The sequence below is a fragment of the Xenopus laevis genome, chromosome 2S (genome assembly GCF_017654675.1).
Source record: "Xenopus laevis strain J_2021 chromosome 2S, Xenopus_laevis_v10.1, whole genome shotgun sequence".
NCBI classification, from domain to species: domain Eukaryota; kingdom Metazoa; phylum Chordata; class Amphibia; order Anura; family Pipidae; genus Xenopus; species Xenopus laevis.
This window is the reverse complement of record NC_054374.1, coordinates 69,194,908-69,339,086: the sequence shown is the minus strand read 5'-3', so window position 1 is coordinate 69,339,086 and position 144,179 is coordinate 69,194,908. Positions and strand designations below refer to the sequence as shown.

The following is a 144,179-nucleotide window of genomic DNA, read 5'->3' as shown; positions in this document are numbered from 1 at the left end:
GTAGAGGCAGTGTTTTATTTCTTAATACAAGAGAGTATTGGTTTATGTAGCTTCTATAAAGGTTGTACTGACTGATCTGGCAGATTCTGCTTTGTACAAGAGCTCATTATTGTTGGCAACTCTCCTGAACCTTACTTACCTCATTTTATGTAACTCATGATAAGATCAGCTGAAAAAAAATGTAAAGGCAAAACATAACAGAAAGCGAACAAGTGGCTCATAGTCTATACAGAAAAATAAGAAAATTACTGTATGGCTTGAACTTCTATACAGACCACATAATTTCGTCATTAATGATAGTAGAGAGCAATTCCTAAGTTACAGAACTACACATCACAAGGGGAGCATCATTCCTGAATGTCAGGGAGGCAGCAGTCTGGATTGAATAAACTATCATGTTAAAGAAGGGCCTAGTAGGTAAACACTGTTTGCCAGTAATAGCAGCTGTAATGCAGCAAGTGATACCAAGTACAAGAAATCGTCATGCTGATTTGGATTGGTTTTGTTATGAGATGTTATTTGCACTAGTCTTATCACTATTGACCAATGCACCACAATAAAGGTAAGAAAGGTAAGAAGTCATGATGTGCCAGGAAAAAGCAGAGGTAGCAAATCTACTACATTTCACTGCCATTGTGTTCTGATTGTTTGGCTTGCAGGTCAATAGATTTAGTCAGTGCAATTAGACCATCCATGTGTTTTCCCAGATCACATACAATCTAAACAATCAGCTAAGTACAATTTACTCATTATAGTGTTTTCAAGTACACGATGGAATGGTGTGTCTCTCCAGTGCCATTAAACAGTGTTTCTCTAAACACAAATAAGAAAACAACACAGGAAAATAACAAAAAAATACAACATCCTATGGATTTGTTAAGGAAGTGTATTACTATAGATAAAGGAGCAATGCAATTGTCATTGTTTTATATTTTTTTCCCTCAACCCCTACAATGTTTGTTAAATCCTATTTATATTCTGCCATCATGGGACAAGGAAAGCATCTTACATTGCTACCCTGTTGCTATTTAGGCTTAAAGGAGAACTAAAGTTTAGCTAAAGAAGTAGTTAAGAAATGTTGTACATTATGTTTTGGGCTTCTGTGCCAGCCAAAGGCAACCACAGCCCTTTAGCAGAGAAGATCTGTGTCTCCAAAGATGCCCCAGCAGCTCCCTGTCTTTTCAGCTGATTCACTAAACATGCTCTGTGCTGATGTCACTTACTGAGCTTAGGGACTGACGCACAATATGCTGTATTTATATAATAGAAATGTCACAATATAAGACTGATTAATACTTTATACACATAATTACTGTCAGCTCAGAAACCAGTGCAACTAGGATCTGAATTTCATAATCAGCCCTGTGGCGTCACCTTAAATTATAGACAAACAATTTTTTTGCTTGATAATTTGCCACAACCCCTAAGCTTAGCTTCTCGACAGCTGCTCAGAGCCCACTGAACATGAGTGTCACAGACACTTTCCAAGATGGTGACCCCCTGTGACAAGTTTGAAGTCCTGGATCATTGCTGCTATTGACAAGCTAAACTATAGTATATAAAATATGTCATTTTTATCTATATTATTTTTTGGGTTTATTTCACCTTTGAGATATAAAATTATGGTCATTACTCATAGGCTATTGTATGTGGCCTTACTGATCCATATCGACTGGCACAAACAGATCCATCATAACTTTGAAATTGCAGTTTTAAAAAGTTTACCGAAAGAAAAATATCCTAAGATACATGCCTTACATGTTTCATACCTTAGGAGCAGGCCTGGTAATAAAAAATATACACACAAGTGCTTCTACCACACCTGACTAAACTTTTTAACACGTATACGAAGGGTACACATATACCAAATGTTAATCTGAGCCCTTGCATACAAAATGTATATGTCCAGCAATTAATTATTTATTTGTTCGGCCTTTGGGTCTCACCGTTCAGTCCGTGTGGCCTGGGTGCACTAGGCCCCAAGCCCTGCACAAACATTCCAAGGTTAATCCACCCCCTCACTGGTCTCGTCATTCATCATTAGAATAAATCTGTTGGTTTACCCGATATGTAGTTTGACACGGGTGCAGCTGCCCGAGTCTGTCGCTAAGGGAGGCAGTAAAATCACATAAATCCAAAGAATGTTGCAGCGCACTCCGAAGTATCGCTCAATTCAGCTTCAGTTTAAGAACAGTTATCTTTATTATTACATTTGATTAAAAGACACAGCATCTAAGGTCTAACGCGTTTCGTAACAACGTACTTCCTCAGAGACCTTAATATCCCTTGTATTCTCATACATCTTATACCCCAACGAAGATCCCTCCCACAGAACTCGTCATGTCAATAAACATGCCATTCAATTAATACACTACAAAAAGGTTTAAAAATTATTTAGTTAAAAGACGTTTACGAAGAGTACACTTATACCAAATGCTTTCAAAGTTGGCTACAGGGGGTCACCATCTTTGTTAAACATATTTGCAAGACTAAGACTGTGCACATGCTCAGTGTGGTCTGAGCTGCTTAGGGATTGTCATAAACAAAGCTGCTTGAGTGCTGCATGGCTGGGAAGTAAGACAGGGGCTCCCCCTGCTGTTCATAAGTATGATTATTTCCTTACTCAGCAGTTAGGGACCATCTGACAATTCCTATCCACAGCAGTAAATGAAGGGAGAATTTCACTGCATACAGTCAGGTTTCTTATAAAAACGGTACACATTTTTTAATTGAAGTATATTGGAGATAGGTTTCTTTTTCATTAAAGAAAGTAAAAATGGGATTTTATTTTTTTGCCTTTACATGCCCTTTAAACATCTTCTAAGGTTCTGGCAAATCACCTAGCACCATGCTCGTTTGTATGGTCAGTTGGAGAGAGTGCTCATGGCTGCTGGTTCACACGTGACTATTATGTTATGAGTTTATTGTGCTAAATGAAGACAGAGCCACTGAGGCATGTGTATTTGGAACTCCATTCATATCAATTTGAGACCGTGGGGGGTGGGTGGGTTCAAGAGAGTAGGGAGGTGGGTTGTTTTTAAAAGTGGGAGGGTTTCAAGTATGTGGTTGTGGGCTCAAGGGCATTTAGGGGTTGTGTTTGAAAGCATGGAGAGGTAGGTGAGTTTGAGAGCATGGGTGAATAGTGGGGTGGGTGATTGAGTGTGCAGTCATGATCCAGGGAGTAAAACCGACTTGGAATCAGGAAGGATTTTTTTTCCCTTTGTTGGAGATTATCACAGAAGTTTTTTTTGCCTTCCTCTGGATTCAATGGGGCTCGTTTATCAACATTGGGCACATTTGCCCATGGGCAGTTAGCTGTAGTAATCAGTGATTAGCTTTTTGAAGCCAGCTGCAAGTAGAACAATGATATCAGCAATTTGATTGGTTGCCATGTGTTACTGCTCATGGGCAAATTTGCCCAGTGTTGATAAATGACAGCCACTGACTTTTAGAAATTCCCCATCCCCAATTAGCTATTAATTGTGCCACCAACAGATTTTGCCATAAAGTGTCTCAGTTTATCTTGAATACATATGGTCAATATTGAGGGGTGGGAAGGGGCTCCTGTGCCTCATTCTACTAAAGGTGACTGACAAACTGTGTGACAGATGTAATACTGCTGGGGAGGCAGCTCAAAATGGGCAAATACAGGGCAATGTGGGGTAAAAATGGGTCACGATGTTGATGATAGCGAGGTTTAGTTGAAGAACTGTATGGGTTAATATCTCTGCAGGGTGGGTTCTGCTGTGGTACTTAGTTGGTTAATATGTACACGATGGGACTGAAAGACACAGGGAGCCAGAGACACATATATGAGGAACATCCTACCTACTGTACTATTATACAGTACTTACTGAACTTTATTATTGAAAGGAACTACAATATTGCTTTACTCCATAGAACACAATGAAACTGCATTACTAAGACAATGGACTGTTTCCTAATATTATAATTCCAACCACTTTCCACCAGTATACTGATATTATACTAGACATTTAGGGGCCTATTTATGATGCTGTGTAAAACGCAATTCGACAAAAAACAGTTTAAAAAAACTGTGTAAAATAAACAGAGAATTTATCAAGTTGTGTTTTATTTTACTAGCGAGAAAGCCAGCTTTTCCACAGTTATTTTACACTGCTTTAGACCTTTGTTAGCAAGTTCTGGTGGATGCTACTCAAAGAAAAATCATGTAAAAAAATTACGCCATTTTTACACCAATTTTAACACGCAGATGCCTGGAGAATTATTCTGCTTTTTTTTTTTACACTACACAATAAATCTGCCCCTTAGTATATCAATGTATTTGATATTGGAAATACCCATACTGGATTCGTTTTTGTATACCTCTTAATTCAGGGTATGAGACTTGTGGGGTGAAGGGACCTGCTAACACAGTGGTAAAGTATTCCATTCCTTCTTAAACCTGATGATAATGATGGTGATGCTCATTAGGCTTCACGTTCTTTGGGGCACCAAGTAGGACTTGCCTGGTCTACAGCATGATTGGTGTCTTCTGCTATGTGCAGTGGGGCAGAGATCAGGGAATGTGAGGGCTGGGATTGATGGGGGACTTGGACAAATGGGAGATTACCATTAGGTCCAGGCTGGTCAGCCCATCACATTCTGTATGGCAATAAACACTTGCACTTTTTTTTTTTTCCAGAAAAACCCCTGAGGCATGAATTTTGCTTACAGGCAGGAGTTTCAATTGGAGATTTAACATATTGGAAGACACACAGAAGATGATCAGTGAGTTCAGTTTTAAGCTTAATTAGGCTGAAACATGGTTCCATTATCATTAGCCATAACAGGAACCACCAGTACCAGCAGTTTGTGCTTCCAGTCAAGGAGCTGCTCTCTTTCCCATGGTCAGAGAGAATCAGAAATCTGGGCCACTAGAAGTTGAATTGGGCAAGAGTTATGGCAAGGGACACTATATTTTAACTTAACAGGAAAAAATATAATGGCATCTTAGTCAGGCCCTACCCATGGGAAAGAGAGCAGCCCAGTTCAGAATGAGGTACAGAGAGTCAAGGCGTGTTACATGTTTAACAACTATGGGGTTTCTTTTGACAATTACACACAACATGTATGTGAGCAGGTCCAAAACCCCTAACATGATTTAATTGTTCCTAATAGTACTGTACATCACTTAGTGCCCAGTGAATATGTACCATAACAAATGCATCACATAGGCAAATAAGGTCTTGAGCTGTATTAAAAGAGGCATAGAGTCACGGAAGGAGGGGGTCATTCTTCCACTGTATAGAGCACTTGTAAGGCCCCATCTAGAATATGCTGTACAGTTTTGGTCTCCATCACTCAAACAGGACATTATTGTATTAGAGAGGGTACAGAGAAGGGCAACTAAGCTGGGCATTGAAAATCTTAGCTATGAGGAAAGACTGGGCAAATTGGGGATGTTCACGCTGGAGAAGAGGCGCTTAAGGGGTGAGGTGATAACCATGTATAAATATATAGGGGGATCATATAATAATCTCTCTAATGCTTTATTTACCAGTAGGTCTTTCCATCTGACACAAGGTCACCCATTCCGATTAGAAGAAAAGAGGTTCCGCCTAAATATTCGGAAAGGGGTTTTTTACAGTGAGAGCTGTGAAGATGTGGAATTCTCTCCCTGAATCAGTTGTACAGGCTGATACATTAGATAGCTTTAAGAAGGGTTTGGATGGCTTTTAAGCAAGTGAGGGAATACAGGGTTATGGGCGATAGCTCATAGTACAAGTTGATCCAGGGACTAGTCCGATTGCCATTTTGGAGTCAGGAAGGACTTTTTTCCCCCTCTGAGGCAAATTGGTGAGGCTTCACATTGGTTTTTTGCCTTCCTCTGGATCAACTAGCAGTTATAATAATAATAAAAAAAAAAAGGTTGAACTTGATGGACGTGTGTCTTTTTTCAACCTTACTTACTATGTTACATAGTACACAGTGATCTAAAAAGTGGCAGGGTGGGAACTAAGAGTAGGCAGAAAACTTCATGCCTAGGTCACAATGATGGGGACATTAGACACATACAGTACTTCTTCTGGCTGCCTCCCCCTAGTTCAACTTTATGTAACTCTGGCTGCCAGCTAAGAGAGTAGCAGAATGTGTGCTTGTTGCTGATGAGTGTATGGATATTAATAAGCCCCCTGCTCTTCATCCCACACCATGCTGGTGGTTGAGCAAGGGGAGAGTCTTGCCCCAGGTGCCCTTGCCATTTGGCCTGGCACAAAAATAGTGACATCACACAGTCCAGTAATCCCAGCACCACATTACATTGTACCCAGTGCTCCAAATAATACTCATAGTTCAGGTTAGCCAGTATTCTGCATCAACTCCACAAGAGAGTTGCGCCTAAGGGCTCTTACACATGGGCAAGTTTTACCTGCAGAAGAAGACGCACTCAATTATTGTGAAGGGGGATGTACTTACAGAGACACATGTAAGCACCAAACGCAGGTTGGGACACATCATGTTGCATTTTACCTGCGTTCGGCGCATACATGCGTCTGTGAGACTACAGCCCCCTTCACAATAATTGAGCATGTCAATTAATGCGCTCCACTGCGGTTGAACAGAAGAAAGCGCAACTCAGGGGAGAGCAGGTAAAACCGCCCATGTGTAAGAGCCCTAAAGAATAGGTTGCATATGTCACACATGCATACAAGTGCAAGCGCATTGGTACAATTGTGACAGGTACCTCTCCCCCTGGTGATTGCAATTATTAATCATTAGAATAAATGCTGCAGTGTTGATTAAAAAATGACTCAAAATCCCACTTCACATGCAGTCGTAAATGACCCCTAGTGTCTTTAAATACTCACTAATGTATTACTCTATTACGGTTTGCACTTGTATGATGCCTGTCCCTGCCCTCCTGCTTGACCTTCTGTATATGTAGCACCTTGCCTGTATCTGTCAGAACCAAGAACCTGACAGAAATGCACAGTAGATCCTATGTTTCTGGGTTCTATGGAGACCTATGGCCATGGTCAACACTTTAATGGGTTAATGGGCTACTAGACTTTGCTCTTCTAAGCACTTTTGCTATCTGCTTTTTTTTAGTATAGCTTGTGTCACTATACTTTTTTTAAAGGGACTGCCCTCTTACCATGGACTTCCAGGACCCCTGGGCCATTAACAACTGTTGTGGAGAAAATGAAGGGGGGTGGCGTTTCAATTGTTATTTTGAATGTATAGGCATCTAACATAAAAACCACATATCCTTTCTAAGGAAAACTATTGAGAAGTTGGGGTGATTCATGCCGAATTGTAGGTGTTGATTTTAACATGGTTTACTCACAGAATGAGGATAAATCGCATTCTTATACAGACTCATGTCCACATGCTATCCAAACCATACAGACAAGTATTGTAACAAAATTGATTCATGGCACTTCACCCACTCTATGACTCAACAATCTAAATTTTTCTCAAACCTGCATCAATACGTATTATTTTTTCTCAAAGGCCTTCCTAAAGTTCAATATTTCAAATTAGTTTGTCTGATTTTGCAACTATAACTCTCGCAACAGCCCTTCTCCCACTCACCCCCAAGACCTGATCTGGACCGGGATTCGAAACAGGCCCTGGCATTTCAAGAACACAGAGGCCCAAACAGTCCTTACAGACCCAATAAACAGTGATGTCTATGCTAAAACTGATCATTAGTTAGCTGAAATAAACACTGCACACATCAAACGTTAACAGCAATGCTCAATGCCATTCTGTTATTATAAAATGTTATCTATGCTCCTTGCAAGCCTTTTAAGATCACAGGAACTTAAAAAGCAAAATACAAGAAAGGTTGGAATCACACATCTGGAACAATGGGGCAGATTTACTAAAGGGTAAAGTTGCCGTCGCTAGTGAAAATTCGGCAGAATTCTCATCCGCAGGGACATTGCCAATTTACTAACAGGCATAGACTACAATACGCTAGCTAAAGAGACAGCACTAGCACAGTTTTCACTATCGCCAGGCGAATTTTGAAGCTACATCCTCCTCAATCTTATGTCAGTGACATCATATCCTGTACACCAGAAAGTCATAAAAGTTGTAAAAAACGCTGATGTTTTTTCATTTTTTAAATGTTTAAGATTTTTGTGTTAATTATTTTCCAATCATTTGAGGGGCATGCCACATTTGTTTTAGGGTGGGATCATGTCAGAGGATCTCTTGTCTTTATTTTGCTTCCTTGAACATTTGAAATAATAAGTGGCCACTTCAAGCATTTGCACCAACATCTCTAATAAAGACATCGATAAGACCTATATGCACCTGCCCTATTCAAATTGACTTAAGCATGAGTACCAACAAAGTTTTGCTCAGCAGAATTGAACGCTAACGAAGGCCGCTATGAAATGCTCGCACTGACGATTTAACTCTAGTGAAACTTCGCCAGTGTTTGGCTGCTGATGTTCTTGATGCAACTTCATATTTTAGTGAATTAGAGTAGTGGTAAAGAATTTGCGCCTGGCGAACTGACGTGAAGTGTGTCGGATCGTTTGCTGGTGAAAATTCGCCCTTTAGTGAATTTGCCCCAATATGTTTAGTCCAACATCCTTGGGCTCACTGATTTTAATGGTGTCACTTAATTTTTATTTGGCAGATGGCTACCACATTGCATTGCCCATTACGTCATGTGAATGCTTATGAAGATTTGGGGATGGCCATCTTTTAATAAAGGGATACATTTATTGCATTATTGCAAGATGAACTAAAAACTTACTCGATCAACTGTTTATCACTAAAAAAAAAAATCTATTAACCCAATAACACTTTTCAAACATAGGAGACCACATTTATCAGAAATGGTAAAACATACTTAATAGAGTTAAACAACAAATTCTAATAAAAACAGTTTATCATATAAAATAAACATGATTTACAAACCCAGTATTACAGAGTCCATATCAAGCCAGTGAATATACTGGTGTGGCTGGGGTGTCTATTAGTTTTTGATGCCCTGAGAGAAAAAACATCCAAAACAAAGCCTTTGTAAAGGTCATGTTATTACAGGAATACCAAGGTCTTAGGCAAGCCTGCTAGAAGTCCATGCCATACAAAGAAAATTCCATTAAAACAGAGCAGACACACTGTTGTATGTGTCTGATAACCAAGGGGTTTATTGGGCTTTTCATGGTCTGTGTGCACTGGGTGAATCACTGGATCTCCCCCATATACAATCTCTTGTCATTGGAGGCAGAGAGAACTGAAACAGAAAAGGTGGATACAATTAAATCACGAAGAAAAATTGTGACTTTTATGGATTAAAAAAAAAAAAAGTATTTATAAATCTATACATCATTTTCACAAAAATGTGGCTAGAAGAAAGCAAGGATTTGTTAGTTTAGACTGAGACTATAGGTATGGAACCTGAAGGATCTTGCCATAATGTGAAACTTCATACTGTAAGTAAATAACCCCAAAATGATTCATTTTATCTTAGTTTGGATCAAGTACGAGCTATGAATTCATTATTACAGAAAAAAATGGATTATCTGGATAAAACAGAAGCCATGGGAGACTGCATTCCCATAATTTGGAACTTTCTGGATAACGGATCCCATACCTGTATATGGATTTGTACGCCGAGACTATATGGATTTGTAAGCTACTATTTTGAAACATCTTACCTTTACAAATAAAATCAATGTTTTGGATAAAATTACCCCTGCCCCACACAATCATGGCAATGTTTTTCTGTATACGTAGTTATAGAAAAAAAAGTGAATGCAAATGTTTATAAATAAGGCACATTTTCCACTTTAAGTGTTAGTTTTCTTAATAGCGTAGTTTAATTAGACAGACTTACTAATGGACTCCTCAGGGTGAAAAGCCACCTCATTGACAGACCCAGCATGCCCAGGAAGTTTGTAAAGGATCCGGCGTGATGTAGTATCCCAAACATAAACAAATCTTTAAAATAAATACATAAATAAATAACAATGAAGAGACCATTACACACACACACACACACTATATATCCTATGCAGATGAAACATACATCAGATGCCAGAGCATCTGTTATGTACCAAGAGACTGCAGTTACCTGTCTGCTGAGCCTGCGGCTATTTTGCTTCCATCAGCAGACCAAGAGCAACGTAACAGGTTCTGTTAAGAAAAGAATGTATGCCTTTACTCTCTTTAGTCACATATAAATATGCAATGATTATCTGAACTAGGGAGGGGAAGGTTTAATTTCCTTCTATGTGAGATATTATAATAAGGAACTAAGCCATATGAGGTTTATCCATTTTCTCAAACACGAAGAAGTACAATAAAATGTCACAGTATCTGACAATATTTAAAGCCTTTTGGCTTGAACCTTAATAAAACACATACCTTTTCAAAATTGTGCACATTTCCTTGAAATATCTTCACACACCTCTCTTTTGGAGCAAAAGGGCGGACATCCCAAACACGTACTGAAAATTCGAACAGGGAAATTAACTCGCTGGCAACCCCTTAAGCAACATCTTCATCTGTTCATGGTTCCATACATGTTTTGTCGTGCGACTTTAAAAAAGCATATGAATACTCACCTGTGTTGTCCATAGCATTGGACAGAAGATAGGAGCCCTCAGAACTGAGGCTAAGCCCTGTCACAGAGTCACCATGACCTCTCATTGTATACATAAGCTTGTTCTGTCTCAAGTCCCATACCTTAAAAGAGCAAGGACATTTTACAACACCTTTTTACATATATAAACCATGCACAAATTAAGCAACATGAAGCAAACATTACATTACATTACAGAGCTGGTCTTTTTTGGATAGTCCCATAACCACCAGTCAGAAATAGGGGTAACCAAGAAAACAGAAGAATGTATCTGAAAATGAAACAATGTTTGCACTATGCTGGGCTATGCCTGAATACTTGTTGCGTCTTTACATAGAATACCTAAACGTACTTTATCTGGCCAGTACCACTTTAGCAAGTAAAAGCCAATCATCTTTGGGTTTACTTGCCTTGATGTCATTGTCAATGCCTCCTGAGATGATCTGGTCACTGGTGTCATTGAATGTGACAGACAGTACCTGATATGTATTCTGGAAGGTCTGTACTGCAGCCTTTTTCCTGAAGTCCCATAGCTGTTAGACACAAAAAATACCAGTTAGCACAGTCATGCATTGTGGTAGTTAGTCACCATCTTCTCCACTAATTTTTTTTTATAACCTATTGAAAGGTAGAATACAATCATTAACAGTTCAGGAATATTACCAACCTTCACTGTGCCATCATCACTCCCGGTGCATATAAGTTGAGGTCCCCTCCTTGCTGGGTAACATGAATTCACATATGATGTATGTCCCTTTAACCGCTTTACCCTCTCTCCTGTTTGACAGTCCCAAATAGCAACAGTTTTATCAGTTGATGCAGAGAATAGCAGACTGAAAGAAAATTTAGGGACAACGTGATCAACATTTCTATTTTACAAACACATGAAAAAGCAAAATTGTTTCCTTGAAAATAAATGCTTAGTATCCATTACAGCTGACTACTTCTCTGTGCTATAGAAGGCAACAGGAAGTTATCATGTCATTGGTCGATAATGTACCGCAATAAACTTTAACATTCCCTGGTGTATGTAAGTTTAAGAAAGCAGAAGATGTTGAATCAATTGGGCAATATACCAGGGCCTTACTTTTAATTTATTATATAGTTCCAAGTTTTTGTAAGGGGATCCTGGTTTGTACATATGTTAAATTTCTATTAACAAAATACAATCCCATATCAAATCACATGTATAATCCGTAGTATTTTTATGTTTTGTACTAGTTACAACACTGGCACAGTGTTTGTTTTGGGTAGAATAGATCACATTGCCCATTACTCAAGCACTGCTTGCTTTTACTCTTCTCTTGAACCCCCTCTTCCCCTGGATGACATAAGTTGTTTATTTTCTAAAGCCTGTAGGATATTTTTCAAAATGTGTTCACAGCTTTTTCCTCTGTATTGGCTTGAATTACTTAGGAACAGTAACACCAAATAATGAAAGTCTTAAAAAGTAATGAAAATATAGAATTTCTGAAGCAAACACCAGTTTTACCAGTGCAGCATAACAGTACATATAATTGTTTGAAATTAAAAGCTGAAAATAAGGCACAGTATACAGAGCAGATAACAAAGAAGCTCTGTAGTATACAATGGAATTATTCAGAGCTTATCATCTACTGTGTATCCTTTGGTTGAATGGCTGCCCCGTGGCTACACAGCAGCTTGTTTATGTAAACTATAGTAGTGTTTCTAAATCAAACACCCCCTTTTTACCACTGCAGGGCAACAGTACATTATATAGTGGATAATGTACCCCCTACTGTAATTTAAAGATATGTTACCAAGGAGTGCTTTTATACAGGTCACATTACTCCGAGGTGACTTCTAATATCTTTATAAATTATAGCAGGGGGTACATTATGCATTATAATCTACATTTTCTAGGTGCAGTGTCTTGATTCCTAAAGATGTCTGGCTCTGTTCTGCCCTTGCCTGCCACAGGTGAGGTCATAGGGGAAAGGCCAAGGAAGTAGGGAAACTTAAAGGACCAGTAACATCAAAAATTTTTTTACAAAAATTAGTTAGAATACAACAAAAAAAACCAACCAAGACAAATTAAATTTTAAAATAGCAAAGCATTTATTAAGAAATAACTTACCGAAACTCCACTTCCTGTCCTCTACAGAAAAGGCGACACGGCGACCATCCATACTGCAGCGCTCGATTTCTTCTCCCTGGCTATTCACTGACAGTGTGTCCTGCAGCCGGTCCCTGATCTTCACGCGAATATCCCTAGGTCCCTGTGTTTGTCTGTATGTGTATCAGCGCGATGTACGACCCCGCCGTGCTCCTGCCGACCCCGCCGCCTTGTATGTGTCTTTGGTGGAGGATCAGCGCGGGAAGCGGGCCATCAGCAGGTCCCCATCCTCTTCTTCCTCTGCCCGCCGTTCGTCCTGCATGATCTCCTCTGCTGTGCGAGAGCCCTATGCGATGCGCTTGGGAGCCGAACCGGTGCCGATACCAATTCCTGCGAGAGCGCAGGGTTTGCACAAACAGCTGTCCAGCTGGATTGCTGCAGTCGCTGCTAAGTTATGGATCAGCAGAAGTGGACGAGCGTTTGCTCCCCGTGCCATTTCTCTGGCTGCTCATTCATTCAGCTCTCCGGTAGCTTTGGGAGAAGAGGCAGGCAGAGAAAAAGCTCTGGGGAGCTGCTGTGTTGGGGATCACTAGAAACCAAGTGCATCGCATGGAGCTACTAACCCTGCGCAGGAATTGGTATCGGCACCGGTTCGGCTCCCAAGCGCATCGCATAGGGCTCTCGCACAGCAGAGGAGATCATGCAGGACGAACGGCGGGCAGAGGAAGAAGAGGATGGGGACCTGCTGATGCCCCGCTTCCCGCGCTGATCCTCCACCAAAGACACATACAAGGCAGCGGGGTCGGCAGGATCACGGCGGGGTCGTACATCGCGCTGATACACATACAGACAAACACAGGGACCTGGGGATATTCGCGTGAAGATCAGGGACTGGCTGCAGGACACACTGTCAGTGAATAGCCAGGGAGAAGAAATCGAGCGCTACAGTATGGATGGTCGCCGTTTCTGTAGAGGACAGGAAGTGGAGTTTCGGTAAGTTATTTCTTAATAAATGCTTTGCTATTTTAAAATTTAATTTGTCTTGGTGGGTTTTTTTTGTTGTATTCTAACTAATTTTTGTAAAAATTTTTTTGATGTTACTGGTCCTTTAAATCAGGACTGGAGACTGAGGTGGGAGTGGGAGTCGAGAGGGAGGTTATGTGAAAAAATGGAGAGAGACCATGTGAGGGGAGGGGAGACTTCAATCACTCTTTACTGCTGTACTGCAAGTTGGAGTGATATCACCCCCCTTCCTTTTCCCCCCCAGCAGCCAAACAAAAGAACAATGGGAAGGTAACCAGATAACAGCTCCCTGACACAAGATAACAGCTGCCTGGTAGATCTAAGGCTAAGGGCACACTAGGCGATAGCGCCGCGATTTGACTCGCGGCGACTTTTCGCCGCGACTTTTAATCCGCAATCGCTGTGGAAACTTTGGCGCTGGCGTCTATGGGGAATCGCAAGCGTAAAAACACACGCGGCGATCTTTTTTCTATTGTCGCTCGAAATCGCCTCGCTAGGCGATTTCGAGCGACAATAGAAAAAAGATCGCCGCGTGTGTTTTTACGCTGGCGATTTGACGCGATTCCCCATAGACGCCAGCGCCAAAGTTTCCACAGCGATTGCGGATTAAAAGTCGCCGCGAAAAGTCGCCGCGAGTCAAATCGCTGCGCTATCGCCTAGTGTGGCCTTACCCTAAGAACAGCACTCAATAGTAAAAACCCATGTCCCACTGAGACACATTCAGTTACATTGAGAAGGAAAAACAGCAGCCTGCCAGAAAGCATTTCTCTCCTAAAGTGCAGGCACAAGTCACATGACCAGGGGAAGCTGGGAAATTGACAAAATGTCTAGCCCCATGTCAGATTTCAAAATTGAATATAAAAAAATCTGTTTGCTCTTTTGAGAAATGGGTTTCAGTGCAGAATTCTGCTGGAGTAGCACTATTAACTGATGCGTTTTGAAAAAAACATGTTTTTCAATGACAGGATCCCTTTAAGTATAAGCAAGTATTGCAAGGATAGCTGAAGAACTACAATTCTTTATAACAATGCAAGAATGTTCAACTGCTTTCTTGTTTCCAAACCAAAATAGAAGTTACAAGGAAGTAGAGGAGCTCTAGCAGCCCAGATTATCAGTGTAATTGTAAAGCAGAACATTAAAGGGGTAGAGATATTGCAGCCCATTCCCAAAGCTTGGAAAAATAAAGGATTTCAGGCTCTCCTGGTTTTTTTTTTGTAGCTTTCCAGATATTAGGATGCCGCATAAAGAATCTAGTATCTGTAATATGCAGGATATCTATTAATCTCCTTGAAACAAAAATTATTACATAGCCCCAGACCATGTAAATAGTATACCTCCCATCTGTATTGTAATGAAGCTCCATCACTGCTCCACTGTGTCCTTTTAAAGTTGCATAATTGTCACAGTCACCATATACATTCCATAGCACTACAAGGCAAAAGTCAAAAGAAGCTCACTGGACAACATCCCAATTTTCTAAAGGTAAAATAAACATAGCTAAAAATCATAATTTATGTACAATGCCGCATAAAACCAAACTTGAAAATTGTGTCTGATTCCTTGCAAACTGTAAATTCTTATTGTGTCAGTTTTCTTGCAGACGGAATAACCTACACAGAAGTTCCCCGTGTGCTGCTACATTTAATTTGTTTTGTTTTATAGAAACCTTATGGCAATTAGCTTCCTACTAGGCAAACTTGAAAATGTGGTACAGGTATGGGAGCAGTTATCCAGAATGCTTGGGACCTGGGGTTTTCTGGATAAAGGATCTTAATGTAATTTGGATCTTCATACCTTTAGTGTGCTAGAAAATCATTTAAACATTAAATAAACCCAACAGGATTATTTTGGCTCCAATAAGGATTAATAATATTGTAGTTTGGATCAAGGGCAAGGTAAAAAAATAGCTTTAAAATCTGGATTATTTGGATAAAACCGAGTCTATGGGAGACGGCCTTCCTGTAATTCAGAGCTTCCTGGATAATGGGTTTCCGGATAACGTTTCCTATAACTGTAGTTTCTTTTAATCAGTTTAACGATTTTCAAAAAAAAAACCACATACCTGCATAATGTTCTGAGAAAATACATAAAAAATGGTAAATATATTCATTTGCGTTGTATATATTGGGGAAAAATGTATGAAGTGGTCTCTACAAGCAGTTGAAACCCACAACATCATCAGCAGATTAATCCTTAATTAATGCAATTTACGGAAAAGCCATGTGAATCACAGCAGTTTTAGCAGAGGTGATAGTCAATTAAGTAACCGTGATTCTGAAGCTGTTAATAAGTCACACACCTGCAAAATACAAAGGTTTAAAAAAATATAATGTGTGAAAGTTGCTTACGGATTAGTCTGTCAAATCCTGCAGAAGACAGTGTTACACCATTGGGATGAAATTTGCAGCAATACACTTCTCCTTCATGACCAGAAAGCAGCATGATTGGAGCTTGAATACTGGACGATCTTGGGGGACCCTGCAGTCAAGTTCAGAGAATCAAAAATCAAAGTAAAATAAGTTCTATATTACCCAAAGGAATATTTTATTCACTTTAAAACTTTTAGTATTCTATAGATGAGCCATTTCTATTATAACTAGTCTTGAGTGCCCACCTTATTATTTGTTATGTCAAAGTATAACCCCTTTTTAACATGAGTTCAGAAAACAGAGTTTGTGATAAACATTTCCTGTCTATTTTAATTACAAAAGAATATTAGTGTTTTTTTTATATTTCTACAGCGGTTTTATTTGACATCATGTGAACAATAAGATGTGCCACTGTTCTTTTACACCACTTCAGACCTTTGCATGTAAGTTCAGGTGAAAGAAAAAAACAACGCAGTTTTTTTTTTACTCGATGTGCAAATTTTTTAGCTGTTTTTTTTTTATATGTGCCCCATGTGTTAGAAGCCATACCATAGTCAACAGAATAACTAAAAGCAAGTGAGCAGAGGGAGTTGTGTGGCTCAGTTAGCTTTGTTTTATCCTTGTATGGTGTAGGAACAAAAGCTGATTGGGGAACCTCGTCTCATTTTCAATGGATAAATCCTTTCATGCAGTCAAACATGACAAGTTGTACCTATATGAATTAATACCTACACACACTCTGCCAGCCTCACTAACCAGCAACCTGTCTCTGTGACTTCTAGAATTAACCCAGGCTTCAAGCCTACCCTTTCATTCAATCTTTTCATTCTTACCGAAACCACCAACTCATTCCTTGGCTTTTTCGCCTGTACCGGCACCAGTTCCATTCCCTTCCGCTTGTTTTGTTCGATCATGTTTCCAATAATTCCCTCCAGCTTGTCGAACACTTACAAACCAAGCCACACTATAGGACTTCTCGGCCACTCTACGGCGCCGTATATCGACGCAATTAACCTGCGCAGTCGCTGATTGATAATGGATTAACGATGATTGGTTAAGAAGCAATCATGTGTCGCCCGAAAGACTTAAAGGGGCAGAACATGCTTGCGCTCGTTTTGGCTCATAGTAATGACGTTTAGATTTGCACGTATCAGGATGTTTAGCGTCTGAGCAGAAGACGGAAAAATTACGTTTTGTTGTGATTGGTTAAATTTAATGAACAGGGGGAGGAGACTGCACAAAGGCAAAATACGAGAAAAGTAGACTCACTAGACTTTTATGTGAACCATTATTGACGCGGCTTCATATTTATGTGGGATCTTATTTTTTTTTCGTTGTTGATGATTCCTTTTTAACCATATGTGGGTTACCACTCCAGCTATGATTACTAGTGGGAGTTAAACACAAGTGGCCGGGGTTTGCAGAGGAATATGTAGATCTGATTTGCACCTGGGCAGTAACCCATGGCAACAAATCAGTCCTTAACTTTGTTGCATCTGCTGTAATAAAAACAAATTCTCCATCTTATGAGCGAGGAGTGGGGTAATTGACCTTATCAAAAAAAACAAAACAAATGCTCTGTAGTACAACACATTTATTGTTATTGCTACTTGTTATTACCCACCTTTACATTCAGGCCCTCTCCATTCATATTGCAGTCTCTTATTCAAATCAGTGCTTTGTTGCTAGGGTAATTTGAACCCTAGCAACCAGAGTGCTAAAATTTCAAACTGGAGAGCTGCTGAATAAGAAGCTAAATAATTCTAAAAATACACAAAAATAGCAAATTGTCTCAGAAAATCACTCTCTAAGGTGTTACCTGAACTACATCTCCCAGAATTCTTGGCTAACCTGGAACATGGTACAGTTCATTTTATCTGTATCGGCTCCTCTCATTGTCCTGCAATTTGAGCATCTCAAGCAACTCCTGGATTACATTTCCCAGCATTCCTAGCAGATCAGGACCTGTAAATCAGGATATCTGCTACAACGTTAACCTGAGCTGCATCTCACAGTGTTGCTTCCCTATTAAACTATATCCTTTGCCTTTAAGGTTCTGCAAGAACTACAGCTCCCAGAATTCCTGGCTGTATTGTAAAGTACAGGGGCCACTAGACAACGGTTTATTTACTGATGCAAAGTGACCCAGAATGCAAGGGGCAAGTCTATTTAGTGCAAAATGAGCCCTGGAAGTGTCCTGTGCTAAACCCAGTGCTAAACCCAGTGCTCCCTGCACTTTGCACCTTATTCAGCTGTGCACCTTGTGCTGCCTGTAGATGTGACTGTAGGTGAGGCTGAGCTGTGTGAGAGCAGATACACACACCAGCCCTGTAGCTAAAGGGGGATTTTAGATCACATGTCACTATAGTTGTTCCTAATGTGTAAATCCAGAGACTGTTCTTAAAGGGGAACTTCATCCAAAAACGAGTTTTTGCCTAATAAATATGTAACTCTAAACAGCTTTCCAATATCCATTCACTCAGTTTACAGCCACGTGTAACTGTCATTGCTGTTATCTGTCTGTCCTGTGAACTGCAGGTTATGACTCACGAAAAAATGTATACCTAAGCAACCTCCCAATCTCCATTCATTCCTCATTCTCACTGGGTTTATAGTTCTGTATAACTGTCATTGTGTCTGTCCCTTTCTCTGCACTGCTGCCTCTGACTCCTGATACAACTTCCCAATATCCATTCATTCCTCATTCTCACTGGGTTTATAGTTCTGTGTAACTGTCATTGTGTCTGTCCCTTTCTCTGCACTGCTGCCTCTGACTCCTGATACAACTTCCCAATATCCATTCATTCCTCATTCTCACTGGGTTTATAGTTCTGTGTAACTGTCCTTATGTCTGTCCCTTTCTCCTCTCTGCACTGCTGCCTCTGACTCCTGATACTACCTTCTGGAGACCAACAGCCTGACCTATAAATCAAGATGAGAAGGTCATTGCAGTATCCTCTGGCTTCAGTTGGACCCCTGCCTCTGGCTAAGTCTAATTCTAAGAATGAATCTCTGTGGTTGCTGGACTACAGCTTGAAGCCTTGAAAATATGGTGGAGAATGCGAGTCATTCACTTTTATCCTTTACTCTTTCATATTCACCCAGCCCTCTGGTACTTGGTGGTGCTGGCCTGGAAAAACTAAAACTATGTGCATCTTATTCTCACTTTTAAAAAATGCAAATTCCCCCTAATCCCACTCATTGTCTGAGGCCCTGATCCCGTTATTGGTAATCTATATCGGCCAGATTTTGGAGGAAATGGCTTTGTAAATTCTCTTACTCCATATAATCAGTCTGACGTCTAAGAGAAAAGCCTTTCTTAGCACCTTAATCCTGCAGGGGTGCTCTCCCTACTATCGCCATGATGGGTGGATAAGTGCACCAACGGTATGTTAACGAAGCCTTGCTTGGCTCCCACGCATCCCTCCTATCTATTAATTACTGATCTTGTTGATCTTGTTGAACTATGGTCAACAACACCTTTTCACAACTGCCATCCTACACATCATACCCAAATCATACCCAAATTCTATAAAGGTCTACGGGGCCAGTGGTGTTGCGTTTAGATTCCCTGAGAAGTCAGAAGAGTAAAACATCCTATAATAAAGCAATACCAATAGAGAAGACCCAATACGGGGACAGATTCACAATTTACTCATTAAAAGCACTGTCCCATGATATCATGTTACTGTTATTATACCCGAGCGCATGTATCCGCGCATCCCCAGCCGATGGTTCATTCTGTACCATCAATAAATGAATAGCATAAAAAACATTTCACTTAATGTCACAATCACGTCCGACGCTGCTGATCGCTTATTATCTTCCGAGGGACGGCCTGTCACTGATACAATGGGAACGAGAAATGATCGCTCAGATAAATTATTATTATTCCAGATTCATCCGTTTGTCTCATGTTTAAAGGGAACGAAAGAACACGATCTAATAATTAGTTATTCTAGAAACACGTTTCATTCTTTTGTTCTTTTAATTATATCGAGCCATCAAGGATCAAACATCTTTTACGACTTCTCCCTCAGGGAATGGACACCCATTGCCCTAGTTAGTGATTGTTCCTTAAAAATCATGGAAAAGCGTAACCAATGACAATCATGTATATCTGTTTTATCCAGTGGCTTTCAAACTTTCCCAGATCAAGCCCCCTTTGAAAGTTCAACCTTTGGCCAGGACCCAGTTTAAGAGTCCTCGTTAAAAGAGTAAAATTTGATCAAGGTCCTTCTTGAAGGCCCAGCCTTTGGCCAGAATACCCTTTAAAGTCCAACCTTTGGCCAGAGCCCTTGTTGAAGGTCTAAGCTTTAAACAGGGACCACTTTGAAGGTCAGACCTTTGACTAGGGACCCTGTGATGGTCCAACCTTTGGCCCGGACACCCTTTAAAATCACACCTTGGGCCAGGACCCAGTTTAAGAGGCCTTGTTATAGGTGTAACATTTGACAAGGCCCTTTTTGAAGGTCCAGCCTTTGGCCTGGACACCCTTGAAGGACCTTTGACCAGGGTCCTCATTGACTGTCTAATCTTTTACCAGGTACCCCTTTGAAGGTCAAACATTTGGACAGGCCCTCCCCATAGCTCATGAAATGAGTACAAATATAGGAAAAAATTGGTGCATCCGTCATTCAGTCATAGTTCCAGAATATCTAGGACAGCAAATGTATATTAAAGCTAATCTTCCCCTCTAATTACTCTTCCCCCTCATTATAAGTTTTAGAACAATTAGTCCTTCTTTAGTCACCTGCACAGATTGGCTAATTGCAAAACTTCCAACCCGAATTTCCTATGAATGCAGCAAAAAAAAAATTACACGTAAATAATACCCCGCTCTTAATGACTTCCTGTTGCCTTGGATACGGGGGAGACCTATTGGAAGAATAAAAGTATAAAATATTAGGTGCATCTGAGCAACATGTTGGATGGTTACAAGTTACATAGTTAAATTGGGTTGAAAAAAAGACCAAAGCTCAACCCCTCCAAATAAACCCCAGTGCACATTTATACACACTATCATGGAAGGTTTATTTCCCCTTTAAGCATTCAGTCAGAGGCTCCAGGCATTAAATGTGTTAGGAAAATAAATGAAAGAGAAGCAAAGATTAAAAAAAAGGATTGTTTAAAAGGTTTTGTGCAGCAGCGCCTTGTGATCTGAGGACGTGAAAATGTTTGCTGGTTCCAATTATTTGTATCTCAAAAGTGAAAAGAAAACCCCCCACAACTGGCCTATAGAGTGAGGGAAAGGAGAAGAGGCATTTGTGATGAGCAGTAATATCACCGCTTAGAGATCTCTCTAGGTATTAAATTAAGCCGGTATATATATCATCGGCGGGAGAAAGTAACCACTCAGCGTTTCTCTATAGCGGCCGTTTCACCAGATTTGTTTGTGGCGCCCAAGATTAGCGATAATGTTTCCTTCAGAACTCAGAATCCTCAGATGTTTCTTTTTGCATTTGCAACATCTCCAAAGTTGGGGTTCCCATTCATCCTACAGGGGTTCAGTTGGGTGGAAGTCAGGGCTTTACGCAAACCTATTCTGTATAGACTGGTGCCTGGGTACATTATTGCGCTGAAACTGGAAACCACATCTGATTTCTGTGTATCCTCCATTAAGCCAAAGGGACTTGCCCCAGTTCCATAGGCAATCAGCATACAAAGAATTTATATCAAAAGATATATGCCCCGAGGCTTTTCATTAGTTAAAACAAATCATTTATTTGAGTTACATTAAAAGTACAATACATACTGACCCCACATGGTCCGCCTTAGGCGTTTCGTACCCTCCGGCACTTAGTCATAGGTGTCTTTATCGACAGCATGTTCCAACCAGTATTTAAAGCCTGTTAACCCCTCCCATCATGTTTAAAACCAATCCACATTCAATTGGGATTAACCCTATATTCTTAATATAAACATATAGCTTCCACTATGGGGCGTATGTATCCTGTCGTAGATATCATTAATAGTAAATTAGAGTAATATATTTATTTTTAACAATTAGATTCTTATACAATATAATATAAATAAGCTAATAACAATTGCAAAGTAATAGACATTTGACTATTTCTAGACTGATTTATATTATATTGTATAAGAATAGTCTGTACAGAGAGATCCCACAAAACTATGGCAGCATAGGTATTCCCCTATACTAAGCAAATTCAGCAGGAACAACCCATATGTTTGCTTATAGTCTGTACAGAGAGATCCCATAAAACTATGGCAGCATAGGTATTCCCTGTACTAAGCACAATTCAGCAGGAACAGCCCTAAGTTTGATCATAGTCTGTAGAGAGATCCCAAAAAACTAGGGCAACATAGGTATTCCCCTGTACTAAACATGTGTCCTATTTCATAGTGATTCTCTATTCGTGGATGGGAACAAAGAGGATATATAGATGGAAGACATTAGACTAGGACAATAAGGAGGTTGAGTGAGGACAGGAGTAAAATAGTGGCCCCATGATTTAAGGTTCTCTGGTGGGCCCTTGGCCTCCCAGTCTGATGCTGGATACAGTACAGGGATCACTTCACTGTGTGATGCACTTTTATCACTGGGGACTATACAATGTATATACAGTACAATAATAAAATTTCAGGACAGATTCACTTCGGATCAGTGAGGCACATTAAGAAGCAATGAAACCCTTTATAAAGAGAACTTGGGTTCTTTAGACTTACACAAATGGCTGGTCCCACTCTGCTAAATACAGCCCGGTGTGCCCAGTGCTACCCAGATACACAGCTGTGGCATTTTTGGAGAAACCATTCTATATGGTGCTTGTAATACACTCACCCACATATTGTTGTTGCATTGTGGCCTGAGGAATTAAATAATATTGTAGTAAAATATAGTAAGCAGGGTGTCCTCATATCTGTTTCTATGGCTCCCTGTGTCTTTCAGTCCCATCGTGTACATATTAACCATTGAATTTCCATAGAAGAATCCCCTCTAAAAAAACCCTGAAGAAATATTAACCTTGTGTCAATCAGACCCATTACATACATATTAACCAATGGATTTGCATATCAGACCCCACTCTAACAGCCCCCTGCACAGATATTAACCCCATGTAACCAATGAACTCCAAGAGCAGAAACCATTCTAACAACCCTGCAGAGATATGAAACCAAACAGATCTTTAACTAAACCTCTTTATCAGCAGCACCCAGTTCTATCCCACCCTGCCCTGCACCTACCAATTTGAGCAGCTCCCACCCTGCAGTATTAAATCACACAGTTGGATACTCCCTTTAGTCAAATGAGACACTGGATCCCCTTCCCTCCCCTCAATATTCACCATAGAGATTGAAGAAAAACACAGAGACATATTTATGGGGAAACCTGTTGGTGGGCACAAGATTTATTCACATTAAAGTCAATTTGGGTTGGACATCCCTAATGGCCAATGATCCAGAGGAAGGCGAAAACCCCAAAGTGCTTAGGGCCAATCTGCACTGAAGGGAAAAATTCCTTCCTGACTCCAACCAAATGGCAATCGGCATTACACCCTGGATCACGGCTTTGTATGCATGTGGAACGGAGGGTGCATGTGTGAGTGCTAGTGTGGGTGCATGTGTCATGTGTGATGGGAAGATGGGAGAATGGGTGCAAGGGTAAGTGGGGTCAATGGATGGTTGGAAGAATCAGGGATCAGGGAGTAGTGGTGGGTCGACGACACCTGAAGAGCTTTCTGGTGGAAACCTGAAAAGGAAAGAAAAATCTTAGAAATTGTTCAATAAGAATACATTACAGACAATTTATTTATTTTTATGATATTATTATGAGTGGACAGACTTGACTTAAATAAAGGGGTGGTTTACCTTTAGTCTGTTATAAATTGGCCAATTCTAAGCAACTTTTAATTTGGTCTACATCATTTATTTTTAGTAGTTTTTCAATGATTTACCTACTTCTTCAAAATCTTTGCATCTTTCAAATGGGGGTCACTGACCCCATCTAAAGAACAAATGTTCTGTAAGGCTACAAATGTATTGTTATTGCTTTTTATGGCTCATCTTTCTATTCAGGCCTCTTATTCATATTCCAGTCTCTTATTCAAATCAGTGCATGGTTGCTAGGGTAATTTGGACCCTAGCAACCAGATTGCTGAAATCGCAAACTGGTGAGCTGCTGGATAAAAAATTAAAGAACTCAAAAACCCCAAATGATAAAAGATGAAAACCAATTGCAAATTTTCTCAGAATATCAATCTCTACACCATACTAAAACTTAATTCAAAGGTGAACAACCCTTTTAAAGGCCAGAAAGTAAAAGTGAGCAGACATGTTGAAAAGATAAAGCCAGTAAATCGATATATTACCCAAATCCGGTGCAATCTCTTGGTAACCCTTCTTTTCAGGGTTAGGCGTGGTTTTACTTCAGCAGGAACATCTTTCTCTTCTTTCTTCTGCTCCTCCTGATGTTTTTCCTCCTCCTGCTGCTCCTTCTTCTCCCCTTCCTGCTGCTCCTCCAGATGTTCATCCTCCTCCTGCTGCTCCTTCTTCTCCCCTTCCTGCAGCTCCTGCTGTTGTTCTTCCTCCTCTTGCAGCTCCTTCTGATGTTCATCCTCCTTCTGCTCCTTCTTCTGCTCTTCCTGCAGCTCCTCCTGTTGTTCATCCTCCTCCTGCTGCTCCTTCTTCTTCTCTTTCTGCAGGTCCTCCAGATGTTCATCCTCCTCCTGCTGCTCCTTCAGATGTTCATCCTCCTCCTGCTGCTCCTCTTCCTGCAGCTCCTGCTGTTGTTCTTCCTCCTCCTGCAGCTCCTTCTGATGTTCATCCTCCTCCTGCTCCTTCTTCTGCTCTTCCTGCAGCTCCTCCTGTTGTTCATCCTGCTCCTGCTGCTCCTTCTTCTTCTCTTTCTGCAGGTCCTCCAGATGTTCATCCTCCTCCTGCTGCTCCTTCTCCTCTTCTCGCTGCTCCTCCAGATTTTCAGCCTCCACCGGCTGCTCCTTCTCTTCTTCCTGTTGCTCCTCAAGATGTTCATCCTCCTCCTGCTGCTCCATCTTCTCTTCCTGTTGCTTCTCCATATGTTCATCCTCCTCCTGCTGCTCCTTCTCCTCTTTATGCAGCTCCTCCAGATGTTCATCCTCCTCCTGCTGCTCCTCCAGATGTTCATCCTCCTGCTGTTGTTCTTCCTCCTCCTGCAGCTCCTTCTGATGTTCATCCTCCTCCTGCTCCTTCTTCTGCTCTTCCTGCAGCTCCTCCGGTTGTTCATCCTCCTCCTGCTGCTCCTTCTTCTTTTCTTTCTGCAGGTCCTCCAGATGTTCATCCTCCTCCTGCTGCTCCTTCTCCTCTTCTCGCTGTTCCTCCAGATTTTCATCCTCCACCTGCTGCTCCTTCTCTTCTTCCTGTTGCTCCTCAAGATGTTCATCCTCCTCCTGCTGCTCCATCTTCTCTTCCTGTTGCTTCTCCATATGTTCATCCTCCTCCTGCTGCTTCTTCTCCTCTTTATGCAGCTCCTCCAGATGTTCATCCTCCTCTTGCTGCTCCTTCTCCTCTTCCAGATGTTCATCCTCCTCCTGCTGCTCCTTATTCTCCTCTTCCTGCAGCTCCTGCTGTTGTTCATCCTCTTCTTGATGTTCATCCTTCCCCTGATGTTCATCCTCTTCCTGCTCCTTCTTGTACTCTTCCTGCAGCTCCTCCTCCTCCTGCTGCTCCTTCTTCTCCTCTACCTGCTTCTTCTGCTCCTGCTGTTCTTCCTCTTCCTGACGCTCCTCATGCTGTTTTTCCTCTTCCTGCTGCTCCCCTTGCTTGTTTTCTTCCTTGATTCCTTCTTGTTGACTGGTCCTAAAAGGGAAAAGATGGAAAAAATATAACATACTCTGAGTATTAATTTTATACCTGCTACAAACCTTTGTTTATCGTAACAAATATTGGGGGTTAGTGAGCTGAGTAGATTTCATGCTCTGCTGTAGAGAAAGGCTTCAGCTCAGTGAGTTGGGAAACTCAATGTTTGGAAAACACCTACTGCCTCAATCCATTGTTTTATATATATTCTTATGTGTCATTAATTGGAAAGGAAAATAAAATGCAAAATACATACGCAGCAGCTGCTTCTTCCAGCTCCCCTTCTCTCTCCAGGAGTTTGCCTTCCAGCCCCTCCAATATGGATCTTATAGTCTGTCAGGGAAGACACAAGGAGAGGAGCAAAAGGTAAGTAAGACATTTATGCTCCAAATTGGAGAAAGCAACGGGGCAGAGACAGTGATCTGGAGACTTACTTGAAGGGCTTCAGCAACCATCTCGGGGTCCATGTCGATTACTTCGTTCAGCTGTGGGAGAAGCATTGTACCCATGTCATTAAGGTTCCTATGTGGCGCCTTGCAAACAAAATCTGTGCATAACCCACACTGCACTGCAACAGCTTTTGTTTTGTTCCTGGTGAAAATGGGACTTAGGTGGGTGAGTTTAGAAGAGATTCAGTAAATAATAATGTTGCTAATTCTTATAAAGGCATCCCTCACTAATAATAATACTAATAATGCCACTTACAGGAGATTCCGGCAGCTGGGAGTCGGCCACAATGTTATCCAATAGTTCCTGTAAAATAAAGAAAGTGTCAGTGTGGGGGAGAAATGTATTAGACAATATTATCTGGTAGAAACGGAACTATGGAGCAGCGCCGCTGTGCAGTTACCATTCAGCTGTCACTATAGACCACACTATAGGATAGACATCAGACAGAATCAGACCAGAGGTGCAACGGTCCATGAGAAACCATAGGCCTGGGGGCACAACATCAACATTTCTATAATAATTATCATCTAATATTATTTATTCCCTATTTTGGATTCCTTACCAGATGCTTGATCATGTATATGATGTAGTCAAGGTTCTTCTCTCTCATGTGACTATGGACTTCGTATCGGATGAGGAAGTTCAGCCTGAAAAAGAATTCCCATTGAGCATTAATACAAGGTTCTGTCTTCTACTGCATTGCATTTCTACTTTGTTTGGGCCCTGCTTAATCTATAGAGAGTCCAAATGATCCAAAACAGTGAGAATAGAAAGGCACTAATAAAAGAATAATTTCTGGCAAAATAATCTTTTTTTAGAGACAGTTGAAGAAGGAAAAGGCGTCCGAAATGTTTTCTTTGCTTACAATGAACATTTATAAACAGGGCCCTGGTGTGTTGCCTTTGCCCAATGGGGAAATGGAAAACGATTCCCAGAATTGATATAAGTTGATTTTTATTTTACTTACAAGTTGTCCATCTTCCCAATGTATCGTCGATGGTAATGTTCTGCAGAGAAAAACACATTTGCATGAGATAAAGGAGGCCATTCACATACAATAAACTTAAATTAAGGAATGGATGATTATTCGAATATTTACCGTAAAAGTAGAGGAGTCTCTCCATGTTGGTCTCCTCTTCCTGGTAACTCTCCAGGGAAAACAAAATCGTCTGTAAGAAAAGAAAGAGAGGCACAATTGTGAATGAATCGGCACAATTGTGAATGAATCTAAATGCCGCCTGTTTCATGGTATGGCAGCTCCTACCAGAAACCCCAGTTTAGATGAGGGAATGTTATTCCATTTTCTCTGTATTTGGAATTACAAAAGCTTACCTGCAGCTCCCGTGTGCTCTCCATGCTGTTTCAGAGGCAGCTAAAGGCAGACAAATGATACAAATCAGAATTATATTAGACACAGCAATAGTTTCACCATTTAAAGACTTTAATGTGAATGTTACAGGCTTTATTCTGCAGTTTCAATATCATCAGGTAAAATGAAGTACCAGATAAAGAGACAAATATTTCCTTCTCTTTATTCTACCATTGTATTGCACATTGTTGCACTCAGTGTTAAATGGCACATTATAATGCTGGTGATTGTGTTGGATTTGAAGACAATGTACAGTATATGTATGGGGGTTATAGGCAAAAAGCCTTTTGGGGGCTATTAGGGTTAGCGTGGGGCAAAGCCCTTTGGCACGGTGTCTCAGGTCTGTAAACAACATTAATTACACGTCATTTATCTGCATTTCCATTTACAGGTGCCATCGTGTATTGGGTGCAGAGTTAGGGGGCAGAGTTGTAGAACAGATATTATGAAAGTATCAGTTGGATTTATTACCTATCAAATAAACTCAGAAGCCAGAGATGGTGGCACTTCTGGAATTAATACAAGGACCGGCACAAGGCCAGGCACCCCAAAGGGGTCTCCCTCAGGAGACGGTGACTATCCCCAACACTAGTTCTGATAGGGATGGAAAATATCAAACTAGGGGGAAGCCAAAAAAAATGCTCAGATGTTAAAAGCAGTGAACTTGCGGTGAACTCGCAAAAACGTCGAAAAAAATCTGCATCGAAATCGCTATAGCCCGATGTCTGTATAGAGAGAGAGAGAGAGAGAGAGAGAGAGAGAGAGAGAGAGAGAGAGAGAGAGAAGAGAGAGAGAGAGAGAGAGAGAGAGAGAGAGAAAATAACAATGAATAAAAAGTCAGCTTTAGGGATAATGCATTTAACACTTCATATTTCCCATAAAATACAGAGTAAGGGAGAGATCTGTACCAAATCCACTGTTTCCATTGGACTTTTGTTTTTACTCTACATAATGATACTTGGTTGCTAGGATCTCTGCCCTTAGCAACCATCCATTTGTTTGAAAGTCATAATAAAGAATGCGTAAGAGATGGTAAATATGAAGGCTTTAATAAAATAATGAATATTTGGTGACATAACTGCCAAATCCTGGGTCTGTGTTTCCCAACCAACACTAAGATTAAACACATCTCCAAATCCCATTTTAGGGGGGAAATCTCCAAATTACCAAATATCAGTGAGAGGAGCAACATACAGTCGTCTGGGGTGTCACCCAACTATTTCCCCTTTTAAAAATAAGGTTTATTTTTCAAAAAAATCTCTCATAGGGACATACACTCCCACAGTGACAACCAACGGACAAAACCAACTGTTAAATCTCTAGGGTGAAGTCACCTCTGTTATATGGGATCCTGCTGCATGTCCCCCCTAATCATTCACTATCACCTCCCAATTGTCCCATGGCACCTGCCTCTGCTGCCCATCCCTAGTTCCAACCCTGGATAAAGGGAACATCTATTTAGCTACAATGTTGGTACATGAGAGCAGGGAAGATCCCGGGGGCAGAGGGGTAACACTATAAGGAGTCTGTCAGGACTGGGAATAAACATTAAGCAATTTATGGTGAGCCCGGGGGGTCCCCAAATTTTCCCTTCAGTAGATAATGTGAATATTTTCTGACAGTCCTGGGTCTGTGTCTCCCAACCAGCACTGAGATTAAACACATCTCCAAAGCCCATTTTAGGGGAAAAATCTTCAAATTACCTAAAATCAGTGAGAGGAGCAACATACACTAGTCTGTAGGGTGTCACCCAACTATTTCTCCTTTTTCCCCCACTAAAATAAAGGCTATTTAGCAAAAAATGTCTCAGAGAGAAAATACACTTACCTCTCACCTCAGTGACAACCAACGGGGGCGAAGTCATCTCTGTTTCCTGCTCTTAAAGGGGAAGTGTCCCCTGTTGATAGGGGAGGTTTATATGGCATTTATTTGCCCTTAGATGTGCAGCACATACACAGCTTATTATGTACCCAGAGCATTGCTGTGTATGTGTGGCCTATTGAGTCAGCACACTCACTCCAACGCCAACTCCAAGCCACATAACAGAGGGGAATGCTGAAGAACCAAACATAAGGAATTAGTGAGCCAGTACAGAGCCATACGGGGGAGTCATTAGACTACAGAACATTGATGCACAATAAATCCGGCCGCTCTCTCCCTAACTGTTGGGCAGATTTTCCCCCTTCTCTCGGGAGCTGACCAAACACCATCAGGAAAAGGATTTTTTTTTGTATAAAGTTTCCAAGGATCAAAGGCAAACACTGGTTATAGATAGAGGGGCTTCGGTTAGTTACAATGGGGCCACTCCTGATGTGGACAGTTATATCCGGTCACAGGTTTGTGCACAACCAGCTAAAGTCCCAAATCCAGGACACCCCTTGGATATATGGAGCAGAAACCAGTTCTCCTCATTGCCGATTAATCAGCTGGTTTCTGCTACTTTGTTTCAGGAGTTAGAACTAGCAGTGCAGAGAATACAAAACAGCCAGATGTCACTTTCAGTAGTATCGGTTGCATTTGATTTATTTTGAAATGTTTCATTAATGTATATTAGAGAGTTACATTGAAGGACATAGTGTGCAACTCAGGAGCAGAGATATCCAGTGTGCAGCCCTGTGGGGATGCTGGGAGTAGTAGTCAAACAACAGTTGGAGAGAGAGACTAAATCAGATATTTATTGTAGACAAAGCTTTAAGGAGATCATTTCTGCAGCAGTCGTGGGAAATATGAGGACATTTTCAAATCAAAGCTGGACACTGTCTGACAGTGGGTTGAGTTAAGCCCACAAGCAGGTAACAAAGTAAAGGGCAGTAGAGCAGGTATATAATATCTATTTTTTGCTTTTTGGCCTTAATTTAAATTTTTTGTGGTTTTTCAGACTCAACGCTAAGGCTTGGAATTTTAATGGCTGTCAGGTTGCTAGGGCTTAATTACCTTAACAACCAGGCCACAGCTGGGAAGGCAAAACAATTAGGCTAAATGATAAATTTCAACCGCCACATTCTGTGTCTTTTGGTTGCCAGGGTTAACGACCCCCTGACAACCCGATAGGAAACTGAGTAAGTCGCCTGGGAATAAACGAATATGGAGAAAGTTTAGAGAATAAATAACGGAGACCAAATGAAAGTTGCTTTGTTTTTTATTTAAAAATCATTTAAAGGTAAAATTCCTTGGCTAATGATTGGCCAGTCCTGGGGCAGCAAAGCACTAGGAGATAAAGGAGAGATATAGACTATCCCTAAAACTAAAGGTAAGTGAACACTTACCAAGTTACACATTTTAGCCCCTTCCATCTCACTTTATATTTATATAGTAGAACACGTGACCCCAAGCCCTGCCCAACCCTTCAGTTTCTTTACCAACCAGGGCGGAGCACATCCACCGAGAGGCCAATCAGACGGCGCCCTTAGCTTGTAATTCCTCCCAGTCTCTGGTTCTGGAGTTCAGTCTCCTCCACTGTCTCAGCTCACAGCACCGGCCGCAGGAATGAAAGGTCCAACCCACGTGTAGCTTTATACCAGGGCCCAGATGCCCATCGTAGGACTGGGGACATGGAAGGTGAGTGGGATTGCTTCTCTTTACTACAACTCCCAGCATGCACGGCTGCTCTAACACCTGTAAAGCAACACAGGGTACAGGTTTGTTACACTAATCTGACCTGTGTCGGCTCCTCTCATTGTGCTGCAATGTTCATCTGAAGCAGCTCCTAGACTACATTTCCCAGCATTCCTGGCAGATCAGTGCCTGTAAATCAGAATATCTGCTCCCACATTATTCTAAGCTGTATCTCACAGTGTTGCTTCCCTATTAAACTATATCCTATGCCTTTAAGGTTCTGCAGGAACTACAGCTCCCAGCATTCCTGGCTGGCCTGGCACCTGTAAGGCAGCACAGTGTACAGTTCTGTTAGAGTTGCAGGTGTAAGTGCAATTTCAGCATTCCCTGGACTACATTTCCCAGCATTCCTGACAGAGTGGTGCTTGTAAATCAGCCCTGATTTCTCCATTATTCCCCTGAGTTGCATCTCACAGTGTTACTTCCCTATTAAACTGTATCCCAAGTGTCAAAGGCAGTGCTGTCCAACTTCTGTGGTACCGAGGGCCGAATTTTTTCTGGCCTACATGGTGAAGGGCCGATAATGGAAGCCAGTGTTGACCACTCCCTGTTTTTAAACCACACCCATGTTACCACAAGATCATGTGCACATTAATTGTGGAAACACACCAAAAAAATAAATGGTTGGTGCTCAGTGCAGGGATATCACTTATCACTCATATGTGAAAAAAGTTGTCATATTAAGACATACCCTTAAATCCATATATAGGCAGAGCATGGCCGCCAGTTGGACAGCCCTGCTCTACATTATACAAAAGTTAATTTAAAGGTGAACAATCCCATTAAATTGTCTCTGTCCCATTCTAGGTGTACAATAGAATCCCCATTTTATATTTTTCAGAGGACCAGGAAACATACCTCCCAACATTTTGAAAATAGAAAGAGGGACAAAAAGATTTGCCACGCTATTTATGGCCACATTTCACCTAATTACCATGTCCATTTTACAAAATTTGGCAGGTTTTGAAAGTTTGAATACATTTCTGTATTTTTTAGGGTGTTCCTTTTCTGAGCTCAGAGATCTGTGGTTTTCACCATGAATATTAATGGTGTTAGTCAACACTGTATTGAAGAGTAGGAATGTAATTGCAATTCAGACATACAAATTGGGGAGCAGCAGGAGGTGCAGTTTTGCAATGTGGCCTATGCTTACTGCATGGCCTAAAGCAGGCACTAAGGGATGAACGGAGGTTCACGTGTACTGAGGCTGCTGTCTGCATTGAATGCAGGATTTTCAATCTGGGGCACAAGCACTTGTGCACTGGGGAAAATTTAGTGAGCCCTCAAGTCTATAGGGGTAGTTTGCATGGGCGCCCCCCCCGGACCAGTAACATTAAAAAATGTTATTCAAAAATATCTGTGACCAGCTCGCCACTGTGCTCTCCCCTTGACGCAGCGCTGTTCCTCCGCACAGCATCCGAAGCACACACAGCACAGCAGTAAGGCAGTCGGCAGAGCGTCTGAACAGGCTGTGGTGACAGTGAGGGAGCGTCTAGACAAGGGAGGCTGCAGGGAGGGAAAAGCTGCGGACAGATAATGGCTGAGGGGGGTGCCCAGGAGAGGAGTTAATTATCCAGACTGCTGGGTACTCCGTGCAGTGACGGCCCTGACGAGGAATTCATGGAGGTGCCGGAACCTATGCAGCTCTCTCCTGAAGCAGTCAGAATCAGCCACTTCCTTATTGGCTGCAGGTATCCAATGACAATTTGGCTGCTTGTCCCGTAATCTCTGTCCAATCAGACGTTTGGAGCAGGAGTCCCTGCAGTTTTAGCTTCTTTCCCGCTGGTAGTAGGGAAGAACAGAGCAAGAAAACTCTATGGTACAGCTGTAGGTAAGCCATAACCACTCGTGCTGTAATCCCAGAATAGCCACGAAGCAGTGGTAAAGCAGAGTAATTAGAAACCCATTGAGAAATGTCTGGTAGTGCGTGCCTGGAAGTTAGCCATCACTCTCTCTGACAGGAGGGTACTGCATTGCTTTCTGACACACGCTCTGTTATTGCACTTGTTGCTCTGTGTTAGTGTGGCAGCGTCACTGCTTCTCCAGGGGTATGGTGTTCTTAGGTTTTTAACCTTCCCTGTTCACCCATGACTTCAGCGCGATCCAGGGAAAGTGCCCAATTTTTAGTATCAGATAGTAATTGTGCTGGATACCCTCTCTTTAAAAATTTGTCCTGCATAACTAATAAATCTTTCTCTCTCTTAGTACGATCACTATCTATCCTCACTACCCTCAGCATTTGTGACTTGGGGAGGGAGTTTAATAGATGTTTAGGATGGTTGCTATGGTAGTGTATCAGGGTGTTCCTATCTGTGGGTTTCGTGTAGATGCGTGTCTGTAGGGACCCCTTATCTTTATACAGTTCTACATCCAGAAAGTTCATGCATTGCAAGTCATATTTCACAGTGAGTTTAATAGGGCTGTCCAATCTATTTAATTGCTCTACAAAATCATCAAGGTCTTTGGAAGGACCTAGCCACAAGAAGAACAGGTCATCGATATACCTTCTGTAGAATGCTCCATATTGTCTAAATAGAGGATGGTTCAATATGTGGTCATTTTCAAATTTGCACATGTACGCATTCGCATATACTGGGGCTACCTTTGACCCCATCGCTGTCCCCGTACATTGCACATAAAAATTGGTCTCAAATTTAAAGTAATTTTTATGTAAAATGAATTGTATCAGTGTGAGCAAAAATTAGATTGGAGGCCCTTTGTACAACGGATTTTGAGATATCAACTCACGTACAGCCTCCACACCAGCATCATGTGGGATGCAGGTGTAGAGACTCTGTACGTCCATTGTCACCAATATCATACGTGTTATGTCTAGATCAACACTTTGTATCACATGCAAAAAATCATTCGTATCTTTTACATAACCATAAGTGTTCTGGATGCATGGCTGTAATACATAGTCCACATATTCGGCTATACCCTCATTAAGTGATGCGTTAGACGAAATTATCGGCCGCCCAGGCGGTCTCAGGGCATCTTTGTGCACTTTTGGTAGTGTATAGATCACCGGTTGTATGGGATGTGGAGGCAAGAAGTATTTATACATGTCCCTTGTAATCCAGCCATTGTTCATAGCCATATCAAGAATTGCACCCAGTTCCTTGTTGTACTTCTCAGTCGGATCAAACGTCAACTTCAGATATTTTGATGTATCTGATAGTTGGGATAGTAGTTCTTGTCTATAATAGCTGTAATCCATGATCACTATCCCACCTCCCTTATCAGCTGATTTGATAATTATATCCGAATTTTGTTTTAGTGATTTTACTGCCTCTCTCTCTGCTGTTGTGAGATTGCCCCTCCATTTCTGCTTAGTATTGCAGCAATTAGACATGTTTGTATTTAACATGCGATTATAAATTTTAATGGATGCATTTATACTCACAGGGTCGTAGTCACTCTTTAGTTTAAATTTACTCATAGTTAGTGGGCTTGCCACTTCAATATCTATGCCCCCTGTGTTGGATACATCCAATTCCCGCACTGCTGTGCTTGTCACGTCCATAGCCCCCTCAGGGATAGTCATATTAACGTCAGAAACTTTGTCTAATGCACCTTCAGTGTCCCCAAAATGCTCTCTAAGCCTTAGCTGTCTGGCAAATTTATAATTATCTATATAATGAGAGAATGGGTTGCCACTCACCAAGGGAACATATCCGAGGCCTTTCTGTAGCAGCGATCTCTCTGGGTGCGTGAGTTGGTGTGTGGACAGGTTAAATATCAGGTCTTCCTCTTCGTCTGCATCCTCTGCCGTTGTGGACGGGTGCCTGCGGGTGCGTTTGCGACCCCCGCGACGGGGGGGCATTCCTGGGTCTTTGCTGCTGCCTTGGTGTTCCCCTAAAAAAGAAACCTGGGGACCTGGAGACTCCTGCGCGCTGATCTCTCCCTCGCTCTCCGACGCTGCGCTGGTTACCGAGCGCGCTGGGGATCTCCGTGCTCTCCATTCTACTCTGCGTCTTCTCACTTCCGTTCCCTGCTGCCAAGGCAGCAGCAAAGACCCAGGAAGGCCCCCCGTCGCGGGGGTCGCAAACGCACCCGCAGGCACCCGTCCACAACGGCAGAGGATGCAGACGAAGAGGAAGACCTGATATTTAACCTGTCCACACACCAACTCACGCACCCAGAGAGATCGCTGCTACAGAAAGGCCTCGGATATGTTCCCTTGGTGAGTGGCAACCCATTCTCTCATTATATAGATAATTATAAATTTGCCAGACAGCTAAGGCTTAGAGAGCATTTTGGGGACACTGAAGGTGCATTAGACAAAGTTTCTGACGTTAATATGACTATCCCTGAGGGGGCTATGGACGTGACAAGCACAGCAGTGCGGGAATTGGATGTATCCAACACAGGGGGCATAGATATTGAAGTGGCAAGCCCACTAACTATGAGTAAATTTAAACTAAAGAGTGACTACGACCCTGTGAGTATAAATGCATCCATTAAAATTTATAATCGCATGTTAAATACAGACATGTCTAATTGCTGCAATACTAAGCAGAAATGGAGGGGCAATCTCACAACAGCAGAGAGAGAGGCAGTAAAATCACTAAAACAAAATTCGGATATAATTATCAAATCAGCTGATAAGGGAGGTGGGATAGTGATCATGGATTACAGCTATTATAGACAAGAACTACTATCCCAACTATCAGATACATCAAAATATCTGAAGTTGACGTTTGATCCGACTGAGAAGTACAACAAGGAACTGGGTGCAATTCTTGATATGGCTATGAACAATGGCTGGATTACAAGGGACATGTATAAATACTTCTTGCCTCCACATCCCATACGACCGGTGATCTATACACTACCAAAAGTGCACAAAGATGCCCTGAGACCGCCTGGGCGGCCGATAATTTCGTCTAACGGATCACTTAATGAGGGTATAGCCGAATATGTGGACTATGTATTACAGCCATGCATCCAGAACACTTATGGTTATGTAAAAGATACGAATGATTTTTTGCATGTGATACAAAGTGTTGATCTAGACATAACACGTATGATATTGGTGACAATGGACGTACAGAGTCTCTACACCTGCATCCCACATGATGCTGGTGTGGAGGCTGTACGTGAGTTGATATCTCAAAATCCGTTGTACAAAGGGCCTCCAATCGAATTTTTGCTCACACTGATACAATTCATTTTACATAAAAATTACTTTAAATTTGAGACCAATTTTTATGTGCAATGTACGGGGACAGCGATGGGGTCAAAGGTAGCCCCAGTATATGCGAATGCGTACATGTGCAAATTTGAAAATGACCACATATTGAACCATCCTCTATTTAGACAATATGGAGCATTCTACAGAAGGTATATCGATGACCTGTTCTTCTTGTGGCTAGGTCCTTCCAAAGACCTTGATGATTTTGTAGAGCAATTAAATAGATTGGACAGCCCTATTAAACTCACTGTGAAATATGACTTGCAATGCATGAACTTTCTGGATGTAGAACTGTATAAAGATAAGGGGTCCCTACAGACACGCATCTACACGAAACCCACAGATAGGAACACCCTGATACACTACCATAGCAACCATCCTAAACATCTATTAAACTCCCTCCCCAAGTCACAAATGCTGAGGGTAGTGAGGATAGATAGTGATCGTACTAAGAGAGAGAAAGATTTATTAGTTATGCAGGACAAATTTTTAAAGAGAGGGTATCCAGCACAATTACTATCTGATACTAAAAATTGGGCACTTTCCCTGGATCGCGCTGAAGTCATGGGTGAACAGGGAAGGTTAAAAAGATGTAATGAAACTAATAGAAGAGAAAACCTCTACTATGTTAGTCAGTATGATAAACATAGCATGTCCACCAAAAAAAGTGTGGTAGAACATTGCCCCATAATAGCCACAGATGAGAACATCTCTAAATATCTACCTCGGAAACCGAAATTCAGCTTCAGAAGAGGTAGGAACCTAAAAGAAACCTTGAGCCCCTCTGACCCTGTGGATAAATACCTAAAAAATAGGGTACAACATTTTTTAACTGAACGACCAGGGGTGTACAAATGCACGGGCTGTGTGATGTGTGGGACATTAATACAAGGGACATATTTCTCCCATCCGCAAACAGGCAGAAAGTACAAAATTAGACAAAGATTAACATGTGACTCAGCTGTGGTGGTTTACATAATAAAATGTCCGTGTGGGCTAGTGTACTGCGGGAAAACCACTAGGCGTTTGAAAGAGCGCATAGCAATGCACAGGTCAAGTATAAGAGCAGCTCTGGATCCAGACATATTACAAAAGATTAAGAGTAAAAAACAGGACATTTCACAACAACCCGTAGCCAAACATTGGGCGGAAGCAAGGCACAGCCCCTCGGCATTCAGATGTATGCCAATTGATCAGATTCCGAAAAAAGTAAGAGGGGGCAACTATGATGAAATGCTTCTAAGGAAAGAGGCTTTCTGGATACATGAGCTAGATTGCGTGGCACCAAAGGGTCTAAATGGGCAGTTAAACCTCAACTGTTTCCTAACTTAAAAAACCTTTTTCCCCAGTCTCAAATAGCAATAATAAGTAGAGGTGCGAAACATAATAAGGAAACAATATAATAAGATGCAAAATGAAACATGAATAGTAACATTATTTGTAACAGTGATATACATTCTTTTCTTTTAGATGGTGTGTGTAGCCCTACTGTGCTGAGACAAAGTAAGCAGTCCAATAAGCAACCAAAAGAACTTTCTTTATAACACATTCTTTTATTGTTTTTAATAATTCTCTTGATACACATTGTACACACATATTTAAATACACAGGAGTATACCAAATTTTCCACGAAATGGTATCCACAAAGATTATCACAAAAAGTAAAATGATGTAATTGGTACAATGCTGACACCTAGAGGTCAAATCAGGAATTGAAACATAATTCACATGTATGCACTATGATGCTCATTTGCATTAATTGATTGATAATGAAGTCATTCTGACGCCCACTTTTTTTTGTATTTAAACACCCACATGACCACTCACACTTATCCTTGATAAAGGCCCTAATGTGGGCCGAAACGTTGGACACTTGAGTGATGTTAAAATAAACACTTGTTTGATTGAAAAACTTGGAGTGCTGGTCCATCTTGAATCTATATATATATATATATATATATATATATATATATATATATATATATATATATATATATATATATATATATATATATATATATAATTATATTATAAATGTTTTTAGAGGAAAAAGAAAACTCAGATTTATTATGCCCCGAAGCTGAAGTCCGAATCCATCTAAATCCCGTTGAATTCATGTAAAAGTCAATGGCAGCTATCTCTTTAACCATTTGAAGATGTTTTTAATAACCTTCATGAAGTCGTACGATTCGAATTGAGACTCAATTTTTTTCAGTTGTTTCAACAAACTTGAAAAATTAAAGTTCAAGATTAATTTTTTGTAAATGAGCCAAATTCGTGGATGGGATTTAGGTGGAGCCTGTTACTGGCAAAATATGAGAGTTGTAGTCTGAAGGAATCAGAACACAATCTGCTAGGGTGGGATTAATTTTATAAGAATAGTTAGTCTGAAAGCATTTGATAAAAGTGAGATGTTCTCAAAGAGTATGGTTTACATCCAACTAATGTAATGTTTCAAACATGCAGGGAAAATGTCATTACTATGTCACACAAGAATATTTGTCCTTGTGAGAGTACCCGGTGGTCAAATTTCCTTTGATGGGGAAACATGCTGGTTATAGATGCCTTACCCTTTAAACAAAACAGGGATTGTTTGTCCATATATTGTAGTATATTTAAGCTGGCCAACTACTTCAGTCATCGCATATCTGGCCAGTCCTACGCTCATATTGCATCTGATTCACTAAGAATTCTATCGTTTCATTATACATTTGACACAGGGACTAAGTTTTACCTGAAACGTACTTGCTGCTTTCAAAGTAAAACTCTCAAACTTGGCTGCCCTTTTATTAGACACCAGTGTGATTACTTGACTTTTAGCTGGGTAGGGTAAGAGCTACAACATGAAGCTGGTCACTGCTCCTGTATAAACTATACCAAACAAGGGAAAGTTGTGCTCCCCACTCATTTTTAAAAACATTAAGTGAGGGTGCAATGAGGTTGTGACCACAAAATACATATAGACAAACACAAGAGGTCCTCTCCACTCAACCCATTATCAATATTTAAGACATTGCAAAACAGGGATTGTTTAAAGGGTAAGGTATCTTTTAGTAGCTTAAACTTGATAAACTTGGCTGTAGCAAGCAATGCCAGTCAGCAGCATCAAGGGCAAATAAGGTCTTGAGCTGTATTAAATGGGGCATAGAGTCACGGGAGGAGGGGGTCATTCTTCAACTTTAAAGAGCACTGGTAAGGCCCCATCTAGAATATGCCGTACAGTTTTGGTCTCCATCACTTAAACAGGACATTATTGTATTAGAGAGGGTACAGAGAAGGGCAACTAAGCTGGTAAAAGGTATGGAAAATCTTAGCTATGAAGAAAGACTGGTCAAATTGGGGATGTTGACTCTGGAGAAGAGGCGCTTAAGGGGTGATATGATAACTATGTATAAATATATAAGGGTTCATATAATAATCTTTTTATTATTTAATAATCACTTTATTTACCAGTAGGTCTTTCCAGATGACACAAGGTCACCCATTCCGTTTAGAAGAAAAGAGGTTCTGCCTAAATATTCTGAAGGGGTTTTGTTATAGTGAGAGCTGTGAAGATGTGGAATACTCTCCCTGAATCAGTTGTACGGGCTGATATATTAGATAGCTTTAAGAAGGGCTTGGACGGCTTTTTAGCAAGGGAGGGAATACAGGGTTATGGAAGATAGCTAATAGTACAAGTTGATCCAAGGACTAGTCCGATAGCCATTTTAGAGTCAGGAAGGAATTTTTTCCCCCTCTGACAAATCGGAGAGGCTTCAGATGGGGTTTTTTGCCTTCCTCTGGATCAACTGGAAGTTAGGCAGGTTAAAAAAAGGTTGAACTTCATGGACGTGTGTCTTTTTTCAGCCTAACTTACTATGTTACTATATTACTAAGGCAAAAATGTCTCAAGATAGTAATGACTAAGCCATAAGTGCCACCGATTTTAAAAGCTCCTTTATTGCATGATGATATAAAAAGAAAGTTGTTTCTAGTTTTAAACACAGTTGTTGCAATTGTTATACTAAATACGTACCCATACTGAGCTTGTTTTTAGTTTATATATAGTAGGAATATATAATTTATGTAATTTTCACAGGTTGCAAGTCTAACAATATGGAGCTTTTATTAAAATTCCTGGCTGCAGGAGACCAGGTGAGCACCTTCATGTAGTCTTGTGTAAGGCTGATGACACACTGGGTATATAACTGAATCCATGCAGACAAAGATGAGCTAACATTAAATACATTGAGACATTTACTAAAATACGCCCTCCCCTTTAAACAAAAAAGGAATTGTTTTGTTAGCTCAACTTTTTTGCTATATAACTGAATCTATCACTGCCAATTAATTTGAACTGCTGCCTTTTTAGCCTGAAAATGAGGACACTGTTGGAGAATATTCTCTGTGTGCTGTTGCTTTATGATTAATGTTTTACTATGCTATTCTCTGCTTGTTCACATTGGAAATGTGTTGATGTAAGTTAAGCTAATATTGCGACCTTGTTAACACTATATCTTCACTTTTTCAGTTCTTGTCTCACATGTCATCAAGCCATTTATATTGACCCTCAGAAGTGGAACATGTTGGTGAGAAAATGTGGGTAAAAGTTATTGGACGCAAGGTGGGTGCAGACTAATACAAATATATATTATGTCCTAAGAGGCTTTTGCACAGTTTCTATTGTTGAGGCCTTTGATCTTTATTGAACACCATGTGTATGTTTGGAAGTATTCTTTTATCTGGATCAGCATTATATGGTGTGCAGTGTTGTACTCCATGGATCAATTTCCCTTTTGGATAAGAACAATTACTAAATAAATGGGCAATAAACTGATACCCCAGTCAGTATCCATTTGTGAAGTGGGGACCTTCTGATAATTAAATGAGACATGGACTGCTTTAGTCTACAGTAGCAAATTTAATTTTTCTACTTATGATAGTAACATCACATATTTTTAAATTAGGATCTTTGGAATTAAATGAGTGTCTCGTACATGAACTGCTCAACAGTCGAATGATAAGTTATTGGGGCACCACAGCAACATCATTGGGCCCCTACACGTACACAATTTACGTTTTACGTAACTTATGGAAAAACTTGTTTTACCTTTAAAAAAACAGTTCAGTGTAAAATATAAACTGGGTAAATAGATAGGCTGTACAAAATAAAACATGTTCCTAATATAGTTAGTTAGCCGAAAATGTAATGTATAAAGGCTGGAGTGACTGGATGTCTAACATAATAGCCAGAACAATACATACTGTATTGTGCTGAACAATTCCTTTAAAGAAACATATGTATTAAACAACGACAAGGCAGAGGGTAGGTTTAAACTTTTGGCAAACTTTTGTGGCTGCCAATGAACTAACTGACTCATGCAAATACTTAAGCAACTTAAGCATCAAGCAGTGACAGTGGGCAGCAGAAGTGGAGTTAATTCCACTGACCCCCCAATGACTAATTAGCACATTAACATTAAACTTTATATGAACTACTTACTATTGAGTAACATTGTCTGTTTATATTGGGATCTATTTACTGAATTATATAAGTGTCTCCTAAATGAACTTTGCAGCAGAGGAATGAACATTTATTAGGCACCACAGCCACATCATTGGGCCCCTTAACTTTAGAAACAGGACATTTTCCATGAACATATTGCAGCTGCTTATCAGTTCTATTGGGCCCTATCAAGAATCCTAATTTGCATATGCAAATAAGGGGCAGGAAAGGAAAAAAAAATATTGTTTTGTGATGTAAAGTCAGGTGATTTCCCTATCCACTCCTAATTTACATATGCAAATTAGGATTTGGTTCGGCCAGGCACAAGGATTCGGCCGAATCCTGCTGAAAAAGGCAGAATACCGAACCGAATCCTGGATTCGTTGCATCCCTATCCAAATCCTACCTGCCCTGCATGTTTCTGTGTTCATCAGACCTTTGAAGACCAAGAAAATCAGTTCTTATACCTCAGTTTTAGCAGCTGCTTTCCAATATAAGATCAATATAGTAAAATAACAGTCCAGGACATCAAGTGTTCCAACAAAGGTGTACTCCATCTTCCTAATCTGATTATCTACACTACTGGAACATGACTGAAGCATTGAAACTCATTGGTTTTCACTATAGTCTAGTAACTGATCAACATCCAAAGCTTATACTAGATATATGCTCATTTTGTTGTGTTTTTTATTTGTAAGACAAAAATTGCCATTTTTATAACAAGTTAATGGCAGACTGTAATGCAGATCTATAACCTGCAACATGAGAATTGTTATTCCTTTATAAAGAACTGCTATTCAAGGGGTGCTGGTAACATTTTCTTCAGTATTCTTCATGGGAAAGTAGCAGCTGTTCCCTGTAGCTTGGAGCAAAACCACCTTTGCCTATTTTGCTTGAAGCAATGCTTTTCCATTAAAATTTATAGTAGTCCTGTGCAACTTAAAGTAAAATTAAAACCTTAAAAGAAACATGGCTAAAAATTTATGTTTTATGCTGAAATTAATGCACAAGCATAGATTTTCAGCATCCCTATAGTAAGTAATGATTCAAGCCTTCAAAGTTGTGCACAGAAGCTCCAGAAACAAGAAAGATTATCCCAAAACGTAATATTATATTAAAAATATACTCTCTATTCAAAAATCATGTTAAAAAATAGGCATACAGACCACATGGTATTCCACCTTACGCGTTTCATACACTCAGGTACTTATTCATTGACATTAATGACCCCCAACAGGTTTTTTAAATTTATACTACAAATGGCCCCACCTTTTTATTTCTAAAGCCAATACATTTTTGCCACATCATACTCAGATTTCAGAGCAGGTTTTTAAATACACATTATTATGGTTCCATTTCTCTTGTCTTTTTTTTTTTTAACTCTTTATTTCGTTGTTTTATTATTTTTTTTACAAATAATAGTCGGAACAGAATAGAAAACGAAAAGAAAACAAAATGGGAAATAAAAACAGGTAAAGTTGTGGAAATAGTTATCCAAGTGCAATAAAATTTCACAGTATTAAAGATTTCACATGGGGCAATCAAATTTCACTTCACATCATGGAATGGGGTACAAGGTGACTTTACTCGTTTATTGTCAATTTAGTATGTTTGGGACTTGGAGTAGATAAAATAAAATGAAATAAAATTGGGCCCTAGCCAGGGAGCATGTTGTGTATTCATCCATTCTCTTTCTCTCAAAACTACATATTAAGAACAGATTTTGTGGACATAAAACTTTGCGTCGTTCATTTGGATGTGTGAGTGTTAGGGAAATGGTACATCCAATTCATCCATTTCTTATCATAAGCCTTCATGCTGTTATTATGTATAGCTGAGATATATTCCATTCTCCGTATTTCTTCCACTTTATCTTGGACTTCGTTCATCGTAGGGGCCATTCTCTGTTTCCACTTTAAGCATATAAGTCTCCTAGCCGCTGTAAGTATGTGGATTTCTCGCTCTTTAAACATGATTTGTGAATAAAGATTATATTTTTAATATAATATTGAGTTTTGGGATAACCTTTGTTGTTTTTGATGTCTATGCCCTTTGGAACTGGGAGCTTTATCCCAAAAATCATGGGTTCTTTTCGACAGGGCCAGTAGAGACTAGCATATATATTTTTTTTACAGAAGCTCCTGGCCTGGATTTGTGGAAAGGCCGGGCCTAGGGCGGCAGGATTTTAGGAGGTGGCATGCTGCCCAACCACACCCACATTTGTTCAAAAACACTGTGGATCTGCTGGAGATACAATCATTTTTTTAAAGTTCCTGTGCGCCAATCCCCATTGCTCCAGTCCCAATGATTAAAATTTGCACGAATAAAGGGGGGGGGGGCGAATGGCAGTGGGCCTAGGGGCGCTTGCTATGTAAATCCGGCCCTGAGAAGCTCCCCATCTTAGATTTTATTTGTGTCAGTGACACACGCATGCTCTGTGATCTCTGGGCAGCTGTTGAAAAGAAAAGCTTAGGGGTTGTCACAAATCATTTTAAAAAATGAAGACTTCATGCAGACCTCACCACTTTAAAATTAATGCACAGATGATCATATACTGTTTAGTCAGAGACACTCTCACTTTTTGGCGTGACCATTACCATAGGAAATTATTCAGGAAACCATGCATTTCTGTAACCACTGTACTGTGTGTATGGAAAGCACTGCATGTCTGCATTATTGTTTTACAGGTCACTTTTCTAAGGACTGTTTTATGCAGCCAGGAGTAACAATATACAGCTTTTTACCAGAAGAGGAGGAGGGGATCCTCAAGACGATACCAGGGCTGGAAAGAACAAAAAAAAGGTAATAAGTAGAAAAAACAGCGATAAGTAGAAAAGTAGCAGAAAAGGTAACTTTTCCAAAACACATACTTTTCGAAGTGTCATTATAACAACCAAGCACGGATTTAAAAAATAAGAGGTGCTTGCAGAGAGATTCTCTATTAATATATAGGTAGTGTTAGGTAAAAGCCAAAAAGCATTTAAACTAATTAATAATACTATGATACAGTTTGCAGCATTGGCACATTAGTATTAATAGTTTTTTCTTCTAGAGCTATATAGTGAAATAGGGTGTTTTACATGTTTTCTTTTAACTTCTGGAAAAAGAAAAGGAAAAAGCGCCACAAAGAAAAGCAGGACTCTGAATCTGACAGCTCAGAAAGTTCCAGCTCTTAACACAGGCCCATCTAGAAAGAAAAACAAAAATGAAGAGAAAAGCAGGAAAACCTCAAAGAAAAAAAGAATAAAAAACACAAACATAAGTAAGAACTCTGTAAAGGGATATTATGTTTGTTTCATAAGCCTTTCCCTGTCTGATTATTTTCTTGCTTATAATCGTGGTGCTGATGGGGTGCAGAGGTTGGGGACATGATATGCAAAGAGAAGCAACCCATTAGTAGTTGGCTTTAAAAAAAAAAAGCCTTATGTGAGCAAAATTGTTTCCCCCTATGAAGAAATAAGGAATTAACTCATCTTCAAATAAATGAGCATTGCCTTTTGTAAATCATGATCCATCTTCACTAGAGACCATGTAAATTTCACATTTTGGATAGAGCTATTTCGTCTGAACTCTAAATAAAAATAGAAATGAAATACAAGCCTATGTGGTTACACTCTTCAACTGCTGCTTCCACAAACCCCAAATATTTATACACCACTAGACCCTTGTCTTTTTCACTCGTCATTTTATGTTTTTAGTGCTGAATGAGTAAATGACAGGAAAGGGTTTAACAGGCCTTACATATGACTTGTAATTACATACAGCTCAAAAGTAATTAACTTTTCAGATGGAGAACTGACTTTTATTGGAGTACATGTAATCAATAATAATTGTGCACAGCATTATGCAGAACCATTGTTTATTGATGCCATCCAAGGTTAAATCACATGTGTTGGTCTGTTACATTTTGGAGACTTCTGTTTAAAATTATTAGTGGAGTGGGCCAAATATATTTTTCTGTACATTTTATTTGTAGAACTATACTTGTATACCCCACTCTGTAGAGTCACACAATATATTAATTGAACCATGCACTATGTAACTATTTGGTACTGGACTGGCCATCCTTACAGTACCCAAACCTGGACACCATGATATACGGTTTATTGGTATAAATTTGTCAGTACAACCTGCACAATCTGCCTGGAATGTAAATTTTTTCTATAAATAAAACATGTGCAGTTGTTACAACCATTTCTGAGTCTGTCTATATGCACCAATATAATTGTTTTGGTATGGAAGATTTGAAGATATTTCGCAGTGTTAAAACACCGTGAAACTATTGACCCTGTACAGAAACACTGCCAAACAAGTCTGAAAATATCTGTGAGTGGTACACAACATACACCCACAAAGTAAAGGGAGGCACATGGGCAGTCTATGAGCTTCCACATGTCTATTATAAGCCCAGCATTCTAAAGGTGTTCGAGAGAGCACTACAATTTGTGTGCAGAGAACTTGGAGTTGGTAAAAGTTAAAGGACCTGTTTGTCTCTAATCTGAGAGTACGTAGGAATTGATACAAGGAAAGCATCAGGAAAAGTTCTGGTTATACTTCTTTATACAGGGAGTAGCCAGCGCCGATTCTGATGAAGAAGCCGTCTGAGGCAGCTCTTCAAAATCCTCCCCCCCTCGCCGGCTTACCTATCAGGAGGGGAGGCATCCGAGGCAGGAACACTAGTGCGGATAGCGAAACTGCGCCCTCTTGCACTAGTAAAGCCAAATTTCCGGTTTCAAAACTGGAAATTCGGCTCTTAAAATACCAGGAGCGGCTTTTTGCCGCCCATGGAAATGTATCTGGCACTGCCGCCTGTGGCGAGTGCCCCAGCTCGCCTCATTGGTGGAGCACCCCTGGGAGTAGCCATGTATTCGTTTGAGGCCACATAAAAGCTAACCATCACTAGGGAACAGCTTTGTCTCCTGCTTTATACAGACTTGTATTTGTCAATCTCTATCTTACTGGTGAGGTAATACTATCAGGCTTCAGTAGCAGGTTCATCGAGTAATAGCCTCCCCTATGCCTCTCACTAGGAACTCAGTTCCTGAGTTGGTACAAGAATGAGCCCAGGTAAAGATTAACAGATGTGCCAAAAGTAGCAGTAAGTTCATAGGCACTTAACTGATAGTTGAGGTGGAGAATCAGAAGGGATGAGACAAAATCGTAAATGGAGCCAGTCACAGGTCAAAGCAGTCAAGGGAGAATCCGAAAGAAAAGTCAATAAAAGGCCAATAGTCAAACCAGGAATCAAAAGCTTAGTCAGAACGCTCAGCGTCAATCAGAAGATGATCACCTTGCACTGGATTGAGGGGCTTGGCATCTATTTACGCACTGTGCGCATGCGTCAAGTTGTGCGTCGAGTGTGTGCACACCAAGTTGTGAAGAATGGTGCAACTTGATGCGCATTTGCACATGGTGCTGACCAGCATTACCATTGCCAGAGGACTGACGCTTTTAGTGAGTTCCTCCTACCTCTTGCACCTTTCTTTTTCTTCCTTGGTTGCCAACTGCCACCCTCACAACCCTACCTTCAAAAAGTATATAATGAGGATGGGAAGTTCATTATAGGGTTTTGCTTCTAATATTGTTGGTTTTTTGGCAGTAACAAAGCATGCTAAGTCAAAGCAAAAGAGAATAACGTCTCCTTGCTTTAGAAGATCTGTGTACTTGTTTCACATGGTCTGAAGGACTGGATTTAGCAGCTGGATATCCATCATTTTCTAACGCTGATGTCCTGGATTACCAGGCAGTATCTCATAAAGTGCATTTTGTTTCATTGGATTACTCTGTGATTGTTCCATTAATCAATGGATTACTCTAAGATTGTCCAAAGTAATTTGGACTTGGTGGATGGAGGTCAGGAATTCTCTTTTCAGCTTTCCATCTGGGTGTTAAGAAGAGAGCCCAGACTTTCCCTTTGCATGAAGGAGTTAATCATCTTTTCAGGGGAGAAAAGTGTTATCCTGAAAGTTGACTGCACAAACTGTATCCTTTAAGACAAGAAGATGTTAAGGATCTTTGTTCCGTGCCTTCTACTGATTATCCTGTTATCTATGATTGATCCTGTTATCCATTTGGCAAAGAGTACCTTGCTTTCTGTTGAAGATGTGACTACACTGAAGGATTCTATGGATAGGAGAATTGATTCAATTAGATATTTTACGTTTGTTGGAGTCTATTGCAGGTATTTTGGTGGCTAAGGAATTGTGGTTTGAGAATCTGGAGGCAGCCATAAGTAAAAGTCGAGACACTTCAGCCATCCTAGAGTTACTTAACTCAAGATGGAAACTTATTTTCCCCTCAGTGCCTAATTGATATTACTATACTTGCTTCTAGATCCCTGGTGCTAATAGTGCTTATTTCAAAAGATGGCATGTCTATAGAAAATTCTTCAGTATCACTGGCAGAGATTTCCTTCTGCAGGGTTTTAATAAAGGCCTCAGGATCAGCCCCAGAACCCCAAAGATGCAGGTTACAGCTATTTCAGCATTCAGGTGTTAACTGCTCTCTTCATCTGTAAAATGTGAAATTCTTCAAGGCAGTACTTCAAGCTAGTAGGCTTATTATGGCATTTGATGTTGGAAAAAGCATTTCTCATTGCAGTGTTATCTGCCAAGAGGGTTGGAGAGTTGCAGGCCTTGAAGTTTGCTGAAGACAGCCTTGATAGTCATCCTGAAGTTTGTTCAAGCTTAAGTGGCCGATCACCTTAGTCCAGAAGTGAGAAACCAGACTACATTCCCAGACCAGGTGGTGGAAGGTGGCATTGGGTTGCCGGCATTTAGGGCATCTGGCCTCGGGGGATCTGCCAAGTTTTTTCAGCTTGACCAGTGTAATATAAAGCTAATGGGTAAACTTGAATTGAATAAGCTTGTCTCTAGTTGATATCAGGAAACTATATAACCCCTCAGTGGCCTGGTCCCAATCGTCTGAACTTAATGCGGGGAGTTCCACTTGCCACTTTTGATAGGCTTTAATGAAAGGATCTGGAGTACAAAGTAGCGACACCTTGTAAAGTCTAGAGATCAGTTTATTGTCAGTTTCATCCCAGAGGATGTTTTCAAAGCCCAGGGAGGAATACACCAGTTCAAGGGAGGAGAACTGTGCTCTGAAGGCTGCTCTGAGTTGGAGATACCTAAACCATTGAATCTTTTGTTGGCCTGTTTTCTCTTTAAGCTGTGCCATGATGGGGAATACAGAGTCAACCAAGAGATCATCCAGGCTTCCAACCCGTAGTTGGGGCCAATACTGAAAGTCCGGAATTACCTGTAGATGCGGGAGATTAGCATTTTTCCAGAGGGGTAAATGTGGAGATCTAAGAGGGATTGTCACCTTAAATAATTTGCAGGCAAGGCCCCATGCATAATGCGGAGTAGTGACAGTCTTAGGTAGCCTATCATAGTCCCCTAACTTCCTATAAGGTATGCTTCTAAGTGCCTCAAGGGAACCTAGCAATGTGCCCAACAACATACTATTAGGGTTATCTTCGTTAGGATGAAACATGGTACAGTTGCCCAGCAATATAATATAAGTACAAATAAGGTAACCCCAGTCCGCCTCTATCTATGGGAGCCACTAGAACCTTCCAGGAAAGTCTGGGTGGTTTGTTGTCCCACAAAAAGGGGATGAGCAAAGAGGTGACTTTCTGGAATAAAAGGGGTGAAACCTTCACTGGTGAATTTAGTAGTACATATAAAAATTTAGGTAGGTATATCATCTTATAAATGTTCACCCGTCCCCAGAGTGTAATGGGTAGCTTAGAACATGTCGTGAGGGCCTGCTTAAAACAGATCAAAATTGGGTCTAGGTTATTCATCAGCAAGGAGGTTAAATCCTTATTAATAGTCCCATTTGGATCCTAACAGAAAGCTTTGAATGCATTTTTACTGCATTGTGACATTTACACGTGAAACCAGCGTACATGTATTTATACCTTTCATACACTGTGTATCTTTTCAACTTTAACATATGCAACTTCATTAGGTAGTGGGTATAAAACAAATTAAAGCCTATGGTATGATGTGAATATGAAGTGATTTCTGGAATCTTTATCTTCTCTTATAAAGCAAAAGACTACTGTTTAATACTAAACGTTAGAACTACTGTAGTTCATGTTGATTATAGCAGAGATGGGTGGGTCAAGCTTTGCACTTTGGCAGCCCAAATGCCCCTTATTGGTAATGCGCTGAAACGAAAGCAGGGGTAGACATATTATTTTTGCCTAAAGTTTATTCGTTTTTATTTATAAATGTGGTTAAAAAATGTTCTTACCTACTAATTAGTATTATATTATTCTGCTTATATAAACAGAAGAATGCACAATGTTTTCTAATTTCCATTTAATTGAATGAATCGGGAATAAAACATGAGCGCATATCTTACTGAGTGCACAACACTTTAGATTCTGTTAGCTGTATATTTTTACAGTTGTAGTAGAAGTTGCCATACCCTTGCCACAGTTGGGGGTTTTTATATATATATATATATATATATATATATATATATATATATTGATTCCAATTCCTCATTGGTATGCGACAGCGGTGTATGAACACACCAAACTCCTGTTCCGCTTGCAGATTCCTGGCCACTCCCACTCAACAACAGCGTTTAAATACATACAGTATGTAGTTAAAGTATTCCATCTTTATTTTCATCCATTGAAAGAACATTGCATTAAGGCAAAGGGTGCAGTGCTTTGATTAACAAGCTGCTCAAACCATCTCAAGAACATTTAAAGTTATACACACTTTTTTAAATTTTTCACTAAATTCCTTTAAAAACAGAAAACATATATTTAAATTTAATGGATGAAAATAAAGATGGAATACGTATATTATTCTATATTGATGCCAATACATACCCAATAACAGTGGTGTAATTATAGAAAAGCAGACCCACCACCCACAGGGACACAGGATTGAGTGGGCAGGATGTGGGTGGGGCAGAGGGCATGGTCGTGGGCAGGGCAGGAAGTGGGCGGGTGAATGGGGATCGGAGTGCCCCGGGACCTTCTGAAGATTTTTTTGCAGAGGGGCACTGCGCACTCTATACCACTGCCCAATAATGTAATTTTCAAGGGCCAGAACTAGGGGTAGGCAACATAAGCACATACCTAGGGTGCAAATAGTTTTGGGAAATGGGGTGTGAAGACTAAATCGTTTTTTTTCAGAGGGGTGGTGGTACACAAAGCAACCCTTGCCTTGGGTGCCACAGCTCTTTGGCTCAGCTCAGTCATTTTCAACAGGTTTCTTTTTTAACTTATATTTTCTTTTCTCAGGTAAGAGGCTTCAGACATTGTAATACTGAGCTACACTGGAACAGTAAGTTATACAGCAGATATGGGTTTGCACACACTTTTCTGTCCTCACGTGGTCTTGTTTTTTAAATGGGAAAGAAATAATTGATGACAAACAGAGACATTTTTCCTTTTAATCAGGGCAACCAAACAAAATAAGGCATCACATTTACCCTAATTTCAAAAATGCACTATGAACAAAGTTGTTCCTAAAACAATATAAAAATATGCACTGAAACAAAACAAGTGTCATCTCTTTTTAGGAGTTACAATGATGCACCAGTTTCTTCAGTCTTCAGTGCCTTTGAGGTTGTAATACTGATGTGAAGGCTTTTCCGGGGAGGAGGATTGCTGTATTCAAACTGTGCTAGCATTTTGTCATGGTACAAAAAGGATCAATATCAAGGCTTCTGTTGGCAAATACAGTATTGACGTTAATCAAATAAAACACATAATAGAGAAATAACGAGGTTGGTCCTCAGGCTTTTTCGTAGTGACGTGAGCTGACCACATCTGCCAAGGTTAAAGTCTGAAAAAGATAAAGGTAATTTTACCATATACTGTACATATAGTGTTTATGTACAAAATAATAGTGTCATCATGCACATGTATGCATATTTTGCATTAAAAAGAACCTTTCCCTAGTAGTTAGAAAATGAGGGACATTTGTTATAATTATGAGGTAACACACACACACAGAATAGTGTAACCTCTGGGTATGCTGCGGGCCTGGTAAAACAGAAGCCTTTTTGTCTGAGAGGTACTAATACCTTTCCAAAATTATTTCACTGCTGCCCTAAGAATTTTGGAGTTTCTGCTTGGTTAGCAATCTCTTGATGCAGTGAAGGGGCTGAAAATTATATAGTCATGCCTTTCTGCATTCCCATTTCTCCATAAAGTATAGGCATTGGAGAGAGTGGAATTCTGAAGAGTCAAATGATCCATGGTAGAGAAAATTACTAAGTGTTTTTTCTATCTGCTTCTGTACAAGTATGATGCCTCAACTACGTTTAATATCTGTTCATGAAGTGAAGTGCGCATAGCTTCAGTGACTTTCCTGCTACATGTTCATACCACAAGAAAAAAAACGACCCTAATCTAAAGCTGTACCTTCTGTAGTACAAATGCTAAGCACCAGGAAATACATTCCTTTATACAAGCCCAAAGCAATGAAATTGCTTTAAGAATTCTAAGTAATCCAAGTGATGGCCAAATCAAACTCTACAGGACTGCAGACTGAAAACCGTTCTCATATTAGACAGGAAATTTGCTGTTAAGAAATTGTTTTTTTTTGTAGAAACAAATACATGTATATGATCTATTATCTGGAATGCTTGGGACCTGTAATATTTTCTGTTTTTCCACCGATATGGGGGCATATTTATCAAAGAGTGTATTTAGAGATTGCCCAGTCCACCAGAGTGAAATTCTGCCACTGTCCATTCAATTCTATGGGATTTTTAAAAGAGTATTTATCAAAGGGTGAAAGTGAAATAAATAAGCCTTTCAAATTCCCATAGAAATGATTGGAGAATGGCGGAATTTCACTCTAGCAGACTGGGCAATCTCTAACTTCAATAAATATACCCCATGGATTCATGCAGCATAGTTACTATCATGAAAAAGGTTTTATTATTACAGAGAAAAAAAGGAAATCATATTTAAAAATTAGAATTGTTTGCTTAAAATCGACTCTACAGGAGATGACCTTCCCATAATTTGGAGATTTCTGGATAATAGGCATCCGTATGAGGAATCCCACTCCTGTATTTTTACATTTTCATGTTATGTATTTATATTTAATGTTACTGGTCCGTAAAGCAATATGTCACACATTATACAGTGTCTTTGTAACACAAATAAAACCTTTCTTATGATTGGGTCCCTTGCAAAACTGTATAATTATCAGTATAATGATCCGTTGGTAGCATGTAAGTACCTCCAGGCTTTCTATCCATTATGTTTGTTAAATATTTTGAGCTGTTTCTTGAGAGCCCAACATTAAAATATTTTCTTTTGTCTCCTGCCACCTCATTTAACCGCCACTTTGCAAGTGCTCTCAATGGACCCATTGTACATTTTCCTTTGCTTATGGGATTTAGTGAAAAGTTGAAAGTGAATCGATACAGCAAGCTATTGTATTGCTGTAAATCATTTCCCCCTTTTCTATGATACTGCCATTTTGTCATTCTTGGTGGTCATTTATAACACCCCAGGGAACAAGTGTTGGAGCACATCTTAGGGTCAGGCCACACTGGGCGTTTTGGGGAGATTTGGTCGCCTAGTTTTTGCTGCAACCAATCTCCCCAAACGCCTTCCCTCACGCTGGCTAAAATGAAAAAATGCCAGCACTAATCACACGCGGCGATTAATTTTCTGAAGTCGCCCGAAGTTGCTTCACTGAGATTTGGTGTAGGCAGGAACCACTTGTGTGAGCCAGGCCCTTCCAAATTTTTTTTGTAGGGGCCCTGGAACCTGCTTGTTACGTCCCTGGCACTGCCAATACAGGACTTCTAGTGCTATATTGCCATGGAAGGAGAGAACACATTTGTGCTGGGTCTCTAATATGAGAGGGGTCTAAAGGGGTGAAAAATATACAAATTGCAACTTCATTTAATTAAAATACTTTATGAGGAAATCTGTAGTGAGAGCTGTAGGGCTGCCGGTTGAACATTCCTTGTTATTGTTGCATACCTACCAATATTTTGGAAATAGAAAGAGGGACAAAAATAATTGCCGCGGGGAATGCGGCCACACCCATTTTGTGGACACACACCCTAACTACCATCTTCATTTTACTAAATTCAGCAGGTTATGAAAGTTAGATCACATTTTTGTAGCTTTTTGATGTTATTGCAGTTTTGCTAATGAAGGTGAATCGCCCTTTAAAGGACAATGAAAGTTAAATAAGTAGCTAGAAATGTTGTACATTATGTTTTGGGCTTCTGTACCAGCCCAAGGTAACCACAGCCCGTTAGCAGTAAAGATCTGTGTCTCCAAAGATGCCCCACTAGCTCCCCATTTTCTTTTCTGCTGATTCACTGCACACAGGGTTGCTTCGCCAATGAGGCGAGTTGAGGCTGTCGCCTCAGGCGGCAGCGCTCCACTAGGTACCAGTACTAGCAAAAATGCTGCTCCTGGTACTTTAAGAGCGAATTTCCAGGGGACGGGGGGCAGCAGCAACTGCTCCTCAGGCGGCGGAGGGGCCAGGATCGCCCCTGACTGCACATGCTCTGTGCTGCTGTCACTTACTGTACTTAGGGACCCACTCACAATATACAGTACACATAGAATAGAAATGTCACACTATAAAGCTGATTAGAAATTAACACAGATAATTACTACATGGCAGCACAGAAACCAGTGCAACTAGCATCAAAATCTAATAATCAGCCCTGTAGCATCACCTTTTTATTATTACAGACAAACCTCATTTTCTGCTTGATAATTTGCAACAATCCATAAGCTTAGCGTCTAAACAGCTGCTCAGAGTCAACTGTGCATGTCATTTTTCAAGGACAAGTTTGAAGTCCTGGATCACTGCTGCTATTGACAAGCTGAAACTTTAGGCTGGTGCAATAAGTTCAGTATATAAAACATGGCAGTTTTAGCCATATTAATTTTTAGGATTTACTTTTCCTTTAAGAGGCAAGTCACAGTTTCCCCAAGAGACCTGCTTATCTTAATTAGTTACAATTGTTTCTTTGCTTATCTTAAATTGTTACAAAATTATCTAAGTGCACCTGCCATGAATTCTGGGCTTTCTGCCAAAAGCCAATTTAGTTTTAGAAATATTGTATCTTTTTCTGTCTGTTGAGTGAAGGAGATCAAAGAGAAAGTTGGGATATTTCAGCAAAAACCCAGGACTGTGGGTTGAGCTGTCAAAATCGTGACTGTCCCGTGACAAACAGGACAGTTTGGAGGTATGACATTGTTTTATTACTTTTAACATTACATTTTTTGTAACTTTCTAAAATGAATTTACTTTGCTGTTAAGCAAGGAAGCTGTATTAAACTGCAATAAAGTTATTTGTTTCCAGCTCTCTGATGGTTAAGTAGTCCTGGATTGTGAAGTAGTTTGAACTCAGATAACTGTGTAAACACACGTGAGCAAATTATTTAAAGTCGTTGGAAACAACTCTTTCCCAAGGTCAGGACTGGAGGTCAGTCCTACAGCACACTACAGCTGACCAGAACTAGGTGGAAGAATACTTCTGTCTCAACATATCATTAATGCATGCCATGTCACTGAACAACAGTATTTTATATTTTGCAGAAGGGAGCATTTCGCCCTTTTGAGAAATCATAAACAAGCTTGTGTGTGCATGTACCTCAGTGGAAGAAATAATATGGTAGTAGGGGGTTATTTACTAAATTTCGAATGCAAAAATCAAGACGATTTATAAAATCTGACTTATAAAATCATGAATTTTTCAGAATTTATTAAACCCCGAGGATGGAAAGGTCCGAATCTGAAAATCCAGCATCTCAGACCTGTCCAGGTTGCATATAAGTCAATATATTTCGGGCAATACCCCAAAGTTTTCGGAGATTTCAGGTGAAAATTATGAAAAAATCATGTAAATCATGAAAATCCAATGAAAAAGCCAGAAAAATTTGAGGAAATCTAAAAAACTGATCGGATTTGATCAGAGTTTGTAGCAGAAAATATTGAGATAAATTCGGAGTTTGATAAATAACCCCCTTAATGTGGGGAAATACAGTTTGTCTGGGCTACTGCATTCACACAACAATACAACATTTGTGATGAAATAAAAGTATGCCAAAGGCTCATATATACTGTAGGTTATGCCATCAATGGGCAAATTCACTGAAGGGTGAATTTTCATTTACGAAGGCTTCGCCACACTCTGCACCACTTTGTCAGGTGCAAAATTGCTACCACTACACTAATTCACTAAAATGCGAAGTTGCACCTTGGCAGCCGAACGCTGGCAAAGTTCACTAGCGTTAATTCGTCAGCGCAAGCATTTCATAGCAAACTTTCACTAACATTCATTTCTGCCTAGCGAAACTTCGTTAGTACACTTGCACTTAGGTCCCTTTAAATAGGGCGGGTAAATATAGGTCATATAGACATCTTTATTAGTGATGTAGGTGCAAATGCTTGAAGTGCCCATTTATTATTACAAATGTCCAAGGAAGCAAAATGAAGACAAGAGATCCTCTAATGCTCTAGACATGAGCCCACCCTAAAACAAATGTGGCATGCCCCTAAAATGGGAAAAAAATGTTAAAATACATTTTTTTAATAGTTACAACCTTTAAAGACAATCCCCCTTTAAAACATAAAAAAAAAACACCAGCGTTTATTAAAATGTTTATGACTTTTCGGCATACAGGATAAGATATCACTGACAAAAGATTGAGGAGGATGAAGCTTCATCTAATCGGTCTCGTACAGGCGGAGGTAACGTTCTGTAACATTCAAGCTAGTGAATTTGCAGAGTAACAATTTGCAGAGTGACAATTCAAACTAGTGAATTTGCAGAGTAACAATTCAAACTAGTGAATTTGCAGAGTAACAATCGTTCGCCTGAGTTAAAATGCACCTGGTGAAAAGGCACAAAACTGCACTAGCGACGCTCTCTTTTCGCTAGCGAATTGTCCTCTATGCCTGTAAATTGTCGATGTTCCTGCGGATGGGATTTCTGGTGAATTCTGGTAAATCTGCCCCAATGTCTGCATTTAAGGAAAGTATACAAGCCTCTTTTGGCATGAGTTATTAAAATATATATAATAAATGATAAAACATGATTGTTTCAACAGAATGAAAGGAAATCGAGTTGAACCATTTCCCAACATCCCTTTGGTTTAAATTGTAATGCAACCCCTCCCCCACCTTGCATTAAAGATTATTGCTCCCTTTTTCAGGTTATACAGTGCTTGCACTTAAGGGTAGTAAATCATCTACCAGTACCATGTAAATGTACTCACCAGTACTAGTTTGTCTCCATCAACCTCCCTTATAAGTGTGGTCTCTTTACCATCCCACTTCTGCACATGTTTCAATTTCCCATCTTCTAGAGTTACCAGTGACTGAAAAAGAGTATGACAAATATCTTTAAATATGTAAAATTCAGGTTGACATTAAATCACTAGAATTACCAAAGTTAATTCCCCAAGTAAATATTTGAGCTGAGAAGTATTTGACTTTCTAACCAAGCTGTGGTTAATGCAATGCTCAAGACTTTCCAGCACGATACTTTCCAGTCTGGTCCATCTGCAAAATAGTTTCCATTCTAAAACCTCATCAAAAGCTGTCCTTACACTGTCACACAGCCAGTGAAGTCACAGGATAAATCTGTCTTGGCAACATGTGCTCTCCTACTAAACTAACATTCTGCAGGCTCTTTTTTAGTATGAAAGAAAATCGGATACTTGGTATTAAAAAGCTACACACTGGATAAAGAAAGATTAAGGCCACTCAACTACAGTTTCATATTCATATATTTACCCCTTTTTATAAAGCTATATACTATTAGCTTTGATAGTGGTTATATAGTGAATAAAGTACCCCCTCTTGTAAAATAGAAGGCTATTATAAGTTACCGAGGAGTTTCAGGACCATATAAAAGCACTGCAACTGGGAGTACTTTATTTATTATAAAACACACGTTTCGGTGAGTCATGTGACAGAAATGACATCAGAACTCACCGTTTATAACTGATGACATCAGAACTCACCGTTTATAAGGATATCATTTACAGAATATTCATGGCTTTTGTGTATTATAAGGATATAATTTACAAGATATTTTGTGTATTATATTGATATACCCACTGGGTATGTGTTTTTAAAAGCTTCAAGGGGTGGTTCATCTTTGAGGTAACTTTTAGTATGTTATAGAATGTCCAATGCCTAGCAATTTTGCAATTTGTCTTCATTGTTTATGTTTTATAGTTTTTGAGTTGCCTTGCTATTTTGCCTCTTTCAGGCTTTTAATAATAATAATAATAATAATAATAATAATAAAATGTTCTGTAAGGCTACAAATGTATTGTTATTGCTACTTTTTATTACTTGCCTTTCTATTTAGGCCTTCTCCTATTCATTATCCAATCTTTGATTCAAATCATTGTGCAAGATTGCTAAAATTATGAACTGGAGATCTGCTGAATAAAAAGCTAAATAGCAAATAATAAAAAAAAGTCTCAGAATATAACTCTTCATCATACTAAAAGTTAAATTAAAGCTGAACAACCCCTTTTAAAGGATTTATATGCTACTCCCAGAAAAAAGTGACTCTTGTAAAGTCAGTGGGGGTCATTTATCAACACTTTGCAAATTTGCCCATGGGCAGTAACCCATGGTAACCAATCAAATTGCTGCATTCATTGTTCTACTTCCAGCTGGCTTTAAAAAGCTAATCACTGATTGGTTGCTATAGGTAACTGATCATGGGCAAATTTGCCCAGTGTTGATAAATGAGTATCTGCACATGCTGCTTCTTAATCTTACCTTGCATTTCCGATCATCTGCAGTGGTCTCGTTAAATTCCTCATTTAGTTTGAAGCTGACCTCTGTGTTTTTGAAAGTACTCTGCGTCTGCACTATGATTTTGTCCCCATCCAAGCTTATTATAGTTGTAGGTTTGGTAACGTTTCCAATTTGCCTGGTAGCAAATCCTACTCCTAAAAGAATAAAAACAACATGTTTAGAAAAAGTGTTTGAAAGGGTAAATGACTCTAAAGAAGTGATACAATAATGGCAGGGGATCTCTTCATATTGTTGCTTGTACAGGTATGGGACCTGTTATCTAGAATTTTTGGGACCTGGGGTTTTCTGGATAACGGATCTTTCCATAATTTGGATCTTCGTACCTTAAAGGAATAGTTCAGTATAAAAATAAAAACTGGGTAGATAGTAGATAGATAATAAAAACTGTTTCTAATATAGTTAGCCAAAAATTGAATCTATAAAGGCTGGAGTGACTGAATGTCTAACAGAACAGAACACTACTTGCTGCTTTGCAGCTCTCTTGGTTTCCACTGATTGGTTACCAGGCAATAACCAATCAGTGACTTGAGGGGGGGCACATGGGTCATAACTGTTGCTTTTGAATCTGAGCTGCATGCTAAGGATCTGGGCACACGGGCAGGATCGGGGAGATTAGTCGCCAGACGACAAATCTCCTCTTCTTTACTATGACTAATCTCCCCATGTGCAGCCACCCTAAGGATCAATTACAAACTCACTGAACAGTTGTCCCATGTGGGCTCCCTTCAAGTCACTGACTGACTCAGAGTTAGAGAGCTGAAAAGCAGAAAGTTGGAATCTGGCTATCTGGTCAGACATCTGTTCACTCCAGCCTTTATACATTACATTTTTGGCTAACTAACTATAGTAGAAACATTTTTTATTTTGCACATACTTTCTATTTACCCAGTTTTTATTTGTACACTTAACTGTTCCTTTAAGTCTACTAGAAAATCATGTAAACATTTAATAAACCCAATAGGCTTCCAATAAGGATTAATTATATCTTAGTTTGGATCAAGTACAAGGTACTGGTTTATTATTACTGAGAAAAAGGAAATCTTGGATAAAATGGAATCTATGCAAGACAGGCAATCCATAATTTGGAGCTTTCTGGATAAAGGGTTTGCAGATAACAGATCCCATACCAGGATATTGTTTTGTATTGTCGCAACTGAAATATCTATGGGGAGGACCTATTCACTGTAACACATTTCACCTTGTTTTTTACCCACAGTGAAACATTCATAGATTTCCAGTGTTATTGAGTGTGGAAGGAAGCCATACATTAGATCTAGGGAGGACTCCATTGTACTCAGTTGGGCTGTTCCTTGCAACAATATACGAGCACTCAGCAAATTCAATCATGGTGCTAACATGGTGCCAAAAGTAAGTACAGGCATTTTGTGAATGGTATTTTAACAGGCACTTGGCTATTTTTCATGTGGCCTGTGTATGTTGTTTTCACACTATGGAAATGATTTATCAGATATTGAACTTGTGAATCTCCTTTCTTAATTTTTCTTTATTTTTCTTTATTTTGTTTTGCCCATGTTCCATGTCTAAGCTGTGCACACAGCCCCTCCAACTATTTCAGCTACAGTCTTGAAATGGACACTAAACATTGTTTTTTTGGGGTGGTACATGTAGTACAGGTATGGGATCCATTATCTAACTCCATTTTATCAAAATAACCCAAATTTCTTCTGTAATAATAAAACAGTACCTTCTACTTGAGCCAAACGAAGATATAATTAATCCTTATTGGAGATAAACCAGCCTATTGGGTTTATTTAATGTTTAAATGATTTTCTAGTAGACTTAAGGTTTGATGATCCTAATTACAGAAAGATCACTTATCCGGAAAACCCCAGGTCCCGAGTATTCTGGATAACAGGTACCATACCTGTACTTATGCTTACCGGTACTTATGCCTTGAGAATCTTAATTTAGACCTAGTATCTACCAAGGGATAGGGTGTTAGGAGGATTCTACTTTATTTCTTTTTTTGAAGTCTGATCCTTCCCAATTAAATGAGGTTTACTTACACAACTACTGCATTTGTGTAACAGCAACTGTAGGATTGAGCAGAATGATTGCCATTCATGCTAGCAGTTATAGTTCAGTGTATGACAAGAAGGTGTTCTGGATCACAAAGTGCAGCTGTAGAACAGTATTCACCTTTGGTCCCATTCTGAATGACCTTCACATGACGGTGAAACACTGAGGAACTTTATTAATGCTGTTCCTGGCACTGCATGTGACTCATTTGGCAGTACTCAGCCCAGTGTACTTGGCTTGATGGATAGGTCAAATGTAAACATACTTCATAGCAAACACTCATATTAGGCCCTATCTTTATTTATAACCTGCCATATTTATATTTCAGTTTATCCTACAAAGATTAAAGCCTGTTATTAGTTGCCACAACAGCTACCAGTGTTTGTTGTTGTGAAAAATACCCTAGCATTTATTATGATATATCCTTTTGAATATTAATTCATTTACAGTTCCCTTCTAACTAAAAAAACCAAGAGAATAAATTCAAGTCCCAACACACTCCTCTAATCCATTTATTTTAGTATTTCTTTAGTCGATATGAAAGGGATTTAAAAAACACATGGGAAATAGTCAACATTAGAATGAATAGATTTCCAGATACCGCATACACGCAACAATTGCAGTTTTACACGCTGGGGCAAAAATAATGAAATACATTTACTTTTAACAAGTAGTGACAAGTTAAGATTTTTTTTGTGTGACCAGGAGTCTATATCCTGATATTTCATTGAAGATGAAAGAGGCTGGATTCAGCCGACACCTGGAAATATAAAGACAGGGGAGTGAACATTATATTGTAGGTTAAAACACTGAGGTTTGCCCCATGCACTTTTTTTCATACATGAGCCCTATTGAGTAAATTGGATAGTAAAAGGTTTAGAAGAAATGAGGAGGATAGGAAAGATAAAGACAGGAGAGTGATTTACAAATGGAACAGTCAGCAGTTAGGAGTGAAAGAATGGTAGTGGACATTATGTGCAATATTGGAGGGGGAACAAGGAAGAGTAAATAAAATATGGGTAGATGTAGCAAAAGGTATTTGGACAGCTGAACTGTTAGGGCTATAGCACACAGGATGTTTTGTCTGCATTTAAACTCTTCCAGCTAGAGCGATAAAATATCAGCTGTTCCCTTCCCCCTTTTTAACTTGTAGGGGGGCAACAACACCAATGTTTTTTTCTTACTTGTTGGTGGGCCCAGAAAATGTTGTTGTACAGGGCCCCACAAATTCTGATAGGAGCCCTGGCTGGAAGAGATTGAGCACATGTGACAAATTGCCCCACGCCCTTAGTGATTAGCCTGCACCTACTATTACAGCTGCCATTTGGCTTTATTCTCGAGATACTGCACAATAGATTCTCTGTAATTCTTGAATTATCTTACATGCCCCAGTTGTCTATTTTGAAGTTTTTATTTTCTTAAATCAACATGCAGTATTTTCAGGCTTTGGCTTGATTTGGCTAATACTGCCATACACAGATTCACTTGTGAATTGAAACATCTAACCCACAAAGAATCTGAATGAATGAACTTCTTTCACTGTATGAAGGTGGACTTCATAGTATGGGCACATATCCCAATCACTCCTCCAACAGGAAATGTTGTTACACACTAGCAATTGTAGCTAAAAAAACTAATTAAATGAGGGGTTGGTATGCCATTGCGAGAGTCCCTTGTTCAGGCTGAAGGGGATGCAATTAGACCTTTAGCCCTAGGAATAGGCCCAGGCTAGGCTTGCAAGTGATTTATTTGACTTGCTTGCACATCAAAAGCTACAGCTATTACACACAAATAGAGTACTAGGTAGGTAAACTGCCACTGCTGAGAAAATATCTGACTGTAAGTAGTTTACAGAGCCATAGATAGCTAGAAAAGGGCATGTTTCCATGCACACCCCAGCCTCATCTTATATGATTTGCCTGGTGTCTGGTATGGAGGGTCTGCAACTTTCCAATGAAATAGAATTCATGTTACCAGTGCAAGAGTTAAGTATGCATGCTAGCAGTGAAAAGAGTGAATGCAACATTTTTTTGTAAATGAAACATTGCATTCATGTCTTTTATTTTTCAAAAATCTCATCAACCGCACAGTATTTCATTCTTTAGAAAACAATTTCAAATATCTGTTTTTACTGCATAAGACATTATTATCACAAAATGGGCTTCTTGAGTTGCAATAAAATTGTAAGCATTTGTTTCAGTTTGGCAGGCTTAACTATTCCCCTTTCGTAGCAGGGCTCACATGACTCAATGGCAAAGTGTTCCTTGTAATTTATTAAGCAACTGATCTCTTCTTAAATAAGCCCAAGAAACTGCCTCTGCTCTACTTTACTGTGAATGGATCTTTCTATATAAAAATTCATCCTTGCTGCCATCTTCTCATAAGTAATTTTCTGTGTGTATAGTGCCAAATTCCCTTTCTACCCATTTTGTGGGCTGCATTATCTAGGGAAACCTTCCTCCCACATTTATATTTGATATATTATCCTTTATTTATTAATTACTGCCACATTTATTTCCTACAAGATCTTGTCTCCTGTCTTCATTACCCTCTGTATGGCTGTGCATAAATATACAGTACCTACCCCTTTTTCCCACAAATAATATACCCAGCTATTGTATTCAACACCCATGTCCCTTGCCCTTTATTTTAGTTCTTGCATTACTTCCCCCTAAGCGCACAATGGTTCCTTCTCTGCACACACTGATTCATCATTTTCTCCCCTGCATTGCTGCATGCAGCCTTCCTTACACCCAGCCTCCCCCTCCCTCCTAGATTTCTGCAAACCCCTCTTACTCACTCCTCACCCACATGTGCCCATCTTTCAGCATTATTTTGCCCTATTGGCCCTTCTCATATGTGTTTGCCTGCTCCTCCTCACACAATACTGATTCAGCTGCTGTGCATAGAATATTCCATATATCTTGCCTGTCTGACTCCATTCATGCACATGCATAAGCTAACAGTCACATATTCACAGTCACCAGCACATTGCTTATACACACACATAAGCAGTCACACATGCAGCCACATTTCAGAGACACATACACTATATTAAGGCATGTTTATGCATTTTCAACTGACATAAAATATTTCATTCATTTTTTCTTGAATTTATTCTTGTTCTCTTGTACTATCTATATTATGCCTTATTATTACAGACACTCCTGATTCCATTTGTTGAAGTTTTCTTATATCCCTCTACTTCACACAGTCTCTTTCACTCGAATATAATATTCTCTACTTACCAATAGCTTTCATATATTCATCAAAATTCTTGCTGTCCACTAGCCGCCAGGTTCCTGCAAATTTCTCCATCTTGCTGAAGCAATGTGTGTAACAGTGCAGAAGTGAGAATATCCCTACAGTGCCTGCTCTGTTCTCTCACTCTATATATAGCGTGCTCCTCTGATCACATGGTGGTATGATAGTCTGACTGCTGGCTCCTCCCAGTAACCTGACAAGGGTTAAATTTATTAACCCCCCTTTTGCCTCTCACGTTACGAGCCCCTTACGATTTTCTCTCAAACAGATATATAGTTATATGTTTATTGTAGAAACCTGCAAAATTAAAAGAGGAAAATCATTTTTGCTTGTGCTTATTTAATATTTTTTCTATTATCTAGCAGAATTTGGAGGTAAAGATGTAATATTAGATAACTGAGATGCTGATAAAGACATGTTTTTAAAGATAAGTCTCAGATGAAATCAGCACCCCTGCCTTCAAACAAATGCTCAGATTCCTATACTAGTAATACACTGGTATCATTTTGGTACTGCAGATATGCAAATCTGCCTGTTTAGAAGCCCCCCCACCTACACACATGTATCACCCTCTCCACCCTCTAACATTCTTCTTTTCTATCTTCTAGCACATTTAACATATTGCTGACTTGAAATGTTAATAGAGTGAAGGAGTTTTCAGCAACAATGCAACACATTTTGGGCTTCTCAGAAAACAACCCCTTCCACTCACACTGTGTTTACTGACAACTACCTTTCCAATTTTCCCTGTAGCTAGCCGCATTGTAAGGTTTATGTTTACTACTTATTGCTTGAAATGCGTGGGACCTAGGGTTTCCTGGATAAGAGATCTTTCTGTTATTTATATCACCATACCTTTAGTCTGCTAAAAATCATTTAAATAAACCCAATAGGATTGCTATGCCACCAATATGGATTCATGCAGCTTTGTTACCATCAGGTGCAAGCTACAGTACCTTGAACTTGAGTCCAACTAAGATATTATTAATCCTTATTGGAGACAAAACAATCCTGGTAGGTTTAATTATCTTTAAATGCTTTTTTTTAGTAGACTTACAGTATGGAGATCCAAATTATGAAAAGATCCCTTATCCGAAATATTCCATCTCAAGCATTCTGGCTAACAGATGCCGTACCTGTACTGTTTTATTATTGTAGAAAAAAAGGAAACTATTTTTTAAAAATTATAATTATTTGCTTAAAATTATCTCTTTGGACATGGCCGTAATTTGAAGCTTTCTGGAAAAGGGATTTCCAGATAAGAGATCCCATACTTTAAAACTGAGTGATGGCTCTTTGCCATCATTATGTATATTGGGAAATACCCCCATGTAGATCATGGTTCTTGGCCTAGATAATTAGGATATGGTAAAATATGGTAGAGGAGCAGGTGGTCAGAAAGTGACCTTTGTCCTACAGACAAAAGAAGTTTCAAGTTCACATAACACAGGCCGGAAGAAATGCAGTGCAACTGCCACCAACCCCCACCTCAATTATTTCCATAGTCTGAAGTGTAACATAAAAGGAGAGATGCGAGGAGTTAAACAAAAAAGCTTCACTGAAAAAAATAACATAAAAGTATCTACATCCTGAATCAGAACTATTCAGAATTCTCTGGAGGCATAAAGTAATTTGAAATCAAATTTGAATAAATAAATAAATGATTAAAGTAAATAAATGTATAATGGTCCTATAGGAAATAAGCTGATAAAGTCAAACTGAATGCTATCCTGCAGCTCTTTTTAACAGCACTGTTCCTACAAAACCAGTTTTCCTGCAATGTTATAGCAAAGAAGTGGAAAAGTAATAGTCATAAGAAAAACAGCAATCAGTGCTACAAAGTGAAGGGGTGTAATTTAAGGGCAAGCAAACCCAGTCATTTCTTGGGGGGGGGGCTCAGGAGGTGCAGGAGATTAAGTGACTGATAAGATGTTCAGTATAATTTTATATATATATATATATCAGTCTTATTTGTGGATACACAATGTTTCATACCCGGAGAAGGATTTACCAGAAATTTTGGATGTAGCCTCTCAATAAACATTTCAGCCTTGCTTTGCATTGCTGCCCTCTATACCTTTATAGCTGTTAATCAGATGAGTTGCATTGTATAGTGAATCCAGACATACAACTGGTGTGTAAGGAACATCTGCACATAATGAAAGAAAGTTGGCAAAAAGTGTGCCAAAGTATGTATGCATCCCAACATTTGAAAAATGTAACATGGGCCAAAAAGTTCTGACGCGGGTTGATCGCAGAATTTTGTGACCACACCGCTTGTGTGGCCACACACCCTAAATACCATTTTACAAAATTTTAGCAGGTTATGGAAAGGTTTAACACTAGTGATGTGTGCCAGGCCTGACACCTGGGGGAGCCACGGGTGGAACAGGTTCTGGCTGACTGCCACATATTCTGCTGGTCTCAGGCGCAGGTAGTCTACTAGAAAGTCATGTAAATATTAAATAAACCCAATAGGCTGGTTTTGCTTCCAACAGGGATGAATTATATCTTAGTTTGTATCGAATACTAGTCACTGTGTATTATTATAGAGAATTTGATTATAATGAAGTCTATGGGACTCAAATGACTTACAGTATGAATAAAAAATGTTACCTTACCTTAAAGGGATCCTGTCATTGGAAAACATGTTTTTTTCAAAACTCATCAGTTAATATTGCTACTCCAGCAGAATTCTGCAGTGAAATCCATTTCTCAAAAGAGCAAAAAGATTTTTTTATATTCAATTTTGAATTCTGACATGGGGCTAGACATTTTGTCAATTTCCCAGCTGCCCTTGGTCATGTGACTTGTGCCTGCACTTTAGGAGAGAAATGCTTTCTGGCAGGCTGCTGTTTTCCTACTCAATGTAACTGAATCCGTCTCAGTGGGACATGGGTTTTTACTATTGAGTGTTGTTCTTAGATCTACCAGGCAGCTGTTATCTTGTGTTAGGGAGCTGCTATCTGGTTACCTTCCCATTGTTCTTTTGTTTAGCTGCAGGGGGGGGAACGGAGGGGGGTAATATCACTCCAACTTGCAGTACAGCAATAAAGAGTGATTGAAGTTTATCAGAGCACAAGTCACATGACTTGGGGCAGCTGGGAAATTGACAATATGTCTAGCCCCATGTCAGATTTCAAAATTGAATATAAAAAAATCTGTTTGCTCTTTTGAGAAATGGATTATAGTGCAGAATTCTGCTGGAGCAGCACTATTAACTGATTCATTTTGAAAAATTTTTTTTTCCCCATGACAGTATCCCTTTAAGTTGTCATACGGTTTGACAAGTTTTGTTAGTGTGATTTTCTACAGTGTTAGCGTTCATTTATATACAAGCATGGACTGTGAATATGCCCTTTCAATGAAGTAAAGCAGCACAGTTTAACTCTTCTCCTTGTCCTCAGCTTTGCATTGATTCTTTCACCCTCCATTCACCCCGTCTGTCGGTGGCAGTAAGGGGGACACATTAGCATATTCATGGAGAGTAACAGCCTTTTTGACAGGGTACAAGCCCCAGTTTCTGTATAACCAGAATTTTTATGTTTAATAAGCATACATATGTGACATTTATGCATACGAATCTTCATTTTTTTTTGGTTTGCTAGGTTAAAGGAATAATAGGAAGGAAAACCTTTGGGCTGTACCAACATGCTTACCATGCAATGAACATACCATAAAAACTTGTTAATGTTACTGTTTATTAGGCCAAAACAGAAAGTGATTTCTGACTGAAGTTAAACCTCATTGTTTGATAACATAAATTCTCATTATATGATATACTAAGGGGGTTATTTATTAAAGTCCCAATGTTAAATAAGCAAACAATTCGAGATTTTTTTTTACTATAAAACCCGAATTTTTGGTGAAAAAAAATTGAATGTTGTGGGATCTATTAAAGCCCGATACTGCAAAAAGTCTGAATCCAAAAATTCGGCATTTTAAACCTGCCGAGGTTGTATATAAGTCAATGGGAGAGGTCCCTATCCTATTTGGAAGTTTTTATGGTCTGCGCTGGAATTGGTCTGGAAATCATACTATTTCGGACTTTTTGGGTAAAAATCCCAAACATTCTGGGTTTTCAGGAAAAAGCTCGAAAAAATTGAGCGTTTCGGAATAAAATCGCGTTTGCAAAGTGCATTTTGTTCTTAAAAAGTTTACTCACACAGCCTACATTGTAGGGAATATCAGGGAAAATAAATGGATATTACGAGTATCCATGGAGTCCCATAAAAATATAAAGATACAAAGCCAAAAGCTGAAATTGTACAGGAACCCCATTGAGTACCCATACACACACAAACCCCTAAGCAATTTTGCGGCCTCCTCTCTCGATTGTTACAGCCCATGCGTACCACTTTGTCACTTACTATGAAGAAGCTGCACAAATTTCCTTATTTATTACAATGAAACACTGAATCAATGCATCAGTTGTTTTATTTTCACTCGCTGCCAGTAATGAATAATACAGCATTATCTCTATGATAGACAAAGCACAATTATACTAAGCTTTTTTTTAGCTGCCATAAGGCATGCAGGGAAGTACCAAAATGCTCTATGTGCCACATTTGTCCCTGAGCTGTATTCTGCCCACCCATGTGATGCAAATTACAGGTCTGTACACGCACTGAATTTCCCTCACAAGCCCTATTCATAGCACTCTGTGTTCTGTATGCAGAAGGGAAGGGGCTATGTATAATGGATACTGGTAAAGTTCTGTCATTTAGACTTTTTATATGGATTGTTCTGTGCAACCCTTGGCATCTTGGTTGACCACAACTTTCAGCATCTATTTACAGATAAAAGCTGTCTGGGGACCTTGGCAGTTGTAGACCAAGAGCAGCTGGAGAGTTGCAGGTTTCATAGTCCTGGTTTATATGAGAAATGTATGCCCCTAACTATGCAACTCCATGCTGTTTGGCTGATGAATCCATACACACCTTCACTTTGATTGGGGTCTCTCAAATTAATTTTCCCATGTTACAAAACCAACTGTGTAAATGGGTAATTTGAGGCTTACATTGTGGATTAAGTAAAACATTTGGCTGCAAATTATCCACAATGGCAGAGAGGCACAAAACTCTATTAAGTGAGCTCCCCCAGATTCCTCAGTATTCAGGATTTTATTTATAATTTGCTTTAAAGCAGAGAACTAGTTGGACAGTAGGGGTATCTAATTACTTATAGTACCCCCTAGCCAACCCGGCTAAGTGAAAAAGTATATAATGTTCCCCTTTCACATACCATTGCTTCTTCCTGGGGTAGGGTGGATGGATATTTAAGTAAATGCTGGAGTCCTTTGGGACTCCTTACCCCCCCTATGAAAGGAACATTTGTCTCTGGGAGCTTTTTTCAGAGAGGTAGAGTCTGCCTTCAGTTAGTTGACACTTCTACTGAACTACACTTCCCCTTGGTAAATCTCTGATTGGGTGTTTAATAATATAGAAAATGTTAATTTACTGGCCAGTTAGCATTAATTATCTGTATATTTGTGGTTACTGGCATATGACCTATTACATGTTACAGAGGAAGCAGGTTGGCATATCATATTATCAGTAATTCTTGCTTGTTGGCAAGTAATATCCAATGAGCAAAGTAGGGGTGGGGTACTCTTTTTGCTCAGAAAGCATAATAATGCACATAGGGGCAAATTTGCTAAAGGGCAAAGTGGCTAACGCTGGCGAGAATTCGAATTAGCGTGGTCCAGGTGAATCTACGCCTGGCGAAGAGTTGTGATGTGCACGAAGCCAGCGCTGGTGGGTTTTCGGAGGTAAGTAAATTTGCCCCATAGTGTTTTTTTATACACCCACAATTCATTAATGTTGTGCCTTTTTTGTGTGTGTGTTTATAAACTCTAAAATGTGATGATTACTTGTGAGACTACCAAATCTTTACTGTCTGCCTGACCTTCTACCCTTCTACATTTTAGTGGAACAGAACAGAACAAGTGAAGGAGTGCATGTTCAGTAGTTTGTGGTGGGGGGGGGGGGCGACAATTTGATTAACAGTAAAGTGTTAACATGAAGGTGTGGATTGTATGGGAAGTAACAATAACAATACAAATTATAGACTCACAGAACAATAAGCGATATGTTTTTGGATATTGGGGTTAGTGACCCTCATCTGTAAATTGAAAAAGGCAGAAGAAAAGAAAGTAGAAGACAAATACTTTCTGAACAATAAAAACATAAAAGGACAGAGTACAAAAACAATGAAGATGCAAGATATTGGGACATAAGCATACAGGGCACAATTTAGTTGGTGTGTAGAGAAAGAGGTATGGTATCAAATACAAAAAATTAAGGCAAACTAAAGAAGCAATAATAGTATTTATTAGACAACAAATGTTCGTACGTTTCCTGCTAAACAGAAGAACCCTTAACTAATGTAGCACCCAACAGCAAGAATGGTGTTTTTATTCAAGTGCAGCACTGTCTACTGATATAATGATGATTTTTAATATACATACTGTATATCATTGCAATTATTTCTAAAATAATTGTTTTAAAGCCAAAGACTTTTAAGTTGCAACCTATTCCATCAGGGCTAATAAAAAGAGACAATGATGCCATTGTTTGTCACTCAGCTCACTTCTACTGCTAATATAGATGCAATATTTAAAGGCCAAAGTTCTGTCTATAAGATAGCAGCAATCAGTTATTATGGATGATTTGCTGTTATTTTTCAGCTAAATTAGTGTTATGTTACTCTTTAACTATAAATATACATTATATCATTAACTAATCAAGCCATGGCCTTAATCTTTGATCATTCATATCTCCATGTTCCTTTTTTTAAAAAAAATCCAGACCAGCAATTGAATATTCTTTTGTATTTATCACTTATACTTTGTCTCTAAGTTCTTGTTGCCATTCTACTTAAGAGTTCTTTCTTTAGACAGAGGAGAAACTGCACACAGACACCATCATGCTTCTCTTGCTTCAAGAAGATACAACTTTATTAACACTTCTGCATTAGCAGACAAAGATCATGCCCTTGTTTTGTAGGAATCCATTAACTTAACTTCAGATCTCACCAGAGGTGGGCCAAACTGGCTGGGCAGCTCTCTGCTCCCCACATTGTGTGCACAAATAGGGCGTGTGCCACCGATCTGTCCAAAGCACATACGTACATAACTGGTCGTGTACCCACTGACATCGAATAAGCTGCAATCAGTGAGGGGATAAGCCCAAAGTTTGCATTTCTCAACCAGTGACAAATCCTAAAGGCCTAATTAGGTGTAAGTGCAAGTATAATTAATTAAATATTTGATTTGCAAAGGGTCCCAAGGGCCATACCAATGCTTTGAATATCTGAAATTGTTATATTGTATCAAAAATGTGTTCCAGATTAAATGGAAGGCAGCAGAGGGTCTAAGTTTACTGAAATGCAAACCTTCAATAAACAGTAAAGTAAGAGGCTATGGAGATTAGGGCTGTGTATTTTCCATGTTGATTGAAAGTTAAGTACACAACAGACAAGGCATTTTATCACTACCAATGCTCATAAATATAAACCACATCCGTTGGTAATTCTAAACCAAAATCAAAGTTAAACTATATAAGCCAAAAACAATTGGAAAACCTAAAACAACTTATATATTAATTGAACCTAGCATATAGCTGTGGAATAGCTGTTAAATACAATCCAAAATGAACTAAAGTATTCAAAGTATTTTTAGAAATAGGATTGTTTCTGCCATATCTTCCTTCAGGGAAGCTCTTGAATCTGATTTGATTATTTTCAGTGCTTGTATGTAAAGTTATTAGGAGTCGGAGTCTGTACATTTTTGCAGACTCCGACTCCAGATACCCACATTTCTGTCTCTGACTCCACAACTCTGAAGGAGACTGTTGCCGACTGAGGCCCTTAAAACTTAAGTGTTGGGGCACATTGGTAGTACAGAGAGTGTTTGTATATTTTTAATATCTGGAACGGTCTATTTCCTATGACGGACGAATGGCTAGTGTCAGAGGGTCGATATCTATTACCCCCGCCCTCTATGACGCCATAATGCTATAGGGCCCAAGGCAGGATGGACTGTAAGGGCTAATGGTCAACTGTGGACAATGGTCACTCATATAACTTATACTAGGCCATACAAATAAATGATCTCCACTCTGTTACTTAGATTCCAGAGTGTCAGCATAGTGTCAGCATGTCTCTTATGCCCTTTTGCAGAAGTGTTGCTCAATAGCTGGCTTTAACACAATGGCTATGTTTAGCCAACAGATGGTTACGAGGCTGTGGACAGTTGGAACCAGAGGACTCTTATGTTGCAAAACTGTCTCCTCGCCAGACCATGTATGGCATTTCGTGTACCCCTTGTCACAATTACTGTAAATGCCTTCTGAAAGCTATATAACACTTGGACCAAGAGGTGTGTCTTTGGTGAGTCCTTGGGGGACATTCTGTGAGTTACTCCAACAGATTACCCAGACAAAACTGTTATGTTGTATTCTGTATGAATAAATTGCCTGACTATTACAAAAGGTTTCCCTTTACTGAGTTTGTCTTACACGAGGTCAAAATGGTACTACTAAAAATACCATCAAGAGTGCTATTGCGCTCTCTGCGCTAACACAGCAGAAATTTCATATTAAAAAAAGGAAATTTGCCTCTTAAAGTCACCAGAGGCGACTTTTTGCTGCCCTGGTAACTGGCTGCTCACAGCCTCCTGCGGCAAGGTTCCCAATCTAATCTAAAAATCTAAAATGTATTTAGCATAAACCTATAATATGGAAATCATGCTGTAGCCACCTAAATGACACCTGAATAAATTAAGCCAGTGAAACTGATACATGAGAAATCTGTTTATTTATAAGAAATTGTACTTTTCTTCACTTGCAGACATGTGGCTTTGCAATTACTAGAAACTGTGAAATACATGTTTTTAATTCATAAGATATAAAAATGTCTGTCAGCAGTAGGATTAATGGAATGCACCTTGAGGATTTTTAAGACAATTCTGTGTTCTAAAATGTATAGCTTGAGATATGGCAGAAAGGAAGAAAATTAGCCATAGTAATTTTCCAAATATCCTTTACTGCTCCTTTCTCTATGTATCTTAATAAAAATATCTGAATGTTGAATGTCTTGACACTGTCATGTAGATCTGCCTTGCAAGCTGCCTCTACCTTGTAGGACTGTAATGGTGGAAAGTACAGAAAGTCATACACAGAAAAATAATGTGCATAATTAAAACTCGAATTCCCATTTTGAAATGTTAAATTGTTCATACTTAATACACTGCACACAAGACAAAAATAATGTGCAGTATTTTTTCCACGGGCAGATGATTCAGTTAATTAAATTCACACCAAAAAAAAAACAAAATTGTTTGCACTGAGGAAACACTGTTTCCATTGCACATATATTTCTAATTATGACTTCTATGGTGATCCCCATTTAGTCCTACCCATGTGCCCCTCATTCTCATCCCTATTGTCTTTTCAGCACCTTCTCTGCCTGTTTTTCTCCATTTAATTAAAACGGTCTTCTCACACATACACACACTGCATCCTGTACTGCCGTTGTTCTCTGCTAGAAGCTTCCCCATCCCTTTACCTACCTCACTGCCTTTATCATTTCTTTCAGTGATATTGTAACATCATGTTTCTTTCCTTGGATAAAACTGCAATGTGTTTCCTACTTAAATAATGTTTTTTTCCAGTGGCATACACTATAGCTGGGTCCCATAGTAATCATTTTAGCCCCCCCCCCCCTGATAATTAGCAATGAGATTTTTCACAATTGTATATAGAAACTGCTTATTAGTCAGTGCCCTCACTGGGCCCAGTATACCTCCTGGGCCCCACATCAATACCAGGCACTGCTCTGCTTCCTCTATAGTTCTGCTTCTGTTTTGCTTTAAAAACCTGAGCCTCATAATGTCTACTCAGATAACCACCTGTCTTGCAGGTTTCATCTAACTTTTCCCTGTGTTTCATGAGGTCTCAGCTTAAAAAGCCACATAGCACCCTGCATTTACCTAAATATTTGCAGGGTTTTAACACCATGGTTTTATTTCATTAATCAACTGACGAGGATAATTTCGGTGAAACTTTGCAAGATTTGTTATAACCCCTTTCTTTGTTACACAGTTAATCAAGAAATGCAGAATATGCACACAAAGACCAGATTACACAGACACTTAGGACTATCAAAGGGATAACATTAACTGTACTCATGTATATAAATATAATACCTACATTCATACACATGCGGATATTGTGCCCGCAGTGAATTTTGACATACGCTGTATTTTTAAATTGTTTTTATGTAATTCTCCAATCCTACGACTAATATTAACGTGTTCAAGCAAAACACATATTCAGAGAGTGAGTGAGTGCTCGTTTTAACCAGTGCTTCTCCCCCAATCCCATCATATCTGACAATCCATTGCTCCCCTTTCTTGTCAGGTTCCTATGGTGTTAAAAGGCTGGTTGATTTGAACAAATCTTCTTAGACCTTTGCATGATCCTCTCCAGCTTGGTTGCAGAAAAAAATACTCTCTCCAGTTGGGCCGCTAAATTATTAGGATGTGTCCTTTAATTCAGGGCTGTCAGTTGGTTGCTGCGGTGACTCAGCAGTGGGAGACTGCAGATCTGGACCTCGGTTTAAGAGAAATGTCACAGGTTAAACACACTTAAAAGAGTTGCTCCCCTTTAAAGGGGAAGGAAACCTAGTTGGCGCAAAAACCCTCCCCCCCTCCCGTGTGTTGCCCACCCTCCCTCCTCCCCCCTGGCCTACCCGTCCCGCTGGGCAAATGCCCCTAACTTGTTACTTACCCTTCTGCGCAGGTCCAGTCCAGGGAGTTCACAGACGACATCTTCTTCCACGCGATCTTCTTCCTGCTTTGAACGGCGTTTTGGCGCCTGCGCAGTAGGAGCATTTCGCCGGTACGGATCTACTGCGCATGTGCCAAAAGTCACGATGTACTTTTGGCGCATGCAAAATGCTCCTACTGCGCATGCGCCGGTCAAAGCAGGAAGAAGATCGCGTGGAAGAAGATGTCACCTGTGAACTCCCTGGACTGGACCTGCGCAGAAGGGTAAGTAACAAGTTAGGGGCATTTGCCCAGCGGGACGGGTAGGCCAGGGGGGAGGAGGGAGGGTGGGAGGGGTTTTGCGCCAACTAGGTTTCCTTCCGCTTTAAATTAAAGGGGTTGTTCACCTTTGAGTAAACTATGTGTAGAGAGTGATATTCTGAGACAATTTGCAATGATTTTCATATTTTATTATCGGTTTGTTTTGAGTTATGTAGCTTTTTATTCAGCAGCTCTCCAGTTTACAGTTCCCATAATCTGTGTGTTAGGGTCCAAATTACCCTAGCAACCATGCATTGATTTGAAAAATAGACTGGAATATGAATAGTAGAAGGCTTGAATAGAAAGTTGAGCAATAAAAAAAGAGGCAATAACACATTTGTAACCTTACAAAGCATTTGCTTTTAGATGAGGTCAGTGACCCCCATTTGAAAGCTGATAAGAGCCAGAAGAAGAATGAAAATAATTCAAAACACTATAATAATTAATAATCAAAAACAATTTAAAAGTTGCTTAGAAAAGGCCATTCTATAATATAATAAAAATTAAGTTAAAGGTGAACCACCCCTAAAATAACATTATAAAAGGAACCTGATATGAATCTAAGAAATCAACTTGAAAAAGTCACAGATACAATGTATAGGTATGGGATCCGTTATCTGGAAACCCGTTATCCAGAAAGCTCAGAATTACAGAATGGCCATCTCCCATAGACTTCATTATAATGAAATAATCCAAATTTTTAAAAATGATTTCCTTTTTCTCTGTAATAATAAAACAGTACCTTGTGCTTAGTCCAAACTAAGATATAAGTAATCCTTATTGGAGGAAAAAACGGCTTTTGGGGTTTATTTAATGTTTACATAATTTTCTATTATACTTAAGGTATGAAGATCCAAATTACGGAAAGATCTGTTATCCGGAAACGACCAGGTCCCAAGCATTCTGGATAATAGGTCCCATATCTGTATATGAAATCTCCATAGTTATAACACTCACTCTCCTATTGTCCAAGCCAGTTAATAAGAATTCACTCCCATAATTTACCCAACTCAGTTTATAGGCAGTTTATAGACTATTTTTTTACTTCCTTGTTTTGTGAAAAAAAGTCATGAAATCTCCTTCCTCGCCCCTAAATTGCATATGCAAATTAGGATTCGGATTTGGTTTGGCCAGGTAGAGGATTCGGCCGAATCCGAATCCTGGCAGAATGCTGAAATGAATCCTGGATTCGGTGCATCACTAATTTCTACTCACCTGTATTTAGAGACATTTCTGCTAGTTTAAGTGGGAGGTCAGAAGGTGCGACCCCTGCTGGTGACCCCAGTATATCAGGCAGTGCATTTCTACGACCTGCCCGTGCAGAAGAGGAAAAGTCCAGAACTGGCTCCACTTCTGTCATATTTACCTGGGAATCAAAAAGAAGAAAAAATGATCTGTACTTTTGGAATAAACATGCATGCACTGTAAGCAATAGCATGATTATGGTACATATCAGAACATGTAGCTGCTTTGTGCCACTGGTACCACTGTTTGTAACCTATTACCATCTCAAGTTGCTGAACTCATGCTAATATTATGAGCAGGCTTATAGCCATGGGAAGTCCCTTTTGTTGATATTAGTAGTGATGGGCGAATTTATTCGCCAGGCGCGAATTCGCAGCGAATTTGCGCGTTTCGCCGCCAGCGAATAAATTCGCGAAACGCCCGCGAAAATTCACGCCAAAAATTTGCCAAAAACGAGACGCCGGCGCCGTTTCGCGAATTTGCCAAAAACGAGACGCCGGCGCCGTTTTGCGAATTTTTCGCCGTTTCGCGAATTTCGCGAATTTTTCGGCGAAGCGAAACGGACCAAATTCGCCCATCACTAGATATTAGTTTAAAAATACAAAAGTCCATCACGTTCAACCTCTCCAAATGACCCACAGTGCATACCAATACTATACAACACTATCTGTCTTACAAGCCAATCTTAAATGCATTGATAAAGAGTTTGTCATCACAACTCCTCCTCCTTGACCTATCATCTGCATTTAATACGGTTGACCACTCTCTCCTGATGCAAATTCTGTATTCGCTTGGCATCCCTAACCAGGCTGCATTTTGGCTCTCTTCTTACCTCACTAACCATTCATTCACTGTCTCTTATGCTAATGAAACCTTCAGTTCCACTTAAAGGAATAGTTCAGTGTAAAAATAAAACCTGTGTAAATAGATAGGCTGTGCAAAATAAAAAATGTTTCTACTATAGTTTGTTAGCCAAAAATGTAATGTATAAAGGCTGGAGTGACTGGATGTCTTAACAGAATAGCCTGAACACTACTTCCTGCTTTTCAACTCTCTTGGTTTCCACTGACTGGTTACCAGGCAGTAACCGATCAGAGACTTGAAGGGGGCCACATAGGTCATATCTGTTGCTTTTGAATCGGAGCTGAATGCTGAAGATCAATTGCAAACTCACTAAACAGAAATGTACCATGTGGCCCCCCTTCCAGTCGCTGACTAGCTCAGAGTTAGGGCTCTTACACACGGCCGTTCCCTGCGTTCCGTTTTTTGGCGTTCAGCCGCAGGGGAGCGCAGGAATAGACGCAAGTCATTATTTGAAATGGGCCTGTACTCACTAAGGCGCGTGTAGGCGCCGAACGCAGGAAAAATGCAGCATGTTGCGTCTGAACCTGCGTTCGTCGCCTACACGCGCCTGAGTGAGTACAGCCCCATTTCAAATAATGACTTGCGTCTATTCCTGCGCTCCCCTGCGGCTGAACGCCAAAAAACGGAACGCAGGTCGGAACGGCCGTGTGTAAGAGCCCTTAGAGAGCTGAAAAATTATGTTAGACATCCAGTCACTCCAGCCTTTATACATTAAATTTTTGGCTAACTAACTATATTAGAAACATTTTTTATTTTGCACAGCCTATCTATTTACACAGTTTTTATTTTCACGCTGAACTATTCCTTTAAAGGACAAGGAAAGCCCAAGCAGCTTTGCATTCCACATGAAAAGCCTACTATTAATACATTATTTAGTGCACCTCAGTTACCTTATAAAACAGTCACTTTGGTCCACTGTAACTTTGTTTCTGATATTACTGCTGACTAGTGTAAAAGAATTTACCTAAAGAGCTGCGGTCTTTACAAAGACCAAGACCGCGATTTTGTGCATCATCCTCTACAGTTGATGCCAACTTCTTGATTGCGTGCCCTCTAAAACAACAAGCCCCAATCAGATACCTAGCTAACGGTTGCCATAGCAACACCGGCGCTTTCACTTGAGGAACTATAGAGCTTTCAGTGCTGTATAGCTGTACAGCCATGTACATTATAACAGCCTTAGATTATAAATTCCCAATTTTTGTTATAGGATTGCCATCTTGTGGTCAATAACAAAAATGCTTCAGGCAGGTGCACTGAAAACATGCTTCAGATTAACTCTTTCCCTGCTGAGTAACATTGCTTAACAACATGCAGCAAGGAATGAATGGATGAAACAAAAGGCAGAAAAAAAACTATATGATACTGCCAGTGAGCTACTGATAGCCAGTGTTGTAGATTCTTCAATCTATGACAGACTAGCAGTTAAATAAAGCCCCTACCCCTGCATCTGGATCTTCCCAATTATTAATTTTTTCTAAGTTTTGCTGTAAAAAACAGAGGAGAAAGACAGCCTGCATTCATAACTACCAATGTAATGAAGGCAGTAGAGTAACATAGCTTATCTGCCACCTCAGAAAATAAGTTGCCCCATGTGAAGTTACCTAGCTAACTTTGGAAGATTTCAGGATGAGGAGAAAGGCACATGAGATAGAACCATACAGTAGACCCCACTATTCAGGCAACCCTTGCTGTATGGTAATTGTACGACTGAATGGAAGAATCATTTCTGAAAAAATGCAGTTTAAAAGTGTGGATGTTAAAGGAGAACCAAACCCTAAAACTGAATATGGCTAAAAATGCCATAATTTATTAACTCATTTATTGCATCAGCTTAAAGTTTCAGCTTCTCAATAGCAGCAATGATCCAGGACTTCAAACTTGTCACAGGGGGTCACCATCTAGGAAAATGTCTGCAACACTCACATGCTCAGTGAGCTCTGAGATGCTATCAAGAAGCTAAGATTAGAATTCATCACAGATTATCAAGCAGAAAATGAGGTTAGCCTGTAATATAAGCGCATATTACAGGGCTGATTATTAAATTCTGATACTACCGTTACTTTTCTGTATTAATTACTAATATATATATGTATTCTATGTGTACTGTATATTTTGAGTGGTCCCTAAGCTCAGTTAGTGACAGCAGCACAGAGCATGTGCAGTGAATCAGCAGAAAAGAAGATGTTGAGCTACTGGGGCATCTTTGAAGGCACAGATCTTCCTTGCTACAGGGCTGTGGTTAAGTGAACATGAAACTTTGGGTGTTTGTTGTCTGTGGTTAAAATGTCCCCGTGCTAAGTCCCATAAACCACATTGTACATAATACATATACCCAGACCCATAGAGTGCGGGGGGGGGGGGCAAAGTTTTGAGCACCTGGTCAAAGCAAAAAATCAAAGGTAATGGATGGCACTCTGGGCTTCCCCGTATATATGTTCTACAAATTTGTATTGAAGTCTTAAAATCAAATAATACCCCAAAAATTACAGGATTTAAATCACAGAATAATCTTGTACACTAACCAAGCACAAAAAAGCAGGTGGTGCTGCAATTCAAATCAAAGATTTATTTGTAACAAATATTACAATATATATAACTCAGTACATAATGCCAAAGTTCATCAAGGCCATCAAGATACATACCACCCAGCAATAAACAGCATACAACAAGTATGAAAGCTGATACTGTGAATGAATTTGTTTATCAAAGTGAAAACTAACCCTTGAAGTTAATGCTGGATGTAGTTTATAAGCTTCCTGATGATATACTAGTATGCAGAGCAATCCAGTACACATAAAATAGCTACTATATTTGTAACAAAACATGTTTGGGTTTCTAGCACATATGAGTGAGTGTAGAGAAGCACTATATATGGTACCAAAACAATGCAGTACAGTATATATAAACTCAAGTCCAATAAGCCAATCATTGTGTAGTTGCTAGAAAGCTATTTAATTTGGTCATGGTGATTTGCATCCTTAAACAGGTAACTCCATTCATTTTCTCTTTCATCTTTTAGGTCACAGGTTCAAAATGCTGGAAAAAAACAGTCTAATTATTACTCATTGCCAGAATTGTGTGCAAGGGTGGATGGGTACACACTTCCTTATTACCTTGATCAGTTTTTACATTGTTTTATTTCCAATTAACCAGAAGGGGGCATTCTAGAGCAAACCACAAGGTGAAACGTGATGTAACTTAAAGGAACAGCAACACCTGCACTGTTAAAACTGATCTGTTTGCTTCATAAACACTACTATAGTTCATATAAACAAGCTGCTTGTATAGCAATGGAATTTAAAAAAGGCTATAAGTCTAATATAATAGCCAGAACACTACTTCCTGCTTTGCAGCTCTCTTGGTTTCCACTGATTGGTTACCAGGCAGTAACCAATCAGTGACGTGAGGGGGGCTCATGGGGCATAACTGTTTGCTTCTGAATCTGAGCTGCATGCTAAGGATCAATTGCAAACTCACTGAACAGTTATGTCCCATGTGGTTCCCTTCAAGTTGCTGAAAAGCAGGAAGTTGTTTTATGTTCTGTTTTGTTAGACATCCGCTCACTTCAGCCTTTATAGATTACATTTTTGGCTAACTAACTATATTAGAAACTTTATCTACTTTACACAGCCTATCTATTTACCCAGTTTTTATTTTTACACTGAACTGTTCCTTTAAGGGTGAGATCAGCTGAACTGGCTTGAAAATGGACCCCCCCCCATTAGCAGTTTTCTTGTAGCCTGTACTGAGGAATATGGCAGCAGGTACTAACAAGGAGGGTATAGAAAACCTTTAGAACTCAGAAGTACTGAGAGCACCATACCAAACACAGATATGACATCCCTTATCCAGAAACTCAACATGCAGAAAGCTTTATATAAGGTAAAGTCCATCTCCCATAGACTCCACTCTAAGCCAAAAAGTTCACATTTTTTAATTATTTCTACAATAAAACAGTACCTTGTATTTGAGACTAACTAACCTGCATACATCCATACTGGTGGCAAAACAGTCCGACTTTGTACTGTAACTGTAATGTAAATGATTATCTGGTTGCTAAGGGCAAATTATCCTAGCAACCAGGGAGCAGTTTTAACATCAAAGTGGAAGATGAATGATAGAAGGCCTAAAATGAAAACATAGGCAAAAATAACAATAAAAATAAAGCCACGCAACCAATCTGTTTTTGGGGTCAGTGACTCCAATGACCAGGCAGAATTCTCAATAACTGTATGGAGGGAACCAGAATAGGATTACTATTAATTAAAAAAAAAAAAGAGTCTAAAATGCTCCCTTCTGTGAGAATTTGTAAAACAGCTAAAGCTTTACATGGGTCATTTTCTTTCTTATGCTCTTGAGTTTTAATGCAAAGCAATCATTTGAACTAAAGGTCTTGGGTGCTTATCTGGTACTTATAATGTTTCATGCAACATTATAGCATAATAACAAAAATATGGGTTGTTAATTGTACAAAAGGGAGAGATTTTCCACTGCTACATTTGCATTAGAATCTGGGTACAGAATGGGTTAAACAAACTATGGTATGATGCATTGTGGGAATTTCTTAGGCCCACAGGTAACATGACTATGGTTTCCATAGCAACAGCTGTTTTCCTTGTGCCAAGAAGCAGACAGGGCACCAGCATATGAACATAGGCAGACTTCTAGCTGGCCAATTCTACATTTTGCTGGAATGAAGTGTGGGTTCAAATGGTTATCATAAACATAGTCACTTAGTGGCTAAGACAGTCATGTGATATGGCATATATCCCACTGTGTTTAGATTTTCCTCCTCTTTTCTAACAGTGAGGTTGCAACAATCCAGTTTTTAATGTTATATTCCTGGTTCATGCTTTTTTCTCAGTTGTCTGTGAGTTCTGGGAGTTGTAGTCTTAACAACATAGGCTAATAGTTCTGAGTTTCACCTACCCAATTCCTTTATTGTTTTTTAAATGAGAGCCCCAAACGTGCCGTGTTGATAATTTTCACCCTTTTGAGATTTGTATGCTTAAATCAATGCTTCACCCCAATTCAAGACAAAACAAAACCACTACACATCCCATAATGCAACAGTTTCTTCATACCACATGCAGCTTTCAGTCAGATCTGTAATGTGTTCAAGCTGCTGCAACTCTGATATGAACAACGGGAGTCTCTCTAATGAGCAGAACATATCCTATACCATAATCACTTCTGTCGTGCCTAAGAAAGACATGACGGTATTCAACTGAGAACTAGATTCCCAACAAGACAACACAAATGAGGAGAGAAGAGGTGTGTATATATATATATATATATATATATATATATATATATATATATATATATATATATATATATATATATATATATATATATATAGCAAAGCCTAATATACCAAATGACAAACCACCTACCCTCCTCAACATAAAGAAGTTTATAGTCACAAATATGTGGCAGAATGGGCAAAGAAATAAAAATACTTATATAACTAATGAGGCACTTTATTAACATGGATAAGCAGCAGCTTATTAACCCATTAGCAACCAATCAGCTGTAAGCTTTAACTGAAACATCAGTGGCAGAAGTAGAAGTTACTGGGCCGCAATGCAAAATCATTATACGGCCTCCTAATTTTGGTAATAAGACAATTATTATACTTATTATTTATATATATATATATATATATATATATATACACAGTATATTAGTCCGTGCCCCACCAGGCCGCTGTAATTCTGCTACCCCCAGCGATCATAGATTCTGCTTCCCCTATAGTTAAACTGCAGTTCAGAGCAATTAAATCAAATTACTAGTAGGTTGTTATGGTCTATTTGATTCATTAGTCCAAATATGCACCCAAGTTATTATATTATCTCTAAGGACTTTAAATGTGAAGTTTAGATGAATGTTAGTATGCTGTAGACAGTTCTATTCTAAGCAACTTTTCTACATTTATCTTTTTTTTTTAATTATTATTTTCCCGTTATGCCTCTCCTTGATTTGAGAGTTACGATACTACTTTGTGGCTGGAGTCAGTGACCAAGCCCAAATCAGACTGAATGTAAAGCTGTAGTTTTGTATTGCTTATATGTGTTCAAAACCCCTAATATTCAATTTTCGTTCCGGCTATATAATTGCTGCATGGTTGCTAGGGTAATTAAGCAGTAACCACTAGATAACTGCTCATGTTCCTGTGAGCTACACCACTGAAAAAAAAAAACAAAAAAAACAATGAAAGTGAATAACTTTAAAAGCCATAAGAAAATTAGAATTATGAACGATTGCAAATCTTTTTTAGATGACTACAGCTGACATCATTTATAGTCTACAAGATGCTACAAGTTAATTTTAAGGTGAAGTACCCCTTTAAGAAGACATAAGGGACAGGCTCAGGTGGTCCTTAGTTGTAGAGAGTGATCAGCAGTGTGCAGATTATTATGCATCACAAGTTCTGTTTTTATAAAGCATTTTTTTTTCTGACGCAAAAACAAGATATTCATTTTGCAGATGCGGTAATGACAGCGGGAAAAATAGAAAAAAATGAAAGGCATTCTGTACCCCCCCCCTTCATTGCTGCAACTGAGCAAACTAGAGGCCACAGATATGAGCATGCAAGTATTGATATTTATCTGTTTCTGTTGTCTATCTATTTATATCTATATTACACCCTTCCCCCTGGAGAGAGATGTGAACATGGATTTCTCCCACTATTCCTTGCTGCTTTCCTGCATTCATACTGTGAGACAGTGACATCTAAAGGTTACCACATTTTACACAGTAAAGCCCCTGGCACCTCACAAACCCAATTCCCCCTTCTTACCTAGATCTAGAAGCCCCCCCTTTGTGTAGCAAGATGTAACAGATGGCTGGATGGGCACCCCTTTTCTCACTCACTCTCAACAGAACATTCTTCCACCCAGCATCTCTCTTCTGGGTAGCTTATAAGGAAATAAAAGGAGGAGGGGGAGAACATACCATTACCTCTATAAGGGGTGACAGGGCTAAGCCACATTCTCACTAAAAAAATCAGCATCCAAGTACTGTACGCAATCCATACTTCTTATACATTATTTTGTGAAAAAAAGCCGATTTGATGCATTTACCGGTTAGTAAGAGTTACCCTGCCCCCGTCTGTAAAGTGGTTTCGCCCGTTTTGTCCCTTATTCCAGTCAATTCGTGGAGATCATAGGGTTCATTAAAAAATGAGGTTATCTGTGGCTACAGAATGCAAAGGAAAAATGAGACAAGCATAGCTACTGCTGGCAAGGCAGCATTACATCCTTTTGTTTGGAAAGCAGGCTCACATTGCTAAGGGGGCTGGGAGGGGGCTGGAGGATTAAAGATAATAGAACAAGGGAGCAGGGTGTAAATCTGGGAGGGAGGGAAATCTTAATATGGTTAAAATGGTGAGCAGAAAGACTATTGTCATTTACTAACCTGGTTATATTTTCCAGGAACGGAGGATTTTGCAAAGATAAAGATCATGAGGCGACTTCACTTCAGGGGGCCAAAAGAATGAGCAGGGAAGCATTCAGTGGGGAATGGTAAGTGGACAAACATACTCATTCTTATTAGTGTTTTCCCTTGTCCCAGTGCAGGTCCATCCCATGTCATTGTGCCCAAACTTTATTTAAATATGCAGAGCACACAGCAGGCTTCTTTCCCTATCCCTATGCTAGGCAATAAATGGCAACATGAGACAGCTCCTTTTATATTCCCCTTGCCAGCACAGCTTATTTTGCTACTGACAGGGACTACGTGTTCCTTTTACCCTTTCAGTACTAGGTAACATGTAGTGAAGGCCATTTGCAAAAATGCACTGTCTGTTGTGTAACCAATACACTGCTCAGGGCCTCCATCAGAAATCATCATTTTTATTTTCTGGGCCCCACCCCACTACAGGCCCCACACCACAGTAAAAAAGCCACACAGACATGGACGCTAAAGCATGAGCGTTAAAAACCAATCAGCAGTCAGGGTCCCAGTTAAAAGTTTTTTTTTAAAAAAAAACCCCTACTAGGGATGCACCAAATCCAGGATTTAGTTCAGGATTCATTAGTACTCTGCCTTTTTCAGCAGGATTTGGAATCCTTCCTTGTCCTAATTTACATATACAAAGTAGTGGATTTGGTGCATCCCTACCCCTTTAAAAAAAAAAACTATTGGTGGCCAGGGCTCTCTCCTATAAGGTAAAAAACCCACTGGTGGCCAGCGCCCCCCTTACAAGTTAAAAAAACCATTACTGGTCAGGGATTAAAAAAAAATATTGGTGGCCAGGGGCCCCTTAGAAGATTAAAAACAAAACATTGATTGCCAGGGTTTTAATATAAAATAAATTGGTGTTCAGTGGAACTTACCTTAATGTATAAACCCATTGATTGTACAGCATTGAGGAATATGTTGGTGCTTTCTAAATATGTGTAATAAATTGTAAGGTAAGTTTGACCTTGAGGAATTTGGGGCTTGTCCATCGCATTTTGTAGAAGCCCAGGAAACAGGGCAAAGTTGGGTGTTTTGGTGTTGTGTGTTTAGGCTATTAAAAAAACACAGCACGTAAAATCACCCAAAATCAAAAAATGAGGGTCTATTTGTATTAATCTGGCAGTGGATCCCAGGTCTAATTTTTATCAGTAGTGATCACTTCAATACAAAACTATATAGTGTATATTTAAGGAATATTTCTCCATTTTGGTTCATTTCCTCCCAGGCTGCTCTTTATTGTTCTGCTTAATGGAGCCCTTAAACTAAATCCAAAGGGTCAAGGTTCACAGCTCAATTTGGTTGCTGCACCCAAGGCCACCATAAGAATTCATAGGACCCCATATAATATAATTATTTGGCCCCCACTCCCTCCCCACCGCACAGTAAGGCCACACAGACATGGGAGCTATAAAAATAAATGAAAAACTTTTGGCCAGAGGATTATTAAGCCTGCCACCACGTCAAGGTAGACTCTTTAAGCAGGTACCTACAAACCTACTCTAACCTAACAAATAAGAGCCATTTAGTTTAATCCCTTGGCCAAAAAATAACCAGTCCTAATAAGGGCAATGGAAGGTGGACATTTGCTGCCTGCTGAAAATCTACACAACCAACGGGAAGCAAGTCTGCTGAAAATCGCTTCCCATGAACTCAAAATTCGACTAATCAAAATTTATTATAAAAATCACATTTTTTAAACTCGGGTGAATAGGATCGAACCGAAAACTTGAATCGAATTAGAATCAAATTTTATTTGAATTTTAAAAACTCTATTCGAGTTGCAAAAAACTTCAAATTGATTCCTGGACGACCCCATTGACTTAAACAAGAATTCATCAGGTTTTAGTCAGCGAATAGTCGAATTTGAGTTCTTAAAGGGCCAGTTTATGATAAATCTTGAAAATCAAATATGAATTTTTTTAAAAACTCAAATCAAATTTGAATAAATCCCTAGTTGAATTTGACAGTTTTGCCCATAATAAAAGTAGAAAATTCGAATTTCAAATATTTAATTTGACCCTTGATAAATCTGCCCCAAAATGTTGTGTGAGTAACACAGAACTGGGGACTAACGCTGAGCATGTGAGCCCAGTAACTCAGTGTTGCCATCAGTAATCAGGGGCTCCTTCTACCAAGTTAGAAGGAATGTGATTATTAGCCCACCAGTCACCTGATTGGTGGCCCTGCCAGCAAGTGGAATGGAAATGAGTGATTTGCTGTGGCCTCTAATTATGTCCAAACCCCATCCAACCCACAAATCACTTCTTGGTGTCTGCTGAAACACCATTTATATAGGATGCTAGTATAATGAGCAACCCAACTTAATCACTGTGCCATAACAATAATAATTGCACTAAACCCTGCATTTTACCCCAGGGCTACTGCCACATCTTTTCAATGGTGGGTGCGTAATACTCAGACCCCAATAAACCAAGGCAGCATTTCCACTGAACTAATCTTCCTTTAATTCTACACAAACAAGTTGCTTAAGACACAAAATGGATCCTCAGACAAACACAGAGTTTCCTTCCCACCCCACTGACACCAGAGGGTGACACCAGAGAGTACAGGAAACTGGTATTAGAGGGGCTGCATGGTGAGATGCTCCTTCCCGTGGATTCAGAGCCCAGAGGCTCCCCCTTCCCACAGACTGAGGCACAACACTGACAGAGGCAATACAAGTGATATAGTTGGCAGTGTAGCTTTGTGGGTGACTCTTCAGGGAACAGTACCAGCAGCCTGTCTCTTGGGCATCAGCTGCTCACTAACTGTATGGACACTCACACTCACACACAGGCCCGGACTGGCAATCTGTGGGTTCTGGCAAATACCAGAGGGGCTGCTATAAAGTGCCATAGAAAGTCACTATTTAGTGGGCTGGTGGGGGCTGTTTGGGCCTCCTTGTACTTGAAATGCCAGGGCCTATTTTAATTCTCAGTCTGGACCTGCTCACACACACAGTCACACACACACTCACACATACAGGAGGAGGAGGATTATTTTGGGGGGAGGCTAAGGTAGTCTTATTCACAGCAGTCCCCCCCCCAGAGCAGAATGAGCTGATTTGCCCCCCTACCGTTCTGTTTAAGTGGCACTGTCTGTGCACCTGGGCAGCAGTGGCGGAACTACCGGGGGAGCAGGGGGTGCGAGTGGGCCAGGGCCCACTCCCCCTCAGGGCCCTCCGACAGACTGAAATCTGGTGTGTACGGAGGGGGGCGGGGGCCCGGCTGCGCGTCATGCACCAGGGCCAGTCCCCCTCTAGTTATGGCACTGCTGGGTAGATATCTTATACCAGTATGATCACTGTACCAAATGGTTAATGAGCATTAACCCCAGACTGTAAGGTCACCTACAAAATAGCGTCAGAGTAAGGTATTAACCCCTAACACACACACACTGTAGTTCCAGTCACAGACACAGTCACACATAAGGAAATGCTTCCCTCCCTCTCTCTGTGTCTATGGGAAAAGATGCTGGATAGAGGAGAGGCAGACAGAGAACTCATAATTGCTGCTGCTGCTGCCAGTCTCCCTTGCTTCCCGGTTACACATGGAAACCAAGCCGTGATTCTGAGAGGGGACAGCAAGGCAAAGAGGAGGAGCTGCGCGCTATTTCCATCTGATCGGCTGTGAGAGAGCGGAGCAGCTGCGAAGACTTTTTGCAGGGAGAGGATGTGAAGTCCCCACTGTCACCCTGGGCTTGCGGAGCCGCTCATCTTCGCTTCTGGCCAATGAGAGGGGTACACTGACTCCTTCGGATCGTACCTCGGCACACGAGGGGACCCCAACTCTTCTCTTAGTCTGTGGGCGCTAAAAGCAGCACCCTCTGACTCGGATGGATTCGCCTGGGGGAAAGTTACTGACCGGGGGACCACTACTTGTTTTATTCATGCGGAAGGGACAGTGAACTTGGCTGCTCCCTCGATGGTCCGTGCCCACAAAGTATGTGACACAGGTGCGTGCCCGCAACCTTTTCCGACTTCTCCCGACCTGTTGCAGGTGCATCTCTGCTGTGCGACTCCGATGCCTCTCGTTGAGTTTCCTCTGTAGCAATGGGCACGAAGCAGACCAAGGTGTGCCAAGCTTCTGCTGGAGACAGTGCTTAGCAAGCCCATGGCTCCCGGAAGGGCACTCCGGCAAGGGAACGCGGCGACTTCTGGCCTTCTTTTAGCCTGAGGTCTAGTGAGAAAGTTGGCAAGAGCGGAGCTGCGAGTCTCCCTCCTTATCACAGGAGGGTCGGAATGATTCAGGACATGATGGCTCTGGTCAGACAGGGGAAGCAGGCACCTGCGCCAGGTAAGACATCTCATGAGAACTGACTCTGGGGAGAGGCAGTAGACATTGTGTTCTGTTTCATGGGGGGAGTTGGCTCAGTGTATGATGCCTCCCAGCACGGGGGTCAGGCTCTGATTACAAACTTGGCACCTGTTGTACAGCTCACACTATAGACTAACATGTTGTTTGGGGGGACAGACGTCAGTCATTTGTGTTGTATTTGCAAAGCTGCTTTTTGTTTGGGAGCTCTGGGTCCCACAGTTTATGGGTGTAATCTTTAGATGGAGGATGGGGAGGGGGAGCTTTATGTGGGGCTTCTAATTCTAAAGGGTGTCTCACAGATGATGGGGAAATAGACTCCATTGCTTGTGTTCAGAATGTAGCTAGCCCTACAGTTTTCTGTGCCTCAGGTGATCAAAAGCCCCATGATCAGACTGGCATTGGTTTTTTAAAATTTGATCTGTAAAACCTACTTCTGCTGGGTTCTGTATAGGAATGGCCGTTGTATTTTTGGGCTGGGGTCTGTGTAGCTGAAGCAACAGGTCATCTCAGGAAAGTGTCCTACTAACATGATTTGTGTCTGAAACAATTCAGTTAAATGTTTACATATCAATGCCAATAAGGGACAGTGGAGGTTTCCAGTGCAAGAATTTGTTTGATCTATTATTTGGATAATAATGTCAGTACCAATATTTAAGACAAGACGGGCCACTGAATTTGTCTGGTCATGTTCTTTATTGAAACCAGGCATGTTATGCATGGGATTAGCATACAATATATGCACATAGGACTGAACACATACATTCAGACCCACAGAAGCCTATTAGTTGTAAAGATGTTAATGTAAATTATATTTTTATAAATTTCTGTTGAAATAAAAGAATAGCTCACTAGGTGTAAGGGTTACAGCGTGGAACCGCTGTGATAGTGGATAGCCATTCCATTGGGAGAGGATATGGCGGAAGCCCAGGGGTGTACCCATAGATGGTAAGGGAGGCAGACATGGTGAAAATAAAGCAGGTTTACTTGGAGCTTGCAAATAACACAGGAACAGTTCAAAATAAGGTAATTACCAGGAAGGTGAGGATAAGGAAACAATGCTGGAACAAGGCAACACAGGAGCTTGGAATCCAGGAGCTTGGGATACAGGTAAGGAATCACTGGAACAAGATACAGCGACCAGATACAGGATATGATTACAATTAATGACTCAGCCCTGAGCAAAGCTCAGGGCGGGGTTAATAAAGGGACGGTAATTGGGAATGGGAAACACATGAGGGTAAACGAGGTGGGTGGAGAATGGGGAGGAACACACTAGAAACTGACAGGTACATGAAACACAAGACACACAAGGGTAAGGATCAGCCTCAAAGAGCCCCCAGTGGCTCAAAAGAACACACAATGTCCAGAATCTGGGAAATAAAGGTTTGAGTCCCGGGCTGATCCTTACACTAGGTTCCTTCGTATTCTGTTCATGAAATGCTGTAATTTGTGATATGGATGCACCTAATCCATAATGTCTCATGTCTGCGGTTATTTTGTTGTTTTTAATTTTGTTCTCTGATTCTGTTGAAATGCTACTCAATGAAATGATCATACTTACTGGCCATACATGGGCTGCTAAATCTGTCAGCTTGGTCCCTCCAGACCTGTGATCCTCAACCAATGGCTCACAAGCAACAGGTTACTCACCAACCCTTTGAAAGTTGCTCTCAGTGGCCTAAAAGTGGGTGCTTATATTTAAATTCCAGGCTTGGAGGCAACTTTTGGGTGCATAAAACCAGGTGTACTGCCAAACAGTCTCCTGTAGGCTGCCAGTCCACACTGAAGGGCACCATATATCCAATCATAGTCTTTATTTAACATCAGCAGGGGCTTTTTGATGCTTGTGTTGCTCTCCAACTTTTTTTAAATTTGAATGTGGCTTACGGGTAAAGAAACATTTAGGATCCCTGTTCCAGACCAAGTCAGCAGTTTATTAGACTTGTATATGACAACTTCCAGACAGCTTGCTCAACCCATATGTGTTAAACAAAAAAAATTGACAGGCATGAACATTTGAGTTGAAGACCTTATAATTATGTTTTGTTATGTTTTCACATTGGGTCTGTCTAGCCCCCTATTATGATCCAGTTATAGAACTGGCGGACAACTGTTTGGCCCACTTTATTTGTGGCCAAATCTGAAAAACAACTGCTCATTTGGTGTCCTTGCCAAACAAGCATATTTAACAGTGTATGGCTAGTTTTAGATATTAAATTGGTCAGTGTGTTACACAATCTCTCAATACTTCATTCTTACAGCATGGACATTCAACTTTTATTATTTATCAGCACAGATCAGAAGTAGAAGACCATCATATTCTAATCTAATCAGGTATGTGTCTTTGTTTCTGATCCCCAGCTTTGTTTAGTTCCCTGTCTGAAGTGTCAGTTATTACTGACTGTGTAATTACTACACATGTACTTCAGTTGCAGCAAACCCAGACGTTTATCAGATCCTGGCCTTAATGCTACGTGTTATCACTGTAAGAGTTGCATTTCTTTCTTTATTGCACAACCTAAATCAGTACTTAGTCCAGACTTTTGAGGATACAGCATTTCATGAACATGTCATCTTTTCGTAGAAAGGTAGCTGGGCAAACAATGGGTGTGACCAGGGCCGCCATCAGGGGAGTAGAGGGGTTACAAGTGTACCGGGCCTAAAGGGGGCCCCCCATTGGCAGTGCCAAAGCCGTACTGCTTCTTTGAATGTCCTGAACCGCTGATAAGGGGAAGTCCAGAATTGCCGAAGTCCTGAAGTCCTTGTGTGTGTGGGGGGGGTGTTACCATTTTTAGCACTGATGACTGTGTGGTCTTTTAACTGTGATGTGGGTTGGATCTGGTGTGGGGCTTCCGGGATGTCATGGACGGGGCCCCAAAAATGTTGTTGTACGGGGCCCCGTGATTTCTATTGGTGGGGTGTGACACTAACGTTTTTTACATTATAGGACGGTATTGTGGGTTTGGAAATGTTTTTGTTATTTGTATGAGAGAAATAGCCTTTTGTTGAACTTTGAGGAACTTCGTAGAGAGCTTTATGGCTTAAGTATTAACCTCTGCACTATTCTCTTTGCAACTAAATTCTTTTTTGCAAGCCACTGGTTTTTGTTTAGAAAGCTATGCCATTTGTTGAATTGTGTAAGATGACTGTGTATATTCCTGGAACCAGCCATCACAACCATCTGTGAAATATGTTGGCGCTATAACAATATATGTTAATAATATAAATCTGTATGTCCCTCAGTGCATTATTACTCCTAAAAACAGCCGCTAGCCAGTCTTTTGTATTACTTCTTCTAGGAGTCATCTGTTGGCTTAATTAGTGATGGTTGTAGTCTTCTCATAGTTGTAGTTCTACCACAGCTGCGTTCCTCTATACACTATCCCAGCCTCTTCATCACAATCACATTCCGACAATCCAAGGTAGCAAGTAGGGTTGCCACCTGGCCAGTATTTTACAGGCCTGGCCGGTAAAAATGATGGTTGATCCCAATGTTATTAATAGGGAAAAAAGATAAATATATAGGAAGGCCCTTATTTTTTTCCAGAAAAGGTGGCAACCCTAGTAGCAACAAATGTGGATTTTTACTTTGTGATCAAAACTGTTCATTTTTGAGTGCTTTGTTTAGGTATTTTCAGAAACCTGTGCCTCGGGGCTCCTGCAGAATAGATGCAAGAGTTTTGCCTTCTGGACGGAATTGAAAAATGTACAGATGGCATTGTTTGTATTAATCCCCTTTATGGAGATACTGAGCTGTACGACCAACCAGAGCATGACATGTACAGCCCTGCTCCAGAAACACCTATGGAGACACACAGAGAAATACAGATACAGTACGAGCAGTGGCGTAACTAGATATTACTGGGCCCCACAGCAAACTATTTTTCAAGCCCCCAAAATGTTTAGAGGTTGACTTGTTTTTTCAATATTTATTGAAACTGTATATGAATTATGGGCTTATGGGGCCCCTATACCTCCTGGGCCCCCCTGCAGCTGCAGGGTCTGCTTCCTCTATAGTTACGCCCCTGAGTACGAGATACCCAATAACATTTTAATGCAGCACCTTGTCTGCCCGTATTTCACTCATTCCTCCTGCACTTACCTCTTATGTGATTTGTATTTGCTATGAAAATAATGTGTAAGTTGCTTCAGGACTCCAAATATGAAAAGAAAAAAGCAAGAAAGCTTATCTTCTTGTTATTTTCCCACTAACACACAGCATGAATCTACAGCTTATTGGCAAATAGAACTTTTCTGTGTACACTTAGTGGATCTGTTATCCAGAAACCCATTACCTCGAAAGTAAAGGAATATAATTTCCAATTGAGTCCTATTGAAAGCAACAATTCTTCATTTATTACGGATATGTTTTTTCTGTAATAACAGAAACCGATTTATTATCTGAAAATATGATATCCATAAAACTCTAAAATAAGGGAACGCCATTTAATTACAATGAACAGTTTCACAATTTCATTTCGGACTGATATTCTTTTTCCTCTAATAATAATAATAATGATAATAATTAGGGATGCACCGAATCCAGGATTCGGTTCGGGATTCGGCCAGGATTCGGCCTTTTTCAACAGGATTCGGATTCGGCCGAATCCTTGTGCCTGGCCGAACCGAATCCGAATCCTAATTTGCATATGCAAATTAGGGGTGGAGAGGGAAATCGCGTGACTTTTTGTCACAAAACAAGGAAGTAAAAAAAAAATTCCCCTTCCCACCCCTAATTTGCATATGCAAATTAGGGTTCGGATTCGGTTCGGTATTCGGCCGAATCCTTTGCTTAGGATTCGGGGGTTCGGCCGAATCCAAAATAGTGGATTCGGTGCATCCCTAATAATAATAGGCTTGTACCTGATGTTCACTAAGCTAGCATAAGTCCATGTTAATTGAATTGAATCAATTGGGTTTTTTAAATGTGGGTTTTGTTACCTCTTAGGACATGGTGATTCAAAGAGAAGATCCCTTATCTGAACCTCCTACATAAGATACTTGTTTTAGGATTTCTAGATATATCAGAGATCTTTTAGTTCCTTTTAGAACAGCCCCAATATTGGTCATAAATATACAGTTATGGGACCTGTTATCCAGAATGCTCAGGGCCTGGTGATTTCCGTATCTTTTTGTAATTTGGATCTTCATACTTTAAGTCTACTAGAAAATCATGTAAACGTTAAATAAACCCAAGAGGCTGGTTTTGCTTCCAATAAGGATTAATAATATCTTAGTTTGGATCAAGTACAAGATACTGTTTTATTATTACAGAGAAAAAGGAAATCATTTTTAAAAATTTGGATTATTTGGATAAAATGGAGTCTATGGGAGACGGGCACTTTGTAATTTGGAACTTTCTGGATAATGGGTTTCCGGATAACGGATCCCATACCTGTGCAGTGATGCATTCCAGTTAACTGTTTGGTTTGCCTCATACAGCCTTGTGCATAGTTATATATCCAAGGTAAGTCCTATGCAAGTCATAAGCTAGGTGCTTATGTTTAATTCTCAGTTATATGAATAATAAATAAAGATAAAACATGCACATAAATAAGGTATATATAATAAAAATAGGAGCATTCTTGTTGAAGTGGGATTATGATGTCAATATTTCCCAGTAGATTTAGAGATTCAGCAATATTAGGCAAAGCAAATTGAAACTGTATTAACAGGGCCGGATTTACATTGTGGCGCCCCTAGACCCACTGCCATTCGTCGCCCCTCTCCCCTCCAGGGGGACAGGAGCAATGGGGATTGGCGAAAGAGAAATTTAAAAAATGATTGTATCTCCAGCGCATCCCCAGTGCTTTATTTTTTCAGAACCTAAAGTAATAGCAACCCTGCTTAGCCTGTACATAGAAACACAGTCATTTAATGCAGATAACAGGGCCATATCTGTGATTTATCTTTGCTGTAGTTAAATGGTAAGCAGGAATATTCTGAGGTCAGATAAATAAAAACTAGGCATGCAAGGGGCATTGTGCAGGTATAATAAATATATCCCGTCACCCATAACCATCAGCAATTAATTAATCAGCTATTATACACTTGTTAGCTATAAATTCAAGTGTAATTAGTCACAGACAAGTTTGTGTAATAGAATGAAATAGCCGGATGTTGTAGATCATAGGTCTTCAGAGCTGAACTTGTGATTGTGGCAGATGCACATTTATTGCTGTGGGGAAAACCTGCAAACTGGTTGGTGGGTGTTTTCTTATCCCTTCTGATGGTCCTTGTGTAAATTTAACACAAAATATTTATTTCTTTATCTTATCGGTCAATTTATTATCACTATTAAGATTGTAACAGTTGGTTATGTTATGACAAAGACTACTTTGTATGGTTTTCTAGATAGAATTATTTTTGTTGTTTTTGTTTTAATACTTCTCTTTTCTGTTCACAGGTGGCCCTGTCTGATGCACAACCTTCCCATTCTGTACGGTGAGCAGATAAATGTGGAGTCATTGCTTGTTGACCCCAGCAGAAGAATCTGATGTCCTATGGGGAAGGAGAATCATCTTGCAATGTTGGTTTGTTCCAACCAAAGACATTTCAAGTGCCTGTAATTGATTTGTACATATTTATAAATAGGTACATTTAGAGAGGGTTGATGCACATTCCCCGCATTGCAGGGATTTCTATGTTACACCTTGTACATGTGGACTAGCTGTCTTTTTCTTGAGTAGATATATTTAGTGACCATGTAAGATGGACAGTGAAAACCATCTCCAGAATGGCAATGAAAGAAGGCCCATGTTTTCCCAGTGTCTTGAGCAAAGCTGTAGTTTTCTATTATTTCTGCTCTGAAACCTGGTGATAATATGAATTATTGGAAACTGACCCTAGAATAATATTGTTTCAAGAATGTTGAATATACTGTGAGCAGGCAATCGTTCTGGAAGCATTAAATTCTGACTATAGAGACTTCCAGTGGGTATTGTGCTGGTTTCCAGTCTGTACATAATATGTGCCCATTATTATGGCATCAGAGTAGATTTATACTATCACCGAAGAGCCTCTAGTTTTGTTTTGGAACCTTAAAGGACAAGGAAAGGCAAAAAAATAAAATTCCATTTTACTTTCTTTAATGAAAAAGAAACCTATCTCCAATATACTTTAATTAAAAAATGTGTTTAAGCATTGTAGAGATCACAATGAAATCTGAAATCATTTGCATTGCTTTGCCTATCCCCATCTAGTGGTAGACATGAAAAAAGCACCCAAGCAGGAAAAATTCTGCTTTGCTATTGCATGACTTGGGTCGTATTTTATTTCTCAGGCCCAATGCACTGAAATGGCTGCCTCCACGCCAATATCAGAGCTAAAAAAAAATATGTTTGTTCATTTCAAATTTTAAATGGTAGAGTGAATTATTTGCAATGTTAACGGTGTAATTTAGAAATAAAATGTAAACCATAAAACTCATGACAGAATCTCTTTAAATAACCTCCTACAATAAACTTTATCGCCTATAGCTAATATTGACATAACAAGGAGAACTAAAACCTAAAAACAAATAGAAATGCTGTATTTTATATACTGAACTCACTGCATCAGATTAAACTTTAATAGGATTTGTAACAGCAATGATCCAGGCCTTCTAATTTATGCCCAGAGTGTCACCATCTTGGATTTTGTTAGGTGGCAGCCCAAGAGGGCCCAGGATCTCCCAGTCCGACATTACTGTATTAGAGTGCACTGTGCACAAAAGTCACATGAAAATAACTGGTGCGGTCACAGCTTGTGAAACACATAAAACTGACTAGAGTTTGTGTAATTGTGAAGGAGCCTTAGATAATGAGCCCCAATGAGGCCAGGCCTGATGTGAATGATGTCTATTCTATGTAAAGCATTGTCAAATATGTCAGTACTATATAAATCATTCATTTAAAGAAGGCTTGTGTGAGCGGGATCTTGGATCCAACTCAGATCGACCTGTGGTAACAAAATATCCTCATAGATTTTCTGCTTATTCTGACCAGAAATGGTTAAAGTTTGATTTCTTCTCTAAAACAAGCAATTGTTGAGTGCCCAGCATGTGTTGGAGGATGAATTGTACATTAGGGTTGTTACTAGTGGCCTTAGTGGCACGTCAGTCTGTTAGTAATGCAGCCGCCTCTTCCTTATATCCCAGTGCTGTTCATTAGTGCTCCTCATAATTTATCCTCAATACTGTAAAATCTGCCCATCCAAATTCATGCTGCTTTCTACCTTTCTTGGGACTGACAGCTCGGCACTAACCTGCAAACTATTGTTAATGAACATCACATAATGATATTTCTGAGCCAAAAAGATATTCCATAAGAATATATAATGGATCGATATTGTTTAATTCTTTGGTTTGTCATTAAACACAACACAAATAATAAAAAGACATTCACAAAATACTGTAAATTGGTGTCCTCTCCACCAGCTTTATCTTCTTTTTTGTCTTAAAATGTGCGGCTGCCCACACTTCTGTAATCATGAAAAATATGACATGTAGGTTCTTGTCAAAAGTGTGGATCTGAGCCCAACAAAGGCTCTTTGGGCTTGAACTACATGAACAAGCTGATGTCACTTTCATCCGATGAGAATTTTAAATCTGCCTAATTGATATCTGGCCAATCTTTAGCCAGTAGTGATGTGCGGGCCGGCCCAAAACCAGGGGGACCCGGGGATTCAGGCCGACTCCTGCACAAAATCTTCGGGTCGAGGGCGTGTCTGGGTCGAGCTCTTCTCCTGCTCTCCCTGCCCTCTAGCAGTTCCGGCTTCCGGCGCTGGATTTCATAGCCTTCTGCCCACCCGCCCCTTTTGTGATGTCACTGCAGGGGCGTGCGCGGGTCTATAAATAAAGGGCAGCAGAGGGCCCGGACCGGGTGCGGATTGGGAGGGGGCAGGTTAGGGTCGGTTACAGGTCAAGAAATTCTCCACCCGCACATTCAGAGAGGCTTCTCAGTGGATCCAATACATGGGCCAATAAGCTGCCAACTTGGACTCAAAGCAACATGGGGAGAGGAAAGCATAAACAGTGGTTAGCATCTGTAATTATTACAAGGAGGAGAGGAAAGTCACAGCATTTGCTTGTGGGCCCACACAGGGAATAACAGCAGCGGGTCATGAGCATGGGACCAAACCATCATAGCAGAACAGTCATTTCATGAGAAGCAGACAAATATGATAATGATTGGTTAGTTTATGTGCATATTTCATAGGCAGTAGGTAGTAACTAGAGCAAGGAAGCAGAGCCATAAGAGGCTTTGGATAATCAAATGATTTACAGCTCAGTTTCTGAGGTTCCTGCAATGTGGCCTCCCCTCAACCCTAGCGCTTACCTTTCCCATGCAGGAGGGGGTCCAGGGGCTGGTGCATCGATAGTACAGAGAGTGGAATTGTATTCTCTGGCAGTGGTTTAAAAAAATGGAAATTCGGCTGTTAAAGTTACCAGGAGTTGCTTTTTGACGCCCCTGGTAACTTGTATGTTTCTGCCACTTGAGATCAGTTTTTCAACTCACCTCATTGGTGCAGCACTGCTGATGTTTTATGCAGGGTATCAAAATGATGTCCTATGCTGTAAAGTAGATAGCGAAGAAGCACGCACTCCAAGGGCCAGTCGATGTAATTAAAAGCCTTTATTCAAGAAACAGCTAAAACAACAGATCCTTGCGCGTTTCGTATCCGAGGATAATTACTCATAGGCATGATTGAAACCAGCCGTGAACAAAATTTAAACAGATAAAAAGGATGTGACGTACAAAGTCAGTCATTCTAAACATTAACCCTAAAATTTAAGTTATTTAATGCTTTATGCTGTAAAGTTTCTTGGGTCCCTTTCTGTTCTCTTCTGGTTCTGACTTCTAGGTGTGATAATCAGCTGCATTCATCTACACCACTGATTCCCAACCAGTGGCTCACAAGCAACATGTTTCTCACCAGCCCCTTGGATGTTGCTCTTAGTGGCTTCAAAGCAGGTGCTTTTTTTTGAATTCCAGGCTTGGTGGCAAGTGTTAGTTGTATAAAGACCAGATGTACTGCCAAACAGAGCCTCTTGTAGGCTGCCAGTCCACATTGGGGCTATAAAATAGCCAATCACAGCCATTATTTGGCACCCGCCTAGGAACAATTTTCATGCTTGTGCTGCTCCTCAGCTCTTGAATGTGGCTCATGGGGAAAAAAAGTTGGGGATCCCTGATCTACACTGTATCAAGAGTTAGAATCAGAGTTAGGCTCCTTGATAAAGGCCCTTAGGTCGGCTGAAATGTTGGATGTATAAGATGTACACAATAAAAGAAATGTGATTCTTTTCACAGCATTGAAGTGTGGATCCTTGTGAATATGTTTGTTGACCCTGCACCCACATTAGTCCGGACCAGAGTGCACCTGCTGGACATTGAATATATATACACATTTATTTACAATTCTTATACCATTGCAAAATATGAACTGAACTGTATATGGAAAGTTTCTTCTAAATTAATTATTTTAATTTTGAAATGTTTTGGGGTGGAGTTGGGGTGAATTGATGTGCTGTAGGCACAAAGCAAACGAATGCTTTCAGACATGTTCAAGGGCATCTCAAGAAACAAAGAAAAATGTTTCAGTTGACAGCTAGGACAAGTGACCAGGGCTGGAACTAGGAGTAGGCAGAAGAGACACCGGCCTAGGGCACTAGGGGGTCACTTGGCAGGTACCTATTAAGCATCTTCTGCCCACCCCTAGTCCATGTTCTCTGCCCTCTCTAGCTCTCCCCTCCCTCCTCTCCTTCACTCTCCCCTCCTTCACTCTCCCCTCCCGCAGGAGCGCAGTCATGGTCAGAGCACAGGGGGTAGCGGGCTGGCCGGCCGGGTTGCCTAGGGTGCCCAGTTGGCTTGTCCCGACCTTCAAGGGATTTAGAGAACTAACACCATTGTATAACAGCCCAGTTATATGATAGAGGTTATTTGCAGGAGTCAGCCCTGTCTGTTGCAGAAAAAATACTTTTATCCTGTTTGCAACAATTGTATTTGCTGAACAACTAGAGAACATATAGTACATAGGTGCACTACACCTTTATATTTTGGAAACATTTTTTGTGGGGGCCTCCAAAGTTACATCACTGACTCTGCTGCAGTAAATAGGACTTGAGCTGAACTGCTTATTAGGAATTATCTATGATATTTGGTTCTTGCCCTAACCAAGACACAATTTAAAGGGTCAGTATACCACTCCTCCCTTCAACATTGGTTCAATGAATAGGGAAACTAAAGCAACATTCTACTTTCTGACCCCAAAGAGCAAACAATAGAGCAGCCTGAAGATAATTAATTATAATGAATGTATAATGAACTGCTATTCAGTTAACTTATGGTTTGTTTAACTCAGCTCTATACCATCAGGTAGTAGAATGTGGCTTTACTTAGATTTTTACATTTTGAGACAGAGAGAGAATCAGGGAAATTCCATGTTACATACATATAGACATTGGGCAGTTGTCTAGGGATCTGGATTAATGTGTGCATATGTGTGACCCAGTTTCGGACTGAGCCGGCGGTACACTGGGAAAAAACCTGGTGGGCCCCCGGCTCTTGTGGGTCCCACCAGCCCAGATCCGCACCTTCTTCTTGCTGCGACTGCCTGATGAACGGCAAAAACAGATCCGCACCTTCTTCCTGCTGCTACCGCCCGACAAAAGGACAAAAACATTGATTGTGTGCGCACACGCGGCGCACATGCACACACAGCATGCCAGTGCGCCAGCTCAGCAAGGGAGGACAGAGGGGGCCCTCGGACAGCAGCCCTAGTGGGCCCCTGGCCTCTCAGTCCGACCCTGATGTGACCCAGCATGGCTACTGAAACTAGGTTATGTTATGTTACATAGTTATGTTGGGTTGAAAAACGATAAAAGTCCATCAAGTTCAACCCCTCCAAATGAAACCCAGCGTCCATATATACACACACTCACACCGACCCCTCCATACACTCACATAAAGTATATATACCAATATCTATATACATTTTAGATTTTAGTAGCACTATAGAGTTGGATTAATAATAGACACAGTGGCTCGTTTATAAATACTGGACAAATTTGCCCATAGACAGTAACCCATAGTAACCAGTGAATAGCATTTTTTTCAGGCAGCCCTAGGTGGAACAGTGAAAGCAAACATTTGGCCATGGGTTACTGCCCAGGTGCAAATTTGTAAATGAGCCCCTCTGCAGTGTTACTGGTCACATATAAAAGGGAGCTACAAATGTGGCTCAACAAAGTGTATCACATGTAATTATATTTCTGTAACAAAGACTTTTACCTCCACTACCACTACAAAAAAATTATGATATTAAACACTATATAAATTGCAAAACAAAAAACTTGATTTATCTTCTAACTTGCGAAAAGTGCAAAAAACAATATGTGGGCAAAACAAGTCGACACTTAAAAGACAGAATTAGAGAACACATTCTTAACATTAACAATAAGGAATCACCAACACCAGTGGCCGGACACTTTGAAGAATGTAATAAAAGGACATCCTCCTTTTTGACAGTTACTGGTATAGACAGAGTAGTTCCAAATATAAGGGGTGGGAATATCTTAGGACTTGTATGTTTTCTTTGAGAGACACATCGGGTAGCACCAGGCACTTGTTTCCCATTGGCCAATTCGCTTTTAAATACTGTATATACATTGTTTAATGTTTAGCCTATGAGTAAGTGTCCTTGGTAGACACGAAACGCACTAGACTTAGTTCTTAATTATGGAAAACCCTTTTACAATCTGACTCCGGCTCTACTACTTCATGGGTCCAGGCTTGTGCCAGTCTCTTTTGAAGTTTTTTGGCCCACTGCCGTGTTACCCTGGAACAGTAACCCATAGCAACCAATCAGCAAAAAGCAACTACTGGTCACCTGTTTGAAAACAAACAAGAAACAAAAAAATACAGACTGAGCAGCAGAACCAACTCTCTGTGTACCCTTAGCCTAAGTCAGAACCCTACTGTATAGGCTGCTCTCCCCTACTCTACTGTCTTGCTGCTGTGCTGGGCTCTGGAGGGGCTGAGCATGTCCCAGAGCCCAGTGTAGGACTGTGACAGCAGCAGACCCCCTGGCCAGTATAATAGTAACAATAGTTGTGAGAACAATAGATGAGTTGAGTTCTGCAATCCTAGTAGATCAGAGGCAGGAGTGGGAGAGTCTGCAGAAGCTGGAGACCTGTGCTAGGCCTAGAATACTTTTCTTTTTTTTGTATGCTAAAATGAATTGAAAGTCATTAGTGCAAGGGCACACAAAGGGTATGGAACACTTCTCTCTGCCTGCAGATTTAATGAGGCGGAGATGAGCGGATCACCTCAAATCATTGGCTTCCTCTGTCTGCGCTGAAACATGTAACTTCTGTCTGTGTGCGGCTAAACAGAGCAGTGCAGGGATGGGCCTGAAAAACACCAAAGCTGACATTTTCAGCCCAATCCCCTCTCCTCTCCATGTAGCCGCATGCAGGTGGAAGATGAACTTTTCACTACGCTTCTCTCCTCATAACAATTTGCAGGTGGAGTTTTTATAGTAGGAGCTTTTCCAGACTTCAGTATGGCCTTAAATGTTCTTCATCTTATCAGTTTGCTAGATCAAGAGCAAGATAGTCTTTATGACAGTTTTTTCCAATTACTAATTTACATTTTTAAAAATAATTTCCTTTTTTCTCTGTAATAATAAAATAGTACTTTGTATCGCATGTATCCATTATACAGGTATGGGATCTATTATGTAGGATGCTTGGGATCTGGGATATACTGTACAAGGGCTTTTTGTCATTTGACTCACCATACCTTAATTCTCCTAAAAATCATTTGAACATGAAATAAACCCAATAGGATTGTTTTGCCACCAATATGGATTTATTCAGCTCAGTCACCATCAATTGCAGGGAACTCTTATTATTACAGAGATGGCCTTTCTGTACTTCAGTGCTCTCTGGAAATCAGCAATCCCATATCTAAGCACCCGATCTTGAGCACATAAATCAGAATTAAAAGCATACTGATTGAATTGATGTCCTTGTGGCCCCCCTTCTTGTTGCCGACTATCAGGTATCAGGGTAGTGAGATACAATGGAAGAAGTTGTGTTCTGGCTCTTACGTTAGACATCTATTCACTCCAGCCGTTATAGTTTAAATACATTTCTCTTTCTATTACAACTGCTACTATAATGACACTCTGGCAGTCAGTTGAATTGGCACATGATATACATGTGAGCAGTAACGCCACGTCAAGGCTTCAACCATGTTACTGTCCATTCACACACCTATTGCAGCAAATGGCTCACCCGATGACTTGCTGCAATAGTTCCCTATCTGGCCAGATACCGGCTGATATAAGCCGTCATGGGACCCCTCCTCCTCAGATCAGACTGGGAGATGCAAGGAACAAAAGTTCCCCAATGAATAATCTACAATAACACACACTTCCGCACACCCACATGCTCTCACTCATTCACTCACTATTTTCTCTGTCCCTGTGGCAAATCCCATGGTCAGTGAGACTGGAATTCCACTCCCCACTGCTTTGCTAACTATATAATTCCCCTAGTACTTCCCTATTCAGTAAGAATTTGATGGACCCTATAGATGAATTAAGGACACCGTTACACAGTAATTGAGGGTGAGCGTGTCCGTCAGGTTTATTATGGATGATCCAGAGGAAGGCAAAAAACCCCATCTTCAGCCATCTCCAATTTGCTTCAGATGGGGGGAAAATTCCTTCCTGACTCCAAAACGGCAATCGGACCAGTCCCTGGATCAACTTTCTACTGACTATTAATACCAGCAGCCTTTATTATCTAAAAGGCCTGGTTATGGGGGATGAGGATTATTATGGGCCTATTTATCTTGACTTATATATGTGATTCATGGTGGGGAGGGGAAGGAGGGAGTTGTGGCTAGGCAGCATTTAGGGACCTACAGCTCTGCCTAGTCTATTCTTATTCCTTTGATCCTAAAACTTTACACTTTCACATTCACAACGCTAATGGGCTTATTTTTCTTTTTAATAAGGGGCCTACAAGCTGCAGCTCTATCTGCTGCAATATTACTCCCTCCTATTGGGACAAAGAGGCACAAGCATACAGACGGCCTCATTAGATTTTTCTACATTTTAATGGTGAACTAAATTAAACTTGCAGCCAATCAGAAGGTGCGCTATGTTCATCTTCAACATTGGTGCAATGGGGATCCCTATTTACATTCACACACCATTTCATACCTTTCATACTTATTGCAGCAAATCACAGTGTAAACAGGCTGAAAGTGGTGTTTCTTCAGCAGTTAATTTACTGTTATGATTTGCTGCAAATTTCTATCAGGATATGGCATATTCCTTATCTCACATAGCTAATCCCAAATCCCTTTACTATAACCCTTATAGTAACAATAACCCATAATTATATACATATATCCCTTATTCAACATCACTATTACCATATCCCTTTACTATAACCCTTTTAGTACCCATATCCCATAATTATATCCCATAATTCTATACATATATACCTTATTCAACATCACTATTCCCATATCCCTTTACTATAACCCTTTTAGTACCCATATCCCATAATTATATCCCATAATTATATACATATATACCTTATTCAACATCACTATTCCCATATCCCTTTACTATAACCCTTATAGTACCCATATTTATATACATATACCCCTTATCCCACATAACCACTGCCATATCCTGTATACTTTTACCCATAAACTTTACATTTAATGTACAGTATGTGCTACAAACTACAGGGAAAAGACAGGAGAGCATAAAAGAAGAGAAAGAAACAATTGTAACATTCCTATTCCAATATAACATACCACCCACCCACCCACCCTTTTTTTTACCTTAACTTACATTATATTAAAGTTGAAAAAGAGGAAAAGAGGAAAATGAGAAATGAAAATGGTAAAAGAAAAGAATGGGACAGGAGTAAAGATGAGAAGGAATCCTAACATTTCTATTTCTATATAACATCCTATCTATAAGAAAACAGTAAAACAATGGGATGGAAGTTAGAAAAGGAAGTAAACTTACTTAATGCTATACTTACCCCTAAACCTTACCTTATATAAAGAAACTGAAGTATACTGAACGTTGTTAATTAACAGTGCACTGGATTACCATAAGTGCACTGTATGTTCAGTATACATTTTTACCCTTATCCAAGGGTCTGTGAGAAAGTCCATTTAGAAAGTCCGGACTGCAGCTATTCCTTTCTTCTGGTGGGGCCTCCTGTGATGTATTGTGTGCTAAAGAAGAAAAGAGTGCATTGTTCATAGCATAACTCTGTATATTACTTTATAAAAATATGTCCCCTCCCATGTAAAATACACATTTCTAGGAGTCTACGAGCACAAGCACATTAGCAAGTTGCCTCAATGTTATGAAAGTCCCATTAATACCTCAACAACTTTACTATCATTTAATACTCCTATAAGTAACCCTATCTCATCTTTCCCATTCTAAAAGATTTATTTCATTTCACTTACCACTATGCCTCGAGTTCTTTCTACCTTCTGTCAAGGATCCCATGTGGTGTTGGTGTAGTTGGCTGTACAGACAGACACTTGTACACTTGCAGTAGACAGTAGACGGCAGATCTGATGTTCATTGATGGAATTGGCCATGGATGGTACGTTGCTGTCATCACTTGCTATACAGGCAGTTTGAGATTAGTCCACATGAGCACAGAAAACACTTTACTCCTGCCATTTCCAGTTGGAATCCACATCGGAGAAGCCTTCCACATTAGCTCTCTTAGATGTCTCAGCGCAGAATCCTGGATGTATGACCGGTAATTTATCTGCTGGTGGCTATCAAAAGAAAGCAACACACTTTGTTGTATTATATATAATTTTAAGCATGAACATATAATATATGATACAGTATGGTCACATATATGAATGACGCGTAGCTAAAAACGGGTATTTATTTAAAAATTCTGCACTCCATAATTAAGAAGGGTTCTTACTACATATTACAGGTTTAAGACCCATAATCCAGAAACCTATTATCCAGAAATAGTTAAATGTTTTTCTGTAATATTAAAAAAGTACCTTGTATTTTTTTCTATCTAAAATATATTGAATCCTTCTTGGAAGCAAAACAATCCAGGTTTAATTCAACTGGGTCAAGGACTGTGAAGCTGCTGCAGAGCACTAAATCAGTAATAAATCTGGGACTGTGCAAAGGCAATTGCAGGTCTTTGAAATATATTTATAAGCAGTTTTGTTTCTCCAGGCTATAAGCCTGAAAATGTTAAGAGGGTTGAAGTATTATGCCCTTAAATTAGCTTAATAGTTACATGCAAAGAAGAAAAATATGACATGACAAGGTATATGGAAGCTCAGTTTCTGCAAAGACCAACCAACTGCCTATGAAAAGCTCCAATATAGTAAACAGCCTTTTAGTCTCCCCAATAAAAAAAACTTGGCCTTCCCGACTCCCAATGCTTGGTTCAGTTATCAACTTACAATTTTGGGCTGGAAAGGTGCCTTTATTTTTCTGTTTTCCAGCTCACTCCAGTTGATTCTGGCATAGAATGAGTGCTTCCTGATGTTGCCATTTACTCCTAAGCGTTTGCTCTTGTTCATCTCCAGAAGCTTAAAATGAAAACAAACATTTATCTGAATATAATAGATGTAAAGTCAGGCACCATCCAACAATAGGAGGGGTGTCCAGCTTATAAGTATCCACCAAATGTATCTATATTTAACCCTCTAAGTTGAATTTGGAGCACTGCTTACATTGGTGGAAATGAACGTGCATGTAACAGAGAAAGAAGGTCATGGAATCCTGTCACTCTATTTGTACCTGATCCCTGTACCTGATCCCTGTACCCTGTGCCCCCATGTACCTGACCCATGTACCCTGTGCCCCCATGTACCTGACCCCTGTACCCCCATGTACCTGACCCCTGTACTCCCATGTACCTAACCCCTATACCCTGTGCCCCCCATGTACCTGACCCCTGCGTCCCCATGTACCTGACCCCTGTACCCCATGTACCTGACCTCTGACCCCTGTGCTTCCATGTACCTGAACCCTGTACCCCCATGTACCTAACCCCTGTACCCTGTGCCCCCCATGTACCTGACCCCTGTGCCCCATGTACCTGACCCCTGTACCCTGTGCCCCCATGTACCTGACCCCTGTGCCCCATGTACCTGACCCCTGTACCCCCATGTACCTGACCCCTGTACCCTGTGCCCCCATGTACCTGACCCCTGTGCCCCATGTACCTGACCCCTGTACCCCCATGTACCTGACCCCTGTACCCTGTGCCCCCATGTACCTGACCTCTGTTTCTACTTACCTTTGGCAGAAGGTCCAGCATTTCCTGGCTCATGTGACGCGGGTATTCAAGCTTCCTCTCCTTAATCTCAAACAACTCCTGTGCAGAAACCAGTGATGGGGCAAATGGCTGTCTGCCGGTGGCCATTTCGTACATGATGACCCCGAATGACCACCAGTCCACTCCAGCATCGTACTTCCCCAATGACAAAACCTTCAGAAAAAAAGAACTAATTATCTTCTTGGGTAACAGAAACACAGTTATATAAACTAGACACAGCAAAGGTGTCCAAAATAGAAAAAGACAAATAGATTTGAATTCATCTGTGTATAAATTACATTAAAAAAAAGATTTCTGACCTCCGGCGCACGGTATCCAGGTGTTCCTGTCAATCCGCTGATTTTCTTTCCGGCGAACATTCCTTCAACAGCAAGGCCGAAGTCACAGATCTTGATGTGCCCGTTGTTATCCACCAAGATGTTTTCAGGCTTCAGATCACTGCAACATAGGCACAGGAAATTAACTCAGGAAATATTAGAAAGAGAAACGTGTGAGAGTGATAGTCAAGGGTAAGTAAGTACATGCACATTAAAAGGTAAAAGAAAATAGATACTTTTAGAATAGGCCCATCTGGAAGCAATAAAGTTAAGTAGTAAGAAAATAGCAATAGATAAAGGATATTTAAAAAAAAGAAGTGGTACAGTAAAGGCAGATTATACAGAGAAAAGGATGCATTGCTTGGTTAAAATGAAAGTCTTAAATTACAATTTGTTGTGAGTTTGGACAGAGTGTGAGCCACTACATGGAACTGTCCCTAACACGCTGAACCAGATATAAGGGGTGCAAACATTACTGCTAGTTAGCAGAGTTAAGTATCAAGAGATATCAAGATGTGAACTGTATCATGCTACCAGTGAATAGAATAGAGAAAAGAACTCACCGGTGAATGATGCCATTGGAGTGAAGGAACTGTAGGGCTATCACCATCTCTGCAGTGTAGAATCTGTAAAAAAAAAAAAAAAAGGCAACCAGCTTAATTCCATGGGGGATACTTATCAAATATCATGGGGGTTACCTATCACCTGTTAAATTTGACTTTTCTTGTCCTTTCATACAATTTAGTGGTGCCCTGGTTCTGCTACTGTGCACACACCTTTCTTATTCAGGCAAAGGCCCAAGAACCAATACACAGCAGTGTGTCAATTTACATGAAGGACATTGTAATGTATTAATTCAATTAATTTATAAATTGCTATTTTACTTTCTACAGATGTGATTTTGTGCTGACTGAAACATTAGTTTGACATATTGCAGTCCTGCACAAAAAGTCTGCTCTCCTACTCCCAAGCTCCTCTGTGTATTGCTCAGCCCTGTGGGAGCATTGGCATAATCTGGACTCTTACGTCTGTGTCTGTATCATACGCTGTCTCTCTTACTCTATATTCCTCTATAGCAGTGCTGCCCAACTTCCATGATACATGATTTTTCTGGCCATAAAAATTAAATCAAAAGATATATGTCCCAAGGCTCATCTTCAGTAAAATTAAATATTTATTATTCACATTTTTAAAAGGTATTATGATACATACTGACCCCACATGGCCCACCTATAGGTGGTGCTCACTGGTATAACCCTGGGCCGGTGCAGTTTTCTACTGATAGGAGCACCGGCCCGGGGTTTCAGGTAAGTCGATACAATCACTTGGAGGTGCCTAACATTTGGTACCCCGAAGTGTACGATGCCTTTCCTTCACCTTTAAAACATACCCTTAAATCCATGTGCCTCCTCCTCCCCTGTGGATAACACAGCACCCCCAGTACATGATTAAACATCTTAGGGGCCCCTAACAATTATTTTCAAATGCTAACAAACCCCCAGAACAAACCCTACCAGGCTCATGTCTCATAGGTAGTGTAGGACAGGCAGAATATGGTGCATACAGGGAGTATAGGGAAGGCAAAATACAGCAGGAGACAGGGAAACTTATCAGGACCACTAAGATAAACAGTTCATACTGTGCTACATACAGTGACATAAATGCTGGTGCCCCTTCGTCTGAGTGTGTACAAGTGAACAACGTGAGCACTTTCAGTCTGGGTTTGAGGTGTGAACAGTACAGGGCTTTAGGGGTATGAAATATAGAGGTGTTAGAAGTGTGGACAATTCAGGGGAGATTACGGTCTGAATTTGAGGTTTAAACAATGCAGGGGCCAGTTAATATCTGTAGTGATACATTTTAAAGTTTACACATGGTAAGTCACAGCAGGCAGAATTTCATGTGGGGGGGTCACACAAGGGGGAATCAGTTAGACAGCACTACTCTATAGTAAGAATCTTATCACTTACTGGATGTTTTTCATTGACAGATTTCCTTGGTCTGCAATAACTTTGTGCAGTGTTCCCCCGTCGGCATACTCGAGCACGAAGAAGGCATGCAGCTGGTTAGAGAGACAAATGAAGAATTAGTGAGGAATATATGGCACAGAACTGTTCAGCAAGCAAGGTGAATTGGGGACTAGTTAGTTATCAAAGGGTGTTTTCCCTTGTTATGGGCATTAAGTTGGCCTTAGAAAGTCAAACCATTAATGAAACAGATTTGTATCAATATAAACAGTGTTCTGTACCTCGGATTGGAACGTGGCATGAGAATGGCATAGAAAGGGGCATCCTCTGGCGATCTTCAAGAGTCGGGCCTCCTTCATGATGCAGGTATAGTTGCCCTTGCTGGGTTGTTTGGGCACCGTCTTAATTGCAACAAGTTGTTTCTTCGGTGTATATGATGCCAACATCACCTAAGAGCAGAACAAAGAGATTAAAAGTTATAGAGTGTCTTGAATGCTGCTTACAACATGAATGACTGATAATATCAGAGTCAATCAGAATGTTAAAGTGGTTGTTCACCTTTAATCTAACTTTTTTTTGTTTGTTCAGGTAAGTTTATTGACAGTCATGAAGTGAGATAAACATTACAGAATGGGAAATTTCATCAACCAAGGGGACCAGATCTGATGGAATTTTTCCATTTGACCCCTTTTTCTTAGAGTTAGGAAGTCAAGCGTCCCAATGTTGGACATTGTGCTAACCAGGGATCCCCAACCTTTCAAACCCATGAGCAACATTCAGAAGTAAAATGAATTGGGGAGCAACACTAGCATGAAGAATGTTCTTGAGGTGCCAAATAAGGGCTGTGATTGGCCATTTAGTAGTCCCTATGTGGATTGTCAACCTACATTCAGACTCTGTTTGGCATTACACCTAGTTTTTATGCAGCCAAAACTTGCCTCCAAGCCTGGATTTCAAAAACAAGCTCCTGCTTTGAGGCCACTGGGAGCAACATCCAAGGGGTTGGAGAGCAACATGTTGCTCACGAGCTACTGGTTGGGGATCACTGTGCTAACCCATGAGTTGGGGGCGGGCGGCCTGTCCGACCTCCAATTAAGGCATATCAACCTCCTGGCTTGAAACAAAGCTTTGTTCATAAAAATATTTGTGGTTGAGGGCATTTGAATTCCTGTAAACAGACCCAATATACAGACTAGTGGATCAGGGACCTTAGGCCTAACACTTCCGATAACATATCCACAATTGCTGTCCAATAGTTTTGAATATCCTGACAGGCCCATAGTGTATGTACTAGAGTACCCTCTGACTTCTTGACTTTCTAAGGCAATTAGGGGAGAGATTAGGATTGATTCTATGCAGGCGGGTGGGGGTATAGTATGCTCTGTGTGTCAAATATAACTGTAGAATTTTGTGTCTGGGATTGACAGATACTCTGTTGGATGATTTGAGGAGGGACTTCCACTGTTCGTCAGTGAGGACTCCTAGGTCTTCCTCCCATTTAATTTAACTTTTAATATGTTGTAGAACGGCCAATTCTAAACATCTTTTCAATTAGTCATCATTATTTATTTTTTATAACTTTTAAACTATTTGCCTTCTTCTTCTGACTTTTTCCAGTTTTTAAATGGGGGTCACTGACACTATCTAAAAAAACAAATGCTCTGTAAGGCTACAAATGTATTGTTATTGCTACGTTTTATTTTTATCTTTCTATTCAGGCCTCTCCTATTCATATTCCAGTCACTTATTCAAATCAATGCATGCTTGCTAGGGTAATTTGGACCCTAGCAACCGGATTGCGGAAACTGCAAACTGGAGAGCTGCTGAATAAAAAGCAAAATAACTCAAAAACCACAAATAATAAAAAATTAAAAACAATTGCAAGTTGTCTTAAAATATCACTCTATCATACATCAAGTTTAAGGGGTTGTTCGCCTTTGAGATAACTTTTTGTATGATGTAGAGAGTGATATTCTAAGATAATTTGCAATTTGTTTTAATTTTTTGTTATTGAAGGTTTTTGGGTTATTTAGCGTTTTATTCAGCATCTCTTCAATTTGCATTTTAAGCAATTTGGTAACTAGGGCCCAAATTACCTTAGCAACCATGAATTGATTTAAATAAGAGACTGGAATATGAATAGGAGAGCATCTGAATAGACGGATCAGCAATAAAAAGTAGCAATAACAATACATTTGTAGCCTTACAGAGCATTTGTTTTTTTAGAAGGGGACAATGATGCCCATTTGAAAGCTGCAAAGAATTAGAAAATGACAAATAACTATAAAACATAAATAAGGAAAACCAATTGAAAAGTTGCTAAGAATTGGCTGTTCTATAACATGCTAAAAGTTACTTAAGGTGAACCACCCCTTTAACTCAAAGGTGAACAACCCCTTTAAAGACATTGCCAAGTGCTTGATTGTACTTCCATGTTTTCTGTACAGATTTATATCAGATAACAAAAGAGATTTCTATATTGGGAGGCGCCGCACTCACCTGTCCAAACGTGCCTTCTCCTAGCTCTTGGTGGAATTTGTACCTCTGTATGTCCAGGGGGGCTGCTCTTTTCTCATCCACATGGGATTTCTTCGGTGCACTTCCACTTCCACCTTGTGGGAACAAAACAAATTCAGTCAAAAGCCCATTTCAAAATATATTATGCATTGTGTAGGGAATCCGCGCAAAATCATTGCACTTATCCCTGTAAGGGCAGAGAGCCTGTGTCTGTGTGCTGTAAGCTGTTACCTAGCAACCAGCTATTCAGTGCAGTAGGAAGTGACACAGCAGCTAAGGAGTGGCAGGCAGGAAAAGGAAGTCACAGAGACTGGCAAAGAAGAAAGCCTGGCATAGAGAGCCGCATGGTGGACAGAGAAGGAAGCAAGAGAGCTGAGAGGCTGCACCAAAGGCATTCATTTGGATCAGGCTGGCACAGGGAAGCCACATACTGTGCCTGGAGAGACAGAGAGTGTGAGAGGAATACAGACTGGAGGAACAACCAGCAGGACATTCCTATCTGAGCATCCAAAGGGGCTGGTAATCGCACTGTATGACTGACTGTGCTGGATTCACCTAAAGAGAGCTCTGAAGTATCCAAAGAGGATTTGTGAGTATCCTGTTTAAAGGGACAGTACCCTAAAGAGCGCTGAAGATAAACAGGCTGTGTAATAAAGGACATTAAAGGACTTTACCATTTTTCTTAGTTAGCTAGACAGATTGCGCTAGCAAGTTAGTTAGTGAGGCCCTATTGCCACCGGTTAGGAGTGCTGCATGTATTAGGTGCCCATTTATTTTATATAAACTGTTTAACCAATAATGTGTGTGTTATTACTGTATTCCTAGTGGGGCCAACCGTAGGTCATTCCCGGATCCCACTAGGTGGAGGCACTGCGCTAGTAAGTACCAGGTACCCAGTCTCTCCCAATACCACTGCGGAGTGGCTCAGGTTTGTCCCGTGTCATCAGGTAAGCGCCACACGTGGAATGTAACTCAGACAACAGGGTGTCGAAAGGGTTACAATTGTATATTTTCCTAAATATATCTATCTACCTATAAGTATCTCCATAACAATTAATGGTAGCTAAGGCAGCACCCACATTTAAAGAAAAACTCTTTATCTTTATTATTTGTGAGTATTCCTAGCATTAAGTGTAAGATGGATTTTATTTAAGCCTTTGGGGTTTTCAATTTTCCCTAACTGTCCTAACTGTTCCACCTAACTGTTAATATATGTTTTCTAAAAACATACAGAAGTTTTAATTAAAGCAGAGGGATGGATTTGTGGAAACCCCCACCCCCAACAGGACCCACCAATGTGGGCAGTTAAATAACTATCATGACTCTATATTAAAAATAATTAGAAGTAGATGTAACAGAAAATAATAATGAATTATGTTTCTTGCATATTCCCCTTACCTTCCAATGGATCTTCTGGGCTCCTTGGTCTTTTCCTCTTGTCCTGCTCCTTCCTTCTTCTGCTGCTCTGAGGAATTTTCATCTCTTCTAAGCCGGTTTTCTTTTTACTTTTAGTTGTTTCTTCTTTCTCTTCTTGTCTTCTCTTCTTGCTCTCAGGTTTACTTGTCACATCTGAGAGACTTTCTTTTCTCTTCTTAGTTTGATCTTTTTTAACAGCTTTCCTTTTATTCCTTCCATCTTCAGGGGGCTTCTCCCCTACAGGAATTGTTTTTTTACTCTCAGTGTGTCTCTTCTTCCTATTTCGACTGTAGTTGGTCTTCTCTTCTGCATCCTGCTTCTTGGCTTTCTTCTCTTTCTTCCCTTTCTTCTTCCAACTTTCATCCTGTGGAAGTTCTCTCTCTTCTGGAGTCAAACTCCTCTTTTTCCTCTTCTTCATCTTCGCCTTCCTTCTCCTTCTCCTTTTATTGTAATTCTATGTCGTTTTATCCAAAATTTGTCTTCTTTTATAGCATCCAATGTGGCAATCTCTCTCGCTCGCTGCCTCTCTCTCCACCGTCCAAAAGACAGTTGGGCAGTGGCAGTTGAAAACCAACAATTTACTCAGGAGAATCATGTGACTAGCAGCAGTGAGACATACAACCAATAGCAGTAGCATGTGCCATTAGCAAAAATCTAGTCTTACAATTAGGGATGCACCGAATCCACTTTTTTGGATTCGGCCGAACCCCCGAATCCTTTGCAAAAGATTCGGCCGAATACCGAACCGAATCCGAACCCTAATTTGCATATGCAAATTAGGGATGGGAAGGGGAAAACATTTTTTACTTCCTTGTTTTGTAACAAAAAGGCACGTGATTTCCCTCCCCGCCCCTAATTCACATATGCAAATTAGGATTTGGCTCGGCCGGGCAGAATCCTGCTGAAAAAGGCCGAATCCTGGATTCGGTGCATCCCTACTTACAATCACTGACACCAGGAATCAGAGGACAGATTGATGCAAATAACTTCTAAATTGCTTTCATTATGTCCATCTAGGGGTCTTTGTAGGATCTAGGGGTAGGGGATCTAGGGTATCTTTGTAGATAACAAGTTGTCTAATTCTGGGCAGTGTCATTCTGTGGCTACTAAAGCAAATAAAGTTCTGTCTTACATAAAAAAGGGCATTAACTCAAGGGATAAAAACATAATTATGCCTCTTTATAGGTCCCTGGTAAGGCCTCATCTGGAGTATGCAGTGCAGTTTTGGACTCCAGTCCTTAAGAGGGATATAAATGAGCTGGAAAGAGTGCAGAGACGTGCAACTAAATTGGTTAGAGGGATGGAAGACTTCAATTATGAGGGTAGTCTGGGGTTGTTTTCTCTGGATAAAGGTGCTTGTGAGGGGACATGATAACACTTTACAAGTACATTAGAGGACATTATAGACAAATAACAGGGGACCTTTTTACCCATAAAGTGGATCACCGTACCAGAGGCCACCCCTTTAGACTAGAAGAAAAGAACTTTCATTTGAAGCAACGTAGGGGTTCTTCACAGTGAGGACAGTGAGGTTGTGGAATGCACTGCCGGGTGATGTTGTGATGGCTGATTCAGTTAATGCCTTTAAGAATGGCTTGGATGATTTTTTGGACAGATATAATATCAAAGGCTATTGTGATACTAAGCTCTATAGTTAGTATAGGTATGGGTATATAGTATTTATTTAAAAGTAGGGAGGGTTGTGTGTATGGATGCTGGGTTTTCATTTGGAGGGGTTGAACTTGATGGACTTTGTCTTTTTTCAACCCAATTTAACTATGTAACTATCTACAACATACTGAGATTTCCTTTTGGGCAGGGTCCTCTCTACATTTTTGGATTGAGTTTTATTGTATTCTTGTATTCATTGCTCTTTTGAAAAATGGAGTAGCACTATTAACTGATGCATTTTGTAAAAACATGTTTTCCCACGACAGTATCCCTTTAAAGTTGCATTTTAGGGAGATTCACCAGGGACTGCATTAGTTTTCCCTGTACAAGTACAGCACAGCAGGCAAGAGGAGACTTTGCTCCTGAGGGGGTTCTTGCAGGTGGTGGGGATGGGTTTTATAAAGACTGCTTTCCTAGGGTGACAAAATATAAATTCTGTCCCAGTGAGCTAGGAATTTTCATCTCTTTGCAGATAAAAGAACCCAAATATACAACATGATCCATTACAGCACCATCAAGAGGAGCTATTCAATCATGGGTTATATTGAAAGTGATTTTTCTAATGGGAGCTGCAAGAAGGCAGATAGTGCTAGGCATTTATTAAGTGTTAGGCAACTTCGGGCAACTGCAGAATACGAAGCCATCCGAGTGCCATCCCGCCTGTGTTTTACATTCTAGCAGTTCGGGGAGGTATTCCGCCGGGTGACTAATCTCCCCGAATCTGAGCATGTACCCTGACCCTTATTGCAGAAAAAAGAGAATTTAACAAATTTAATAAAAATATACACAGGATTCAAAGACAATAATACTATGGGTCAGCAAAAAGAAAACATTGAGGATATTAATGGAATCAGTTTAGCAGCAATATATTTAAATGCCCTATTTCTAACATTCATGAACTTGTGGACCCAAGGACCAAGAAGGCTATGGGGGATCTTAAATATCTGGATAAATTAGAGTTATCCAAAAGCATGGCAGGGGCTATGATCGGAGATAAAAAAGATCAGTTAAAATAGAAAGATAAACAAAAGAATTCATAGTGCCATGGTCAAGAGGATTTTTGTGTGTGACAGCATGTGAATGATGTAACGGGGTTTTGCATGCAGGTTCTATATTCTCAAACTTACATTCAGACATATTTTATAAAAAGAATGAGCGAGAAAGAAGTTTAAAAATATTTTTGTGGCAATGTTGCAAAGACCAATAATGCCACTTAATAAATGTACTACTGCAGATGTATACTAATACAAAAGCATATTGAACACACAAATAACCCACAAATATTGATCAATACAAGAGGTAAAAAGAACACTGCTTCTCTCATAAAGGAGAGGGTATGAGAGAAGGTGTAGGGATGGCTGAGATCACATTAGAAGTTCTGGCAAATGCCAGATGGGCTGCTAGAAAGTCAGTATTTAGTGGGCTGGTGGGGGCTGTTTGGGCCTCTATGTGGGCTGATTGGGCCTCTGTGTACCTAAAATGCCAGGGCCAATTTTAATCCTCAATCCGGACCTGGATGCCGCCAAGTCTTAACCTGTGAGGAGCAAAGTAGATTTTCCGAACGAGCAAAGGGGCATGTGAGTTATCAAGGTTTTGGAAGGCAACGGTTCAGGGAGTAGACGAAAAGCGTAGTCAGGCAGGCCAGGGTCCATACAGGCGGAGTTCAAGCAGGTTCAGACAGGCAGTGGTCGGTACAGGCAGAGTTTAAGCAAGATCAATCAGGCCGGGGTCTGTACAGGCAGCATTCAAAGAATAGTCAGGCAGGCAAGGGTCAATATCGGTAGAGTTCAGAATGGTCAGGCATGCAAGGGTCAGGATTGGCAGAGTTCAGAATAGTCAGGCAGGCAAGGGTCAGAATTGGCAGAGTTCAGAATAGTCAGGCAGGCAAGGATCAGAACAAGACAGAATCACACCCAGATACTAAGGAATAAGACCTAACAATGGGCAATGATTTCCAGCCCAAAGCCCCTTTAAATATTTATGACGTCATGACACTTGCTACGCGTAAAACCCAGAAGTGCACTATAGGAGCCGCAGACACAGAGGGGAAAACATTACCTCGACGGGCGCCCCCACCGGCCCACTAGTCCACCAGGGTGAGTTATGACAATCGTCCTGACATTTTTTGGCAGGTTGAAAAATTGGGACATCTGATCGTTCGTCAGATACAAGTCTAAAATCTGCACGTCTATGGCCAGCTTAACAAGCAGTTTAGAGATAAGTCCAGAGAGGAAGAGACTTGTAAATTACTTTGAATGTCAAGTTTAATAGTTTAAATTTTATCCTGAAAGGTAGTGAAAGAAGAATACAGTAATTGGGCTGAATGAGGGTACCTTAGGCCCCAATAACAGGGCAAATTGAACAATTGCCATGTCCCTCTCGAGCGTCAATTAATGATGCCTTGGAAGAAGAGCTGTGTTCTCTGTCTTATTAGATATTGGACTTAGTGCTAAAAATAATCAAGCAGGCAGGCCCTACAGCACTTGGCATATACTGACATAGAGCCTGCTTTTAGAATGCTGCTTTTGCAAACCAATAGTTTTATGTGTTGCAAAAGAGAGAACCTATTTTATGTCAAACAACGGATAACCATAGATTAGACAGTGTGTTTAGAACAGGGATCAGCAACCTTTACTATCAAAAGAGCCATTTTGCCCCTTCTTCCACTAAAGAAAAATAGTCTGGAGCCATAAAACATAACACAGCTTATAAACTTTTAAATGTTTTAACCTTTTTTTAATTTTAACTGTTACAACAACAGAATACAACAAACAAAAGTGCAGTGTGTATGTGAAGGCCTACTTTGAAATAAATTAAACATTGAATTGCCCTATTAAATGTAATTCTTCTCATGTTTAATGTGACTTTTGCCGATCTTCCCTCTCTTGTCGAGTGTGTGGCCGCGGTAAGGACCATGGTGAATCATCTTGCTGTGGCTCAGTCTTGCCTGTCACTCCTGGGACTTCTATACAGCCCTCACACCTGCTGGCGGCTTCCTAAGTGTGCGACTGCGGTAAGCTAACCGTTAGCTTACCGAGGTCGCACGCTCAAGAAGCCACCAGCAGGTGCGAGGGCTGTATGGACGACATGACAGGCAAAGCCGCAAGACCGAGCCGCAGCAAGCAGGATGAAGAGCCGCATGAGGCTCCGGAGCCCCGGGTTGCCTACCCCTGGTTTAGAAGAAAGGACAGAAGGAGTTATATGCTATTCAGATGCTTTTATTGTCACTGGCCCATAGACTTGTAATCAGTGTGAGCAGATGTTAGACCTACTAGCCTAGCTGCTTAAGGAACAAGAAGTTCCTATTGCACATGAGAAAACAGTTCCTTCCAAAAAAAAACCAGCAATGCCTGCACCTTGAGCAGGCATTGCAGGTTTCTCATAGACATAGTCTTTAAAACACAGCTGGTCATTTAAGATTTAATCAAAGCAAACAAGGTCAAACTAGGAGATCTACAGTCTAGGAATCTTGAAATTAGCTTCAAGTATAATTAATGTGTTTAGGGCATTTTACTGCAGGAGGAGAAAATCATCACTAAACCAGATATAAAAAAATGAGGGCACACTGGGTGCAAGGCCCACTTCTCTCTGCTGCATTTTGTAGGCAGGACGAGAGAAGCAGATCCACTCCTAAATGCTTTGGGTAGTTGAACTGGCAGGCACAGTGTTGGCCTTCGGTGCAGCTACATAGAGTGGACATCGGCCTGAAAATATATGCTTTTTTTAAAAAAAATAAATGTTTCCAATCTTTGCTCAACGTAGCTGCACTCAGTCCAATCCTGTGCCTGTCAGTGCAATAACATAGTGCTTACACTGAAGTTGTCATTTATTGATTTATATTGCTATGTTACAGCTATGTCTTACAGATGAGCGTTTTTTTGTATCCCTGCAGTGGATTTTTCATGTGTTCTGTAATAGTGATGTGCAGGTTGAGAAAAACTTGACTCGCACCCGACCCTATTTTGCTGCACCCCAGCCCGAACCCGACCCTAACCTGGCATGCTCCCCCCCCTTTATTTGCCCGGGCCCGCCCCACTGTGATGTCACAAAAGGGGCAAGGTGGGGCCTGCACAAGTATATAAAAAAGGCGAGCGCGGAAGTGGGGCAGAAGAAGGCTGTGGGCAAAGAGAATGGAAATTAAAGTTCAGCTCGAACCTGCCCAAGGACGTACTGTGGAAGTCGTCCCGAGCCCACCCAACCCGTACATCATTATTCTGTAATACTAATTTGACTATATAAGGTTAGGTCCAGCTAAGGAAAAGTAGAGGATGAGTTACACTGGAATGGGAAGATATGAAGGGGTGATGTAGTGGGACCACAACTCACTTAGGCTACTGTGTGTACACTTAGCAAGTAGTGGCAGCAGGTCATTTACACACAATAGTATTACTCACGGATACTGTATGATCCTTTGCTATTCAGATTTGTGAATTTAGCCGCCTTTCCTGCCTTTGGGGCACGATATTCATTGAAGGTGAATCTCACAGCTGGATCTACACTCCAAGGATCTCTCTATCCCTGAGCTTATCCACTTGAGTCCCTAACCTGGCAGCATTGTCATTGCAGGGTGCTAACCCTTTACTAAACTCCTTATTGGAGCCTTAGCTGCTCACTAACTTTCCTGAACCTATCTGTCACTCCTATAGTGACCTATTACATTTTCTGACCTGACACTTGGTTCACTTATTCTTAGATTTCCTCCACCTCAGGCCCTAGCAACAACACCTCACTTACAATGGGTGCACTGGGAAGAGGCAGAACACATGGCAACATCCCTTTTTATATCCTCTGGGGAACTACTCCCCCTTGTAATACCCTTAAAAAGACCCCTCGGCCCGCCCCCAATCCCCTGTAAACTTAGCTTTTGTCCTCAGTTCAGAAATCTCAGCGCCTTGGCCCGCCCCTTTTACATCATAGCCCCACCCCTTTTTGTTCCCGCCCCCCACCAGCTGGTAAAAAATTTAGCAAAAGGTGGCAACCCTATCCCTGGGGTTTCAATGCCTCATGTGGTCCAGATCCCATACAGCAGAAATAGAGAGGGATAGGGAGAAAAATCTAAGCCTGATTCCCTATTCAGTATTGCGATCATCCTTGTAGATCAGTGATCCCCAACCAGTAGCTTGTGAGCAACATGTTGCTCCCCAACCCCTCGGATTTTGCTCTCAGTGTCCTCATAGCAGGAGCTTAGTTTTGAATTCCAGGCTTGAAAGAAAATTTTGGTTGCATAATAACCAGGTGCACTGCCAAACAGAGCCTCCTGTAGGCCGCCAGTCCACATAGAAGCTACCACTAGTCAATCACAGCCCTTATTTTACACAAGCCAGGAATATTTTTCATGCTTGTGTTGCTCCCCAACTCTTTTTACATCTGAATGTTGCTCACTGGTGAAAAAGGTTGGGGACCCCTGTTGTAGATAATAAACTTGGCTGTAGCAAGCAATGCCAGTCAGCAGCATCAAGGGCAAATAAAGCCTTGATCTGTATTAAAAGGGGCATAGATTTGCATGAGGAGATGGTTATTCCTCCTGCTAAGGCCCCATCTAGAATATGCTGTACAGTTTGGTCTCCAGTGCTCAAACAGGACATATTGAATTACAGAGTGTGCAGAGAACGGCAACTAAACTAAGGAGAACAGGCACTGAAGGGGTTATATGATAACTATGTATAAATATCATATAATAATGATATATATAATAATATAATCTAGTCTAATGCTTTATTTACCTTAAGTCTTTCTGATGAGAAGAATGGAGGTTAAATATTCGGAAGGGTTTTTTTTACAATGAGAGTTGTGAAGATGTGGAATTCTCTCCCTGAAATAGTCGTACTGGCTGATACATTGGATAGCTTTAAGAAGGGGTTGGATGGCTTCCTAGCAAGGGAGGGAATACAGAATTATGTAAGATAGCTTGTAGTAGAAGTTGATCCAAGGACTAGTCTGATTGCCATCTTGGAGACAGGAAGGAATTTTTCCCCCCTCTGAGGCAATTTTGAGAGCCTTCAAATTAGGTTTTTTGCCTTCCTCTGGATCAACTAGCAGTTAGGCAAGTGATATATAGACGTAAAAATAAAACTTGGACCTTTGTCTTTTTTCAACCTAACTTGCTATGTAACTATATTACCTGATGTTAACAAACTGATATTAACTAAAGAAATTAATACTATATGTGCCTATTTCAGTCTGGCCTAAAAATAATCTTTAAAAATGACCCATATGTTGGAGTTCCCTATGGTTCTGCCACTGTCCCTGTCTATGTTTGATATGAGATAGGGGTGTGTCCAAAAGCATATTAGGAGGGGGATAGCCAATCAAAGTCTTGTAGTCAGACGTGCAAATACAGGCTTCAGTTCCCTATCAGGTCAGCCTAGCTGGTGATTGGCCCCTATCCTACAATGCAGTGTGCTGACTGCTGCCAGCTCCCAAACATTCTTTAGACTAGACCACATACCTGTACGTAAAGGAGAAGGAAAGCTACCGAAGAAGTTTATTGCCAATAGATTAACCACAAGCTATAAGACTATATGTATTCTGCAGAATGCTTTACCATACCTCAGTAAACAGTTCTAGAAGCTCTCTCTGTTTGTTTAGGATAGCAACTGCCATATTAGCTTGGTATGACATCACTTCCTGCCTGAGTCTCTCCCTGCTCACTCATAGCTCTGGGCTCAGATTACAGCAGGGAGGGGAGGAGGAGGGGAGAGGAGAAAACTGAGCATGCTCAAGCCCTAGCCCTGGAGGTCTATGTCTGATACTGAAGCCCATGTATACAAAATAGAAGGAGTTATGTTTCTTTTGACAGAGGACTCAGAGCAGCACTACTTTGAGGGTTTACTGGTATATTTATATAGACATTTCAGATAAAGCTTAATCAACTTAATTTTAGCCTTTCCTTTTCCTTTAATTGCCAAAATACATTTAAAGCAACAAGGCTAGAGATCTACATTTTCAAGATTGTGGCCATAGGTGGAGCTAGATAGGCATGACTATGGCGCAAATGCCAGACTTCTACTAAGAAGGGCACCTATTAATTTTTACATAATAATATAAGCTCTGTACAAATATAATAGCATTTTCTAGTTGCCTTGTGTTTGGCCATTTATCCAAAAGTAAAACTTATGTAAGCATTGTTATGTTGTTGTACTTCCTTGTATTTTACTACCCTGGATGGTAAAAACCATTGATATAGAAGAAAGAAAGCAAAAACTAGAGATAGCAAAACTGCCAGAAAAGGGAGCAACTGTGCATGAAGTGAAAAAGGTACAGTATAATTTAATAAAGTTTAAATGAATCATTCTGCTATTCACATAATTCTCAAGCCATACCCTCCCCAAAAGCCCTTAGTACTGGTGCTGGCAGATGATTCCCATATGAATGACTGGTTTCCTGCTTTCGCTAATGCAGAGAGTTGTTTTAGGCACATACAATGTCACAATTATTATTTATTATTAAATAAAGTATAAATAAAGTTTCAAGTATTTATGTCCTCCTTAGCAGTATCTCTTTGACTTAACCCACTATATTGCCTATGTTACACACTATTATTTAATGCATATTCATTGGGGCTGCCAATTTGTTAGGCACCACCCCACAGTGATTACAATCTCTTACCTAGGACCTGTGCCAGTCCTCCTGTTCACTGAAAACCAGCCCGGTCTACCATATTTAAAGTTGTAGTGATCAGCTCAGTATTGTCCACCTCAATGTGAGGCATATCAGGCAAAGATCAGCTCATTGGCCAGCTTTAGTGGAGGAAAACAAGCATCCTTTGCTTAATGACACCATGGTTATTGCATTTCAAACTCAAATATTTTTTCTATGGCACAGGCACAAACAAACACACAAAATTGTCCAGTTTCCCAATCTGGCCAAGAAAATTGTACAGAAGATATGAATATCTACTTTTTTAATAGCTTAATCAAGGCATTTCTCAGAAATGTATACCACTAATTTTTAATAGCAAAAATGAGCTCTGAAACATAAGTATTTTAGAAACATCTTTTTAATAATAGGTGCTACAGTCCCCTTCCACATGAACATTTCAGTTTGAGTTTATAGGCAAATAGCTGCTTTTGTCAGTTTAGATACTATGACATAAAGTTTCAGGAGATTATTCATTACTTGACCAATAAGTCTCATCCCGCCATAAAGGCGTCACTTGAATTAATTCATGATAATACAATCTGCTGAGTCAGATAATGGGGCACTCCAGTAAATAAAAAAGAAAATGTCAGACTAGGCATCTGAAAATAACTTGCTGTATGAAGAACACAGAAGACGTAGTTTCTCTGCTTTTAAGCCTGGTGCCAACAACATGTAAACAATTTTACATACATTGATTCTTCTTAATTGAATGGCATTTTTTGACAATTTGCCACCACAGGAGAGGCAATCTTCTGCCTTTTTTTTTTTTAAAAAATACATTAATATTAGAGTCAAGCGGCATAAATTATGCAATATTAAGTGCTACATGTTAAGACACAGCATTGCTTCATACTTGTAACTTGCCCATAAAACAAAGAATGGGGCAGTGCAGGTTTTTTTTATTTCAAACCAGATACCTGTATAATCTCTATACTTGATATACCCTTGACCTGCATCCAGATTTGAGCCTCATGGGGCTCATTTATTAATGCTAAGCAGGTTTTTCCCCTGGTCTAGTAGCCCATAGCACCCAATTACTGATTTGCTTCCATTATTCCATCTGCAGTAAACAGATCAAAGCTTATTGTTGAAAATTTTGCTCTCTTTTCGCTCAAATTGACATAACAATTTTGTAGCCCTACTAGCAGTGCTCACCCCCTTACTTACTACAGGAAAATAGAAGTTATTTAATGAAAAGCTGCTAGGAAGCACATTTATTTCTTACAAACACAAAGAAGTTATTGCCACATAGTCATAAAAGCAAGCACCTAAAAATATGTATCTTTCTTTTAATATTCAAATGTTTTCTGTGTCTTCTCTCCAACTCTATTTTTCTCAGCTCCAAAACGTCTTGGTTTTAACAAAAAAGCAACAGGGAAGTCACTCCTAGATAAGTCAAAATTACTCTATAATATTGTCTTAGTCTGATTAGAATTCTAATGAGCTTACATTTGCTTAGGGTGGTGTCACTGAGTGAACAGGCTCCTACACAACCGCTCCTGTACTGAGACAAACCTGTGAAACTGGTTGGAGCACAGTCAAAAACTGAATCATAGTTAATTTTCATAGGTCAATCATGTTGTTTCAACAAACTAACCTGATAATATGGACATGTGATGGAAACCTGCTGCCTGGTTATTGTGTTAGGACAGGAAGGATAGTCAGACGGTGTATGTGGGGAATCTACCTGAGAGCATTGTAAAGAAATGGATTAATTAGTAAAGTACATAATGCCTGGAAAAGGCACATTACCTACTGCAGATGAATACTAGGTTAATGAGAGGCACTTACTGCAAAAGATTATAGGATTACACCAGGTATGGATTTAATTAGAAAAAGCAGGCTGAGGTTAGAGTAGGCAGGGCCTTCAGCTGCTGAACTAGAAAGTCCAGAAACTCTGAAGGTAACTGTATAAAAATGTTCTGCCTAGCCCTAAGCAGGGTTCTAAAATGAAGATAATAGGGGCAAGTACTGTCTGTGTTTATTGTATGTAATGGCATCAGAATTATGCAAATTACAAGATGCAATAAGTTATAGATTCACAACAGTGGCTTTAATAAATGGACAAAAGGGGCACTGCACAATACCAACAAGAACAGGGTACCTGCCATCTGCCATTTCAATTCAATTATAATTAAAAAATCTCTCTGGCAGTTTGATTCAGCTAGGTTATTCTTAATCGCATGTGCAACTAAACTGGTTAGAGGGATGGAAGAATTAAATTATGAGGGTAGACTTTCAAGGTTGGGTTTGTTTTCTCTGGAAAAAAGGTGCTTGTGAGGGGACATGATTACACCTTACAAGTCCATTAGAGGACATTAAAGACAAATAGCAGAGAACCTTTTTACCCATAAAGAGGATCACCGTACCAGAGGCCACCCCTTCAGAGAAGAAGAAAAGAACTTTCATTTGAAGCAACGTAGGGGTTCTTCAACCCAATTTAACTATGTAACTATCTACAACATACTGAGATTTCCTTTTGGCCAGGGTCCTCTTTACATTTTTGGATTGGATTTTATTGTATTCTTGTAAAGTTAATGTATAAACCCATTGATTGTACAGCATTGAGGAATATGTTGGTGCTTTCTAAATATGTGTAATAACAGTGAACCCTTCCCCCTTTTCGATCACAATTTGGTTACATTTTCCATCTCTCACTCTCCATGCCCACCTGCTTCTTCCCCCACTGTCTTATTCCGGGATACACGTGACATTGACCTTCCAGCCTTAGCTCAGTCTTTCAGGTCCAGTCTCATTTCCCTTAACGAAACGTCTGATCCTGATATCCTGGTAAATGAATATAATCACATACTATCCTCAACCATTGGCTCATTTGCCCCTTTACAGGCTAAGCGTTCACGTGCTCTGAACCCACGACCCTGGCTGAATTCACAAACCAGATACTTACGCTCCTGCACGAGATCTGCTGAACGTATGTGGAAAAAATCCTGTACGCAAGCAGACTTTATTCACTATAAATTTCTATTGTCCTGCCTCAATTCTGCATTGTCAAAAGCCAAACAAGAGTACTACAGTACCCTTATAAACAATCACAAATCCAACCCACGACGCCTGTTTTCTCTATTCAATACTCTTCTCCATCCCTCATCCACAGCATCAGTCAACCAGACACACTCTCCTCAAGACTTTGCTGATTTCTTTAAAGACAAAGTAGAGTCCATCCGCAATCAGATCCCTACCTCTACTAATGTAAACCAGTTCCTCCTTCCTAAGCCCCCTTCTGCATGTCTTAATTCCTTCCCTCCGGTAACAATGTCTGAAGTCTCCAAGCTTCTTTTGTCCTCTCCACTCACAACTTGCCCCCTTGACCCTATGCCTTCTCCTCTGCTCAAACACTGTGTTGCAGAGCTTACCCCACTACTTACTCACATCTTCAATTCTTCTCTAGCTTCTGGAACCTTCCCTTCTCCTTTCAAACAGGCCTGTGTAAAGCCTATTCTTAAAAAGGCCACCCTTGACCCAGCCTGTCTATCAAATTACCGTCCTGTCTCCCTTTTACCACTTGCCTCTAAACTCCTAGAGCATATTGTGTTCTCCCGTATTACTAACTTTCTACACACCCATGATCTGTTGGACCCTCTGCAATCTGGGTTCCGGCCTGGTCACTCTACTGAGACTGCTTTGTGCAGAGTTACAAATGATCTTCAGGTTGCCAAAGCCAAAGGTCACTTCTCCATCCTTCTCCTCCTTGACCTATCATCTGCATTTGATACAGTTGATCACTCTCTCCTGATGCAGATTCTCTATTCGCTTGGCATCCGTAACCAGGCTGCATCTTGGCTCTCTTTCTACCTCTCTAACCGATCATTCACTGTCTCCTATGATAACAAAACCTCATCTCCAGTTCCACTTAATGTGGGGGTGCCGCAAGGCTCCGTACTTGGTCCGCTGTTGTTCTCCCTGTACACTCTGTCTTTGGGAGATCTCATCCATTCATTTGGCTTTAATTATCATCTGTATGCTGATGATACCCAAATATATTTATCCACCCCTTCATTAACAGCTGGAACAGAGGCTCAGATCTCTAACTGCCTCCTGGCTATCTCAAATTGGATGAACTAGCGCCACCTCAAACTCAACCTAACAAAAACTGAACTTATCATCTTTCCACCTAAGCCTGGTCCTACTCCCCTATTTACTGTCTCTATTGATGGCATGCTCATTAATCCTGTCAACTCAGCACGCTGTCTGGGGGTAATCTTTGACTCCTCTCTCTCCTTCTCTGATCATATTAACACCACTGTCAAAACCTGTCACTTCTTCTTACGCAATATCGCCAAAATCCGTCCCTTCCTTTCACCTGATACATCCAAGACGCTCATGCATGCTCTCATCCTATCCAGACTAGATCACTGTAACCTTCTACTAACTGGCCTCCCTAACTCCCATCTCTCCCCTCTACAGTCTGTATTAAACACTGCTGCAAGAATTATCCTCCTCTCATCCAAAAGGGTACAGGCCCCTCTGCTGCTGAAGTCCTTATCATGGCTTCCTATAAAACAAAGAATAACTTATAAACTCCTCCTCATAACATTCAAAGCCCTTCATTCCTCTGCACCTAACTACATCTCATCTCTTGTCTCTCTATATGTTCCTGCCCGAAACCTCCGCTCCTCTCAGAGCAACCGCTTGGTTGTACCCCCCACTACTACTGCTGTTTCCAGTATCAAACCCTTCTCTCTTGCGACTCCTTACATTTGGAATGCCATTCCTGAATCTCTCAGGAGAGAATCCTCCCTCAATGTTTTCAAAACAAAACTCAAAGACTACCTCTGGGAGCACCTGGATAACACCTGAACTGGAACTTATATAACAGTGTAACAAACTGTAACCCACAGCACCTTAATACCCATCTGAATTGTGTCTGTATGTTACCCTCCCATTTAGACTGTAAGCCCTACGGGGTAGGGTCCTCTAGCCTTTTGTTTCCTTGACACTGAGCACTTAATCTGCATTGTAATTATATTTTATATTTTTGTGAATTGTATTCTAATAATGCACTTATTGTTACTTTTTATTCCAATGACCCCTTGTTTGTTACTACTAATTTGTTTTGTTGTACAGTGCTTTGCCCTCAAGGAGCGCTTTACAAATAAAAATATACATACATACATACATACAGGCTGCTCTTTATTGTTCTGCTTAATGGAGCCTTTAAACTAAATGCAAAGGGTCAAGGTTCACAGCTCAATTTGGTTGCTGCACCCAGGGCCACCATTAGAAATAATAGGAGCCCATATAATATAATTATTTGGCCCCCACTCCCTCCCCACCGCACAGTATAAAGGCCACACAGACATAGGAGCTATAAAAATAAATGAAACACTTTTGGCCAGAAGATTATTAAGCCTGCCACCACGTCAAGGTAGACTCTTTAAGCAGGTACCTACTCTAACCTACAAACCTACTCTAACCTAACAAATAAGAGCCATTTAGTTTAATCCCTTGGCCAAAAAATAACCAGTCCTAATAAGGTCAATGGAAGGTGGACATTTTCTGCCTGCTGAAAATCTACACAACCAACGGGAAGCAAGTCTGCTGAAAATCGCTTCCCCATGAACTCAAAATTCGACTAATCAAAATTTATTATAAAAATCAAATTTTTAAACTCCGGTGAATAGGATCGACCCGAAAACTTGAATCGAATTAGAATCAAATTTTATTTGAATTTTAAAAACTCTATTCGAGTTGCAAAAAACTTCAAATTGATTCCTGGACGACCCCATTGACTTAAACAAGAATTCATCAGGTTTTAGTCGGCGAATAGTCGAATTTGAGTTCTTAAAGGGCCAGTTTATGATAAATCTTGAAAATCAAATATTAATTTTTTTAAAAACTCAAATCAAATTTGAATAAATCCCTAGTTGAATTTGACAGTTTTGCCCATAAAAAAAGTAGAAAATTTGAATTTCAAATATATTACATTATTTAAATGTTGTGTGATTAACACAGAACTGGGGACTAACGCTGAGCATGTGAGCCCAGTAACTCAGGGTTGCCATCAGTAATCAGGGGCCCCTTCTACCAAGTTAGAAGGAATGTGATTATTAGCCCACCAGTCACCTGGTTGGTGGCCCTGCCAGCAAGTGGAATGGAAATGAGTGATTCGCTTCTTGGTGTCTGCTGAAACACCATTTATATAGAATGCTAGTATAATGAGCAACCCAACTTAATCACTGTGCCATAACAATTGCACCAAACCCTGCATTTTACCCCAGGGCTACTGCCACATCTTTTCAATGGTGGGTGCGTAATACTCAGACCCCAATAAACCAAGGCAGCATTTCCACTGAACTAATCTTCCTTTAATTCTACACAAACAAGTTGCTTAAGATTGATTACAAAATGCATCCTCAGACAAACACAGAGTTTCCTTCCCACCCCACTGACACCAGAGGGTGACACCAGAGAGCACAGGAAACTGGTATTAGAGGGGCTGCATGGTGAGAGGCTCCTTCCCGTGGATTCAGAGCCCAGAGGCTCCCCCTTCCCACAGACTGAGGCACAACACTGACAGAGGCAATACAAGTGATATAGTTGGCAGTGTAGCTTTGTGGGTGACTCTTCCGGGAACAGTACCAGCAGCCTGTCTTTTGGGCATCAGCTGCTCACTAACTGTATGGACACTCACACTCACACACAGGCCCGGACTGGCAATCTGTGGGTTCTGGCAAATACCAGAGGGGCTGCTATAAAGTGCCATAGAAAGTCACTATTTAGTGGGCTGGTGGGGGCTGTTTGGGCCTCCTTGTACCTGAAATGCCAGGGCCTATTTTAATTCTCACTCCGGACCTGCTCACACACACAGTCACACACACACTCACACATACAGGAGGAATGAGCTGATTTGCCCCCCTACCGTTCTGATTAAGTGGCACTGTCTGTGCACCTGGGCACAGTGGGTAGATATCTTATACCAGTATGATCACTGTACCAAATGGTTAATGAGCATTAACCCCAGACTGTAAGGCCACCTACAAAATAGCGTCAGAGTAAGGTATTAACCCCTAACATGCCAGTACATCATGCAGCCAATGGATAAGGGGATTGCAATAAGTCTGGATAGGCCAGTGAGCTCAAGTACAATCATTCCTCACATTATTACAAAGTGCATTTGTGCAGTGGTTTTTCTAGGTGAATTACGAGCTCTGTGTTTCGCTCTGCTGCCCTTTAATAATATGCAGTGAGCCTTTAAATTAACCCCTTCACCAACTCAAGTCTCTCGTTCCCCTCTAAGTTCATGGCAAACATCAAAGATAACCCTTTCTCTGTGAAAGTTCTTCCTCGTTCCTAGAGTTACACACACACACAGTGTATGATGCCTCCCAGCACGGGGGTCAGGCTCTGATTACAAACTTGGCACCTGTTGTACAGCTCACTCTTCACTCTATAGACTAACATGTTGTTTGGGGGGGGGGCAGACGTCGGTCATTTGTGTTGTATTTGCAAAGCTGCTTTTTGTTTGGGAGCTCTGGGTCCCACAGTTTATGGGTGTAATCTTTAGATGGAGGATGGGGAGGAGGAGCTGTATGTGGGGCTTCTAATTCTAAAGGGTGTCTCACAGATGATGGGGAAATAGACTCCATTGCTTGTGTTCAGGATGTAGCTAGCCCTACAGTTTTCTGTGCCTCAGGTGATCAAAAGCCCCATGATCAGACTGGCATTGGTTTTTTAAAATTTGATCTGTAAAACCTACTTCTGCTGGGTTCTGTATAGGAATGGCCGTTGTATTTTTGGGCTGGGGTCTGTGTAGCTGAAGCAACAGGTCATCTCAGGAAAGTGTCCTACGAACATGATTTGTGTCTGAAACAATTCAGTTCAGTTAAATGTTTACATATCAATGCCAATAAGGGACAGTGGAGGTTTCCAGTGCAAGAATTTGTTTGATCTATTATTTGGATAATAATGTCAGTACCAATATTTAGGACAAGACGGGCCACTGAATTTGTCTGGTCATGTTCTTTATTGAAACCAGGCATGTTATGCATGGGATTAGCATACAGTATGTGCACATAGGACTGGACACATACATTCAGACCCTCAGAAGCCTATTAGTTGTAAAGATGTTAATGTAAATTATGTTTTTGTAAATTTCTGTTGAAATAAAAGAATAGCTCACTAGGTTCCTTCGTATTCTGTTCATGAAATGCTGTAATTTGTGATATGGATGCACCTAATCCATAATGTCTCATGTCTGCGGTTATTTTGTTGTTTTTAATTTTGTTCTCTGATTCTGTTGAAATGCTACCCAATGAAATGATCATACTTACTGGCCATACATGGGCTGCTAAATCTGTCAGCTCGGTCCCTCCAGACCTGTGATCCTCAACCAATGGCTCACAAGCAACAGGTTACTCACCAACCCTTTGAAAGTTGCTCTCAGTGGCCTAAAAGTGGGTGCTTATATTTAAATTCCAGGCTTGGAGGCAACTTTTGGGTGCATAAAACCAGGTGTACTGCCAAACACAGTCTCCTGTAGGCTGCCAGTCCACACTGAAGGGCACCATATATCCAATCATAGTCGTTATTTAACATCAGCAGGGGCTTTTTGATGCTTGTGTTGCTCTCCAACTTTTTTTTAAATTTGAATGTGGCTTACGGGTAAAGAAACATTTAGGATCCCTGTTCCAGACCAAGTCAGCAGTTTATTAGACTTGTATATGACAACTTCCAGACAGCTTGCTCAACCCATATGTGTTAAACAAAAAAAATTGACAGGCATGAACATTTGGGTTGAAGACCTTATAATTATGTTATGTTATGTTTTCACAGTGGGTCTGTCTAGCCCCCTATTATGATCCAGTTATAGAACTGGCGGAAATCATCCCTGTTTGGCCCACTTTATTTGTGGCCAAATCTGGAAAACAACTGCTCATTTGGTGTCCTTGCCAAACAAGCATATTTAACAGTGTATGGCTAGTTTTAGAGATTAAATTGGTCAGTGTGTTACACAATCTCTCAATACTTCATTCTTACAGCATGGACATTCAACTTTTATTATTTATCAGCACAGATCAGAAGTAGAAGACCATCATATTCTAATCTAATCAGGTATGTGTCTTAGTTTCTGATCTGAAACAAGATAGAGAGATCGCACACCCACAGCAGTCCTTGGCGATTGTAGCCTGGTGCTCAGTATGAGAGGACACGGCAGCCTCCCAAATATATCAGGAAAAGGAAATACTGGCACACAGAGCATTTGCAGCAGGTAAACCTTGCTTTAATTCAAATTAATTTCTGATCCCCAGCTTTGTTTAGTTCCCTGTCTGAAGCGTCAGTTATTACTGACTGTGTAATTACTGCACATGTACTTCAGTTGCAGCAAACCCAGACGTTTATCAGATCCTGGCCTTAAAGGGGAAGGAAACCTAGTCGGCATAAACCCCCAGCCCCCCCACCCGTTTGTTGCCCGTGATTTCTATTGGCGGCCCTGGGTGTGACACTAATGGTTTTTTCATTATAGGACGGTATTGTGGGTTTGGAAATGTTTTTGTTATTTGTATGAGAGAAATAGCCTTTTGTTGAACTTTGAGGAACTTTGTAGAGAGCTTTATGGCTTAAGTGTTAACCTCTGCACTATTCTCTTTGCAACTAAAGTCTTTTTTGCAAGCCACTGTTTTTTGTTTAGAAAGCTATGCCATTTGTTGAATTGTTTAAAATGACTGTGTATATTCCTGTCCCTGGAACCAGCCATCACAACCATCTGTGAAATATGTTGGCGCTATAACAATACATGTTAATAATAATAATAAAAATCTGTATGTCCCTCAGTGCATTATTACCCCCAAAAACAGCCGCTAGCCAGTCTTTTGTATTGCTTCTACTAGGAGTCATCTGTTGGCTTAATTAGTGATGGTTGTAGTCTTCTCATAGTTGTAGTTCTGCCACAGCTGCGTTCCTTTATACACTATTCCAGCCTCTTCATCACAATCACATTCCGACAATCCAAGGTAGCAAGTAAGGTTGCCACCTGGCCAGTATTTTACAGGCCTGGCTGGTAAAAATGATGGTTGATCCCAATGTTATTAATAGGGAAAAAAGATAAATATATAGGAAGGCCGGTATTCTTTTCCAGAAAAGGTGGCAACCCTAGTAGCAAGAAATGTGGATTTTTACTTTGTGATCAAAACTGTTCATTTTCGAGTGCTTTGTTTAGGTTTAAGAGTTTTGCCGTCTGGAGAGAATTGAAAAATGTACAGATGGCATTGTTTGTATTAATCCCTTTTATGGAGATACTGAGCTGTACGACCAACCAGAACATTACATGTACAGCCCTGCTCCAGAAACACCTATGGAGAGACACAGAGAAATACAGATACAGTACAAGATAACAATAACATTTTAATGCAGCACCTTGTCTGCCCGTATTTCATTCATTCCTCCTGCACTTACCTCTTATGTGATTTGTATCTGCTATGAAAATAATGCAGCCTTGTGCATAGTTATGTATCCAAGGTAAGTCCTATGCAAGTCATAAGCTAGGTGCTTATGTTTAATTCTCAGTTATATGAATAATAAATAAAGATAAAACATGCACATAAAAAAGGTATATATAATAAAAATAGGAGCATTCTTGTTGAAGTGGGATTATGATGTCAATATCTCCCAGTAGATTTAGAGATTCAGCAATATTAGACAAAGCAAATTGAAACTGTATTAACAGGGCCGGATTTACATAGTGGCGCCCCTAGACCCACTGCCATTCGTCGCCCCTCCAGGGGGACAGGAGCAATGGGGATTGGCGAAAGAGAAATTTAAAAAATCATTGTATCTCCAGCGCATCACCAGTGCTTTATTTTTTCAGAACCTAAAGTAATAGCAACCTTGGTTAGCCTGTACATAGAAACACAGTCGTTTAATGCAGATAACAGGGCCATATCTGTGATTTATCCTTGCTGTTGTTAAATGGTAAGCAGGAATATTCTGAGGTCAGATAAATAAAAACTAGGCATGCAAGGGGCATTGTGCAGGTATAATAAATATATCCCGTCACCCATAACCATCAGCAATTAATTAATCAGCTATTATACACTTGCTAGCTATAAATTGAAGTGTAATTAGTCACAGACAGGTTTGTGTAATAGAATGAAATAGCCGGTTGGTTGGGACTTTAACTTCCATGTTGTAGATCATAGGTCTTCAGAGCTGAACTTGTGATTGTGGCAGATGCACATTAAGGGCTCTTACTCATGAGTGTTTTTACCTGTGCTCCCCTGCGTTCCGTTTTTCGGCGTTCAGCCGCAGGGGAGCGCAGGAATAGACGCATTTAATTTTTTCAAATGGGGCTGTACTCACACAGGCACATGTAGGCGCCGAACGCAGGTTGAGACGCAACATGCTGCATTTTTCCTGCGTTCTGCGCCTACATGTGCCTGTGTGAGTACAGCCCCATTTGAAAAAATTAAATGCGTCTATTCCTGCTCTCCCCTGCGGCTGAACGCTGAAAAACGGAACGCAGGGGAGCACAGGTAAAAACGCTCATGACTAAGAGCCCTTATGTCTGTGGGGAAAACCTGCAAACTGGTTGGTGGGTGTTTTCTTATCCCTTCTGTTGGTCCTTGTGTAAATTTAACACAAAATATTTATTTCTTTATCTTATTGGTCAATTTATTATCACTATTAAAGGGGTTGTTCACCTTTGTAACAAAATGACAAATCTAACAGTTCACATGAATAGAACAAACTTTTCCATAGAAATAGTTAACAGAAAAAGTACAGTTCAAGAGATATTCACCTCAGAAGTGTCCCTGTACTAATCCTTCAGTTCCACACAGACCCTGTGCTGGGAGGGGGTCACTGACCCCCAAAAACACTACAGTGTTCACTTCCTCTTCCTTATATGACATCACACATTGTACTGGCAGCTAACTTAACTCCTATTTGCTATGTCTGCTGTCAATCTGCCACTGCTTCCTGTGCTGGGCTGGGCTGGGGAATTTGAGCAGCATTCAGGTACTGAAGAGAAACAAGCAGGGTTGCCAGGTTGGCGGGTTTTCCGCCAAATTGGGCGTTTTTTTAAGTGTGGTGGCGGTTTTTCCAAGTCCAAACCCGCCAATGGCTAGTTTTGGGCTAGTTTTAATACGTGCCACGGGTTTGGACTTGGAAAAACCGCCCAATGCCCAAATAGTAGCACGGCAAGCACGCACTGCTGGGTGGCTGCACGATACGTTCTTAAAAGGGGCAGAGCCGGAGACTTGGGAATTATCAGACTCAGAGAGGGCTCAGGTCAGGGGCAGGCTGGAAGAACACGCAGCGTCAGCAAGCGTCCCCAGGACAGAGGAGGGCGTGACGTCATGCAGATGCAGGGCGCGCAAAGCGCCACGCCCGGCGGCACGCCGACGCCTGGGGCAGGAGGTCACAGGACATAGATGCCTGAAATTCCGCTCAGTGTAGGCTAGTGGAGTCTGTAAGTAATACTAGCACCTTTCTCTGGCTACACTAACTGCTCCTGCCGCCTCTTATGTTGCACTGCCTCATGTCTCTTTAGTACGTGCTTGGAAAGCAGCTCTCTGCATTGTGCTAGGCTGCTCTTCATGGCACAGCTGGAAAGGTTAAGGTTGTGGTATTAGTAAAAAAGCACAGAAATTCTGTTAATGGGATAGGGGGAAATATAGCAGCCTTCTCTTTATTCTGTCACATTATTCTTACCAGCCAGCGCAATGAAATGTAACGGTTAAGTTCACATTTGTATTGGCTTTCATGAAGTGAAATAACTAGGCGTAATAACTATAAGTTTAAGGACCTCTGTAACTCCTGGCAGACATTGAAATGCATTTTATTATTTCTCTCTCCCCTCCTAGCAAATTCAGGACCGACTCCATCCATTGTTGTTTCCCTGATAGATATTAATATTAAATGTATGTTATGCTTTAAACTTTCCACCTCTGTTATAATATATCAAATTGACTGCTCTGTGCCATCATCAGGGTTGCCAGATTAGCGGGTTCATAGCCGAATTGGGCTATTTTTAAAGCTAATTGCCGGGTTTTAAAAGTCCATACCCGCCAAGGTACGGATTTGGGCAGTTTTGGAAGTTGCTGCGGGTTTGGACTTTTAAAACCGGCCAATTTTTTAATGCAAATTAAGGTGACATCACAGTTCGAGTGATGCCGGCTCCCATTTCTCAGTGCTGGATTAATTATTGCTGCTGGAGAAATCTGCTTGACTAAGAAACCCCACTAACAAAACTACCTCCCAGAAGCCCTGCTGTGGTTTCAACTGCCAGTCTCTGTGAATGTGTTACCTGTATAAGGTACGGGAAATGGAATTGGCAGGGTATGAATTGGGCTACTTTTGGGCTACTTTTAAAATGGCTTTTGGCTACTTTTTGGCTACTTTTTTATAGTCTTTGGCTGGTTTTGAAATATAAACCTGGCAACCCTGGAAACAAGTCTGTGAGAGGGAGGGGGAGTGTGGGCTGTGTGCAGCAGAGACTTCAACTGTGCAGATGGGGGGGATCGAGGTGTTTGGGACCTGGAGTTTTACGGATAATGGATCTTTAGATAATTTGGATCTTCATACCTTAAGTCTATTAGAAAATCATGTAAACATTAAATAAACCCAATAGGCTGGTTTTGCTTCCAATAAGGATTAATTATATCTTAGTTGGGCTCAAGTACAAGCGACTATTTTATTATTACAGAGAAAAAAGAAATCATTTTTAAAATGGATACTATGGGAGATGACACTTGTACTTTCCAGAAATATATTATTTGGGGGGGGGGGGCATGTATTATTTTGTGTATTTACCTCATAAAAAATCATTATTCAGCAGCTGACTATTTGTATGAGCTTGAGGCTTTCCAAATGAGTTGAATTTTTGTGCATAAAGTAAAATATTTTTCTGGTATAGATCCCTATATCATGAAAAATATAACTTTTTAATTTTTTGGTATTTAGAGCTCTAAATCTTGTTCCAGAAGTGGAACACTTAAACACTTAAAAAAGGTATAGTTTTCTCTGAAAGTAAAAATGTAAAAAAATCTGCTATGATGAAAGTGATTGCTGTAATGTTATCAAATAAAAAAGTTTTGAAAGAAAAAAGGTATCGCTTTCCTAGGTAAATTACCGCTCCCGCCCCCCGGGAGAGCGCACAAAATCACTTAGGATTTCCACCTCACCCTTTTAAAACCAAACACATATGAAATCCACAGCCTGCATGGCTAATTAGCAATTAATTTAGATGCATGATACATGGCTGCACAGAAATCATTTCAGTCTGCAGCATCTAAATGAGTTGATAATTAGCCATGCAGGCTGTGGATTTCATATGTGTTTGGTTTTAAAAGGGTGAGGTGGCAGCCCTACTGTCCCTGCTAGATTTGTAAGTTCCATACGTTTCTAAGCAAGTCAGTGCTGGTTTTTGTTGCAATTTTGATGATGTCATGATGATGTCATCATATAGGAAGTTCTTGGTGTGTCAGGTTCAAAATAGTGAATGTTGATAAAAGGATCCGCACACACTTCTTTCTTTTGCAGTGGGGGGTCACCCCTTCACTTTATTTGTTTATTCACCACACCATCAACGTTTCGGGGGGGAACACCCTCCCTTCATCAGGTTCAAAATAGGCCACTCCCATCACTTCAGAAAACTGGTCAGAGAGACAGGAGAAGGACTGAGTTAATAGGTATAGAAATTAGCTTTTACAATGGCATTTTTACTTTTTGTTATGAAAAATGGTTTTTCTAACACATTGAGAGCATTGTTAGTGGTTTCATAAGATTTGTACATTGAAGGTGAACAACCCCTTTAAGATTGTAACAGTTGGTTATGTTATGACAAAGACTACTTTGTATGGTTTTCTAGATAGAATTATTTTTGTTGTTTTTGTTTTAATACTTCTCTTTTCTGTTCACAGGTGGCCCTGTCTGATGCACAACCTTCCCATTCTGTACGGTGAGCAGCTAAATGTGGAGTCATTGTGTGAGAACGCACGCTTGCGTCCTGTCCGGCGCGGGCGCGCTAATGCGCGCCGGCATCTGATGCGGGAGCCGGAAACGCCTGTGATGGACGTGCTGGCGTCAGTTCCGCGACGTCAGCGCAGTGACGCCAGTTTGGCGCCAAATCATCTGCATTTAAACCCAAACCAGTCTGTAATGCATTGCCTGGTTATTAGGTTGTTTGAACTGAAACCCTAGCGTCTTGAAATGTTTGGATTCCTGATTATCGACCTTTGCCTGAACTCGGATTTGATTACTGCCGCCTGTCTCGACCTTCCTGCCTGTCTCACCGTTTACAATTCTTGCTGCCTGCCTTCTGACCTCGGATCTCCTGACTACGACTTCGCTCAATCCCTTGTACTTCGCTATCGTCTCACTGGCTACTTTCCACAACCCTGCTCCTTGTTCCACTCCAAGTGGGTAGCGGTTGTGTGAGGCACTTGTGGGTTCATTATCTTCTGCTCCAGCTCCTTCTACGACTGGATTATACTGGTGAGTCTGACAGTATAACCAGGCCAGATGGATCCAGCTGAAGGGGCGTCCCCGTTTGCCGTCCTGACTCAACAACTGTCGTCCCTCACGCAAGCTGTCCGGGAGCTGCAAAGTGGTTATACTCAGCTACAGGAGCACATTAGGACCCATCCACCAGCCGTTCTCCCTTCCATGGCCGCTGCAACTCCGCCTGCTCCAACGGAAGTTCAGGTGATCACCTCTGAAATTTCGGAACCTAAGGTGGCCTTTCCGGAGAAGTTTGCTGGTGACCGAAAGATGTTTCGGAACTTTAGGAGCAACTGCAAATTGCTGTTTTCGCTTAAACCACACACTTATCCTAATGAGCAGACCCGGGTCGGGGTGATTATCTCATTTCTTACGGGAGAGCCACAGACATGGGCCTTTCGTCTTATGGATCGTCACAGTCCTGTATTGGCCTCAGTAGACTCCTTCTTCGATGCTATGGCAGTTCTTTTCGATGACCCTCACAGAGCAACTACCGCCGAAGCCTCCCTGCGTGCCCTGAAGCAAGGTGGCCGCCCAGCTGAGGACTACACTCTGGAATTTCGGCAATGGACTGATGACACGGAATGGAACCCGGCAGCGCTTAAAAACCAGTACCGCTTCGGACTTTCTTCCGAATTAAAGAATGAATTAGCCCGCACTGGCATCCCTGACAGTTTGGAAGACCTCGTCTCTCTTTCCATCCAACTGGATCGGAGGCTCAGAGAACGTAGAGAGGAAGAACAGGCAGAGAAAGCAGGCCTTCTTCCTCAGTCTTGGATGCTACCAACCGCTCCACCTCCTATTCGAATGCCTTCTACTTTTCCTCCAGCTGTCTCTCCGCCCGTTTTCAGGGCTGCCCCAGAGCCTATGCAGATTGGAGCCATTAGATCGGCATTAACTCCAGAGGAACGGATCAGACGTCGCAGACTCAACCTCTGCCTTTACTGTGGACAAGCTGGTCATTTGTTTCGAGGTTGTCCGATCCGTCCAACGGGTAAGAGGATGTTTGAAAGAGACTTTTCCAGTTGCCATGTTCCCGTGCCTCTCCTGACTGTCTCTTTATCTTTGCAGTGGGGAGACAAGCGGGTAGAGCTTCAAGCAATCCTTGATTCTGGGGCCAGTGGGTGTTTCTTGGATAATAAGGTGGCACTACAGTTCCAGATACCACTCCAGTCTAAGAAGAACCCCATAGCTCTCCGTGTGGCAGATGGTGCTCTGATTACCTCAGGCCCTGTGGTGCAAGAGACTGTCTCACTTTTTGTTGTGTTAAATAAAGGGCATGCTGAAGTCATGAACTTCGATGTGGTTTCTTCTCCTTTATTTCCCATCATCTTGGGTTTACCCTGGTTGCAGAAACACAATCCATCCATCAACTGGACTACCGGCGAAGTGAACTTTCTTTCAAATTTTTGTTCCTCTCAATGTATTTTTTCTTCAAGTAGAGTTTGTTCGTTATCCCCTGCCTCTGAAATTCATAATCTTCTTCCTCAAGCTCACTGGGAATTTACGGACGTTTTTAATAAAAAAGGGGCAGACAAGTTACCCCCTCATCGTATTTATGATTGCCCTATTAACCTTCTTTCTGGAGCTCAAATTCCTTTTGGGCGAGTTTATCCTTTATCCGAATCCGAACTGTCGGAACTTCGTTCTTATTTAGATGAGAATCTGGCCAAAGGGTTCATTAGACAGTTTTCTTCTCCAGCTGGAGCCGGGATCTTCTTTGTTGAAAAGAAGGATCATTCTTTAAGGCCGTGCATTGATTATCGCGATCTGAACAAGATTACTGTCAAAAATCGTTATCCACTTCCTCTTATTCCTGAACTTTTTCAACGCTTGGCGGAAGCTAAGATCTTTTCTAAACTGGATCTCCGCGGCGCATATAATCTCGTCAGAATAAGAGAAGGCGATGAATGGAAGACGGCTTTTCGTACTCGTTATGGGCATTTTGAATACCTGGTCATGCCCTTTGGTCTTTGCAACGCCCCTGCAACTTTCCAACATTTTGTCAATGATGTGTTCAGAGACTTCCTTGATATTTTCGTCATCATCTATTTGGATGATATCCTTGTTTTTTCTAATTCTTTGGAAGAACACAGATTACATTTAAAGAAAGTTTTGGCTCGTCTGCGCATTCATCAGCTTTATGCTAAAATCGAGAAATGTGTCTTTGAACAAACATCTGTGGACTTCTTGGGTTTTTTCGTTTCTCCTCAGGGAATTCAGATGGATTCCAGGAAAATCTCTGCAATTCTTGATTGGCCAATTCCATCTTCCAAAAAAGCGGTTCAACGTTTTATTGGGTTTGCAAATTTTTATAGAAAATTTATAAAGAATTTTTCCCAAGTCATTCTTCCAATTACCGAGTTGACTCGTAATAATCTGAAGTTTTGTTGGTCACCACAGGCTCAGGCGGCTTTTGAGAAGCTGAAGGCTCTCTTCACTTCAGGCCCAATTCTTCATCATCCAGACGTTTCCCTCCCTTTCATCTTGGAAGTTGACGCTTCAGAACTTGCAGTGGGAGCTGTGTTGTCGCAAAGAACTGGAATTCAGGAGGATCTTCATCCTATTGCTTTCTTCTCTCGTAAGTTGGCCAAGAGCGAGTGTAACTATGATGTTGCCGACCGCGAATTACTTGCTATTAAATTAGCACTTGAAGAATGGAGGTATCTCCTTGAAGGGTCTAAACATCCGATTCTCATCTTTACGGATCATAGGAATCTGGAGTATTTACGTTCAGCCAAGAGGTTGAGACCTAGACAAGCAAGGTGGGCCTTATTCTTCATGAGATTTAATTTCCATCTCACATATCGACCTGGGTCTAAAAATGTTAAAGCAGACGCCTTATCCTGAATGTTTTCTTCTGAAGACGAGATTCCTCTGGTCCCTGAAACAATTTTAAACTCTAATAATTTTCTCTTGCTACAGTCTACCCTGGTAGATGGAATTAAAAACGCTTCCATGAATATTTCGGAACCATCATTAGTCTCCAAGGAGGGTCTTCTTCTTCATCAAGGTAAAATTTTTGTTCCTGAACAAATGCGCTTAGAGGTCCTTAAGAATGTGCATGATTCCAAATTGGCGGGTCATCCAGGTATCAAGAAGACCATTATCTTGGCGAAGAGATTATTTTGGTGGCCTGGGATAGCTAAAGACTGTTTTAATTTTGTTGCATCTTGTGAAGTTTGCTCTAGATCCAAAGACTCCCATTCTCGGCCTATTGGTCTTCTGCAACCTCTGTCTGTGCCTTCCCGTCCATGGGGATCAGTTTCTTTGGACTTTATTTCTGATTTACCATTGTCCTGTGATTGTTCTACCATTGTTGTCTTTGTGGATCGTTTAACCAAGATGGCTCATTTTAAGTCATTACCTAGACTTCCTTCTGCCTCTGAGACTGCTGATACCTTCATTAAGGAAGTAGTAAGACTTCATGGTCTTCCGGATGAGGTGGTGTCGGATCGGGGACCACAATTTACATCTCAGTTTTGGAAATCGTTGTGTGGGGCACTTAAGATTTCGGTGTCCCTTTCATCGGCCTTCCACCCTCAGTCCAATGGCCAGACCGAACGGACTAACCAGACTCTCGAGCAATATCTGAGATGCTATTCTTCATACCTCCAAGATGACTGGGTGAATCTTCTTCCTCTAGCAGAATTTGCCTATAATAATGCCCATCATTCTTCAATCAATCAGTCCCCTTTCTTCGCAAACTACGGTCTTCATCCAGTAACTTTTCCCTCTGCCATTGTTTCTGACATTTTAGTTCCTGCTGTCAAGGATCGATTAGATTTCTTATCCAACAATTTTCAAAAACTTCAAGAAAACATGAAGAAGGCTCAACAAAATTTCAAGGTCTACGCCGATCGAAGACGGAGAGGTGACCCAGAGTTCAAGGTGGGTGACTGTGTCTGGTTGTCAACTGTTAACCTTAAACTTTCTTATCCCAGTAGGAAGTTGGGTCAACGTTTCTTGGGTCCCTTTCCAATTATTCGTCAAGTCAATCCTGTGGCTTTCCAGCTTAAATTGCCAGCGTCTTGGCACATCCATCCAGTGTTCCACGCTGCTCTTCTGAAACCGGCCTCGACGTTCCGATTTCCTGGGCGTTCGGCTCCTCCTCCGCTACCTGTGGTGGTCGACGGTCAAGAAGAATTTGAGGTTGAGGAGATCCTGGATTCTAGGTTAAGAGGCAAGCGGCTCCTGTACCTGGTAAGATGGAAGGGTTTTGGTCCGGAAGAAAATTCCTGGGAACCAGCGTCTAACATCCACGCTCCAGAGTTGCTGGAGAAATTCCATGGAACTTATCCTGGTAAGCCTGCTGGTGGTCGCGTCCTGAGGCCGCTCCTTGATGGGGGGCAATGTGAGAACGCACGCATGCGTCCTGTCCGGCGTGGGCGCGCTAATGCGCGTCGGCGTCTGACGCGGGAGCCGGCGACGGTCGCGGGCGCGGAGGCGACGGTCGAGGGCGCAAGGACGTAGGCGGAAACGCCTGTGATGGATGTGCTGGCGTCAGTTCCGTGACGTCAGCGCAGTGACGCCAGTTTGGCGCCAAATCATCTGCATTTAAACCCAAACCAGTCTGTAATGCATTGCCTGGTTATTAGGTTGTTTGAACTGAAACCCTAGCGTCTTGAACTGTTTGGATTCCTGATTATCGACCTTTGCCTGAACTCGGATTTGATTACTGCCGCCTGTCTCGACCTTCCTGCCTGTCTCACCGTTTACGATTCTTGCTGCCTGCCTTCTGACCTCGGATCTCCTGACTACGACTTCGCTCAATCCCTTGTACTTCGCTATCGTCTCACTGGCTACTCTCCACAACCATGCTCCTTGTTCCACTCCAAGTGGGTAGCGGTTGTGTGAGTCGCTTGTGGGTTCATTATCTTCTGCTCCAGCTCCTTCTACGACTGGATTATACTGGTGAGTCTGACACATTGCTTGTTGACCCCAGCAGAAGAATCTGATGTCCTATGGGGAAGGAGAATCATCTTGCAATTTTGGTTTGTTCCAAGCAAAGACATTTCAAGTGCCTGTAATTGATTTGTACATATTTATAAATAGGTACATTTAGAGAGGGTTGATGCACATACCCCGCATTGCAGGGATTTCTATGTTACACCTTGTACATGTGGACTTGCTGTCTTTTTCTTGAGTAGATATATTTAGTGACCATGTAAGATGGACAGTGAAAACCATCTCCAGAATGGCAATGAAAGAAGGCCCATGTTTTTCCCAGTGTCTTGAGCAAAGCTGTAGTTTTCTATTATTTCTGCTCTGAAACCTTGTGATAATATGAATTATTGGAAACTGACCCTAGAATAATATTGTTTCAAGAATGTTGAATATACTGTGAGCAGGCAATCGTTCTGGAAGCATTAAATTCTGACTATAGAGACTTCCAGTGGGTATTGTGCTGGTTTCCAGTCTGTACATAATATGTGCCCATTATTATGGCATCAGAGTAGATTTATACTATCACTGAAGAGCCTCTAGTTTTGCTTTGGAACCTTAAAGGACAAGGAAAGGCAAAAAAATTAAATTCCATTTTACTTTCTTTAATGAAAAAGAAACCTATCTCCAATATAGTTTAATTAAAAAATGTGTTTAAGCATTGTAGAGATCATAATGAAATCAGAAATCATTTGCATTGCTTTGCCTATCCCCATCTAGTGGTAGACATGAAAAAAGCACCCAAGCAGGAAAAATTCTGCTTTGCTATTGCATGACTTGGGTCGTATTTTATTTCTCAGGCTCAATGCACTGAAATGGCTGCCTCCACACCAA

At 40.6% G+C, this 144,179-nt stretch overlaps 5 protein-coding genes across 7 annotated transcripts; all 5 read right to left on the bottom strand.

Annotated features, from left to right (window-relative positions):
• Nucleotides 1-8,683: 8,683 nt before the first annotated feature.
• Nucleotides 8,684-17,159, bottom strand: snrnp40.S (small nuclear ribonucleoprotein, U5 40kDa subunit S homeolog). Its single transcript, NM_001087243.1, is given in 10 exon segments — nucleotides 8,684-9,220; nucleotides 9,824-9,927; nucleotides 10,061-10,122; nucleotides 10,354-10,436; nucleotides 10,554-10,674; nucleotides 10,981-11,103; nucleotides 11,238-11,403; nucleotides 15,005-15,098; nucleotides 16,019-16,148; nucleotides 16,873-17,159. Coding segments are annotated over 10 exon segments (1,014 nt in total). The 5' UTR covers nucleotides 16,954-17,159; the 3' UTR covers nucleotides 8,684-9,170.
• Nucleotides 17,160-23,695: 6,536 nt separating this feature from the next.
• Nucleotides 23,696-26,174, bottom strand: LOC108708924 (trichohyalin). Its single transcript, XM_041584733.1, has 2 exons — nucleotides 24,269-26,174; nucleotides 23,696-23,753 (listed from the first exon to the last, which is right to left on the bottom strand). Exons 1-2 carry the CDS (start codon nucleotides 25,867-25,869, stop codon nucleotides 23,696-23,698), a joined length of 1,659 nt encoding a protein of 552 aa, XP_041440667.1. The 5' UTR covers nucleotides 25,870-26,174.
• A 25,191-nt stretch (nucleotides 26,175-51,365) lies between these two features.
• On the bottom strand, nucleotides 51,366-64,163 carry fabp3.S (fatty acid binding protein 3 S homeolog). The gene is given in 4 exon segments (NM_001092107.1): nucleotides 51,366-51,774; nucleotides 57,204-57,305; nucleotides 58,729-58,901; nucleotides 64,056-64,163. Coding segments are annotated over 4 exon segments (396 nt in total). The 5' UTR covers nucleotides 64,126-64,163; the 3' UTR covers nucleotides 51,366-51,723.
• An 8,708-nt stretch (nucleotides 64,164-72,871) lies between these two features.
• Nucleotides 72,872-84,826, bottom strand: LOC108709534 (cAMP-dependent protein kinase inhibitor beta-like). 3 transcript variants are annotated; one of them, XR_001934649.2, is made up of 3 exons: nucleotides 84,358-84,521; nucleotides 76,376-76,526; nucleotides 72,872-74,678 (listed from the first exon to the last, which is right to left on the bottom strand). XR_001934649.2 is itself a non-coding variant. In XM_041583929.1 (3 exons), the coding sequence occupies exons 1-3, from the start codon at nucleotides 84,737-84,739 to the stop codon at nucleotides 74,608-74,610; spliced, it is 276 nt and encodes a 91-aa protein (XP_041439863.1). In that variant the 5' UTR covers nucleotides 84,740-84,826; the 3' UTR covers nucleotides 72,872-74,607. The 3 variants fall into 3 exon arrangements, 1 of the variants encoding a protein (XP_041439863.1); XR_005965831.1 differs by lacking the exon at nucleotides 84,358-84,521 and adding an exon at nucleotides 84,075-84,298; XM_041583929.1 differs by lacking the exon at nucleotides 84,358-84,521 and adding an exon at nucleotides 84,692-84,826 and having other exon boundaries at nucleotides 72,872-74,684.
• Nucleotides 84,827-104,926: 20,100 nt separating this feature from the next.
• Nucleotides 104,927-131,155, bottom strand: LOC121400780 (protein kinase C delta type-like). The gene is made up of 11 exons (XM_041584732.1): nucleotides 131,083-131,155; nucleotides 113,613-114,011; nucleotides 112,197-112,309; nucleotides 109,979-110,146; nucleotides 109,701-109,792; nucleotides 108,294-108,356; nucleotides 107,713-107,851; nucleotides 107,375-107,566; nucleotides 106,533-106,661; nucleotides 105,549-105,872; nucleotides 104,927-105,308 (listed from the first exon to the last, which is right to left on the bottom strand). Exons 1-10 carry the CDS (start codon nucleotides 131,153-131,155, stop codon nucleotides 105,759-105,761), a joined length of 1,482 nt encoding a protein of 493 aa, XP_041440666.1. The 3' UTR covers nucleotides 104,927-105,308; nucleotides 105,549-105,758.
• Nucleotides 131,156-144,179: the final 13,024 nt, after the last annotated feature.

What these genes read in the sequence shown, in the direction of transcription:
- LOC108708924 (XM_041584733.1), bottom strand. Translation starts at nt 25,869, where the DNA reads ATGTTATATTTTTTCCATCTTTTCCCTTTTAGGACCAGTCAACAAGAA. An exon ending in GAATTAAGTTTTAGTATGGT is followed by an intron (nt 23,754 to 24,268) that starts GTAGAGATTGAT and finishes TTTCCTTTTCAG; the next exon opens with GTTTCCACCAGAAAGCTCTT.
- LOC108709534 (XM_041583929.1), bottom strand. Translation starts at nt 84,739, where the DNA reads ATGATCTTTATCTTTGCAAAATCCTCCGTTCCTGGAAAATATAACCAG. An exon ending in TTCCTGGAAAATATAACCAG is followed by an intron (nt 76,527 to 84,691) that starts GTTAGTAAATGA and finishes TTTGATTCCCAG; the next exon opens with GTAAATATGACAGAAGTGGA. An exon ending in AGAAATGTCTCTAAATACAG is followed by an intron (nt 74,685 to 76,375) that starts GTGAGTAGAAAT and finishes TCTTAAACCGAG; the next exon opens with GTCCAGATCTGCAGTCTCCC.
- LOC121400780 (XM_041584732.1), bottom strand. Translation starts at nt 131,155, where the DNA reads ATGAGACATTATGGATTAGGTGCATCCATATCACAAATTACAGCATTT. An exon ending in GAGAAGGCACGTTTGGACAG is followed by an intron (nt 110,147 to 112,196) that starts GTGAGTGCGGCG and finishes TTCTGCTCTTAG; the next exon opens with GTGATGTTGGCATCATATAC. An exon ending in TGCTGGACCTTCTGCCAAAG is followed by an intron (nt 106,662 to 107,374) that starts GTAAGTAGAAAC and finishes TTTCATTTTAAG; the next exon opens with CTTCTGGAGATGAACAAGAG.